General features: G+C 37.3%; 7 protein-coding genes, 1 long non-coding RNA gene and 2 pseudogenes across 8 annotated transcripts in view; all 10 read left to right on the forward strand.

Annotated features, from left to right (window-relative positions):
* Positions 1-237, forward strand: part of LOC137707482 (proteasome subunit alpha type-6) — a 4,194-nt gene extending 3,957 nt beyond the window's left edge. Inside the window, exon 9 of the mRNA XM_068446360.2 lies at positions 1-237. This exon is cut by the window's left edge and continues 87 nt beyond it. Within this exon, the coding sequence (XP_068302461.1) occupies positions 1-6 (6 nt within the window). The 3' untranslated portion in view covers positions 7-237.
* A 22,510-nt stretch (positions 238-22,747) lies between these two features.
* On the forward strand, positions 22,748-28,436 carry LOC137707987 (uncharacterized). The gene is made up of 8 exons (XM_088689600.1): positions 22,748-23,120; positions 23,468-23,783; positions 24,263-24,460; positions 24,603-24,875; positions 25,348-25,450; positions 25,667-25,785; positions 26,603-26,779; positions 27,014-28,436. The coding sequence occupies exons 2-8, from the start codon at positions 23,481-23,483 to the stop codon at positions 27,836-27,838; spliced, it is 1,998 nt and encodes a 665-aa protein (XP_088545726.1). The 5' UTR covers positions 22,748-23,120; positions 23,468-23,480; the 3' UTR covers positions 27,839-28,436.
* Positions 28,437-35,292: 6,856 nt separating this feature from the next.
* LOC148689495 (uncharacterized) lies at positions 35,293-35,676 on the forward strand. The gene has a single exon (XM_088688485.1). The coding sequence runs from the start codon at positions 35,293-35,295 to the stop codon at positions 35,674-35,676; it is 384 nt and encodes a 127-aa protein (XP_088544611.1).
* Positions 35,677-48,073: 12,397 nt separating this feature from the next.
* LOC137708821 (uncharacterized) lies at positions 48,074-49,962 on the forward strand. Its single transcript, XM_068447972.2, has 2 exons — positions 48,074-48,215; positions 49,258-49,962. Exon 2 carries the CDS (start codon positions 49,269-49,271, stop codon positions 49,764-49,766), a length of 498 nt encoding a protein of 165 aa, XP_068304073.2. The 5' UTR covers positions 48,074-48,215; positions 49,258-49,268; the 3' UTR covers positions 49,767-49,962.
* Positions 49,963-52,127: 2,165 nt separating this feature from the next.
* LOC148689496 (uncharacterized) lies at positions 52,128-55,546 on the forward strand. Its single transcript, XR_015958682.1, has 5 exons — positions 52,128-52,484; positions 52,655-52,691; positions 53,365-53,427; positions 53,817-54,797; positions 54,997-55,546. It is a non-coding gene; the product is annotated as an uncharacterized LOC148689496 (long non-coding RNA).
* Positions 55,547-70,576: 15,030 nt separating this feature from the next.
* LOC137749351 (small ribosomal subunit protein eS28 pseudogene) lies at positions 70,577-71,039 on the forward strand (annotated as a pseudogene).
* Positions 71,040-73,270: 2,231 nt separating this feature from the next.
* Positions 73,271-78,581, forward strand: LOC137709035 (subtilisin-like protease SBT1.4 pseudogene; annotated as a pseudogene).
* Positions 78,582-87,103: 8,522 nt separating this feature from the next.
* LOC148689497 (uncharacterized) lies at positions 87,104-87,697 on the forward strand. Its single transcript, XM_088689888.1, has one exon. It carries the CDS (start codon positions 87,201-87,203, stop codon positions 87,570-87,572), a length of 372 nt encoding a protein of 123 aa, XP_088546014.1. The 5' UTR covers positions 87,104-87,200; the 3' UTR covers positions 87,573-87,697.
* Positions 87,698-93,849: 6,152 nt separating this feature from the next.
* LOC148689498 (uncharacterized) lies at positions 93,850-101,337 on the forward strand. Its single transcript, XM_088688486.1, has 2 exons — positions 93,850-94,105; positions 101,075-101,337. The coding sequence occupies exons 1-2, from the start codon at positions 93,850-93,852 to the stop codon at positions 101,335-101,337; spliced, it is 519 nt and encodes a 172-aa protein (XP_088544612.1).
* A 12,291-nt stretch (positions 101,338-113,628) lies between these two features.
* Positions 113,629-118,810, forward strand: LOC137708010 (linoleate 13S-lipoxygenase 3-1, chloroplastic). The gene is made up of 8 exons (XM_068446973.2): positions 113,629-114,260; positions 114,534-114,814; positions 115,673-115,910; positions 116,015-116,344; positions 116,530-116,723; positions 116,948-117,249; positions 117,430-117,693; positions 117,867-118,810. Exons 1-8 carry the CDS (start codon positions 113,906-113,908, stop codon positions 118,621-118,623), a joined length of 2,721 nt encoding a protein of 906 aa, XP_068303074.2. The 5' UTR covers positions 113,629-113,905; the 3' UTR covers positions 118,624-118,810.
* The last annotated feature ends 25,369 nt before the right edge of the window (positions 118,811-144,179 follow it).

The following is a 144,179-nucleotide window of genomic DNA, read 5'->3' on the forward strand; positions in this document are numbered from 1 at the left end:
GACTAAGTCCTAGGCTAATATGCCAAAATTGCCCGGAGATGCTCAAATTCGAAAGTTTGCTGGACATTTTCGCATCCCATTTAAAATATAATGTTCACTTAAAACTATAAGCGATTTGGACAGGATATTTACTCGTGTAACATTTCGTTAGTTGAATTACTGTTGTAAGATTGTCAAAATTCACTGTCTTCATGATTTGTTGTCTTTTTCCAGAATTACTAGTTGAGTTGAACTTAACCTCTGTCCAAGATCTTTCTAAACTATCCAATGACTTGGAAATGGAAAAGAAGAAAATTACAACAATACAATTACCCATATAGTAATGTTGTAACTTTCAGTATGGAAGTATTGCAACATTGGGGGATGAACACCCACCCAACAACGTTTAAAGGACCTGCCGGCGCCCCCACCCCCTCCCCCCCCTCTCCAACAAACACCCACCCAAGACGATGCGAATCTTGTCAGAGGAAGACGACGGTGAATCTTAGTGGAGGAAGGTGATGGCAACAATGATGGGCAAAGGTCGGTGAGGGTGGTTGCGGCGGCGGGGCTAGCAAGTGGGTGGATGTTAGTCTTCGTTGCCGGGGTTGGGTGATGGGGTGGTGGTGGCTGTTGGGTCGAAGGCCGGGGTTGGGTGATGGGGTGGGTGGTGGCTGTTGAGTCGAAGGGAGAGGAAGGGGAGGAATGTATTTCTCAAATCTTAGGGTTTTAGGGTTGGGTAGGATGTTTTAACTTATTTTCTTAAATTTAAAAAAAAAACCTAATATTAAAGTTGGCTCTAGTTGGTTAGTGGGACACACGGCAAACTATTGAGAGGAGATGTGCATCCACTAGAGTTAATGGTAGTGAGCAAAAATGCTCCCTTTCTTCTTAAGCTACACTAGAACTGATTAATAGCTGATTTGGGTATTCCATTTTGTTGTCAAAACACTTTTATAGTGCTAACATTAAATTATTTTCCCGTAAAATTGGATTCAATTGGATATATTCCTTTTTGTTCCTAAAGACAAATATTCGGCTACTTAAGTTGAAAGAGTATTCATTAACACTAGGGCTGGGTTTGGTTTCATTCGGTTTGTTTTTTTGCCAAAATCGAAATAGAATCAAAATTTCGGTTCAGTTTGATTTTTTTCGGCTTTTTTTTTGTTTTTTGTTTTTGTTTTTTTTTATCCGGTTTGGTTTTATTCGATTCCCTTTTTTTGTACATATCAAGATCAGATAAACCAATATTATTCTATTAACAACCTCGAAAGCAAAGAAATAAAGAAGCTCTTCTAAGTTCCAAAACAGACTCAAGCACATCATTTGCATACTCAATATAATTAGGCCCTAGACTTCGTTTCATACTTGGCAACAAAGTTTCACAAAAGAAACATCATAGCATACATTCATAAAGTGTAAAGAGATTCGGTTATGTTCGGTTCGGTTTTTGTTTGATTTTCGATTTTTCGATTTTGGTTAGTTGTTCGGTCCCTTTTTTTTCGGTTTTCGATTTTTTGAACCCACCCCTAATTCGTAACCAAAAAACTTTATTGTTGTATTTTATTATGTTTTTATACTTGATGAATTCTGGTTTTTATGTAAAAAATAATATCTTACGCATAAAGTCGTAAAAATTGTCTTCAACACCAAGCATATTGCGCTGAAATTGTTTTGTCTCATCAACAACAATAACATCAGAAAATTGAAGTCAAGCAAATCCGCTCCTAAGACAACCTGACTGATCTCTTCATAAGTCACTATTGAAGTCTACTTTTCAGAAGCTTGTTCGGGGAATTGATATGCATAAACTTTCTGAGTTATAACATTGTTAGTCCTCTTTGGAATTATGTCAAACTCAAAGGGATTATCCCGAAGTATACTCACTTGACCTTAAAATACTATTTTCCTTATGATTAGAAGCATTTTTTTCCTTTGGGTTTTTGTTGCATGACTAGGTTTTAACAAGGAACCTATTCTGGGATGGTCATACCCTTGTGTATGTCCAGTAGACGTTTAAACTGACTTTGCATTCAACTCACCATTTACCTTGGACTATGGACTTTTGTACCATATTGGATTTTACCATAACCGAGTTTTGCAAGACTTATTTCCACATGCAAGTTCTTTTGTTTGAGACTAGTGTGTTCCTTAATCAGTGCTGACAAGACGACTTCATCAAACTTTGCTACATCTAATGTGATATTTACTAAGTATTGACATACTCAAGGGAGTGTTGTGAACATTATTAGCATATGTTTGATTGTGTAAATCCTAGTTAGATTGAGTTTAAGACTACTCAATATTCTAGTGATTATTTCCTTTTAGACTTTGTATTTACTTGGATGACAAGTTACTGTTCCCTCTTGGTTCATCATAAATAAGGCCACAAATATAAGGAGATGTTGTGAAATTGATGGTATATGCAGTGGAATAAAGTAAATAAGCCATAATATTTACGAGGTTCAGCAAGTGTGCATAAGTCCTTGGTGTAGCAGTAGTAATCTCTCTTATTATCAAATGGGAACTACAAATGAAAACAAGAGATTGTATGTTTTCTTTTGTCGTAACATTTGTGAGCTAATAGGCCTTTATATAGAAAAACATATTGTTCCCTGCTAAGGCCAAGAAATGTGAAAGTAGGCAGCACACCTTCAACATTTGTAGGCTAACAAGATCTTCAACTTTGGTAGGCTGAAAAGAAACAATGGGCGATGTTTATTTCCTCATGTGGTCATCCATCTTTATAACATTCCCCCTTGGATGACTACAAGTCATTTATTGACTGTCTTTAAAATTTCTCTAATGATAACCAACAGGAGATGAATGGATGGTCTAAAGGAGACAAAAACACTTTGCTCATGTAGCATACTCTTAGATGCTCCCCCTGATGATATCTCCCCTTGATTAGAATAAGCTTAGATCAACTAACTTGTTATCACGCCAATGTGTGTTAGTGTAGTTCTTGAGATTCTGAAGTGAAAACTTTTGGCATATAGTTGGTGAGGTTGTGTGCCATATTAGGTTTGAATGTGTTTCTGTAGTTTCCATTACTTAATTTTGTCTGTGAGCCATCTTTGTGCAAACGAGAAAGATACTTATATTTTGCTTGCCTAGTAAGAACGTGGCTATTAGTGAGTTCATTGGAATAGAACAAGCACATGTCTATAATTTCCAGGAGTTATCAATAGATAAACATTATTTCATTGTAATACCCATACAGGAAATGTTTCATTTGATTCAATGTATTGTGGTAAATATAATAAGGCATATACTTCACTAATATCAATTCATCTTTTCCCTTATGAGGAATGATCTTTCTTAGTGTCTAAATATCGATTAATCAGTTGAGTGTTCAACTCATGATCTTCAATCCATATGATTCTTTAATGCCATAAACATTTTGATGGATAAGATTCACGTTGACATATTGTTCGATCTGCAGTTCAAGACAATATTCCTTTCAATACTTTATAATCTTTCTACACTCTTTAGGAGTCCCAATCTAATATCAACTCTTGCAAGAGATTTAATAGGTTGCAACAATATCATAATGATAGTATTCACCAAGGCAATTTATACCATCCATTAATATTGAGTAAATAATTTATGCTTTACCCTTCCAGGGCTTTCTTCAAGCAATTTGAATTCTTCAATGATTTTCTACACTTCATGACACATTCTTCTTTGGAATTTATATAGACCAACTTGCTTCCATGTATACTTGAGAGATTTACTTATGGAAATATGCTTCGGGCATTTCATAAGCCTTCGTATAATACGTATAATTCTCCATTGAAATGAACAAGTTTCATAATAGGAAATCAAGTTTATAGGAGTGTATTAAAATTTCAGGTTTCAACCAGGAACCTTGTGTCATACCATGTGAGTGTATTATTGTTGACCTTAAAAACTACCAAGCCTACGTGGCGCGCATGCCGAGTAACTAATGAGCTAACCATGTCCTTCAGTTATGTGCGGGGCGTGCCAACTCATCGGCCGAGCTCGTCCGGGGAGTAAAATATGTTGATGTGGCGTTGGGCTCGCTGCTGACTTCTTGATCTTTCTACTGCGACCGAGGAAGGAACACGCCTCGGCCTTCGGGTTCTAAAGCTTGAAGATAAGGCTGCTAGTTCTGCGAAGTTCAAATATCAAATTCGGCTTTCAATATGCCGAATGTAGTAACCTATAACACTTCACTTCGCCAAGAAGGCTGATGAGATGACCTCTACCAACAAGGACTAAAAAATCCTTGTTGATTGAGACTTAGATAAATAACTAGTCGGTCTCGAAGCATGTTTATCCAAACAGAAGATGCTGCTCGATAGGCTAATTCTACGACTCCAGTGCTGTTTATCCAAACTGAAGATGTTGCCGGTTGCCTTCACAATGCTGTTTATCCAAACTGAAGATGTGTTGGCGGAAAAATAAAATAAAAAATCTCAAGATGTTTGAGAGGTTTGCGTAAGACAATTTGTATGTTGAATTGGATGGGGCTTGAATGATGCACTTCCACCTTTATTTATAGTAGTGAACCTACTTCTGGCTGAACCAGAGATGTACTCAGATTCGAACTCTTTATCCCAATCTGATTATGATTCGGCCAATCCTAGTTCTAATAGGTTCCTGAACTAGGCTCTATAATGAACCAGGTTTATTCCCTAATTCTCAACGCCTTCAGCTTTGAGACCCCTTGTTGTATCAGGATTCGCCCTCTTTGCTTATCCAAATCAATCATTCTCACAATAGGACTCAGCCAACTTGATTGGGCAACCTTATGGCAGCAGGATGACCCATAATACTTTTGGAAGAGTATTGGGTTGAAAACAAACCTAGGCTCGGCCTAATAAAATTATTTTGGGCTCAAACATTACCTTTTCACTTTTGAGGTCGTCGGTCTGCAATTCTTGGCCAAGCTCTGACCTTGAAGAAGTGAAATCGTCCCTTAGCATCTTACTAAAAGGTACCGAGAAACCTCGAATATCACAACCATTTGATGCATTTATAAGGCACGATTGCAGATTTTACCCTTATCAAACTCCCTACCATGTATCGTCTTCTTGGTATGTTTGTCCTTCAATGATGACATTTGACACCGAAACGTCCTTTTAGTTTTAAACTCGCCGTCACGCGCCATCATGCAGCCTTAACCCATGATTTTTTCGATCTTTTCGAGACATGTGAACACTAAAACGTCATTTCCCCCCTTAAATTCGCCGTTACACGCAAATGTGCATCCTTGATCCACGAGTTTTTCAGTCTTTTCACCTGGATTCTTTGAATATCCATCATGATCATCAAATCCTCTAGTTGATTTTATCCCCCTTTTTAAAACTAAATTATTGATCTTCCTCCCAAAATGCCTATAAATGCTCATCTCTCCTCCATTCAAATTTTACGCTTTAAAAATTCTTGAATCTCTTGCCAGTTGCTTTTAAACTCATAAAAGAAACCATACTCTTAATTCCCAAAAAACCTTCATCTTCAATAGCTACCAATACATTTATTACTAAGTTCTCCGAGGAATGCAACAAGTGCCTAAGCATCACTGATGGAAATACCATCAAGACCATTCGATTCGAGGATGAACCAAATGTTCTCCATTAAACTCTAGGCCCACTTTTCAAGGATTACATCCCAGAAACCATCATCGAAATGCTGAAAGCACACTACCCGAAACCCTTGTTCCAAGGGTACGATTGGTCGAAATGGGAATTGGCCAAACCCTAAGGTGTCTGGCCTTCAACCACTTTGGCCTGGGCTGCTTGGGTTACTCAGATGAAGCCACACTTTGGCGATGAACGGAGGTCTCTTGGTATTTTTGATGCCATCAAACTCTTGACCATCGAGATGAATTTGGACTGAGAACTTGTGATGGCTGCTTTAAGCTTTTGGTGGTCAGCCACCAACACAATGATTTTTCCCCTCGGGCCCCTTGGTTCGATGGTGTTGGATATCACAACCATACTTAGCACTTCTCCAACCGGCCTCCCAGTCGATATTGCTCTCTCCGGGTATAAATTCAACTTGGACTTGAAAACCATTTTTGAAGATTGCTTCATCGAAGCCTTGTTGTAAGGAGACCAAAGCTCGTCGAAAGAAGACGCGCATAAGCTACACAAAAACTTCTTTAACTACAACACCCTGGTCACCCACTTCGCCGGCTCGGAAGGGGAAGCTCTCAAGATGGGGGAACACGTGGCCTTCTTATTTTATTGGTACAACAAATATATTTTCTGTGCCAAATTGAATAAGTGCCTGGCCGAGAACATGCCAGTTGCCGAAGCCTTGGCTAGTGGTCATGTCTTAGCCTTCAGCCCAGCCATCCTTACCAAAACGCTTCTGCGGGGAAAATCGACCCCCACCAAAACGGCCCGCTCTGGGTCTTCTAGCTCTGGCTGCAGGTTTATTTCTCGACGCTGAGGCTAGAAGTCCCAAACTTCAACCCTTCTGAGGCAATGGGCTTGTAATTGGCCTCACACCCTTTTCCTGCTCATTCGGCCGAAGGAATCTTCAAATATTTCTTCAGCCTAGAGGGTTTGTCAGACGAAAAATTCTAAGTTTGTCGTCGTCGAACATGTCCATCATCTATTATCCTCCCACAATCCGCATGGAAAAGGTTGAATAAGCTGATCTCTGAATGTCATAGGGATCCTTTATCATCAATCGCAACCTACTTTACGGTTGCGAAACCTGACGAGGAAGCTAGGAAGTCTATCATCCCAACTTCTTGGCTCATCAACTGGGCTATCTCTAAGGGTACCCCATACCGTTACTTGATTCTCGCTCGCTTCTTAACCGAGAGAGCCTCTCTGGTTTTTCGGAGAGAGAATATGAAATAGCCGAGTGGGGGTTCGAAGAGCGATGTTCCAAGTTTCGCTTTCGGCTGAACACTCTAGAAACCCAATGTGCCAGCACTTTCGTCGATTGGTGAGGTGCTTACACAACAGACTTTTTTAGTGTTTCAGTCGAGAAAGTCTTTAAGAAGCTTTTTGGCGATCAACCCAAAAAGTCTTTTGTCCCAAAATCCAAAGAAACGTCCCAAGGTCTATACCTTCTTACTCATCTCGTTCATTTATTTATTTCGAATTTCATTCCAACCTAAACTCAGTCTTTTTAGGTGGCTGTACTATAAAAGGGGCTAAAGTGGTTGCGATGGCCGCGACTAAGAAAAAACTTACCCTTCATGTGAAAAAAGCGGCAGATACTGTGCCGACTCCATCGAGTAAACGACCTTGCCTGGAAGCCGACACGATAGGGGATGCTCCCCATCCTAAAAACCGTGTCAAGAAATTGGCAAAGAAAGGGGAACGGCAGATTCACGTCATCTCTAACCAAACCACAGAAGCAACTACTCCTAGTGTTTCTCCCCCCACTCCTGTCGTCCAAGTCTCGACGGGAGTGCAGTAAAACCTTCCAACAGATCAAGCACCTGAAGTTCATTATGTCCCTTAAGTTATGGTCGAACCGGTTGTTGCTTCGTTAGTCGAGGAATCTGCAGCTCCGGAGTTGGCCGTTGCTCCCCAAGCCGACCTATCAGTCGCTGTCTTAGAGTAGGTGACCACTTATGCGAGATTTATACGCACACAAATTAAACCCTCTTTTTGTCAATTGTAGTATAAGTATAAGTAGGGATCGTTCTTAACCGGGGATTAGGAGGGATTGCAAATCACTTGGAAACTGACTCAAAAACGTAAAATAAAGTTTAAAACACTAAACTAAACTCAAGGAATGCGAAGCTAAACGCTTAAAACACTAAAACAAACCAAAAGACTCAAACATCACCCAAAACACTCAAAACTGCCTTAAAAACACTTTCTGGGCAGTTTTGAGCACTTTGGTGAATTTGGACGAAATTGGGAAATAAATTTAATCAAAACTCTTAAAAACACAAACTAAGATACTTTCTAACTAAATTGGACAATAAAGTAAAGGGGGATTTAGATTTTTACGAAATTAAACTAAATGTACAGATTGTAAATTAAAGCAAAATGTAAATGTGAATGTGTGATAGAATTGAATGGAATGAAGAATAGCTAAGGGGTTCATCTCCATACATGTTACACTTGCATAATAAAATGATTTCCAATTGCATTTCAATAAACCATGACTTCTCAACGCTCCAAGTTAATTAGGTCCGCTTAAATTAACTTTCAGATTTCCCTAGATTCATTGGATTGAATGGAATACGCATTACAACCAAATTATTCCTAATCAAAGTCCCTAACTATGGAATACGCATGATAGAGACATTCAACAAAGATCATTAAGTTCAACGGAAATCATAAACATCGACGAGGCATTCGTTACTATGGAATACGCATGAAACTTATGCCAAAAATTCGTTTAACGCGATTGTTTATAAGCAACCTCCACTACTTGTGAATATAAGTTCATAACTATTAGGTGAAACTCACTTATATTCTAGCGTCATATTCATGCATGAAAATTAAGCGTGCACTCTCAATAAACATACATAAATAAGTTATCAATCAAACGGTTAAACAAATTGAATCCACAACTTATGAAACGCAATTAGAAGTAATCAAATCAAAATGCAAGCATAAACATATATTTCGAATCCCCCCCTAGCCAAGGGGGGTTTAGTTCCTCATACGTACAAAATAAAAAGAATCAAAGAAACACCTAAACATTCCAACAACTCGAACTTGAATTGTATGAACGTTTAGGCCCTCTTCTCTTCCATTCCTCATTCGTACAAAACAAAGAGTATTGAAATTAAACTTTGAAATCAAAGAAACACCTAAACATTCCAACAACTCAAACTTGAATTGTATGAACGTTTAGGCCCTCTTATCTTCCTCTTCGTTGTAGCACAAGGTCTAAGGATAGTTTGATGGTGTGAATGGTTTGGGGAGTGGTGAAAATGGAAGGGGGAGGCCACGGCCTTAAGGGATGGAATTGGTGTGGTGTTTGGATTATTAGGGAAGCTCACGGCCAAGGAAATGGTTGGTGTTTGTGACTGAAATGTGTATGGAAGAGTGAATATGAATTGAGGTGTAATGGATGCTTATTTATAGGTGAAATGGGGGGAACATGACAGCTAGGAGGGAATGTGGCTGCATGTTTGAATGATTAAAGGATGCATGTGGGTTGGAAATGCATGTGCAATGAATATGTGGCTGCAATGCAAGGGGACAACCTGGAAATGAATGTGAATGTGCACGGCAAGGATTCTTTGGTGCTGAAAATGCATGTGTAAGCATGTGTTGGCTGAATTAAAGAATGTGAGGGAATGATGAAAGGGGAAACATGACAGCTAGGTTGGTTGGTGGCTGCCATGGAGGTGTGGAATGATGATGAATGCTAGGTTGGAAAGGTGTGTATTTGGCTGGAATGAATGGGGAAGCACGGCAAAGATTGTTTTGATTGCTGGAATGAAGTGATGTGCACGGCAAAGGAGAGTGTTGGGTGATGGGTGCATGTGTTTGAATGATTAAAGAGTAAATGGTTAATGAATGGTTCTTTGTTGATGGTGGCTGCAATAGATTAAAGGGTGAATGCATGTGCTGAAATAATTAGAGAGTGAGGGGATGCACGACATAGTGGTTGAATTATGAAGAGTGAATGCATGTGGCTGATTTATGTGAATGATTATGGGTGCATGTGGGTTGGAAATGATTAAAGAGTGAGGGTATGCACGGCAATGGTGAGGGTATGTGCTGATTTATGAAGATGCATGTGCAATGAAGTGGAATGGATGTGGCTGCAAGGTTTTGTGTTAGGTGCATGTTAAGTGATAAGTGATAAGTGGTGATGATAAGTGTATGATATGTGATTATGATAAGTGATAAGTGGTGATGATAAGTGTATGATATGTGATTATGATAAGTGATAAGTGGTGATGATAAGTAATGATATGTGGGAGTGTGGCTGAAATGAAGCAGTGGAATGTTGGAATGTTATGCACGGCTAAGGATATAGGAAAGGTTTAAATGTCCTAAAACTAAAGGGAACAAGGTTCCAACACTTTGGTCTTCAATTAGGTCTTCAATTTCGTCCAACACTTTGGTTCCAAGCATAAGCTATCCATCCTTAGCCCAAAAGTGCTCCAAAAGTCTCCAAAATGTATCTTTTTGCTCCTTTAGCCCTTTGGACCTACAAACACACGAAAATAGCTTAAAGTACTAAAATAACTAAAGAAACATAACGTAAATGCACGAGAACAAGCCATTTAAGTCGCATGAATATGCTCCTATCAACCACCTTGGCTGAGAGAAAGTGTCTCCCAAATCCAAAAGGAAAATCGGTGATCATTTTGGAAGAAGTACGATTATTCTTGCTAATAATTTCTTTATCTCTTAATTGAATTTCCAAATAAAAAAAACCTTTTGTTCAGGAGGATGAGGCGTCTGGCCAAAACGATACCCTTGCCGCCGAAAAAAGTGCGGGACATGGAACGGCACTTTTCACTAAGCCCGAAGCGACGACAGAGATGCCGGTTCATCCACAGGACCAAGATCTCGGCATTCTTCCTCAAGAAGCCACTTTGGCCTTTGTAAGACATTTATTATTTTCATGAATTTTCCTTTTTTAGAGTTCTAAACCAAGAAAAATATCAAATGCCAGGTGCCCAGCCGTTCATTTCACCGGAAATTTTATGCGCCAAAGGGCGTTATTTATATTTCCTAGCCGCCCCAATGGCCATTAGACATAGATAACCTTCATCAGCCGTATGAACTAAAAGGCTGTTTTAAGCACTAGGCTTGGCCATTAAGCTCTCTAGGTTCGAGCAATGAACCAGCAGACATGGCTGAAGTTTCCTCTCTGCAGGTCTAACGCATCCCCTTTTTTGCTGCTTTGTAACTTAGAACTTTTCTAACAATTTCCTTCTTATGTAGCCTTTATGGGAAGTCGAGCTTGATGCACTACTCTCTAGTACTTCCGGAGTAGCCGGGTCTTCTGTCACCACGACTGAATCTGACGTCTTTGTCAAGTTGCAGGAGCTTTTATCCCTTTCAGCTTCACAAATCCTTCAATGCAAAGGCCTCGACTCCATAGGAGAATGTCTGAACGATCTTGCAGCTGGTGGCTTGGTAAGCACCAAAAATATTGTTCATTTATCTAATATCCTGGAGCGAACTTGGCAATACTTCACTACTTTTGAAAGGGCTCTTTGGGCCAAGGATGACCTAAAGGCCACAAAGATTTCTCATGAAACTAGTCTACTGGAGGTTGAGGCCATAAAAGCAAAGAAAACGCGACTAGCCAACCTTGATCATCAAATTGTCTAACTTCAACGTCAAATTGCCGAACTTTAACAGCAAAGGTCGTCCGATGCTTCAGAGCTTGAAAAGGATTTTGAAGTGAATAAGTCTCAACTGACAAACTACGCGGCTGGCGCAAAGCAGATACAACAACATCAGCTTGATAAAAGAATAAGACAGGCCGAAGTCATAGTAAAGTAAGGTGGTTGGAATTAAAGGCCGCTCTTGAAGCCTTCCTTCCTTCGATCCCTTAGGATTTTGGCTTTAGTAATCAGCTGTTGGATTCTTTTTTGTAACTTCACTTTTATGCCTTTTGCAAAATTAATGAAATTAGTTATTCCCGCATCTCCCAATTGACTGGATAATACTTCTTTAAAAATTTCCCATTGATTGGTAGTTTATGTATTAGACTAGTTCAATCTCTGAGGTGGTATGCCTGCTTACCAAGAACTTTGCATACGACCTTGCTTCAACCCATTTGGTGAAATAATCAATTACTACAAGTATCCATACATGCTTTGCTGATCTGGAAGACGGCGTGATCTTGTCGATTACATCCATGGCCCATCCTTTGAACGGCCATGGTTTGGTGACCCAATGAAGCAATTTGGTTGGGACCCTTTGTACAGGTCCATGAATTTGACATTGTACACACCCTCGTGCTTACTCAATACAATCTTTTAACATACTCAACCAAAAATAATCGTGTCGTCAGAGCAACCAATGTGTTTTGCGTCCAGATTGATGAGCCTTACATGTTCCTTCGTGTACCTCTATGATAACCTGGGCGGCTTCTTTTGGGCTGAGGCATAGTAACAACAAATCGTCTTCATTTTTTCGGTATAGTTCATTCTGATACTTCACGTAATTTGTGGCATGTACCCTAGTCTTGTGGTTGTACTTACCACTAGGATCATCAAGGTAATGCATGATTAATCTTCTCCAATCGTCAGATCTTCGTGTTCCAACAACAAAGGTAGAGACATAACTCGTGTACGGATCACATGGTTGTGTTGAAGAGCTTGTAGATTAACTAAGGTTGGGTGTGTTTATCGTACTACTGGTATAACTCGGCCTAGTTCGCATCCCAAGAGTTGTGCTCCAGAGGCTATTTAAGCCAATTCGTCGGCGTCAGTGTTTCGATATATGTGCTTAAACATGATGCCCTCGAACAATTCAGCCCAATAAGTGGCAACCATGTGATAGGGCACCAGAGTGCAACTAATACAACTAAAAGTCCCATTGAGTTGGTTAATCACAAGTTTTGAATCGCTAAGTACTAGGACGCGAGCTGCTTTCAAGTCGTGAAGAACATAAAGGCTGATGATGAGGTCTTTATATTCAGCTTGATTGTTCATAGAATCAAAATTTAGTTTAAGGGAGAAATACTGTCGGTAATGATCAAGGGATTGGATAACAACCCCTACCCCGGCTGAGGTTGAGGTACTAAAGCCATTAAAATACATTGTCCAGTAATTGTTGCGTGTGTCTATCATGTCAATATTAATGTCATTGCCCTCAACATAGTATGGGGAAGGGTGTTGAGCTAAGAAATCGGCTAGTGTCTGCCCTTTGATGGCTTTCTGAGGGACATATTGCAAGCTAAATTCGAATAGTGCCATCGTTCATTTTCCAATTCGGCCTTTTACTACCGAGTAAGCATATACTGAATCACATCGGTCTGGGCAATGACCTGAGTGACGGAAGAGAACATATAATGCCTGAGTTTTGATGCGGCAAAAAACAAAGCTAGGCAAAGTTTTTAGACAGCTGAATAATTGATCTCTGGTGAGTTAAGATTCTTGCTTAGGTAAAAGATGGCATGCTCATGCCCTATATCGTTATCTTGTGCAAGAAGGCAACCGATGGATTCTTCGACTGTCGAGATATATAACTTAAGAGGTTTACCGCGCTGAGGCGGTATAAGGACATGTGGGGTTGTGAGAGAAACCTTGATTTGTGTGAAGGCCGCTTGATGCTCCTCACACCATTTGAACTTGTCAAAGCCCTTGAGTTTCAAAAACGTGGAGAAAGCCTTCATTTTTCTCGCCGAATTAGCAATGAAACGGCAAAGGAAATTGATTTTACCGAGCAAAGACTGTAATTGCTTTTTGTTTGTCGGGGGTGGATCGTTGATGATTGTGCAAGCCTTATTTTTGTCTACCTCAATGCCACGATGATGTACAAGGAAACCCAAAAAGTTGCTGGATGATACACTGAAGACGCACTTAGCTGGGTTCATTTTGAGATTATGTTGGCACATATGAAGGAAAACTTGTCGAAGATCCTCGAGATATGTTCGGCGACATTTCAACTTGACTATAACATTGTCGATGTAGACCTTGACGATGGTACCAATCAAGTCATGCAAAATTGTATTCGTAGCACGTTGATATGTGGCACCGGCATTTTTAAGGCCGAACGGCATTCGTAGGTCCCGAGTGCCCCCGGATAACAAAAAGCTATTTTGTGGACATCGACCTTGGCAATGAAGATCTGGTTGTAGCCAGCATAGTCATTCATAAAGGATAACATCTCGTGGTTTACCGCGACGTCAATTAGCAAGTCTGAAATCGGCATCGGATATTTGTCTTTAGGGGTTGCCAAATTCAGATTACGAAAATCGATGCAAATACGTAGAACACCAATTTTCTTTAAAATTGGTACAATATTTGCTAGCCATTCGATGTATGGGGCTGCTCGAAAAACTTGGCTTTTAAAAGTCGAACAAGTTTTGTCTTTTATGCCAAGCTGAACTTCTGTCGAGAATTGTTAGGGAAGTTGGCGAAAAGGTTTACAACCAGCTTTGATGTGTAATTCGTGCTTTACGAGCATTCGATCTGGGCCAGGCATCTTTGAGTAATTTATAGAGTTTTGTTTCCATGGGTTGGGGTAACAAAGTACTAATGAATAAAGGTTGAGGGTTATTGGCCTTACCAACATTTATTTTCTCTAATGGATCCTTGACTTAGGGCCATCTGTCTTCGAGCTCGACCGAGGCAGCTTGGACATTCTCTAATGATAGAATTGGACCATTGTCTCTTTCGGCGAGGAACTCGACTAAGTTTACGCCAAAATTTACTTGTTTGGAAATGGCATACCAATGGGCCAGCAGTCGTTCCATGGTGGATGAAACCACAGCCTGGCATCTGTTTGATATCAGACATCAGGACTGGCAATTAGGTCAGCCAATCCGAGTCTCGTCGAATCTTGGTGAACATTCTGGGCGCCAACCTCGATAACCTTATGAACTGAGATTCGGATCGACCATCCTTCCTCGTTAGACCTTTGTAGGGTGATATGGCCAACGTGATCATCGTAAGAACGAGCTTGAATCATATTAGCTTTGAATGGCTAATTGTTGGCCAGATGGATCACGACCGATTTGCCATCCCAGAAGATAATGACTTGATACAGTGATGACAGGATACAACTTGTTTGGTGGATCCAATCACCACCAAGCAAGGCATTATACTCGATTTTTGAATTTACTATAAAAAATGCGGTCATATGGTTGCGACCTACGATATTTACCTCTAAGGGAAACATTTCCTTGGTCTGGGACTTGTCCCCAATGAAGCTATTCATGGTTACCCTTGATGGGATAAGCTTATCGTTAGATCGTCGTAATGCCTTCATGATGGAAACGGGCATGATGTTAACTATTGCCTTATAAGCGACAAAATTTTTGGAAATTGGGTATTCTTCAATATGAGCCGTAATATACAATGGATTTAAATGTTGAAGATTAATGGAAGAAGAATGGGAAAACACTTTGGTAAGAGCTGCCTTAAGTTTATCTTCTCTACTTACTGGTTCGGCCTCCTCGATGGCAACGAAGTTGACTTGTGTTGCTTCCTTGACAATCACATCCCCATCCAGGAAATTCGGCAAGGACGTGATTGGTTGGAACTCAGCAGGTAAGACGTGGACCATGCTAATATCTATATTTTCGAAGACCGAAAAGCCCATCGGGTTGTGATCTTCGTCTTTTAGATTTTCGGGCAAGGTATCCTGCTCCTGATCATCTTCGGCTTGATCATCCTCTACTTCAACGAGTAATTGTTTATGTGGTACATCCACTGGAGCCGTTTCATTATGGTCTTCATCTTTGAGCTCGGTTGACATTAGGACTTGGCTCTGCCTTTGTGAAGCCTTACAGGTTCTCTTTTGATAGGCGATACGGGCATCCCTTGTGTCCAAATTAGCATCCAAATGCGCCACATGTTCTTTTTCATCGGGCATAAGGCCGAAGAGGGCCACGACTGAGAAGACTTCAAAATGGTATCGCAAATATTGAAGGTCCTCTAGTGAGAAAGGAACATCGGCGGTGTCTATATCAGTAAATGGTTCAACTTCGAAGCCGAGAACTTGAGCCTTTACGTATATGCTAGAACTTGGCCTTCATCCCCGGATCTATTGTCTTCTGAATGATCTGTTTAGCATCAGGGCAAGTTAGTGCCAGGTCAAGAGCCTCTGGGCAAGCTTACGGTAGACCATACAAGTCATTAGGAGAATGTTTTTTGTGAAACTCCCGCATGTATTCCAAAGCTTTGCCGAGAAATGGTGGCTGAAGATTTCATCGGATTTTAATTAATGGCTTTTGTGGGGGTAATGGAGGAAGTTTGCTTTCCACTTCCTTCTTCAAGTGCTCAAAATAGGCTTTCATTTCTCCAGGTCGAAGGAGGAGTTTGATGCGCTTTTCAGATTCTTCGGTTGTGGTTTCAAACTCTCGATCAATCACCATTTTCCCTTGGTCGAGTTCAAACTCTCGATCAATCACCATTTTCCCTTGAACTAACTCGACCATGATTGCCCAGGGTTGTCGGTCATCTTCGCTACCCATTGTTTATTTCGACTGCTATTTAGTGGTCGTGGTAACCTGGACTGCTTGTCAGCGAGCCATATAGTTTATTCGTTGACGTCGACATTTTTGTGATTTGGACAATTTGGTATATACACATGTAGGGGAATTATAGCTATACCATCAGTGGTCGCATGGCTCAGATGGCTTGAAAGTTCTCTTGGTTGCGGATGAACTCGAACTGTTAGAGTTATGCACATAATAATCCTCGTTATAAAATGGTGCGTTGAAACCAAGTCGCCGTCTGACTGGAGGTGACTTGTCATTTAGTGTTTGGGGATTGAGCCTATAAAAAACTTTTTGACGTTGGCCTAGGCCGAGCACCTTTTGAGGTGTCATTGCGGCCACAGATGACTGTTGTGGTATTGTAGCTCAAAGTAGTTTCTCCTTTGGCTCGATTAAGATAACGTTCGCTTTGCACCAACTACATAAAACCATCGGCCCATCTGCTTCCTCTGTGCTGAAATTTGACACGGACTCGACGATGGCGGGTCTTGAAAAGTCTTTGGGCGACTCATTGGAAAATAAATCAATCTTTAGTTGTGGTCGAGAGTTTTTCTTTGGAACGAATTACATTAGAATGATCAGCTTTCTCTTTTCCTTTATTTGTGGGTAGATGAGCATCTACCATGCGTACCGTGGCCAAAGGAAAAGGATCGGAGTCAACTACCATTTGTTTTTCAAGAAATTTGAGCTTGCCATTGTCAATCCAGCACTGAATGGCATCGTGAAATACGACACAGTTATTTGTTGTATGTTTGTTTGAATTGTGATATTTGCAATAAGTTTTTCCTTTTAAATCTTTGGCTTTAGGAATATTATGCCCTGGCCGAAGTTTACTAATTTTCGTGAGCAGTAACTGGTTAAAGATGGTGTCGACCTTAGTGATGTCAAATGTGTAGACTTTTGATGTTTTAACAGCAGTTTCCACTAGGGCCGATCGGGTTTTGACATCTTTGGAGCTATCGTGAGCCAATGCTTTGCATACATATGGTTTTTCAATCACTGTCTTGGTTGCATCTATGCTGACGTATTGGGACTCATCATCGTCGGTTGATGCATAATTGACTGTAGGGTTCTTGTAAACCGTTTCTTGGGATAGGGATTTTGAGATATTCTCTTCCTAGAGCAAATAATCATATTGCTCGACTTGTTGGGCCAGTTCGTACATATCTTAGAAGTTTTCCCGCAGGAATTTCTTTTTGTACTCTACATCCAGGCCATTCAGAACGAGTTTAACAAACTCAACTTCAGGGAGAGATACTCGGCACCAGTTTCTAGCCGACTTAAATCTCGTAAGGTATTTCATTGGTGACTTATTAGAGGCTTAACCCATCCTGGCTAAAGAAGACACGGACACATCCCTCCCTCATCGATAGAATTGTTCATGAAACTTTTCGACCAATTTTTCCCAACTTGGGATAAAGTTGGGTGGGAGGTTGATATACCACGCGAACGCTGAGCCTATTAACGAGAAATTGAATAATCACAGCTTATGGAAATCACTGTTGACATCCCCCATATTGAGCTGTGAATCGAGCCACATGTTTTGATGACGATATGGACGATTCACCAGCGAAAAGACTAAAGTCTGGGATCTTGAATCCCTTGGGATACTCGAATTTTTCTACATAAGCAAGATATGGGTGAATGAATTTCAGAAAGTTTGGCCCCTTCTTCAAGGCCGAGTCAATCATTCTCTGGACTTTGATCATGTCAACAGGTGTCGTTTCTGCCCTCTGATCGAAGCCATCCAATTTGCTGGTTGACCCACCACTCTTTTCCAAATTAATCATTTTGAAATGAGCGGATCTTGTCTCGGCCTGTGGCGCTGGTAATGGATTATTCTTGAAGAAATGTTGCCTGATTCGATCGGTGAGTCCATGTATTGGACTTTAAATAACATACCATGCATTTCTTCACGTATGTTATTTATTTCTCGGCTACATATTTGTTCAAACTACCAAATTTGCTTTTCAAGTTACCGTGAAAGAAACAATTTGGTTAGTGGGTCAGATGCATCACCACCATCCTCATCACAATCCTCTACTATTCATTTGACAAAAATTTCTTTTGTCGTTCTGGTGGTGATCTCTGCATCGTGAGGTTGTCCGCCAAGATTGACTTCCTTTTCTCAGCGTGTTGCACTTGTAGCTTCAGGTGTGGCAGCAGGAGGATTCTGTGCCTGAGACAAGCCATCATGACCTGGGTTGTGGACTGTAGATGGGAGATTAGTCGTTAATTTACCCATTCCTGTTTTCTTTTTTACTGATCATGTCTCAATGGTCATGAACTTCGTAGCTTTAGCACTGTGTCCCACTGAGTGTGCCAAAGTGTTGACCCTAAAAACTACCAAGCCTATGTGGCGTGCAGGCTGAGTAACTAATGAGCTAACTACGTCATTCAGTTATGCGTGGGGCATGCCAACTCGTCGGCCAAGCTCGGTTAGGGAGTAAAATATGTTGATGTGGTGTTGGGTGCGCTGCTGACTTCTTGATTTCGCAACTGCGGTCGAGGAAGGAACACATCTCGGCTTTCCGGTTCTAGAGCTTGAAGACGAGGTTGCTAGTTTTGCGAAGTTCAAATATCAAATTCGGCTTTCAATATGCCGAATGTAGTAACCTGTAACACCTCACTTCGTCGAGAAGGCTGATGAGATGACCTCTACCAACAAGGACTCAAAAATCCTTGTCGATCGAGACTTGGATAAATAACCAGTCGGCCTTGAATTAGTGCTGTTTATCCAAACTGAAGGTGCTCATCGGTTGGTTGATTCTACGGCTCCAGTGTTGCTTATTCAAACTGAAGACGTCGTCGGCTGCCTTCACAGTGCTGTTTATCCAAACTGAAGATGTGTTGGCGGAAAAAGAAAATAAAAAATCTCAAGGTGTTTAAGAGGTTTGAGCAGGGCAATTTGTATGTTGAATTGGAGAGGGCTTGAATAATGCATTTCCTCCTTTATTTATAGTAGTGAACCTACTCCTAGTCGAACCAGAGATATACTTAGACTAGAACTCCTTATCCCAATCTAATTATGATTTGGCCAATCCTAGTTCCATTAGGTTCCTGAACTAGGCTCTATAATGAACAAGATTCATTCCCTAATTCTCAGCGCCTTCAGCTTTGAGACCCCTTGTTGTATCAAGATTTGCCTTTTTTGCTTATCCAAATCAATCATTCTCACAATAGGACTCAACCAACCTGATTGGGCGACCCGCAAGACAGCCCATAATACTTTTGGAAGAGTACTGGGCCAAAAACAAACCTAGGCTCAGCCCAATAATATTATTTTGGGCTCAAACAATTACAAATGCCTATATATAACCGTCTGGATTCAACATCATTTGGCGATTTGTAGTATAGGTCCATTTCTCCACATTCTTACTAAATTTTAATAGAATTGCCCTTCTCCAGTTTGGCCAATAACTTTTCTTTTCATCGACGAACAAAAGAACATGGTTCAACATAGCTCATTGATGAATTAGTAGCTACTGTAAAACCAAAATTAACATTAGTAATCATCAATTCACGATCCCATAATTCTCATGTGCATGCACATGCATATTTATGAGCATTCATTACTTTGGATATCCTTGCCTCTTCATGGGCCTTATATTGTCTCTTCTAGGACAATCATATCTTATTAGATGAATTATTTAGAGAATTTGGATCATAACCTCTTCTAGAGCATTATAGAGCTTGAATATTTAATCTCTACTTCTGGGGAGTTGAATCATTGGAATCTATACATCCATCATGCTTCAGGCATCGGATAGATTAAAATTTCCATCTCCATGGATTATCTTTTGGAACTTGAATCCATGTGGTGACTGTCATGCTATGGGCATGCAACAGTTCAATAGTGCCAAGTATATGGATAGTCTTATTGAGACTTCAATCAGTGCAGCATCTCTGTAACTTGTAATTAATTAGTAATTTTCAAAATTTGGATTACCTTTCTGTACATCATGTGAATGATATAAATGGTAGAGTTTGCTGGGGCTGTGAATAGGATTCCCATCATCGAACTTTGGTATTCCGTTCACTTAGTCAGCCACTCATTTTCTCTCTTTGAACTTTTATAGGTTCATTGTTGGTCCTTCAGTTTCAGCTTCCTGCATAATAGAAGTGGTGTGCAACTTGTGCCTTTGAATGGTCATTCAAAGCATCACCTCTTGGTAACTCATCCATACTTGGCAGCTTCAATGTAAAGAGCCAACATCGTACCAACTGCTCTGCGATGTTGGTGACTTGAAACCCGGCTCGAACAATAGTTAAAGATGACTACTTGAGAGCAATGCAAGGCAAGAGATCAGGCAAAGGTTATGGGCGAGCAGTTCTAAACTAGAAGTTTGATTTCAGGTTTCGACTAGTTGTTTTTTTTCCTTGTCTTGTAGGCAAGCAAGGGTAAAGGAAAAGATAGGGGGAAAAAAATGATATGAGATACTCTTGCTCTCGACCTTGATGATATGAGATACTTTTGCTCTTTAAGAAAATAGTAGAAGACTTTGATGCTGATGTAAAACTTCGCGATGAAAAATATTTTCTTGCTGAGAAAATGAGTTAGGCATTTTGAGAGACTTGGTTAAAGATGCATTCCTGACAAGGAAGAATTTTTTGGAGCTCTGCCTTACCATAGAGGATGGGAGTCGACATATATAGGGATTTCCCTACAGCAGGTGGTGATGTTGTTGGGACCATCTTCTTCACGCTTGTCGGCAATAGTGGTGTAGTTGAAATGGTAAAATTCACACATCCAAACTTTGTCAGAGATATTTTGACAAAGTTGTCTTTGATATCCAGAAAGTTGAGAATGCGTCTGAGAAGTGCCAACGAACTTAATTCAGGAAAATTCGACTTTTGAAATTCGGAGAATGATGTCTCTTTGATTTTTGAACAAGTGGTCGTGTTGCCTCTCATTCTATAGAGGCATCGATTATATCAAAAAAAGCACGTTCGAAAAGTTGCCCGCTTGTGGAAATTGCTTATCTTGTATTTTAGAGATTTCACTTTATATGATTTCCTTTTCTTTCATCTTTTTTGAAAATGGCTTGCCCATCTGACCATCATTTCAATTTGAATGTTGTGGAAGATGCAGACGTGCCTCTTCAGGACAACATATTGCGCTCATCCTTCTTATCCTCTAATGGTCTTCTTACGATTGGAGACTCTGTGATGAGGAATAATATAACTATCACAGTAGTAGCCAGGAATCTTCTTACTCCCAAGGATAAAAGAATACTTTCGAAAAGGTCTGATGAATTGGTTGTTCAAGACTCTTTGGCTTTTAGTGTTCAATGTGCGAGCTTTGTATCCAATATGGGCCAACGTCTACTTGCTTGATCCTACCAAGTTGAATCACTAATGGCTGAGGTGGCAAGCCTTAGACAAGAAATTAAAGGGCTCAAGCATGAGAATAAAGAGTTGCACATACATGCAAATAATTACTCGATGAGCATGAATAGGAAGCTCGACCAGCTGCAGGAATCTGAAAGTTGGATTCAAAGTGATCATCAGAGGTTCGTGGCTTTATTCCAAAGGCATCCATTGCCTCCACCACCTGGAGTTCTACCAAGTACTGTGGCTTCAAATGATCAACCTCTGGTGCCTCATTCTTCTGGAAATTTGCCAAGTATTGAGGCTTCACATGATCCATCTTCAATGCCTCCCTCTTTTGGGGTACTGACAAGTATAGAGGCTTCACATGAGCAACTTTTGTGAAGGCTTCCTATGTTCGTTCTTCTTTTTTTTTTAGTTGTAACTCATGTGTATGCACATGTATATATATAGAAAAGTTCCCTCTATTCTAGTTTTATACATGCATGAAACTTCTGGTTTAGCTTGTTAGATATAGCAAACTATGAAAACTTCTAGTTCCATTAATATGTCGATGATAATCAAATTGAGTTTTACTACGTCCATCATTTTCTTGTTCCAAAAGGAAGAAACTCAGGTACGATGAAACTTGCGATAATTAATTCAGGTATGATGAAACTTGCGATAATTATTCTCGATATCGGCATCATTGGAACCTTTAGGTTCATAGTTTTGGAATTCATGCCATACTTAATTTGTGCACAGATTAAGGAACTTATGGTCCTCATTTATGGCTGTCAGATTTTCTACCAATAATTATAATAATAATAATAGTTATATAACCAAATGTATATTTACTTGTATGTGAGGTTCCAGCCGACATAGTTGATAGATAGGTAGTTCTTTACTAGATTTATAGCGTTGTGTTTTCTACCGACACGAGAGCTTATCGTACTGATAACGTGTTGTGAAATAGATGGTATATGTGCAGTAGAATAAAGTAAATAAGATACAATATATCTGAGGTTCGGTAAGTGTGCCTACGTCCTTGGGGCAGTAGTAGTAATCTCTCTTATTATCAAATGAAAATTACAAACGGAAACAAGAGATTGTGTGTTTTCTTCTGTCGTAACATATATCGTTCCTTGTTAAGGCAAAAAAATGTGAACGTAAGTAGCACATCTTCAATATTTGTAAGCTGACAAGATCTTTAATTTTGATTGACTAAAAAAAAAAGGTGAACCATGCTTATATTCTCATGTGAATCATCCATCTTTATAACACGAGAATCACAATCTCTATACATTTTACAATTTCTCGACGCTCTCTCTTGGCGCAGCCTCTCTCTCATTGGAAAATTGGCCACAACTTCGAAATTTTTTAGCGAGTCTTGAGGATCGCATGGAGAAAAAAAGAAGAAGCCAGCGTGTGCGAATTTTCTCTGCCCATATCCCAGTTAAGGTCGGTTTCTAATTGCCACATCCTTCCCCACTCACCATCTTCCCACGCCCGCCACGTGTCCATAAACAAAACTACGCCCCCGCCTGCCGTTTTGCTTCAAAACTGCGCGGAAGCTCTCAAGCTCTCCGTGCCCGAAAAAACGAAGAAACGCAGAATTTAGAGGCTCTCTCGTTCTCGTCGAAGAATCAAATCCTTTCTATTTTTTAATGCCTTACGCTCGAAGATAATCTCAATCAATTCCATTTAATTCACGCCACAATCGATCTCTTCAGGTGCGCTTTCTCTTTGCCTTTGGATATTTTGTATCAAATTTCCCCAAATGTCTCTCGGATTTCGGATTTTTAGGGTTTTAATGTTCAAACAATTTCTGATTTCAATAAGCTTTGTTCGAATTTTTCTCCTGACCTTATGGGGTTTTCGATTTTATTCATTTTTTTCTGCCGAAAAAAACCCCAAAAAAGATTGCTTTTTGATTGGTTTGGTTTTAATTTTATTTAATTCTCGCGGTGATTAAGCAGGAAAATTTGATAAATTTTTATTTTATTTGGGGATTTTAGATTGAGGGGTTTAGTTGAAGTTGAATTTTGATCATATTCTTGTTAAATTTGTATTTTTGTAGGGATAGTAAGCTAATGGCAACTGCAACTATGGCCACCGCAGCCGGTGCAGCTGCTCTTTTGTATTATACATTGAATCGTAAGTTACAGTCCCCCCTGTCGGGTGGCGATGATGACGAAAATGGGCGTGGTGGTGTGCCCAAACATGCTCCTTTGGGAATTGAACGCGTTTCGCATAGGTTAATTCAAGCCCCGGCTACATGGCTGGAGACCATTTCGACTTTGTCGGAGACTCTTAGGTTCACTTACTCCGAGACTTTGGGGAAGTGGCCTATAGGGGATTTGGCATTTGGGATTAGCTTTCTCCTAAAGAGGCAGGTAAAATGTTTTCATGGACATAGTTTCTTTACCGTGCCAATTTCAGTGTTTATATCGATTTCGTTATTATTGCATGGGTTTTGCGTTATGTGCTGAAAATAATGGTTACATACGTAGATTTTATAATTGGCGCATGCGGGGTTTGTGTCGCTTAGATGGTTGCTTACAATATGGAGAAATTTTAGTTTTAAGATTCATGATAGACGGATGTTGATTTTACACAAATCACTGCTTTCGCAAATTTTTTTGGAAGTTTACCTATGATTAGCACTTCTTTACGATACTAACAGAACCAAGAAAGGAATTATTCAGAAGTGTTTGTCATTCTGGAGATAAATAGATTCACAAGAAAAGAAAAAAATGTTACATGACATGCTATCCTTCTTGTATTTATTGTTTGTATATACCAAGTAGTCATTTTTCTTCTATTGTCTGTTTGGAAGAGTGATATTGGATAATAACTCGTCTTTATGGTGCAGGGAAACTTACATGTTCATGGTGTATTTGGTGGAATAGACAGTCAACAGCTAAAAGGATCTCAAACAATTGCTGAACTCAAATACCTCTTAAACTTATTGACATTGTGTTGGCATTTTTCGAAGAAACCTTTTCCATTGTTTTTAGAGGAGACAGGCTATTCAGAAGAAAATGTTCTTCTCCAGGAACCCAAAGCAGGAGTAGGTTACGTTACTTAGATATTGTTACTGTTGTATTGATCGTTGGTCAGTGTCTTTATGCACTATTTTACTCTCAATGGCATAAAAAATTAATTTAGCACTATCTGTTAATATCAAATTCTGTATTTACTGTGTTCTGCAGATCTTGAAACCTGCTTTTACAATTCTTGTTGATCATAATAAGAAGTGTTTTCTCTTGCTGATTCGCGGAACACATAGTATTAAGGACACTCTGACGGCTGCAACGGGAGCTGTTGTACCATTCCATCACAGTGTTGTACATGAGGGAGGAGTCAGTAATTTAGTTTTGGGTTATGCACATTGTGGAATGGTTGCGGCTGCTCGATGGATTGCCAAGCTTGCAAAACCTTGCGTACTAAAAGCACTTGAAGAATATCCTGACTATGAACTTAAGGTAATGGCATAAGTGTGGATGTTCTCTATTTTACTACTCATCTTAATTAGTTAATCAGTAGATATTGTTATGTTGTTAAATTAAACGACTCTGATGTTTTAGTTCCTAGAAAGTAAACTTTTTCACAAGACATCTTGGCTCTGATACCTTTCAGTATCATTTTTGTTGATATATATTTTTTTTTTTGCATCTGTAAAACTATGTCCCTGAAGCAGCTTTGCTACTGCAGGTGATGGGTGGGGATTTATTGATTAGCTGATTGGTTATTTCAGCAGTCTTCTTGTGTTATGAATTACACAGACCATATGGCTAGCAGAAGTTTCTTCTTGGAACTTGATCAAACTTACAATATTTTGAGTAGATTCATGTAAACATATTGTTCAAATGTTTCTTCTTAACCCATTTGATAGCTTCGAACAATATTATGGCCCACAAGATCAAAATATGTATAACAAATAATTGTTTCTGACAGATTGTAGGGCATTCTTTGGGTGGAGGCACTGCAGCACTTCTAACATATATATTGCGGGAGCAGAAAGAACTTTCAACAACCACCTGTGTGACGTTTGCTCCAGGTTTGTGTTCGTTAGATGTCATGGCCTAATATTAATTTCAGTGCTGCGCATCAAATTGGGTTCCTTTATTTTTTGTATTCTGAACACCAAAATTTTCTTAGTTGTATTATTTTGTTCTGAATTTGGATGTTTGTTTAGTTTAGCATGATGTAACCAATTTTTGTTTAGTTGAGGATTTCTATTAGCACTAAATAGTAACCATTTATAACAATGCAGCTGCCTGCATGACGTGGGAATTGGCAGAATCAGGAGCTGGTTTTATTACTTCTGTTATCAATGGAGCTGACCTAGTGCCCACGTTCTCTGCCGCGTCAGTGGATGATTTGCGTGCTGAGGTTATGTTCTTTAACTCTGTGATTGAGTGCTTGATTGATTACCTTGTTGGATTAGAGGTCCTTGGGAGATTGCTATCTTTGTTGTGGGGTGAATGATGCTTATCTGGTTGACTAAATATGCTGATTTTGATGAGGGACGGCACTTCTTGAATAGGGTCAAAACTACTATATAATCCCTATAAATTGACTTGGACAAAATTTGTAGTACTCAAGACTTTTATTTGTTGCTGCTGACAAAGCTTTTTCACTGTACATTTTTGGTTCTTCTAAATGGTTTGTGTTCTTACCGGTGATTTTAGTCCAATTACGGAACTGCTCTTTACTCTAGTACCATCTCTGCATGCTCTTTTCTCATTTCTCTCTGAGTTATTGTGATATTTACTTCCAGTAAATAGATATAAAGGAAAACTAACGAAAAGTCCAAAAAAACTTCCCTTTTAATGAAAAGTCCTTTTTAAAGGTATAGTGAATAGTACCAGGGAAAGGTATAAATGTGGTTTTTCATTAAAAGTGAACAGTACTGGGAGTTTTTGGTTAAACCTCCCAAGATATAAATGGGCTTTCGGCAAGAATTAATGATATTAGCTGAGTATGCCCAATATTTTTTTTCATGATACCTTGTTAGGTCCGAAAATTTTTCTCTATGCATCCATTCAGTGCTGGTTCTCTGGCTTGTTGGTACTTGAAAAACTTGCATGCCTTCTGTAGTTTTATTGAAGCATTCCAAATGCTTATGATATTCCTTTTATTGATCCACTGTATGTTTCTTTCTAAGTTCTAACATATTGTTTTATAAAATTTTGTTGTCTGTTTACAGATTACGGCATCTGCTTGGATAAATGACTTGAGAAATCAGATTGAGCAGACAAGAATTCTTAGCGCTGTCTATCGATCTGCCTCAGCTTTGGGTTCACGGCTTCCCTCCATTGCCGGTGCTAAAGCAAAAGTTGCCGGGGCAGGGGCAATTCTACGCCCTGTTTCCAATGGTACACAGGTAATCTATTTTCTTTTAATGTAGTTTTGTCGCACACCATATTTTTTCCTTTCACAACCTTCTTGTAATCAACCAAATACGACTTTTGATATGTGTTATGTCTCGTGACATATGTCTGGTGACATTCTTGTTATAGAAGCTTTCAACCTTGTAATTCGGTGGTTGTGACTTTGAATCTGTGCTCCTCTTCTACTTAGTCATTTGATTGGCTTGTGAATCTTTCTGATTTCACAGGTTGCTGTGAGAAGAGCCCAGAGCATGGCTCAGGCAGCATGGACTCGTCCTTCCCTTGGCTTGTCATCATGGTCGTACATGGCTCCTCGTCACCGAGCCTCGGTTGCTCTTTCAAACTCAAATGATGAAGGAAGTTATGCCGGATCCTCTGGTGGCAGCACAGAGACTTCTGACCCTCTTCTTACACCCCCCAAGAGAATCACAAGCTCAGCTGCCATTGAAACCATCGACCTACCTGTATCTTCATCTGTAGGAATGGAATGGACTTCAGAGATTGATTGTTCTTATTCTGACAGAATGCGTCAAGACACTGATGGTGAAGTCGGTGATGAGCGTGAGGGGCTCACAGACCATGATAGACATGAAGACCGCATGACTGAAGTTGAATTGTGGCAACAACTTGAGCATGAGCTTTATGATGGAACAGAAGGTGAGGATGCAGATGTGGCAAATGAAATAAGGAATGCAGAAAATGAAATAAGGGAAGAAGAAGAAGCTGCAATTGCGGAGGCAAGTGATGGTCAGCCTGAGAGCTCTGCTCCTGACATGAAGGAAGCGCATAGATTTTTTCCTGCAGGGAAAATTATGCATATTGTTACCGTTTACCATGGTGGTGCTGATAGTGAATCGAGCCACTCGGGCAATGAGCAGCCAGAAGAGACTACGGTTGGTATTTTCCTCACTCCAAGATCCCTGTACAGTAAGCTGAGGTTGTCACAAACCATGATTAGTGATCACTTCATGCCGGTATATAGAAGACAGATTGAAAAGTTAATTAAAGAACTCGAGGAAGAAATGGCTTCCATCGGAGAAGTGGTATTATAGGAAACGAAAATTGGAGTAACAATTCGTCTATAACCCTCTGCACCGGACGTGAATTTTTGCCCCTATAAATTTTGAATCTGAGCTGCATAGAGACAGAAATCCTCCTCCATTTGCGTTGCTGCAATGTAGGAAGAACGGTGATAGCTTGATGCTGCAACTTTCAAATCAAAGAACCATGGATAAAGCAGTATGCAGTTCCAAAAATCTTCGTCATCTGTAAATTAGATGAGGTGCTACTGTTGATTTATTTGTTTTCTTTTCCTCTTCAAATTTAGGTGGTAGGCTACTTTTAGTAATTTTTATGTTGAACTTGTGGGTTGTACTGTGCTCTGTGCGCCCTGATCGACATTAGTTTCTTCAGTCGTAGGAGAAAAACTTCCGTGGCAGGAAAGGCTATGTGTAAGTTTTTCTTCACATGAATTTGTGGGATTAGCATGGGACGCTACGGGGGAATACGGGCCATGGAAATTGCTCTCCAGCTATAAGGGATGCAGTAGGAGTTTGCCATATTAATTTTGTTACAGAAACTTTAAACATCTTCCTTGAGATATCATAAGCAGGCAAATATGACAATGTAAATATTAATTGTTTTGCTAAATTTTGCAGATTTTCTATTAGCACTTCACGTATTGCTGAATAAATTCACAACTTTTTTATAAATTGATTTATATACCCTACAATATTAAATGACTATTTAGGCCTTTAAGTAGATGAAACATTTTTTTTTTTTTAAATATTTTTTAATGCACCCCAAATCATAACACGAGGCAAGTGGTCATTTACCATAGTGGTAGAAATGTGTTAAGTTTTTGCATAACCGCGTGGATTCAAATCTTATTGGTGGTTAATCTAACAAAATATGTTGTTTGACAAATAAAAAAAATAAAAATAAAAAACTAAAAAAATAAAACGAGGCGGTTTACCAATTTGAACGTTTCACTCCCAACCTATTGCAAAAGCTGTAAGGCCATCTCCAATCGAGGGCTAGCCAGATGGCTTGTTCTAGCCCTCTGGCACTCCAAGATATTAATATTTTAATGAACAGTATAGGGCCATATTTGCCTCCATCTCCAACCGAGGGCCAAAGGGTCATAGGGTTGTTCTAGCCCTCTGGCACTCCAAGATATTAATATTTTAATGAACAGTATAGGGTCATATTTGCCTCCATCTCCAACCGAGGGCCAAAAGACTATAGGGTTGTTTTAGCCCTGTCACAAAAAACCATCTCCAACCGAGGGCCAAACATAATTTATTAATTAAATTTAAAAACAACAACTTAAATTTAAAAACTACAACTTAAATTTAAAAATGACAAATTAAATTTAAAAACTACAAATTAAATTTAAAACTACAAAATATGAGAATTGAAATGGTGTAGGAATGGTGAAATTTTTGTGAGGAATGGTGAATGAATGGTTTAGGTATTTATAGAAAAAAAAATAGAATTTTTAAGGAAAAAAAAAAAAGGCCCAAAAAACCAAAAAAAAAAAAAAAAAGGAATCCAACGGTAACTGGTGTCAACTAGCCGTTGGATTCAAATTTTTGTTTAAGCATTCATGTCGGATATAATCGACATGAATATATTTATATTAAATATATTCCTGTCCGTTATATCCGATAGGATTGCTGGAATTTCTGGCCAACCCTTAGCTGGGTGGCTGGCTGCATGCGGCCAGCCTTTTGGCCTTTTGGCCCTTTTAGATTCTGTGGGGGCCCACGAGCCCTTTGGCCTAGCCCTCGGTTGGAGACGATTTTTGGGCTATTTTCGGCCTTCTAGCACTCTAGGCCCTTCGGTTGCAGATGGCCTAACAAGCATAATGTTCGGAAAAAAATGACTGATATTCACACTTGACAATGAGGCACTTTCGATGAAAAAAATTCAAAAGATAAAGATGACAATGAGTCATTTAAAAGTATCTTCAAGTTACTGGTAAACAATTAAATAGCTAATTACTTTAAAATTAGAGTTTCCTTCCATGATTGGTTTAATGTGTTGTTAGCAATTACCCCGGATTCATCTAATGATATGCAAATGGTAGATTTCAGGGCTTCCTTTAAATTGAAAATTGGAGATCTCGAGTTCGAACCCCACTGCTGGTGTGGAAGCTAGACTTGTGGCCAGGTGGATGCTGAAATGCTTTTGTGAGTCGTTCCGGCCCTCGAAATGAGTGGATAATCGTGGCTTGCCACCATCTATCCTTACAAAAAAAAAAAAAAAAAAATATCTAAGATATGCAAAAACTCCAATCCATCATAAATGAGTGAATGACTTATTACCTGTTCAAATAGAAATGTAGAATAGATGTGTTCACTCTTTGTTATAAAAATTGGGGTGAAGCACCGATTTAGTCCCTGAATTATCACCTCAGTGAAAATTAGATCCTTAAATTAATTTTTTTTCGGCAAAATAAGTCCCTAAATTAATTAAAATTTGCTATTTTCATCCCTACTATAATCTTCAAAGCTATTTTATCCAATTTTTTGTCAACTTTAGTCATTTGACACACCTTAAAGTGTAATACCGTTCTTTTCTCACCTATAAGCCCTTAACATTTCATATAGATTGCAAATCTAACATCTAATTTACCCTTTAAAGTTTTTGTTATTTTCTTATTATCGAATTACTCTCTAAAGTTAACTCCATACACTATTTCTTTATGTAAAATTACCTATCTACCCTCCAATGTGTATCACATACAAGTAACGTGACTTAGATTGACGGAAAATTGAATATAATAGCTTCAAATATAATATTAGAGATGTAATTGGCAGATTTTTCTGAAAAAAATAGTTTAGGGACCTAATTTTCACTCAGGTGATAATTAAAGGACTAAATTGGCAGTTTACCCTAAAAATTGAGTTCGTATCTGTTTTAGGTTTTTATACTGCGAATTTTGTTTGTGGTCAAGAAAACGAACACACAAGTTATTATTATTTTTAAACAAACGAAGAGTCTGATGTGAGGTTTAAGTGAGTGTGAGATGTACGTACGTAAAGAGTGTAGGTGTGAGGGTAGTAACGTGAGGTGTGTTAAAATAAATTGTAATTTAAAAGGTAGATGGCAGTGTATTAAGTATGTTAGGACAAGTCAACAAAATGTGAAGTGCGAATAAAACCACTCTTTTATTAAATGTTCCCTTTAAACATTTACCGTTGCTATTTATTTAAACACAAGAATCTCGAATGATTATAGATTAGTTACTTTTTGCAGTAATCGAACAATAGTTATTTTTGTTTGTTTGATTAAAATCGAAGCTTAAATTAATCATAGAGACCAGAATCCTGCAAAGGAATTCCACTTGTAAAGGAAAATTATCGAGATATGCGGAATTGGAGTTCCACATCAAATGCAACTCTTTGTGGTACAAAATCATACCAACTTGCATCAGAAATTTAATTAATTAATGGGTGATTATAAAGATACTATCTAATTGAATCATATTTTGTAAACCATGAAAAATTATATTTTGTAAACTACAAACATGTCAGTTGAGGGTTAAATTCTTTGATTAAAACATTAAAGAAGAGATCCAATCATCAACTTTACACATTACATACCTTATAAAATATAATAAAAAAACACGGTCTCTCTAGTATTTTTCTTAATTAATTTACTAGCTTTGTTTGCTTTTGGTGATATCTACAGGTTCATATATTAATATACACTAGGCCAACCTTGGTGATGTATACCGCAACAAGATTACAAGTTGTCCAAGTAACTTATAACACTACCATGATTCTGAACTTGTACTCTAACTCCTAGCAGTAAACTAATTTAAATGTACATGGATGATCTTCATCTCTCTTTTCTTTATATGCTCTCTATCTTAATCACAAGAAATGAAATTTAAACAAAAAGGTTGTCAGAGGAGCCGTAGATATTGATCAACAAATAAAATGAATGGATATGACAACTACACATCATTCTTGTTCTCTTTTGTACACAATCACGTTTAATCTTATAATTTGTTTTCGTTTAATTTCTTTAATTTAATTGCTAAAAATAAAGAAGCGTGCGTATAAAGAGACAAATAATGTGTGATTATTATCTCACAAACTGAATGCAGACTCATGCATTCTCAATCGAAACTTGGTTTGATTTTTAATTTTGATATTTGACGAGTCACTGTCCAAGCTCACATCATTAAATCGTCTCTAAAGACTTGCAGAAAGATTCTTCTTTAATTATTAATGCATAAGAGTTAAAACACTGAACAGATTGTCAACTGAACTTAATTAGCACAAGTAATCTTTGAGTTTATTTTTTACTTTTATATTAAGGGATGTAAATTATACACGACCATGCTTTTGATTTCATTGTCGAGATCGATTAAGTTAAAAGCACTTTGCAAAAGCAAGAAAGAAAGGGTCTTCTAGCCCATGAAATGAAACAAAATAAGCCGAAATCATGAAGGCCAATGATTTTGTGGTATGATGCATGCAATCACATTGTCGGAGTTTTATTGTTTTGATGGGATATGCATTCTATAAAACTAATTTCAACGATTCAACCGTCAAACTTGTTTGTATATGCTTCAAGATCGCATACATCTAAAATCGCAAAAAACAAACATTTATAGATCAAGTAACAGGACAAAGCTTTTCGACGGTTATAAATGAAAAATCACGATCTAACGGTTATTTTAACTCCGATTTTGATGATTTTTTTACAGCTACACTCCTTGACCCTATATGAATACAATAATGAATTCGATCTTCAATTTAAAATATTTACACTAGTGGATACCCCAAAATCTTATGTTATACTTAATGAAAGTATAAATAAACTTCAAGTGTTAGTGAATTTATTGCTTTGATGGGATACACATTCTACGAAACTAATTTCAACGATACAACCATCAAATTTGTTTGTATATGCTTCAAGATCGCATACGCCAAAAATCGCAAAAAACAAACATTCAGAGATCAAGTAACGAGACAAAACTTTTCTACGGTTATAAAAGAAAAATCACAATATAATGGTTATTTTAACTCCGATTTTGATGATTTTTTTACAGCTACACTCCTTGATCCTGTATGAATACAATGAACTAATTTGATCGTCAATTTAAAATTTTTACACAAGTGGATACCACAAAATCTTATGTCACGATGATCGATGAAAATTGAGGATTTTGTAAAAGGAATAACATGCAAGCTTTGAGTTCAATTGACAAGGTTTAAACTTTTGAGAAAGGCTTCACAACCTTGAAAACAAAAATCTTTCATTTTGTATATCCTTGCACATTTAATATTTTGTAATACACTAGTAGTGTATGGATGTTTGTTTATTAGGCTCTTATCTTCGAGTGTAGATGTAGTACTTAAACGACAAATGTGTTTTAATGTTTTGAAGTAATATTTATGTGGCAATGTGTGGTATGTGCAAATTTAAGGGAAAAAAAAATATTTTTCTTAACGGGTGAGACACGACACGTTCCGTTAAGATAATAGGTGTTACACGAAAACGACACAAACACGACAGACACGACCTGTTTGTCAAGCCTACTTGTAGTAAACAATTTTAAATTTAAACATAAAAGTTATCAGATGAGCAGTAGATATTGATCAACAAATAAAATGAATGGATATGGTAAACACACATCATTCTTCTTCCTTTGAGTACACACTCATGTTTAATCTTACAATTTATTTTCATTTGATTTCTTCAATTCAATGACTAAAAATAAAGAAGAGTATGTGTGATCATCATTTCACAAAATGAATGCAGACTTATATGTATTCTCAATCGAGATTTTGTTTGATTTTTAATTTTAATATTTGATGAGTCATTGTCCAAGCTCACATTATTCGATCGTCTCTGAAGACTTGCGTGAAGATTTTTCTTCATTTATTAATGCATAAGAGTTAAACATCGAACAGAGGGTCAACTGAACTTAATTAGCACAAGTAATCTTTGGATTTTTATTATTACTCTATATTAAGGGATGTGGATTATACACGATCAAGCTTTTGATTTCTTTGTCAAGATCGATCAGTTAAAAGCAATTTGCAAAAGCAAGAAAGAAAGGGTCTTCTAGCCCCTAATAAAATAAGCCGAAATCATGAAAGCCAATGGTTTTGTGGTATGATGCATGCAACTGTTGAAAATCATTAGTGGGTTAATGAATGTCCACAGTGATATTGAAAACGTTGGTGGGTTTTTCAATATCTACATAGTGATGTGGACTTTAGAAATGAAGGAGGTCGTATTTTTCAAAAGTTGTGTGCTAGAGTTGCTCTATAAATAGAGCACTCCATGTACTATCAAAATACAGAGTAAGAAAGCAAAGATCAATAACATTATTATCTATTCCTACCTCCTTTATTTGTCATCCTCTTGTGTTATAGTTACAATGTAATATTTTACACCTGCTCGCTCCTGTCACTAGTAAAGGTTATCTCTCTAACTTTGACCTATTTATAACACATTATCAGCACGATTCTCTAAATATAACCATTTCTCATTTCTCTTCGCCGAAAGAAATCATTCCTTTTCGCCGAACGAAAAAAAAAAGTTTCCTCTAAGGATTTTACTGTTCATCTTCTTCCCCTGCCTCAACTACTGGATATACCCTCGTGAAGAACTGTTTGCACCATACCTGCTTTTAGTTCTTAACCTAACAATTTTATATATATATATATATATATCTTTGATTTCTTGTTTGGTGTAGATCTTGATTACTAACTCAGTGTTTATTTATGTTAATTTTACTACAATCCAAGATGGTGTGGTACAATCACCCATCTTGAACTGCAAATTTAATCTTACTGCAATCCAAGATGGTGCGGTATCATCGCCTATCTTAGACTGCAGATCTAATTTTACTACAAATTTTAGGTGGAGCAGTATAATCGCCCACCTTACCCTGCGTATTTAAATTCGCCTGCTGTTTAATTTCATTGCAATTTTAGGTAGTGCGGTATAATTGCCCACCCTGCTCTGCGTATTTCAATTTTCCTGTTGCGGAATAATCGCTCATCCTATGTTATGAGAATGGTGTGGTACAATCGCCCTCCTCATTCATCATGTAAATCTCAAGCCAAAAGTTTCGAGTGCTTATCATTTTGGCCTGAAGATCAAAATGAAGAATTTGTAAGAACCAGAAGTTCTAACACTACATGCCCCAAATTACATATTATTGCAAGCTCTTACACATCTCAGTTTTCTTTCAGAAGAGAAAATGACGAACTTGGCAAAACTTGATTTTGTTGCCCTGGATATTACTGGGAAAAGCTACCTTACCTGGGTAGTGGCTGTCAAGATTCATCTAGAGGCAGGGAATCTTGCAGAAACAATCAAGGAGGAGAACAGTGCATCTTCTCAAGATCGGGCGAAGGCCATGATCTTTATTCGTCGCCACCTTGATGAAGGATTAAAAAGTGAGTACCTAACGGTTGAAGATCTGTTAGCTCTCTAGAAGGCATTAAGAAACAAATACAATCACCAGAAAATGGTGATTCTTCCAAGAGCTCATTATGAGTGGACTAACCTAAGGATCCAGGATTTCAAGTCAGTGGCTGAGTACAATTTTGCGATGTTTAGAATTAGTTCCCAGACGAAACTCTATGGGAAAACCATCACTGAGGAAGATATGCTGGAAAAGACTTTCACTGAATATAACCAGCTAATCTCTGTGCTCTTGGTTGTTGAACAAAACAATGAGCTCCTACTAAAAAATCATCATTCCCGACCTATTGGATCTGCACCATTCCTAGAAGTGAATGCTGCTTCCCTCGAAGTGAACGCTACATCCTCTGGTGGCAATAATCATAAGCGAGAACGTGGCCACAAGCGAGGAAAGTGGAATAAGAAAGGCAAGAATCATGCTGTCTAGTTTCACAACTAGGTTCCAAGGCATTATTCAGGCCCAAGCTTTAAAAATGTAAATCGCCACAAAGGCAGAGCTCATATGAACAATGCTCCCAGAAACTCTGAAGGAGCCTGCCATAGGTATAGTGGCAATGGGCACTGCGTCCATACTTGTTGTACCCCAAAACATCTGGTGGATTTGTATCAAGCCTCCCTCAAGGAGAAAGGTGTCGAGACCAATTTTCTCGACCAGGCTAAATGAATGGATACTTGAACCAGTGTGTGACTTATCAAGGCAGTTGAACACAACCCACCTAGATGTCTTGGACTTCATTGTGGAAAGGAGGAATGAAGTATATCGGTCCGACTAAATCGTTTATGTTTGATGTACTAAACTTGTAGTTCAAAACTAGCATTTCAAATTCAATAAAAGTGACATTTAATTTTCCTATTATAACTTGCTTTTAACTGTGATTCTCTTACTCAGAGAGCATGGATAAAAACTATGGTCATTCTCAAAACATGAGAAATAGCGGAGAGATTTGTCTTGCAAACAGCGCAACCACGCATACAATACTTCGAGATCGAAAGTACTTTTAAAGATTGATGCTTACAAAAGTAAGTGTAAAACCAATATTAGGGCAATTAGATGTGATTGAAGACTCAGGGAGAGCCCAGATTATGTTACCAAATGGAACAATATTGTCCATACAGAATGCATTGTATGCTACTTGATCTACTCGAAATTTATTGAGTTTTAAAGACATACGTTTAAATGGATACCACATTGAAACAAAAAGTGCAGAAAATGTGGAGTATCTATGCATTACCTCTAATGATACCCAGAAGCATATATTGGAGACGTTGCGTGGTTTGATGAGTGGATTGTATTATACATACATAAAGACAGTTAAATCACATACTGTAATGAACCAAAAGTTCAGTGATTCAAAAGTTTACATGCTTTGACATGACCGTCTGGGTCACCCAGGATCTACCATGATGGGTAGAATCATTACCAACTCTAATGGACATCCATTATTGAGCAGACACATTGCTATCTTAAATGATAACCCTTGCAAGGCTTGTTCTCAAGGGAAGTTGGTAATTAGACCATCACAACTAATGGTTGATGTTGAATCCCCTATCATTTATGCAAAGAATTCAAGGGGATATTTGTGGGACTATTCAACCATCTTGTGGACCATTTCGATATTTTATGGTTTTGGTTGATGCATCTACCCGATGGTCGCATGTTTGTCTTTTGTCTACTTGGAATATAGCTTTTACGAGACTTCTTGCTCATATAATTAAGTTGCGAGCACAATTCCTAGATTACCCCATTAAGTCAATCTGACTTGATAATGTTGGTGAATTTACGTCTCAAACTTTTGATGATTACTGCATGACATTGGGCATTGATGTTGAACACCCCATTCCTCATGTCTATGCTCAAAATGGTTTAGCAGAAGCATTGATCAATCGGCTTCAATTAATAGCTCGCACTCTGCTCATGAAAACAAAATTGCCAATTTCTGGGACATGTCATCTTACATGCTGCATCATTGGTTCGATTAAGACCTATAGCCAACCACCAATACTCATCATTACAACTCGTGTTTGAGCATCAACCAAACATTTCACATTTATGAGTTTTTGGTTGTGCTATTTATGTACCTATTGCACCACCACAACGAACTAAAATAGGACCTCAGCGCAGACTGGGAATTTACGTGGGTTTTGATTCATCATCTGTCATTATATATTTGGAACCCTTGACATGTGATATGTTTACAGCTCTTTTTGCTGATTGTCACTTTGATGAGATAGTTTTCCCATTGTTAGGGGGAAAAGACCGTTCCAAAAGAACTGAAAGAGCTGACATGGGTTGTTCCCACCTTATCTCATTTTAATCCACGTAGCACTCAATGTGAAAATGAAGTGAAAATGATCATTCATCTTTAAAGTATTGCCAATCAAATGCCAGATGCATTTAATCATGCTATGAAAGTGATAAAATCACATATACCAGCTGCAAATGCACCTGCAAGAATTGATGTCCTTGTTGGACAAAATAAAGTGGCAGCGAATGATTCATCTGGTGCACGCCCGAAGCGTGGTAGACCTCCAGGTTCAAAAGATGCAGCCTCTCGAAAGAGAAAGTCGAGGGCACAACTGAATCCAAATGAAATCATTCAAGAAGAAAAAATGAATGACATATCCACAATTCATGATTCTGTGCTTTCAGAAAAAGAAAATGTCCTTGATGAGACATATGTACCTAAAGAAACAGAGGTACATGAAAGCAAAGAAATCTTCATAAATTATGCTTGTACTAATGAATTGCGAGATCAGAATGAAATAATCATTGACAACAAGTTCACATTCGCGGTAGCCACTAAAATCATATTAAGTGATGATCTTGAGCCCCACTCTGTTGATGAATGCAAACAGAGACAAGATTGGTCTAAGTGGAAAGATGCAATCCAGGCATAATTAAATTTCTTGGAAAGGCGAAATGTTTTTGGACCAGTAGTCCAAACCTTGCCTGGCGTAAACCTCGTGGGTTACAAATGGGTATTCACAAGGAAACGCAATGAGAACAACGAGATTGCAAGATATAAAGTACGACTCGTTGTACAAGGTTTTTCGCAAAGACTTGGAATTGATTATGAGGAGGCATACTCTCCTGTAATGGATGCAATTACGTTCCGTTACTTAATAAGTTTAGTGGTTTAAGAAAAACTTGAATACGACTTATGGATGTCATCACCGCGTGTCTATATGGAGAATTAGATGTTGACATATATATGAAAGTCCCAGAAGGACTTAAGTTGCCTAAAACAACTAACAAACCACGAGGTATGCTCTCAATCAAATTAAGGTGATCATTGCATGGGCTGAAACAATCTGGACGAATGTGGTATAATCGTCTCAGTGAGTCTTTGATTAAAAAAGGATATATCAACAATGTCATTTGCCCTTGTGTGTTCATTAAGAAATCTAACTCTGGATTTGCTATAGTGGCAGTATATGTCGATGATATGAACCTAGTTGGAATCCCTGAATAAAACTACTGAATATCTGAAAGCGAATTTGAAATGAAAGACCTTGGAAAAATAAAATTTTGTCTCGGCCTGCAGATCGAGCATTGTGCTAGTGGAATTTTTGTCCACTAATCATCTTACATTGAAAAAATCCTGAAGCGATTTAGAATGGACAAGGCTTATCCACTCAGCACACCAATGTCGTTCGTTCTCTGGACATTAAGAAAGATCCATTCCATCCAAAAAAAAGATAATAAAATGGTCCTTGGTCCAGAAGTACCATATCTGAGCGCAATAGGTGCTTTATTGTATTTAGCACAATGTACTAGACCAGAGATAGCTTTTTCAGTCAACCTGTTAATAAGGTATAGTTCTGCTCCAACAATTCGTCATTGGAAGGGAGTCAAAGATGTATTGCGATACCTTCGTGGGACAACAGACATAGGTCTCTTATACTCAAAGAAATCTACAAATGACCAGGTCCTTGTTAGATATGCAGATACTGGTTTTCTCTCTGATTTGCATAAAGCCCACTCACAAACTAGATATGTGTTCAAGAATGGAGATACGACAATCTCTTGGTGCTCAACAAAGCAAACTTTAGTTGCTACATCTTCAAATCACTCAGAAATACTTGCTTTACATGAAGCAAGTCGTGAATGTTCTTGGTTAAGATCAATGATCCATCATATTCGAAATTCATGTGGTCTAACTTCAAAGACAGACACTCCAACTGTTATTCATGAAGATAATGCAGCATGTGTTGCCCCAATGAAGGAAAGATTCATCAAGGGCGATAAGACCAAACACATATCTCCAAAGTTTTTCAATGCACATGAGCTTCAGAAGGCTAAAGTTATTGAAGTCAGACAAATCCATTCCAATGAAAATCTGGCAGACCTATTCACCAAATCTCTACCAAAATGAACGTTTTAGAAGATAGTGCAGAGTATCGGATTATGTCGACTTACCAAACAGCAAAATTTGGAAAATGCGGAATTAGAGGGGGATATATATCAGGGGAAGCATCCATGATACATGTAGGTTGTACTCTTTTTCCTTCGATTAGGATTTTTCCCACTGGGTTTTTCCTATCAAGGTTTTAACGAGGCAACATAAGCATAACAAACCAAGTAAAGTTGTACTATTTTTCCTTCGCTATGGTTTTTTCCTACTGGGTTTTTTCGAGCAAGGTTTTAACGAGGCAACTGATGTTGATATATGGGCATCCAAGGGGGAGTGTTGAAAATCACTGCTGGGTTAATGAATGCCCACAATGATATTGAAAACATTGGTAGGTTTTTCAATACCCACATAGTAATGTGGACTTTGGAAATGAAGGAGGTCGTATTTTTCAAAAGTTGTGTGTTGGAGTTGCTCTATAAATAGAGCACTCCGTGTACTATCAAAATACAGAGTAAGAAAGGAAAGATCAATAACATCATTATCTATTCCTATCTCCTTTATTTGTCATCCTCTTGTGCTATAGTTACAGTGTAATATTTTACACTTGCTTCACGCTTGTCCCTAGTAAAGGTTATCCCTCTAACTTTGACCTATTTATAATAGCAACCACATTGTGGGAGTTTTATGTGTTTTACAAGCTAAGACATTGTTTTTGGGCGGGTACTAATATTTAATTTAGTTATCTTAATTTTTTTTTTAATCAAACGATAGATTTTGTTAGATTAACCTCCAACGGGATTTAAACTCATGCCGAGATTTTGTTAGATTAGCCTCCAACGGGATTTAAACTCATGCCGTCATATAAGGGCTCAAGTTCAACACATTACCATCATTGTGGTAAAATACTACTTGCATTTAGTTACCTAAATTGACTCGAACCTTTTATTCATGGTTAAAAAACGGCTAAAGAACCAAGTACTTACCCATCTTTCAATAAGCCAATACTATTTGAGGAAGCCAAATACAGAGCTTTAATTGCATGAATAAACGCATTTATCCACTTGAGATGCAGTTCGTTATTTATTTATTTTTAAGGATCAAATACTGATGAGCAAAAGAAAACAATAAAGCATAGAGACATTGAAATACTCGTGTCCTTGGATTTCGTTTGTCAAAGGATAGATGGCGATATCTCTCTGTTGAGTTTTTGAAGGGTTATCGACAACAAATTCTAAGTCAATTCAACATAAAACAATTTGATGGCTATTATTCTGGTTCCTATTTCTACATGCATATTAACCTAGCTAATTTATACACACTTTTCCTTTAAACACCGAAAGAAAAGCAAAAGATCATGAAGAAAAGAAATTTCACGAGAGTAATGATTTTCAAACGGTACTGAAACTAAAGAGGCACTCTTTTGACATATGGAAGACAATCATAAACCTCAAAAATTATAAACAAGATCATGCAATAACATTACTAAAATGGTAAAATGATGATATTGTTGGACTTATATTATTTTAGAAATGTGAAAGTGTAGATTAAAAGTAGGAATCCTATAGAATCTAGAAGATCAATTTCTTGAATACAAATAATTCCTTGTATGATTTGTATTCCTTGGAAAACAAATCAACCTAGAAGCTAAACCCCTTTTCTCCATCTGCACGCCGTGCCTCTCTCCTCTCTCTCTCTCTCTCTCTCTCTCTCTCTCTCTCTCTAATATTATTACTGCAACAGATATTTCAATCAAAAGAAATATATATATATATATGCTGAAAGTGTATTCCAATGACTTATAAGTAAGTAGGGCTACTTTTCATATTACCAATTAGTTTTATGGTGGAATCTCAACTTTCTTTATGGTATTAAAGTAGGTTTGTCACACTCTAGCCCCGAGCTACGTCCATGATTGACATATGACATTTGAAGGTACCTGTTCAACTATCATGCCTCGCTTCTGAGGCATGACCAAAAGAACCCATCAATTCACAAGCGTAAAAACTTTTCCTTTTATTTTATGGCTGCATCTAACCTCTGTGTTAGACTGCCTATGTACCCTAAGATAGGATCAAGCCATTTATAGTTCACACTTTAATTAAACTCTTACATTTCCCATGGCATTCCTAGCCTGAAAATATAGGTTCTAGACAACTTTGACGTAAGTGATGCACCAATATGTCATTCAATCTTTTATATACCTCACAATGATTTTTAATAACAAAACCACAATCAATGACATTTCAGTGGATCAACAATCCACAAAATTTAACGTTTAACCACATTAATCCAAAAATAAGATCAAACATCACTTCATGAATCGTAACAAAGCCATCCTCTATAAGGCTTGCTATAATTCTCTACCAGAATTCCAAAGTAACAACATTGTAAACCTAAGTTACAAACACAAGCGTAACCTTGAGCAACTTCTACTAATAAGAATCTAGAGTTTTAGATCAACTCAACAGAACCAGACAGGAGATGGGATTCTGACCAACTCAACGAAACCATACATGATATAGGATTCCGACCAACTCAACAGAATCCAATTGAAGATAGGGTTCCAGACCACTCAACCGAACCGATAGGAAAAGGAACTCCGAACCACTCAACAGAATTCAACGAAGATAGCATTATGGACCACTCATCGGAACCGATAGGGAAATAGATTCCGGACCACTTAATGAAACTAACAGGGAAAAGAGCTTTAGGCCACTAGACAGAATCCATCGGAGTCGGGGTTCCTGACAAACTCATAGAACCCTAACAGAGCACGGTTTTAGGATACTCAACATAATCGAACAAAATTCTGGGAACCTAGTTTGGTATGACTCAATGGAACTAGACATGATACAAGTTTGATGTCACAACTCCCCATAATAATGAGTTAACGGTCCTTAACTAGCCCTCTAGTTTCACAAACATTTCAAATATGCATAGCAACCAAATTTTATAAAATAGATCGATGGTTGAATTTAAAAGCAATCTTTATTAGAAAACACTTTCTGTAAATCCATGCCATATAGATCCGACAATTTCTCACACTACCTGCATGAAAACGACACAAAAAAAAACAAATTTCGGGTCGATATGATAACTAATCGGGTCGTTATCGGGTCACCCGTTGAGAAGGGTTTACACGCAAACCCGTGTGTAACCCTTTTCGATTAGTTTAGAAAAAAATTATTTTGATGATCTTAAAGGTAAACTACTAAAAGAACTTACTATAAAATACAATGGTCATAATGTATATATTGCATATTAAATATATTTTATTGGTTATTATCACAAGGTTGTTAATTTCACGTGTGAAGCACAACGACGTGCTCCATGTCACTCAGTTGGTGTTGTCCATGTTTTTATTTATTTATGAACAAACAGTATTATCTACACTAAGGGGGAGGGGTGTGCTTAACCTCACAATGGGCTAGCAATAGTGTGGTTCAAATTCGCCTTTGGCAAGAATCGAACCTGAAACCTCTCACTTACAAGTGAAGAGGAATACCATTAGACCATAGTATTAAGTGGCGTGTTGTACATATATTATACTTGAAAATTCGCTACAAGTGAGGGAGCGTGTTGAGAATGAATTCTACATTGATGGGAAAATGGACCTTATATGAGCTTAATTATAAGAAAGTTGTCATACTCTCCATATTGCCTTCAGTTTCAAAATATTTGTTGATCACGGATTAATTTTGTGATGAAACCTTAATATATATATATATATATATTAATGGTAAAATGACGACCATGAGCAATCGATAAAAAAAAAATTATGGCAATTAAAATGATAACTATGACCCACTTGGATAACTTACCAACATGATTAGTGTGCAACGCGTAAGTGGTGACTATGATGCCATGTCACGATTTCATATCAAGTAGTCACCACGTCATCCACAGGAAGTAGGGATGCCAGTTGGCTTTTGTTGACCCAATTGAACAAAGCGTGTTCATTCAACAAAACCCAAAGACAAGCATATGTCCTATTCAGCATTGCTGATAATAACCTTAGCATTCTATAAGCAATAAATCAAATAAATAAACCCTTATGTTTTTACAAATTAGGATCAAATAAACATAAAATTATACTAGGTTATATAGTTTGTGAGGATATGTTTTATGTGGTCCGATATCGAAAAGATAAGAGATCTTGCATGATGCTATTATAAAGAGTCAGATTACTTTTCATTTTGTTAATTGGTTTTATGACGACACTTCAATTAACTTAATTCACATTTTTTTTTTTCATCAACCGTTGTCATCCAACAAATTTGAACTTCGAACTTACTCCAACAAAGTAAAGATTGAATGTTAGAAGACAACAAAATCACATGCATATGTTTATAATATTGATTGAAATACTTCAGAAAATTTGAACCAAACAACCACTTTAATCGGCCACTATTTCCATTCCAAATCTCTTATAACTTATAGCTAGCTAGATATCATCCCTACTTTGCATAAACCCATAGCTAGGTTGCATGTGAAACACGCATGCATATAAGTAAACGGTAATGCTAGAGATACTAAATTTTTAAACTAAATTTACAAACTAAATGATGTCATTGCAGATGATTGGATTATTAATTTAAGTGTCGATTAACGTGTTTGTTTCTTATTGTTGACACATCATTTGGTTTGCAAATTTGGTTTACAAATTTGGTCTCTCTATTATTACCAATAAGCACTGTTCTAAAAATCTCTGCCTAGCACTGCCTAGGCACCCGCCTAGCTCCCCTAGACCCGCTTAAGTTGCGACTCACTTAGACAAAAAATAGATGACTTTCATTTTGTATTTTAATTTTTTAATAAATTGTAAGAGACTTGTTGAATACTTAAATGAATACACATTATGTGTTTGTTCCCCATGTTTTCATTATGTTCCAATACTTCATAATATCTATGTCATTCTATTTTGTAGTTTATGATGAAATTACATATATTTTAAATATAAACAGACACTTATTTACACGAAATATAATAGAAATTTACTTAAATCCGTCTAGCCGCTAGGCTTCAGCCCACCGCCCAACTAACACCTAACGTCTTTTAGAACCTTGTCAATAAGAAAGTTAAGCATATACAAGCGTGATCATGATCATTTGGAAGTATCTCTGCCCATGTGAACTTGTGGGCATGCATGGTTCCAATTCAGTACTTCAAATGAGGCATTCAAAAGGCGCAACAAATTTGGTCCTTGTTTTTGTGATAGGAACAATTGCTTAGGTGGGTTGCCTATCTATTCTCGCAAGCTGCGTGTCCTAGTGCTAGTCTCTTTCGTAATAATCATATGAAAAAAAGAATAAGAAAAAAATGTCATTTTCTTGATCGATATGTGCAATAATTTCAGCCTTGTTTAATTTATTTTAGGGTTTGGCGAAGCTTGTTCCATTCATTTTTAGTGAAAGCAAAAATATATATTTATGAAATTTTGATTGCGATTGGTTGGTTATTGATTACCAAAACAACCAAATTGTGGAATTGATCATGAGGATTAATGGCCAACCAGGTAATTGGCATCTCCTCGTGCCTCAAAAATTAATGGAGTGGGGACTAAAGAGGGTTGCGTAAGATGCACTTGTGGTCGTATGTGAAACTTCAATTATTAAAGGCATTATCAAATCACTGTATGCACATATCATATTCAGAAGTCCCACCCTTCTAATTCTTTATTCATTCACCGTTTACACATGTGAATGCTTGTGCGTGGGTGGACGGATTAATAAATCGATGTGCGCTTGAACGATTGTCAATTAAAAATGTGTCTAAATCACACGGTAATTCTTATGGTTGAAAAATGAACAATCATTGCAGTCCACCCTAAACAAATCTCTACGATTCAACATTGCATATACATTTCCTTTTTGCATTTCTTTGAAGTTGATCAATGATACAAAGAGGAATCACCATGATCTTAGTATTTCCTTATTATTTTATGCTCATTAGTGTGGAGCCGAAAATAATCACAAGATGACACGTGGATTTTTTGGATAGAAGAGGACAAAAATACCCTTGAGGCATACTAGGATTCCTACGCGCGAGCAACGGACAATCATCTCTCAACCTAGTCAAAAGTCCCCAAAATAGGTAACAAATTCAAAACTATTTCATCCACCCTCATCCTACATTCTCCACAAGGTAATTATTCCATAACCCCCAAAACATTTCTTTTTAAATTATGTTAATTAGTCAATTAATGAATTTATTACCTAATTAATCTATTAATGGCTAATTAACTACAAATTACACCCAAAAAAATTGACCACAAATGGCCGGTCCCTATTCTCCTAATAGGGCCGGCCATATCCTTATAAATAGCTCTCCATGGGTGCGTGATGCTTTTTATCCTTGACCAAAGGTGTGATTTGTTTTGTAGGTGCAATTTTATTTAAGAAGGAGAAGGCGGAAATTTGCATCCACAATTAGATCAAAAGGCCATCAACGTAGAATAAAATATAAGAGCTAGTTAGCTAGTTTGTTTGATAAATTTCATTTTTATTCAAGTTATTTTTGTGCTAGCTAGAGATAGAGGAGAACGTGCATGTCAGAAACGAGTAATGTATATGAAGAGAGGTAGTGAAAATAAATTAAAACTATTTAGGTTTTGATTTTTAATTTTCATTTGTGTGCTTCTCCATTCTTTTATGTAATTTTTTTTTCCACCGTCTTTCCTCCATCATTAACTCTTCATTACTCATTTATCTTAAATCATAAATCTCTAGTCAGCTCAAAAAAAAAAAAAAAAAAAAAAAGAGAGCTAAATACTAAAACAGAAATAGAATGAACCCTAAATTTTTTCATTTCAACACACACAATTATAAATTATAGTTCACAAAGTAAATATCATACTCTAGTTGAAGGTTTTTCCTTTTAACAAAACTAAACAATCGATTTTACATTTACTCTCTAATTTTATATAGGATTTTTAGTAGACATTCTAATATTATAATACTACTTGTTACTATATACATAATTAATTTGAAACAAAATTTGAAGGATTTTATGCTTCAAGCAAAGCAATTTTATTGATCACCCGTAAATATTAAGAGTTAGATTACCATCCTTTTTTTTTTAAATAACGAGAAGAATATTTTAAGTTGTATACAACTAGTATCAGCTCATGACTTCACCAATCTGTAAGGTAATTAATATCAGAGAAGCTAAACGCTTGACACCAATCTGCTCGCAGGAAAGAGAAAGAGAATGGACTAGGGAACGTATACAAATGTTGCATGTGATATAAACTCCAACTATAGGAAATGATACTTCAGTTCAGACCATACATTGACATAAACTCCAACTAAATTGTATTAATTATCATTCTATTTCCATAAGATATATAAATGTCAAGAAGACTCTAAAAAATAAGACTCTTCATTGATTCTCCGTCATTTCATGTTCGGCACAACTCCCATGCCAATATTATAAAGGGATGTGATATCCACACACATTTTTTTTACTTTTCACACATCTATTTTGATTTCTATCATTTGATATTCTTCGATTCATCCGATTTGACGATCGAAAATTAAAAGGATGTGTGAGAAGTAAAAAATGATGTGTGAATATCACACACCTATTATAAATCATTTTGTAAAAAATGATACGACAAAAAGTCCATGAAAAATTCCAGTCTAAGAGAGCCTCTACAGTGCACGCTGCCATGTAATGCAAACAGAAGAACTGATTTTGTGGCTCTGAAATTGTTGGATAGCTCCGATTTGAAATGACAAAAAGTAATGGAGACAGATTACCATATATAACGAGTTTGGGGAAGACCTAATTAGGCTGGTCTAGGAGTAATTTTATTGGGACAAATAAAGACTTGGTTTTTTGTTTTCTCTGGAAGTCTAGTAAAAGAAAAGACCTGTGGAAGGAAAGCAAACAATCAAACCTGTAGCTTACACGTTTTTGATCTGCACGTGGACGCCACTCATTGGTGTAAAATAACAAAAAAATTGGAAAAACCTCCCCCAAACAGCACGTGTTGGGCAAGTAAAGTCTGAAAACATGATAATTCTGAGCTGGCAATGAAATAAATCAACGGCCAGAATTTCCTAACAGCAAATGTTGCTGATGTGGAATATACTTGTAGAAGTAGTCCAGCCCCTTAAGCCTTCAATCATTGGGTCATCTTTCTCTCTCTAGAAAGTGTGTTGTATTTTCCTCTTTATATGTCGACTTCTCTACTATTCATGTATTGTTGAGTTGAAGATTTTGTGGAGGAGAAACAAAAAGCAATCTCCTTGTTTGCTCATAATATTAAGAGTTGGGTTTTTTTTTTTCTTCCAAAAACACAGAAAAGAGATCAAAGTTTGAGTCTTGAACATCAGGAAGAGGAAGAGATAATTCAGCTAGCAAAGTTTGAGAAAACTGAAAATTAAGGCCCTGTTTGGATTGGATAGTTGAGGTTTGAAGGAAATGGTTTTCACGTTTGACATTTTCTTTGCTGCGGAAGAGAAGGTTGAAGAAGGAGCTTGGGAGAAAGAGCGATAGAGGATAAACACAACAAACAAACCCAAATTAGCAGAAGTTCAGAAGAAGAAAATAACCAAAAAAGGAAATATTTGGTTTGGTTTTTGATCTGCTTCTGCAGTATCTGCCGGTAATTATTTACTTTTAACTTCATGTGTTTTTTTTCATTTGAGTTGCAACTATATATCTTTCGCTCTTTTCACTTTTCTCTCGGAAACTCGTTTCCAAAAACATGTTTTTCAATTTTTTTTTTATTTTTTATATATAATATACAAACGATATTGGAAGGGGAACTGAACTCGTGCTACGTTGAGTTCAAAGGAAAACGATATTAACCAATTTACAAGCCATTTCAAAATATGATTTTTATTTTTAGAACAAAAATGGAGCAAGATTACCCCCCAAAATTTCCTCCCAAACCCACTCCAACCCAAAGGGAAATTTGGGGCTAAAAGCTAAACCAATGCAAAATTCCCTCCAAAATTTAGCCCAGAAATCGGAGTGGACTCCATCCAATATTTATCGGAATTTAAATTTTTTTAGATTAAAATGTTTATAAAATTAATTTACGATAGTCTACATATTTATTTTTTTGAAAAAAAATTAATTTAACAAAAAAAATAGCCTAAGTTCATTTTTTAATAATCCCGGGCTAAAATTTTAGGTTAGAACCGTTGGAGCAGAAAAGCTGCTTCTGGGCTAAAAGCTAAATTCTCCGGGCTAAAAAATTTAGTTTTTAGCTCAACCATTGAAGATGGTCTTATAGGATTGGAATTAATCTGCAAAACCCATGACTTTATTTTTCAATCTTTTGAGGAATAAAGAAACTAACAAAGCTATTTCAAGAGCATAGTTGGGATTTCCAGCTCACACTTTGTTTCTGTTTTGCTAAGAAGCTCAACCTTTTGTTATCCAAAGCCAAATTCTGTTTTTCTTTTCGGAAAGTGAAAAAATAAAAAACCCTTTCATCCTTCTTTTGTCGTTGCCAACATTAAGAAACATAAATAATTTTGGAAATTCAGTTTTGTGACAGCCAAGTATATTAGCTTCTGTTTTTCCTCACCCAACAAAACATGCATAAAAAAGCACATAATTTCCCTTAACTCCCATCACACGTTTCATGTTGCTCATGAATTTAGAAATCATATTAGCATTGCTTGCATTGTTTGCAGGGTTACTAATAATGGCAATGTCCGCAACTATCATCAGCAGCGACCCGGTTGTTCTACCGGCGGCCGCCGCCTCCGAAACTCAGCCAACACAAGCCACAACAAAACTCGTTTCCCAAATCGAAATCGAGTTCGTAAAATGTGATTGCTGTGGATTAACAGAAGAGTGCACGCCAGCGTATATTGAGCACGTGAGGGAGAGATATCAGGGCCATTGGATTTGCGGGTTGTGTGCAGAAGCTGTAAAAGATGAGATTGTTAGGTCACAGAAGAGACTGATGAGCACGGAAGAAGCCATGGCCACACACATGAACTTCTGCAAAAAGTTTAAGGCCTCAGGGCCTCCTCCAAACCCTACCATTAACTTGATATCCGCCATGAGGCAGATTCTCCGGCGCAGTTTGGATTGTCCGAGGGGGGGTTTGAGATCAACTCCAAGTAGTCCTACAAAAATTAATGCAGGAAAAGGGCTCAAGAGGTCTGAGAGTTGCTTTCCGACTCTGACTGGTTGAGGATATTTGATTAATGGAGAATATATATTGGGAATAATGATCAATGGGAAAAAGTTTGGCAAATTTGCAATGTTATTTGCTGAAAAGAAAAACACAGAAAGGAAAAGCAAGGAGTCTAATTGTTAAGGGCTTAGATGTTTAATTTTAGTTGTAATTTAATTAGTATCGAACTAATACAGAACCTATTTTTGTTTCACTTTCTTACTTTTTTTGTCATGTTGCTAGAATTTTAGTTTCTCTTTCGTTCATTAAGTTTTTATATCTGTCATGAATCATATAATGTAATGCATTCTGATTGAAAAATTAAAGTTGTACAGTTCATAGCTGCCAAGGCCCAGATTTTGGAGAAATTTTAAGTTGTGACGGGAACACAAGTGGTACACCACATGTTTTAATAGGAATTGAGGAAAATTTTATTTTTTAAGTTATTAATTTTTAGCACACATATCCCACCATTTGTTTAATGACACATGATATATCATCCCGTGTACCAGTCACACTGAAATATCACTCCACATTGTGACCAGTCCCAGTTTAGGAATCCCACCGAACGTGGTAAATATTCATAAAACTTGAAGGTGAACTTGCTTGGCATGAACTTCTCTACATGATATAAAAACAAGAGTTTATGAGAATGGAAGGATCATTCTGCAAAGGAATCAAGAGAAATGTGAAACCCATACATGGCCAGCAAGTAAGATCAGGAATCGATTCTAATAAAGATTTGTGATGAGAATCATTCCCACTAATCTACAACTTTTTTTCTATAGCATGGAAAGTAACATTCGATTGGATTTAAAAGAAAAAAGTTTCTTGTTTTTTTTTTCTTTTCACGATTGAAACCTCATTCTTCTTTCAGCTTTTAATTTAAGGAAAACTAATGAAAATAATTTGAAAACTTTGAGTTTTAACGATAAAAACAAAATAAAAGGTAAAGTGAATAGTACCAAGATTGACTTTTTAATGTAAAAATGTGGTTTTTCGTTAAAGTGAATAGTACCAGGAATTTTTTGTTAAAGTTCCCTTTAATTTATTTAAAAGTTGTTTATTGAATTTGAACTTAAATTGTCCGTCTTATTTTTATGGGTTAAGTACGCATAACTACCAAATCTTAAGGAGTAATTCAATTGGTCTAAACCTTTTAAAACATTCCACATAACCACCTAACCTTTTGCAAATTGAACATCCTTTAGGTCTCCAACGTTAAGTGATGACCTGGACAAGTATTGAAGTGAATTTCATTCTAATGTCATCTATAGAACTCTAGATCCCTAAATTGACCCCTTTTAACTAGACGAGTTAGTATTTGTCTTGGCTAATAGGGATCCGTTGGGGTTTCAAAACACCAAAAATGATGTGCTACTGAAATTAAGTTTCAATATTTATCCACGTCAACATTAAGGACATTATCAATTAATGGTACTTACATCATCACTTAAGGTTGGTGACCTATGTTTATATTTGACATGTAATAAGCAATTTAGATTCAACTTTTTAGCCAAAATAGTCTATGAGATTGTCATAACTTCTCATTTTGATCATTGAGATTTAAAATTGATAGAAGTGGTTTCTGAGATTGTCCACCGTAAATCATTTTAATCATTCTGTGAAAAATCACTGTTAAATTGAGGGTATCTTTGTCAAATCAACCCCTTCACTTAAATTGGTGGTAACTTCAATTTAAGGAGATTTTTCACAGAAAGACTAAAATGAATGACGGTGGACAATTTCAGGAACCACTTCTATCTATTTTAAATCATAAGGATCAAAATGAAAAGTTATGACAATTTTAAAGACCATTTTAGCTAAAAAGAACCTTTAGATTCCTTCCCTTTAATGAATTAGGTTCAAGAATTGCATCCAAAACCACAAACTTAAACACATCATTCTAACATTTGGATATTGTGTCATCCAGTGGTAAAAAACACATAACAAGCATGTCAATAATTATAATGAGTTAGGTTCAAGTACAATTTGCATGTTCTATTTGGTTGTAAAGATGTTACTAAAATTGTTTAAAACAAACAAGTATAATGTTGATTTTTATGTGACTAAGTGACAATGAAAGTTCTATCAATTCTCCCTAAAATGGGAAGAATTGAAACACAAGATAACTAGGAACGTTAAAAGGAATTTTAGTGGTACTTCAAAATTCTCATTTTGCATTATAAATATTATATATTTATACACTTCCGATAAGTGTACGATGTAATTTTTAAAATGCTAATAACAGTTTTTTAATTAATAAAGTTATGAATATCACCGTTACTTAAGAATGCTTAGCAAAAATATTCCCATAAATCATAGTGCCTTTCACAGCACAAACACAATACAGAAATGTAGTGACAACTAAGAAAATAACATCAGAATCAGAGCCAGACAGGCATTATTTAAGTGACTCTCTGCTGGATACAAGAAGGGAATTATCATATGGAAATCGGCGGATCTGGTGCACTGCATAAATTGCCATAATACTAAAACCCAAACTCAGGTGCACTGTTCATCTTTTAATTAATTTTTTAAATTCATGGGAAATCCAGATCTTTGATGAGAGGGGTTCTCCCTTTTCCTTTCGTTTTCATCTATTTCTTTCTTCACTTCTTCCTTTGCTTTTTCTGCTTCATTCTTTCCCGCTTCTCTCCTTCGTTTTCAGTTTTCTGTCTTCATCTTCTCCTTCGGCCGCTGGCTTCTTCGCGTCTTAAGTCTTCCCGTTTTGTGGTTAGTTGTGTATTTTCTTGGGTGCCAATTTTTGGCACTTTTGTGATAAATTTTGTACTTGGAATTAGATCTTATGTTTTAAATTTGGGTTTAGGTGATTTTTAGGGTGATTTTGGGATTTTAGAGTATAATGTTTCCTCTGGATTTTTTATGATGTTCATTTTTCCCAGGTGTTGTGTTGCCGTTTTCGCGCTGGTTCTACTTCAGGTATGTCGTTAATTTATTATTATTTTTCCACTTATTTTTTATTTATTTTCTGTTCTTGGATGAATTTGGTGTTTAACTTAGAGTGTAGAAAATAGGGAATAATGATTAAAAAAAATTTGTTCTTGGATGAATCTGGTGTTAAAATTAGAGTAGATAAATTAGGGAATAATAAATAAAGAACGAAAGGGAAGGTTTTCTTACAGTTCATGTGTTAGTACAGAATTGATTAGCGGATTGATTGACAACAGTATGTTAAATGTTTGTTCAAATTAATCTCATGTAAATACAAAGTTTAGACGATGTAACAAATAGACAGGTCTTCATAGTTAATGGCAATCCATACGGCTGCAATTCAAATGGAATTCAAATGCAAAATACACTGATTAAATTATGGATTTTGGAAAGAAGAATAAAAAGATTTCAAACAATGGTTTGAATCTGATCTTCTTGGTGATAATAGTTGCCAAATAAAATTTTATACAATATCAAATACATTGAAAAATTGGATTTGGTTCATCATGTATCAAATGTCCATGGAAATTGTGGTCAACAGATGAATCAATTTGAAAATATGTATTATCATGCTGTGTTTTTTAATGTATCTGTGTTACTGTCGGTCGATATAATTAAATGGTGTTTATGGGTATATGATTTGGTGCCTATCTATTTTCAGGAAACGACCCTGTTGGTTTTTCCAGGCTACCGTGTTGTTGTTTTCAATCTGCTTCTGTTTCAGGTATATGGTTTGGGGTTCTCCTTTTCTGGCTTAACTGGACATAGTTTATGATGATATTTTAACGGACATATGTATGTATATTAGTTTGCTGCTTTTTTTTTCGTGTGAAAGTTAAATGTGCTCGGATTTATTTACTTTTTTTCCGTCTGTTTTTGTGTATTTTAAGAATATATTTTTTGCCTGGACTTTTCCGCTGCATTATATATATATATATATATATATATATATATATGTATGTATGTATGTATATGTATATGTATATACGATTACACAAATGATTATACTACACTTTGTCGATATTGGATCTTCTTGATTTGTCTCTAACTCAATCAGCTGTTAGGTCATTTGATGTTCTGTGATTTCCTTATCTTTATAATTTTCTTTGTCAGTTAGAGCAGTTCCACCAAAGGTGGAATAACCCAGCACCCTGTCCAAAAGTGAGGCCAACACTCTGTCAAAGTGCTCCAGTCCGCAAAATAACATGACACCTAGCCCAAGCCAGGCAACAGACCAGCCCATTTTGGACAGACCTAGAGGCCGGCCTATTTGGCTGGCGCGTGCAGCACACTTGCGACTGGGCGCGAGTAGGAGACAAGGGTGCAAGCGGCGGGGCCCGCTTGTCAGCCCACTTATGTTCACCCGGATTAGAGCTACGTGGCCCTCCTCAGTGTCGTTAGATTTCCAACGGCTAGTTTTTGTAGACTTGTTGGATTTCCAACAGTAAAAAAAATTTAAATTTGACTTTTAAAATGGACCGTCCGATCGCAGATCAACGGTCCATGTTTTTTTCACCAAAAATAAAAATAAAACAAAAAAAAAAGCCCAACGATCAGAATTTTGACCATTGGCCACATAGCAGCTCATTGGCTGTTGGATTTGAATATTTTTCAAATCCAACGGTCCAGATCAATTAACATTATTAAAATTAATTAAAAATTATGAATTTTTTTTTCCAAAATACAGAAAAATTTAAAAAAATTAATTTTTATTTTTCTATAAATACCTAACCCTCATCTTCCACCTTACATCACATTTCAATATTTTCTACACTTTCTACACTTTATACATTTGAATATTTTGTACACTTTGAGAGAAAAAAATGATGTCGTGGAAGCTCATTGAAGATGTTACGTTGTGTGAATGTTGGGTTCACACTACTCATGACCTGATTACGGATAAGGAGATGGATAAGCGAGAAATGTGGAGTAAAATTACGAAAGCGTTTTACAATGTACATGGAAAAATGCCAGATCTCTAGTCAAGGTCTTCAAGGACGTTGGAAAAAACTCAATGCATCCTTTACTTGTTGGAAAAATGTCATCTCTCATGGTTCCGGTAATCTGCGTAGTGGGACAAGTTTAGTGGATCAGGTAACAATATTTTTATTTATTTATATGCATTCCACCCACATCAATATTTTAATTTATTTAATTTCTTATGTAATTTTTATGTAATTTCTTATGCAATTTTTATGTAATTTATATGCATTCCAAGCGCATCAATATTTTAATTTATTTATTTGTGTTACACCCGTATTTTTTAATACTATCTTATCCCACATTTTTATAGACACTACAAGCACAAGCATTCTACAATGCAAAGAACCATAGCAAATCATTCAACAAATGGGAATGTTGGCAAATTGTCAAAGATTGGCGTAGATACAACATTGTGGCAACCGGTCCAAAAGTTGTCATGCACGATACACAATTCGCCAGAAGCAGATACGGCCGACAAGAAGCCAATACATTTGAAGACACGGAAGGGACGCCTGAAGAAGTGCCGGAGACCCAACCGACTTGTCAATCCCTCAGGCCTCAAGGTAAAAAGGCATCAAAGAAAAAAGGTAGTTCTTCCAAAAATGACTAGACTAAATATATGGAGGAACTTGCTCGCCAAGGTGAACTGAACATGGCGTGGGAAAAGGCTAGAGATGAGGAAAAAGCTACTGCTATGGCAGCAATAATAGCAATTATTGAGGCTTAAGATGCGGCGGCTGAGAGACAAAGAGAAATAGTTAATCGAGAGAACGATTAATTCACTGTAATGTCCATCCCGTTCCAACGGCTCGTGTTGCACGGGATCTTCGGTCCAGTCATGAGCATAGTAGATTTGTGTTCTTGAGTTGTTCATCGGATCCAGCTCGTATTCATCAACGGCATCATAATCATACTCGTCTTCAACAATCATGTTGTGGAGAATAATACACGTCATCATGATGGATCGAAGAGCCTCGACATCAAACATTCTAGCTGCAGCCCTGACAATCGCCCAACGAGCATGCAGGATACCAAAACAACGCTTGACATCCTTCCTACACCCCTCTTGACACTTTGCGAAGTGTTTTTCTTTTTCACTCTGTGGATGTGGCACTGTTTTGATAAATGTTGACCACCTTGGGTAAATGCCATCTACAAGGTAGTATGGTCCCCCGTATTTATTACCATTAATCCAATATGTGCATCTCGGCCTATTTCCTTGTAGCAGTTCGTCAAACACTGGAGATTGGGCAAGGACATTTAGGTCATTCTGAGTTCCTAGAACACCAAAAAAAGCATGCCAAATCCATGTATGAAATGAAGCCACTGCTTCCAAAATGATGCTTTTGGCTCATTTTCTGTCGTCATAAGCTCCTTGCCACGTACTTGGATAATTTTTCCAAGTCCAGTGCATGTAGTCGATGTTTCCAATCATGCCAGGGAAGCCTTCGCATGTCCCTTGGCATGGGTTTCCGGAGGTACTCATTGGTGTAGAGGGCTTCAATTGCAGAGCAAAACCACATCAGGGACTCCAGAACAGTTGTTTTTCCCATCCTTGCGATCTCATCCACTTGATCTGCATATGCTTTATATGCAAGCATTCGCAAGGCAGTCGTAATTTTTTGCTCAGGAAGAAGACCTAGAACATGAAAAGCATCCTCTTTTTGCGCAAAGTATGGATCATGGTTGCAAACAGCACTCATGATTTTATCAAACAAACTTCGTTGCATTCTAAAACGACGTCTGAAAACATAATAAGGGAAAACGCTGTTGGGAATAAAATAATCTTCCAAGAGATCTTTACCTCGTCTTTCCCTTCTTCTATCGATGTTTACCGCACATCTGGGTTTAGCTATCTGACCCACAGCTTCCATGATACGGTGGGAATGTGAGGCCCTCCGCTTTCTATGGTGATCATCCTCATCTTCCTCCATTGCGAAGGTCTCATCTCCACCTCCACCTTCGTCAAGATTGACCAATTCTTCCTGTTGTACCAACAATCTTTTCTACTGCTCTTGCAACTGTTTATACACTCTTCTTTAAGAAGACATTGTAAGAACTCAAGATTTGAAAACGATAAAGAAGGATTCTGAGCTAAAAAAAAAGGATTGAGTTTAGTGTGAGGATGGATGTAGGGATGTAGGGTTTATATGGACAAAAAAAGAAAGGATGAGGTTCTGGACAATGCCACGTGGCACTACGTGATTGGTTGAAAATCTTATCGAAATCTTGGTTAAATTATTGTAAATAGGAAGTGACACGTGGTGTGACAAGATTGGTTGAAAATCTTATCGAAATCTTGACTAAATTATTGTAAACAGGAAGTGACACGTGGCTTGTCGGGATTGGTTGAAAATCTTAGCAGAAATCTATTCACAAAATAGTACGTTCGGATAATGACACGTGGCGTGACGAGATTGGTTAAAAATTCTATCCGAAATTAAAACTATTTTTTTAATTTATTATTTTATAAAAAAAATTATTAATATTTTAAATGGACTGGGTGCCAGCACATTTTGCAAGGGTGGAGATCGTTTGTGCCAACGCATTTTTAGACTGGGTGCTAGCACATTTTTTTAGGGGTGGAGATGCTTTGGCCTATTACTGTTCATTAGGGTATATTACTGTTCACTAAGTGAATAAATGGGCTGGGTGCTGGCGTAAAATCTTTAGGGGTGGAATTGTTCTTAGGCGTGCAATGCTGTTGATTTTGACCAGCTGATTAGTGAAAAGTGAAACATTTATGATTTGGTGTGATAATCATGATTTCTTATGATAATTTATTAAACTTGGGTGTGTGCTTCATTCATATGCTGAATTGGGTTTAAGCTGGTTGTTATAGAAATCAGGGCCGACACTGTGCATTTTTTTGCTCTCATTGAAATAGGATTTTTTTTTTTTTTTTTTTTTTGGAATTTTATAATCGTATAATCGTTTTGTTTCTTATGGTTAATCTTTGAGTGGTGATAGTTTCTGAAATTTTTTTTTATGCTTTGTTTGGCCAGAGTAAATGGAAAATATAGCTCTGATTCTGTGTTACTTGATGAAATGGTGAGCAATTGTTATTCATCTGTATTAATTAAGACTGGTAACAAGGATAATTAACGCTAGAAATAACACTTTGTTCTATCATGTTTTTTTTCCATGCTGAATAATAACCCTTAGGTTTTGTTAGATGAATAGAGTGTGTGATCAATCTTTTAATCTTAATTTTTAATTGGACTGTTTCTATTTTGGTTAGTCTATATATACATAATTGATATTCAATTTATACATATTCATTTTTCTCATATAAAATCAAATTGGTATCATGATTTGCTTATTGCTTGGATTTGTAATCTTTTCTTTTTTTCCTTCTTTTTTGCTGTTGTTAATTGTAAAGCAATGTGCGGTTGAAGCTTGCACAACAGACCTTGACTGTGAAATTGTTGCTTCCAAAATAGAAGCTGGCAATTGTTATGAAATTATGGCTTTTCGTACCAGTAAAGTAAGGGGTCAATACAGGGTTGTCCTGCATGACACCCAGATCGTATTCACCGGTAAAACAATTTTTTAAAAATTGGCAAGTGTATTTCCAACTATCCCTCAACATCGCTTCTTTTTACAGGATTATAACACACTTTATCCTCGGCTTAACAGAGTTGACATCCTCACAGGTAATAATATATATATATATATATGCATATATAAATGTATACATCTGTTAAAAAACTGTTTGTCTTTATTTTGTAAAATAGATTTTAACAACTCAATTCTATTTATTTGTTGAAATGCAAGATGTCATTGGTCATGTAACCGGTGTACAACATTTGGAGCCAAAACAAATTAATCAGAGAGTTGCTCAAAAGTGTGATCTGGTTATTCAAAATATTAGGTTGTTTTTTCCCTCTACTTATTGTAATTTTAAATTATTTTTTATACCTATTATATTTGTGTTACAACAGTTTTAAAATTTTATCTGCCAAATTGTCTGTTGTTAGGCAATCATATAATACTTATGATATTGACTGTCTACTTTTTTGATATAATAATTAAATGCATTCTTTCTTGCTGTATGAAAATCAATTTTCAATTTGCTTCTGCAACAAAAAAGAAGAACAAAACGTTACGTTATAGGGAGATGTTGCAGAGAGTTTTTGTTCATTGTCAATGGGAGCATTGTTTGCACCAATTGTTGTTGTCTTCATGAGTTTGAAAATAAAGTTATACTGAGGTATGTAATTCGATTAAGCCTATTACATATCTTTATTGTCCTATTTTTAAATATCATATGGTGTGAATTGTGTTGATCATCTCTTAGAACACAACTTCATAACATTTATTGTCTCTCATTCTTTTTTTATCTAATTAATTATCAATAATGACATTATCTAGACTCTTTGCTAATGTTCTGTTCATGCTTTTTCCATTATTTTTCCAATTCACAGATAAGATTGTGTTGAATACAACTGGTTCCTCACTTTTCTTCCTTGATCCAAACATCCCAGAGCTAAACTCATATAAATCAATGTGGGTACATTTATGCTTCCTCAGAGAGAATAAAAATATACCCATCATTTTTACAACAAAAGCTATGTTATTTTCACAAACTTACTCAAGTCACATTATCTTTTAAAGCCTTCAGGTTTTCTGATTGCACAGACGCTATGAAAACATTGCCACCCTCTTCACAGCAGCCAAATGAAGCTCAAATTTTACAAACTGCCAAGAGAGTGACGATCGATGAATTAGCTTTCCTCGATCCAGATTTATATAAGGTAATAAAATTTTAATAAAACTTTTTATTATTATTATTTTTTTTTAATTGATAACTAAAATTTTTACGAATCTACTCAAAATTATATACATGCTGACTCCTCCTTATACAAATATTTGTAAAACCATTTTACAGGACGACACATTTTTGTGCAAAGCATCTGTCAAGCGTTTTGACACACGATTTGACTGGTGGTAGCTGGTTCCAACGCCTTGGTAATATGTAACATTCTATGTTTCAATTTTCTGTCTTGCAAATTTAAATACAACCTATCATCGTTTTTCATGCGATTTATATATAATTAATCATTTATGCTCTTCCTAACTTAACATAAATACTATTTCACATTGAATGCATTGGTACCAAAAAAAAAAAAAATTCTTATTTGAATGATTGATTGTGTCAAATGTACATCACCCCAGTTTTTTAATATAGGTACAAAGTAAATTTGATTCTTGAGGACCATACCAATGAAATCATCGCTTTGTAATTGGTAAATCTGGTGAAATGCTTTTTGGAGCGCCTTGCAAAGATTTGGTCCTAAATCAGAGATTGGTGGATCAACAACAATTACCCAATGAGTTTCTCAAATTGATAGGGCAAAAAAAAAATTTATCACCTACGTTTTGGCAATAGAAGAAACAACTTTAATTCAAGTGATGTTCTCATTTACAATGCCTCTAATGATACAAGTATTGAGCCAACAACTCCACAGACATTGGTAAGGGGAATTAGTATGTCCTCAACTGTGGTTTCATCTTCTATGTCAACACCGAACACAATTGCAGAGTCACAAAAGCATAAACGAGAGTCAGTGAGGAGGCCTCTGTTTATTGGCAATAAACAAATGTTTGTTTCCTATCTTTCCTTTGTACAGGTTTTAAACTGTTGTCTACTCATTTTTTCTAGGAAGTTTTAACGAAAAGCCCACGATACTGTTCATTTTAACGAAAAACCACATTTTTACACTAAAAAGTCAATCATGGTACTATTCACTCTACCCTTTATTTTGTCTTTATCATTAAACTCAAAGTTTTCAAGCCTTTTTCATTAGTTTGTCTTTTTTTTCCCTAACATTTGTCATCTATTTAAAACAGTGATGTAAAAGAAATATAGGTGAAAAAGACTTTGATCAAGTTCCCATCAAGTTGTTAAAAAAAAATCACCCCCGACTCCTCCAAGGGCAGATTTGACACCTCCAAAAAAATTATAGGTGTCAATAGTTTACCATCACTTTTTCTTCTAATCTAAATTTGTTGAAGCATAAATTTAATGCCTATCTAAATGTTTCGGCTTCTTTTCCTTTTGTTTAGGTTGGCTTGCCCATCGCGAAGAATGCTCTGCCACAACTCTGACTATAGGTGAAAAATTTCGAACTTTTCCTAATTCACATCAGACAATGCTTCGAATATTTTTTTGGGATGTAAATAGTACTTGGTGATGAAGGTTGTATGGTATTTTTTGCATGTGCATACACCAGCACTTTGTAAAGCTTTCTAAGCACTGCTGCTCACCAAGAATGACATAGAACTCCTAGAATAGAATGGATGGCTGTAATATTTTTTGTCTGCAGATGTACGGACATTTGATAACCTTTTATGTACATATGTTACTACTGATGAAAAATTATGTATAACTGTTACAATAGAATGCATGACTATGTTCTATTTTACATGTGGATAAACAACAATGCCCATCTTTTGATTATACATTGCAACAGCTAGATCTTTAGGCTGCAATTTTTTTTTTTTAAATCTGTATTATAAACAACGTTCATGCTTTAAACCACCATCTCTGCATGTTTTGAACGCAGCATTTCATACAATTTTTAAACCCGCAGCATCGCACGGGCACTACTAACTAGTATCTACTAGTTTGCTCATCAGATTTGGACCCACACCACGTTTTATGGCCGTTGATATATTCTTCAGTATCTCTAACTCAAATCATTCATTACCAGCAGATTTTTACTTATTGGGTAATGTTAGAGAGACCAAAATTTTAAACCAAATTTGCAAACTAAATAATGTGTCATCAATAGAAAATAAGTACTTCAATCAACGCTTAAGTAATAATCCAATCATTAACGATCATATCATTTAGTTTGTAAATTTGATTCAAACGTGTAATGCAATATTGCAACTTGGTATACAAGTAAATTGCGGTTTGACCCCCTAAACTATTATCCTAGTTGAAATTGACCCCTGAACATTTTTTTTGGTAAATTAACCACTTGAAATATTTAAAATAAGCCAAATGTTTAATTCAAAAACTTATAGCATAATAAGAAACATAAAGAAACCAAATGTTTGCATAATAGACCATTTCACATTGTTATTACACGTTATTATGTGCCCACATGTCATAATTTATTGGTGGTTATAAGTGACATGTAAGAATTGATGATGAAAAGACTAATTTGCCCTTGAATTTGATAGAATTGTGGACGGTATCTAATGAGAATGGGTTAATTGGCTTATTTCAAATAGTTCAGGGGGTTAATTTACCAAAAAAATAGTTCAGGAGGTCAGTTTCAACTGGACTAATAGTTTAGGGGGTCAAACGGTAATTTACTCAAGAATTTTTGTTTCCTAGGCTTTGGCCATTCTAAAAGTTTATGGGTTTTGTTAGGAATGGATAGGAACTCATTCGCATGATTGAATATCAGCCGTTGATTGAAATAGATTTACATTCATCAACGATTAGCAATCATTCACGTTTACCAACATAATAACATCAAATTTGAATTTTAGAGGTCAAAATTAGCATATCCAAATTACTCATTAAATTTGAATTGAAAAGTTAAAATTACATAACTTACCAACTAGACTGACAAAAAATATAATAAGGGGAAATTTAAGTGTCTTTTTCCTTTGAAATGGTGGCTAACTTCTTAGAAAAAAAACCAACAGTGGAGACCACCCTAGACCTATACTCCTAGTGGGCTGGGGCATCTACACTTTTGATCTCTTACTTTTAATCAATTATTCCTCAATTATTTTACTCTCACTTACCTAATCTAACAATAAGATAATACATTTCTTGTCTTGTCTTCGTATCAATAATTATATGGCATTATAACTAATGCTCACATGATTCATTCTTTCTTGTCGTCGTATCAATAAGATTAATTAGTTTTCTGGGAAGCATATATGTCATCAAAAAGATTAATGTTCACCATTATGTTAGTTATTTCTTGTGCCTTGCTCCACGGGCCATGCCCCTCTTGCCTCGAAATTAATATGACGTGAGCAGAAAGTGAAAGAATGTTTTGTTCCGAAAGCATTGCAAGACTATGCGCTAAGCCTACAATATTTAGTTGTGTCTTTGGATAAGACTCGATAATTAGTTTTTTTTTTTTCTTTTTTAATCACTAATAGAGCATAAGCCTAACAATCTTTTGCATGATTCGTTAATTTGACACGAAAAGATACAAAAGTACTAGGTTTCAAGTCAATTTGTTAACAAGTCGGATCATTGTCAGGTCACCTATTAATAACACGATAAGATATCGTTTGCTAGATAAGACATTAGCTATGACAATTTCTTGCATAGCTAGTTAACTTGACAGGAACAACACGACTGTTAACGACTCAGACCGTTATTAGCTCACCTATTTAGAATCTATTAAGAAAACAAGTTTGACCCGTTAAGTTAATGATTATGACAGAAGAGAAAAAAAAAAAAACGAACACGACTCGTTTTCAAATCTAATGGAGGACAGATTCGAACTTAGAGCAACATTTAATTGAAAATTTTACGGAATAAAAACGCCCTCTAGCAAGAGTAATAGGGCCAGCCCATACAGAACTTGAGTGAAGCCCAGTTATTAAGTGCATCTCTAAGAGACTGTTCGTATGCTATTGCTTTAGCTATTTTAATCCAAAATACAACTATTTGTAGTTCCAAGAAACTCTTTTCATGAGGTTTGGCTTCATGGCTCTTTCATCCTACTTTTCTTTTGGGTGAAAGGGTAAAGTTTAAGAATAGTACAAATAAAGGGATCAGGATCCTCTCCTGATCTAAGGATGAGGATCCTCATGATCAAGGAGTGTGGGCCGTTGGATGAAAATCCAACGGTTATAATTATTATAACTTTAAAGGGACCCCCCTGTTTGTAGCCGTTGGATTTTCATCCAACGGCCCACACTCCTTGGTCATGAGGATCCTCATCCTTAGACCAGGAGAGGATCCTAATCCCAAATAAAGAGCCTAAAAAACACACTAAATCACTAAGTGCAAAGGACTAGGGCTGGGCATGGGTCGGGCCGGGCTTAATTTTGGAGGAACCAGACTTTACCTGTTTTAAACAGTAAGGGGGCGGGCTGGGCTGAGTAAAGGAATTTTGAGTTTTGGAACTAGACCTAACCTGGCCTATTTCAAACAGGCCAATTCGGAGTGGGTCCACGGGTCCAACTCTTTTATTTATTTATTTTTTTTTTAAATACATCATTTTGTAAAATGGGGTTGCAACTTGCTGCTGCATTGCAGTGCACAACAACACATATTACATTTATAGAAGTATTGAAGCATAAATGTGCACATCACCACATATTAATATAATCCCAAATCATTGAAATTAGAGTTCTCAAGGATACCATGATCCCATTTTAACAATGGTTAAATTACCAAACTGATACCAACTGATGCTTAATCCCAGATTTTGACCCCTTCCACCTAAATCATTTGAACAAAAGATTTGAAATTGGAACATAACAGAGGTCAAGATTTCAAAACCCAACAAAATCTCTAAATCTAGAAAACCTTAATTTAATTTTAAATCCTAAATCCCTAAAACATAATACCTTAAAACTGAAGAGGGTTGTTAGCAGAGCTTGACTGCACTGCAAATATGAGTCTGAGTCAGATGGGGGAGATGATTGATTTGTTGTTTCAAGTTGTTCGACTTCATCGTCCGTCCCTTCGAGTTCGATAAAGAGAGAGACTGATTTCGAGAAAGTGAGTGAGAGAGAGATACAGCAGCAGCGGTTTAAGGTTACATTAGAAATCAAGGAGCTCCAGATCATCAACCATGATTGTATTCCCCATCCTAATTCCTTGCATGCATTCAAAAATTAAAGCCACATAAAACAAAGAAATTCGCTATAAATTGAATGACAAAAAAAAAAAAAAAAAGGAGAGAGGATTTCAGTTTTCCTGGATCGAGGTCTGATGATGGTGGCGGCGGACGGAGCTGATGATGACAGCAGCGGACGGAGTTAGGACAGTGAGAGCGAGTCGGGATGAGAGATCGAGTTGGGAAAAAGGAAAATTGAGTGACTCTTTTCTGAGTATATGAGTACACTGAAATGAGGATAAAACCAATTATTCCTCGCTAGAAACGGGCCGGGCCGGGGGCCCGTTCCCTCCTATTTTTGGAACTGTACCGAACCGCTAATTTAGTATACCCGCCCCACCCTGTCCTGTTTTGTGTTTTGAAATTTAGGATCCGCCCCTTACTCACCCTAAATCGTAGGTACCCGCACCGACCTGCGAGTCCAAGACCCGTTTGCCCACCCCTACAAAGGACAACATAGACCCCAAAACCACACAAAACGGCTTTGGGCCCTAGCACACACAAACCACAAAATAGGAAAAAAACCCTAAGCATTTATGACAATTGTAGCTACTCCCCTGCTGCCAAGACTCCCCATATCGAAGTTCACAAGCTGTCGCCCACCACTAGGGTCTGTCATCACACCATCTAGAATCCAAAAATTGAGGATGAAATAGGCCGCAACATCCTCCATGGACCACCAATAATGAACGCCACCAAGATTGATAAAATTTTCGTGTATTGAGGGACTTGCTAGTTTATGTTGAGGACTATGTTCCCCCATATCGTTTTGAGTAAAACAATGATATGATGTTTTGGTAATTGAGTGAATTGGTTAGCGTGTAGTTCTACTCGCGTAATCTTCTATTTCTCTCAATAAAGAAGGAGGATGAGTGTAGATTTTAAAGTGCTAATTATGGAGCTAGAAATAATTTGAAAAATCCATATTTGTCTGATCCAAGGGTAACAGCTTGACCGCATTGCTTGTTTATGTCGATGATGTGATATTGGCAAAAAATGACATGAAGTGCATTGAAGAAACAACACCTTTTTAATGGGGGAGATTCAAACTCAAGGACCTAGGGAAATTAAAATTTCCTAGAATTTGATAACTCAATGTCTATACATTTATATTGCCCTTATTTCCTAAGTTTTATGCTATATTTTCTTGTGAGTTGTTTGATGTGTCTAGTGAGTATTTTGTAGATAATTGACCATAGAGAAGACTTTGGAGTCATTTAGTATAGAAGACTTTGGAGTCATTTATTGACTTAGACTAGACCCCATGGTTAAGTTGATGGTTCAAAGTATTTGGTTACATCCGGACACCTAACAGACAACCATAATAAAGAAAGAACGAACCCTAGAACATGAATTGAATTTTTCTGTACTAAGCTGTCTAATCAAATAGAAGTGGATTGATATGGTGAAGTTAGATACCTAGTGTTTCAATCATTGTTTTTAGAAATTAATTACACAAACTTTTTTTTTTAATTTACTGCACTTTAGATTACTTGATCTTAAATCAACTTCTCTTTAGTTAATTATCTGAATTTCGCAGTTGAGTTATTTTCATTATTTTTATTCTTGTGGGTACTCCATAATTAGACTTAATTAGGTAACTTTACAAATCTTTATGGGTACGACACTCGTAGTTGCTTGCTATACTATCATATTGATTCGTGCACTTGCTAGAAATAAAATTTGTTCATCAAGCTTCTGGTGCCATTTCTGGGGATTTGTATAAAAGTCCTATCTAATTATTTCTAGCTGCGTGTCCCCTAAATTTGTTTATTCTATTTTTTTTTTAATTTATTTGTTTTTGTATGTAGTGAATGCAAGGTTGTCGATCGCAAGATGGAGAACTATTGTTAATTACGATAATATTGATCAGATAACAAGAGATACAAAAAAGCACCAAAAAGGAGAAGAGTTGGATCGTGAATTTGATTCTACTCATAGCGAAACTTTCACATCAGAATTAGAAGAGAGAGAAGATGACATACATAAGAAGATGGAAGACGAAAATCCATGTCCCATCCGAGAATTTGCCGTCCTAGTTGTTTAGACATCACCATCATGCATTTTACTAAATGCTGCTGCTAGAAACTATGAGCTGAAAAATACTCATTATAATTTGCTTCCTTCTTTTTATGGTGTTGCTCGTGAAGATCCTTTGACACCCAATTCACTTGCAACATGGGAACCAATTTAAAATAAATTTGTTGGAAAATTTTATTTGCATCAGAAGACTACTGAACTCAGTAGTGAAATCGCCACTTGGAGGGTGAGTCATTCCATGAAGTATGGGAATGCTTTAAAATGCTTTTAATCCACTATCCTCACCATCATTATCCTTTAGAATTACAAAATCAATTTTTCTATGATGGATTAACCCAAGCTTGTCAGGATACTGTTGATAACGTTGCAAGTGGTGCCATGGTGATAAGACTAACAAACTTATGAGCTATATAGATGCTTGGTGCAAATTCTCAGCGGAAAAGTGTTAGAGGTACGCGTTCAGGCATTTATGAAATCAGTCCTAATAATCACCTTACTTTGCAGGTGGTAGACTTAACCAAACAAATCAAAACACTGAGCAATGTAGTCATGAATAATGGATCTACTCCAAAGTGAGGTATGTGCAATATCTGGTATTTTTGGTCATGTTTATAATGTTTTTCCGTCTGGTGAGGCTTTTCTAGAATATTTACAAGAGCAAGCTAATATGATGAATACCTATAATTCGAAATCTAAATTTGATCCTTTTTCAAATACTTATAATCCGTGTTGGAGGTATCATCCTAATCTTTCATGCAATAATAACCAAAATCAAAATCAAGCTAGCTCTTCTTTCCAACAAAGAAAGCCCTCATTAGAAGACACGTTGAATAATTTATGCAAGTAAACCAAAGCAGGCAACAAAGCAATGAAATAAAAGTTCAACAAGAGGCATCTTTAAGGAGGCTGGAGGTACAAGTTGGACAGATTACAGATGCTATGCGAAGCCATGTTCTTGGAAAATTTCCAAGCCGACTGGAACAAGCCAAGGCGATAACAATACTTTGGAGTGGTAAGGTAATTAATACTGAACTAAATTATAAATCCACTGATGTTTTAATTAATGATTCAGGGGAAAAGGTTGAAGAAAAAAGAGATAAAGGAGGAGCCACCAAAGAAGCTCACGGGGAGCAATCCAAAATTGGACATGGATAGACCTATTCTGATTGCTGGGACAACTCCTCAAGTCAACAAATAGCCCCTTTGGCTGCGTCCAATTACCACAGGGCACCCAAGCCTTACGTTCCACCTGTTACCTTTCCGAGTTGCCTAAATAAAAGCAAATGGGATAAATCTTTCGCTAAAATTTATGATATTACTCTCTTCTAAAACTCGGCGAAAACTGTTGTTCATTAACAGTGCTCCATCGGTTTTTCTTCTCATTTTCTTCACGGTTTTCAGTAGGGATGGGTGCGCTGCGGTTTCAATTGAAACCGCAACCGAAACTGAAACTTTTTGTGGTGCGGTGCGGTGCAGTTTTGAAACCAAAACCGAAATGAAACCAATCCGTTTGGTTCGGTTCGATGCGGTTTCAAATGGTTTCGGTTTGGTTTTTGAGAAAAAAATGTACAATTTAAAATATACACATATTTATGCATAAGACGGTCTTATTTTCCTTGTATATTAATTAATGAATATGCAGCAAAATTGCACCAAAAACAGCAACAACAACAATGCAGCAAAAAACAGCGGCAAAACTGCCAAAAAAATGCAGCCAAACTGCTTAAAAAACGCAGAAAAACAACAGAAAAACAGCAGCAAAACAACACGAAAAACTGCACTGAAACTGCAGCAAAAAACTGCACAAAACTGCACAAAAAACAGCAGCTAAACTGCACAAAAAACAGCAGCTAAGCTGCACAAAAACTGCACAAAACTGCACCAAAAAACTGCACAAAACTCCCCTCTATATTTGTCTCTCTCACAGCACATACCACCCCACCTTCGCAATCTGAAACGATGCAGTAGCACTGAACGACGAACGCCTGCGATTTGGCACAACGATCGACCGGGGTTTGAAACGACGGCACAACGACGAACATGATCTGGAACAATGAACGCCCAAATCCTCAAGGAAATCGTGATTTCCAGTCCCAAACAGAAGAGAAGGAAAGAACTTTTATCACTTTCACCCTGAAAATTGGATTTTCTTTTTTTTGTTGATGGGGTGGGTCGTGGCTTCGTGGTTCCTCCTAAGATTGATGGTGGGGTGTGGCTACTGCGTACTGGGGAAAAGAAAGGGGGAAGAGAGAGAAGGAAGTAAAAATTTATTTTAGTTTACTTTATGTAGGTATTTCCATTAGGGTTTAGGGTGATTAAGAGTTAGAAGCAAATAAAAAATGATTCTTTCATATCAAATCTGAAGTAATCTGTGCGATTAGGAAAATTTAAAAGTTTTACAAAAGATAAAAAATTATTCTCTCTAGTAAAAAATTAAAAAAAAATAAAAGAATAAAATTTTACTAAAAATAATTAGCATATAAAATAAATTAGTTAAAGTAGGGGTACTTTAGTAATCACATTAGTTATCATTCTGATTCATGTGAATTAGTAAACAGTTTATATACTTCAATGTTATTCTTACTCCGATTCCAGACAGTTTTGGTAAACAACTTCAACATGAATCTAATTCTGATTTCATCTCATTCCAATTTCTCCTCAATTCAATTTCTCTCAATCTGATTAAGGACTAGTAAACGAGCCCTTAATCCCACTTGTGGGGAAGCCGAGTCTTTCTAGACACCTCTATATAGTCTTAATTAATCAATTTAATTGATTTATAAACAAATTATTCCATATTCAAGCGAAAAATGAAAAATTAATCAAATAATTTATTCAAAGATAATTAAAAAAATTATAAGAATATCTGATGCATCCAAGATTCTAATAAATCAAACAATTAAGGAGATAATCAAGATATCTCATTTATTAAAATTATCTCAATCCAATAAGATAAATTATAAATAAATCAATTAAAATCAAGATTAAATTCTAATTGATAATTGGGCAGATAATTGAACAGTTCGATAAAAGGGATAATTAATTCATTAATTAGGATAATAGTAAATCCTTTTATTTTCAAACTCTATTATCTAGGATAAACTCAATCATCTTAAAAACCGTCTAGATTATGTTCCAACCAAAACTGCAGAAAATTAGGAAACATTCTTCTGGTAACCCACGCACCAGGAGTGTCGAAAAACTAACCTCTATTTACAGGCATATTCCACAAGATCAACTTAGTAACTAAAAGATATTATCAAGAGCCATCTCCATATTTGGGTGGATTATTATTCATTTAATAATTGCATTAAATAAATCTAACAGACTTCTCAATCCATAAATAACTAGAGCTCTCACTAGCTTGTTTATGAGTATTAGCATTCTATAATCTGCCTCTCTTTAATATGATTTATAAACAGTATAGTTCATGAGTATTACCTCCGTTGACCACCAATTTGTTCCACCAGAAGAGAGAGCACTGGATGTCAAACCTAAAATCCCATATCAAAGCCAAATAATTCACAAATACAAAACAAAAAGAAATAATTAATAGCTTGATTCGTAAAAACATATGGGTTAGATATGTTTATCTGGGATACATATTCTTTTTCTCCTTTTCATTTTCCTGACAATTTTATTTATTGAAAATTTATAGCTTGATTCGTAAAAACATATGGGTTAGATTTGCTTTGAAACTGGGTTCACCTAGTGGCAGCTATTACCAAATACCATGTTGTTGTTTTGGTGGTTACCTGTGTTTTACTTATTATCATAAATTCGTTATGCTTGTATAACGGTGTACCCTCCCCTAAGTCCGGTGGCATTTCGCTTTTCTTTCACCTCTTTGGTTGGTTGTCTTGTTGTCCTAGTTGATGTGTTATGTTTCTTTGCTTACGAAATAAGTTGAATGGTTGCAGGCTTTGAACTAGATCAGAATAATATGTTTTTCTAATTTTCCTTCTAGTAAATGTTGTCTTCTGTTGAACTAGATCAAAATAATAGGGTTTGAACTAAATCAAATATACGTTTTCTAAAATTTTCTTTTCTATTTTGTTTTTCGTTTAGAATGGAATCCACAATTAAGCATGCTATTGTAATCAAGGTTATGGGACGGACTGGATCTCGTGGGCAGGTGACTTAGGTGAGAGTCAAATTTCTGGATGACCAGAACCGTTTCATCATGAGGAATGTCAAGGGACCAGTGAGGGAGGGGGATATCCTTACCTTGCTCGAGTCCGAGAGGGAGGCAAGAAGGTTGCGGTGATCAATCTGAGATGGTCCTATTTGTCGTTTGTTTTGGTTCTTTGTAAACAATTGTTATTTGTGTTGGTGAATGGTTGTTGTGTTGCCATCTCTGGGTATTACTAGCATCATAGGCCTGATTTTTGTGATGAGATTTTGTTACAAAATCGTTCTAAACTAAATGTCTTAACAAGCTTTAAGTTTTGTTTGAACATGTAATAGTGGTCCTGCTTTCTATGTCAAATCTTTGTTTTCCTTATTCCCTGACCGCATATTATTGTTCTCGAGCAACAAATTTCGTTTTATTTATTCAATCTGATGACGATAACTAAAGAGTGGGAGTGTGATTCTATAGAAGGTCTTTGAAAATCACTTTCCTTTTCTAAATTGCTAATCATTTTAATTTCCAAACTTTTAAATGCTATTTGCATGAGAAAATACATCATATGGTTGTGGTTCTACACTTGACTAATGCTATTTGTAAGAAGCAATTCAAACAAAGAAGAGTTGTTGAGTCTTGTATCGTCGGCTGTAACTAAGCATGGTATTAAGTTGAGTGGATGAAGGCGTTCTAGTCTCTGCATCATGGTTGAGTAGATTTGATGCGTTGTGAGGTCATTAAGCATGTCCTAAATTACTCGGAATAGTAGGACACCCTGCCTATTATGGTGGGAAGCAAATCAGCAACAAAGAAGAGTACAATATGGTTAATATCATATTTGTCCCCTAAATTCTTGGAGTTGTTACATTTTGGTCCTTGAAATTTTTTTTATCTTTCTAATTTCTCTGAATCTTTGAAAGCTTGTTTAAGGAGAGAAAATGGTTTTCGTTACAATCTTACAAGACATATTGGTTGGACAATTTTTTGTTTGTTTTTAAGGACGACATTTTAGCCAATGATGCTAAGCCCTAAACCCAAACTCATACATTTCCGGGAAATGCAAAACACAAAAAGCCAAGAAAAATCGGGTCTGGTGTGGTGGCACCACCTCCACACCCTTAGGATCAACGGTGTGCTCAAGACACAAATAATTGTTTTTTCAAGCTCAAGCTCGGCTCTTTGTAAAGACGAACTTGAACTTATATGATTTTTCGGGTTCTTTCTCAAACATAAAGATTGTTAGTTTGGTAATAAGGTTGAACATTTATCTCGAACGAGTGAATTAGGTTGGACGCTTTAACCATTCAGCCATGGATACACAAAGACTTAGCGAGTGAACTAGGTATAGGTACCAACTTCAAAATTTTTTAGGGAAGCCAAAAAACGTGAGTGCCCCTACGCGAGCCTTATTGAAAAGACCCCTAACTATAGAACAAAGCAAGGGATTGAGTTGCACGAAAGTCGTTTCCCATTATCCACCTTTAGAAACATTTTTAAAGATGGCTCCGTTTAACACATCTTGACCAAGCATGAAGAGCGGGAAATAAGTGCTTTGTCGGTTGAAGGTGCTCTCTTATCTAGGATATAGGCTTACTCTGAATCCATGGTATCCTCTGTATCTTATGCATCTCCTGTCTCGTCTCTTGGTTTTAGGGAGCCTGTGAGCAAGAGTTCTCCCTCGAAAATGGCTTTCTATTCTAGGAGGGAAGTGGGCTTCATTCAATGGAATGCCTTGTTGGGTTAGTGAAAAATGTAGTTTAAAGGGAACGCATAGAGGCGGTGAACAAAAACACAACTGCATTTTAGCTTTTCCCTCCATGAGATGAGCCCAGTGCATTTGACCAATGGAATAGAAGGCAACAAAATACCACAATTATTCCTTTTCAAATACTTTTGAGGGAAAGCCTTAGACCATAGGCCATCACTATGATTCAACAATCTCCACCTAGCCTTGGCAAGCATGGCTTGGTTCATCAGAGCAGATTGCTTTAAACCCAATCTCCATTTCCTTTTAGAATGACAAATAGCCATAGTTAACAAAAGAATCGAATCAAGTAGGTACATTTTGTGGTGCTCGTTTGGATGTGCTTTTAAAATGATTGACAGGGCTTTTAGAGAAAATTTTTTTGGGTCCAAAAGCAATTGAAGCGCTTTCAGCTAGAAGCACCAATTATGTGCTTCTTCCAATAAGCACTTTAAGTACTTTTCCAAGATTTACTTGCATTTTTACTGAAGATTGATTCCAAAAACATTTCACCAAAAACGCTTTCAGTCATTTTAAAAACAAGCAGACTCATTATCTTGGAGCCTCAATCCTAGAACCTTCTTGCTTTTTTATTTTTTTTTTTGTATTTTAGGAGTCGAAATATATGCCTTTACCACTGGGCCACTTGCTTTGGTTCCATTGGATTATTTTGATCAACTTGATTTATTGTATATCCATGAATCATAATCATGGACCATACTCCACTTGATTCACCCATTCCACATCCTTCTCCCATCATGTAATCCCACAGTTATTTGTCACGTACCCATTTGTTGCCATACCAAATTAAACATCCAACCAATAAAATATATTACCTACAACAATCGGACGACCCTGCCCAAAATTCCTACACCAATAAATTGCTCACAAAAATTATGAAGCCACGCGACACTTAGTAAACCTCATGCCCACTTTCTCAGTTCTGCAAACAAACCCATTTGTTTATTCATTTTCTTCCACTTTCTTAGGAACCAAACACTCGATACCAATGGCCGTTTCCAACCTTTTCCTCTTCTTTTCCCTCATCTGTTTTCTTCTTCCTCCAGCACTCTCCACCTCGCCCGACTTATTCGACCGTCCAAAAACCTTCATCGTCCACATGTCTAAATCGGAGAAACCCACCCTCTTCTTCTTACCGCAGCTGGTATACTTTTATCATCCAATCCCTTCCGTCCCCTACCCCACCAAACTCCTCTATGCCTATGACCACCTACGACCGTGCCGTCAAGGGCTTTTCCGTCACCCTCACATCTTCTCAAGCCAACCAATTCCTCTCCAACCCCACCGTCTTCTCCGTCATGCCCAACCAGCCATGTCAGCTCTACACCACTTATACCCCTAGCTTCCTCGGCCTTGCTGAATCATTCGGCCTGTGACCCAACTCCGACTACGTTGAGGACGTCATAGTTAGCGTCCTCGACACTAGGATCTGGCCTGAGCGCCCTAGCTTTTCGGACTTAGGTCTCGGCTCAATTCCGCCCCGATGGAAGGGCACCTGCGTCATCACCCCGGATTTCCCGTCTTTCTCCTACAACCGCAAAATCATCGAAGCCAGAGCCTACTTCAATGGATACAAATCCCATATCGGACGATTAATAGACGAATCGAATGAATCGAAGTCACTAAGAAACACCGAAGGCCATGGGACCCACACGGCCTCCACTGTCGCCGGTTCTCAGGTTGCTAACCCGAGCTTGTTCACATACGCTCACGACAAAGCCAAAGGGCCACTAAGGCAAGAATCGCCGTCTACAAAATCTGTTGGTCTTTTGGGTGTTTCGATTCGAACATTTCGGCTGCCATGAATCAAGCAATTGCCGACGGCGTTGACATAATTTCATTATCCCGCCAGTGGTCGGTCTCTGCCGTACGATCGAGACTCCATAGCCATCAGATCTTTCGAGGATGCCCAACATAGTGTTCTCGTCTTCGCCTCGACTGGAAATTTTGGGCCTAACTCATTTATGGCCATCAACATCACTCCATGGATTCTCACAGTTAGCGTTTCCCCCATTGATAGAAAATTCCCCGTAGACATTATCCTCGGTGACAACCGAGTTTTTGGTGAGGTTTCGTTGTACTCCGACGAGCCTCTAGTCAATCACCAGCTTCCATTAATCTACAACGGAGACGCCGGAAGCAGGTACTGTTACACAGGGGCTCTCAAGCTATGGAAAGTCCAGGGGAAAAACGTCGTCTGGGATCACGGCGGCAATGTGAAAGTCGAAAAGGGAAGCGCAGTGAAGCTAGCTGGTGAGCTCGGGTTTATCTTGGCCAACATAAAGGACAGCGAAGAAGAGCTTCTCGCTGATGCTCACCTCATCCCAACAATAGAGGTAGGTGAAATTGCCGCCAATCAAATAAGGGACTACATCAAATTGAGCCAATATCCGACCATGAAAACGATAGATTCACTAACACTTGGAGTTTATTTATACTTTCATTAAGTATAACATAAGATTTTGTGGTATCCACTAGTGTAAATATTTTAAATTGAAGATCGAATTCATTCACTATATTCATATAGGATCAAGGAGTGTAGCTGTAAAAAATCATCAAAATCGGAGTTACAATAACCGTTAAATCATGACTTTTCGTCGTTAACCGTCGAAAAGTTTTGTCCCGTTACTTGATCTTTGAATGTTTGTTTTTTGTAATTTTTGGCACATGCGATCTCGAAGTATATACAAACATGTTTGACGGTTGGATCGTTGAAACTAGTTTCGTAGAATATGTATCCCATCAAAACAATAGATTCACTAACACTTCAGAGTTTATTCATACTTTCATTAAGTATAACATAAGATTTTGTGGTATCCACTAGTGTAAATATTTTAAATTGATGATCGAGTTCTTTCATTGTATTCATATAGGGTCAAGGAGTGTAGCTGTAAAAAATCATCAAAATTGGAGTTAAATGACCGTTGAATCGTGATTTTTTTTTTTTTAATAACCGTCGAAAAGTTTTGTCCCGTTATTTGATCTCTAAATGTTTGTTTTTTGTGATTTTTAGCATATGCGATCTCAAAGCATATACAAACAAGTTTGATGGTTGGATAGTTGAAATTAGTTTCGTAGAATGCGTATCCCATCAAAACGAAAGATTCACTAACACTTAAGAGTTTATTTATACTTTCATTAAGTATAACATAAGATTTTGTGGTATCCAATAGTGTAAATATTTTAAGTTGATGATCGAATTCATTCATTGTATTCATATAGGGTCAAGGAGTGTAGCTGTAAAAAATCATCAAAATCGAAGTTAAAATAACCGTTAAATCGTGATTTTTTGTTGATAACCGTCGAAAAGTTTTGTTCCTTTACTTGATCTCTGAATGTTTTTTTTTTTTTTTTTGCAATATTTGGCGTATACAATCTCAAAGTATATACAAACATGTTTGATGGTTGGATTGTTGAAACTAGTTTCGTAGAATACGTATCCCATCAAAACAATAGATTCACTAACACTTAAGAGTTTATTCATACTTTCATTAAGTATAACATAAGATTTTGTGGTATCCACTAGTGTTAATATTTTCAATTGTAGATTTATTGTATTCATATAGGGTCAAGGAGTGTAACTGCAAAAAATCATCAAAATCGGAGTTAAAATAACTGTTAAATTGTGATTTTTCGTTGATAACCGTCAAAAAGTTTTGTCTCATTACTTGATCTTTGAATGTTTGTTTTTTTACGATTTTTGGCGTATGTGATCTTGAAGTATATACAAACAAGTTTGACGGTTGGATCGTTGAAATTAGTTTCGTAGAATGCGTATCCCATCAAAATGATAGATTCACTAACACTTAAGAGTTTATTCATACTTTCATTAAGTATAACATAAGATTTTGTGGTATCCACTAGTGTAAATATTTTAAATTGAAGATCAAATTCATTCATTGTATTCATATATGGTCAAGGAGTGTAGCTGTAAAAAGTTATCAAAATCAGAGTTAAAATAACAGTTAAATTGTAATTTTTCGTTGATAACCATCGAAAAGTTTTGTTCCGTTACTTGATCTCTGAATGTTTGTTTTTTGAGATTTTTGGGGTATGTTGTTGAAATTAGTTTCGTAGAATGCGTATCCCATCAAAATAATAGATTCATTAACACTTAAGAGTTTATTCATACTTTCATTAAGTATAACATAAGATTTTGTGGTATCCACTAGTGTTAATATTTTCAATTCAGATCGAGTTCATTTATTGTATTCATATAGGGTTAAGGAGTGTAACTATAAAAAATCATCAAAATCGGAGTTAAAATAACTGTTAAATTGTGATTTTTCGTTGATAACCATCGAAAAGTTTTGTCTCATTACTTGATCTCTGAATGTTTGTTTTTTTGCGATTTTTGGCGTATGTGATCTTGAAGCATATACAAACAAGTTTGACGGTTGGATCGTTGAAATTAGTTTCGTAGAATGCGTATCCCATCAAAATGATAGATTCACTAACACTTAAGAGTTTATTCATACTTTCATTAAGTATAACATAAGATTTTGTGGTATCCACTAGTGTTAATATTTTCAATTTAGATCGAGTTCATTTATTGTATTCATATAGGGTTAAGGAGTGTAACTATAAAAAATCATCCAAATCGGAGTTAAAATAACTATTAAATTGTGATTTTTCGTTGATAACCGTCGAAAAGTTTTTACTCATTACTTGATCTCTGAATGTTTGTTTTTTTGCGATTTTTGGCGTATGTGATCTTGAAGCATATACAAACAAGTTTGACGGTTGGATCGTTGAAATTAGTTTCGTAGAATGCGTATCCCATCAAAATGATAGATTCACTAACACTTAAGAGTTTATTCATACTTTCATTAAGTATAACATAAGATTTTGTGGTATCCACTAGTGTAAATATTTTAAATTGAAGATCGAGTTCATTCATTGTATTCGTATAGGGTCAAGGAGTGTAGCTGTAAAAAATGATCATCAAAATCAGAGTTAAAATAACTGTTATATCGTGATTTTTCGTTGATAACCGTCAAAAAGCTTTGTCCTGTTACTTGATCTCTGAACGTTTGTTTTTTGCGATTTTTGGCGTATGCGATCTTGAAGCATATACAAATAAGTTTGACGGTTGAATCGTTGAAATTAGTTTCGTAGAATTCGTATCCCATCAAGTTCAATGATATGTGTGTGTGTGTTTGTGTATATATTTATTAAGTAGATTTAAATTTATTCATTTTGTACGTATAACACATAAAAAATTGAATGATATGTATATTTAAGCCGATCCAATGGTCACCAATTTTTAAATTTTAATTTAATATATATATATATATATAATTATTATAGTTTTTTGTGGTATAAAATTGTTAAATTAATATATATAATTATTATAGTATTTTTTTAAGGTTATAAAATTATAAAATTAATATTTTTCTTATCGTGTATTGTGTTACCCATGTGTATATCCGAACTAACCCGTTATCTTAACAGGTGCTTATCAGGTTACCCGATAACGATCTGATTCGTTATCGTGTCAACTCGAATACCTGTCAATTTCGTGTCGTGTCGTGTCGAATTATCGGATCGTGGCAGGAATTTCCAATCCTAAAAATCAGGAACTTTGCAATAGGGAAAGAGTCGACTCCTTTTGTTCATGGAGCAGGACATGTTGATCCCAACAGAGCTCTCAATCCCGGGTTGATTTACGATCTCAATGTGAATGATTATGTTGCATTTTTGTGCTCAAACGGATACAGTCCGAGACAAATCGTGGTTTTCTTAGGAAAGCCAACTGTTTCTGATATATGCTCAAAGAACAGTTTGTCTAGTCCTGGGGATCTGAATTACCCTTCGCTTTCCGTCGTTTGAGCTCGGATCAAAGCCTGGTTAAGTACGAGAGAGTCGTTACGAATGTGGGGAGCAATACGGATGCAGTTTTTAAGGTGATTGTGACTGCTCCGGCTGGTGTTGAAATCAGCATTTCGCCGAGCGAGCTGGTGTACAATGCCGAAAACCAGAGTCAGAGCTGTGAGGTTACATTCAGTAAAGGAGTTGGTTATGATAGCAGAGAGCGATATGGGTTTATTGAGTGGACAGATGGTAGTCATCTGGTGAGGAGTCCAGTTGCTGTGAGGTGGAGCAGCACTAGGTATGCAGCTTCCATGTGAGAATTAGCATCAGGGTTGTTCAGCTAGCATTTGGGTGATAACTTTGCTTTGTTTTCTGCAATTTCAAGCTACCAGCTAGCCCATTTGTACAAATATGAAGGGCCGGGGATATGCCGGCCGGCCATGATTATTTGAATACATTACGCTGTTGCGAAAATCAAATCTAAATCAATAAAATGAACCAAATTCTACCCAAGAACTTCAAACCGTGCATCTTTAACACTATTAAGTGAAGTTTAAATAAATGGTCAGGTGTCAACAAATGAGATAGGTCATAGAGAGCCCATAATTTTGAAGGTAGAAGATTTGATCTCATGCATTGGTAACCAAAAGAAAAGCTTTCTATCTTCTATCCTAGGTGAAGGAATTGGAACTGTGTCAGTATGCTTGTAAAACGCACAACATTTCAATTGGATTTGACTTAACCAAAATCTCAATCCATTCATAAATCAAACTTTTGCGTAATCAATAAAACTCATGGATTGGCAACCAAAATAAAAGCTTTCCATCTTAGGGGAAGTAGTTGGAACAATCTCAATAAACGCTTGAATTTGAATCCGATTGGACTTGATCCAAATTCGAAACCCATTGTAGTCGGACTATCGAATTCGAGCATAGAATCTCAATTTATCTTCTACATCAATTCAAGTCAAAACCCAATCCATTCAATCAAAAGATCTTAATTGTCAAACCGTAACAAAAGAAACTCAATTGGATGTGCACATGCACAATCTTTATTGTGTGGTAGAGAAGTGACATGATCCGCACCGTTGTTGCTTGGTGGGCAAAACAATTATGTTGCCTTTCATTGTATTATTTTCTTGGTCAATTAGGAATTTTATAACACAGTCCAAACTAACGTAATACAAAGATAATAGCCCTATAAATGGAGTAGGTACAAATGAGGCATCACTTATGCATTCATCGCATGAGTAAAGGTTCCCATTTATACCTAAAGCATAAAAAATTACAAACGATGTGGCTCGGCCCAAAAACGAAAGCCCACCCGAAGAGGCCCAAAAGTGACCCCATTAAAAAAATCTAATAACCGCAAGACGAGAATCACCTGCCACCTCTATTGCTGCAGAAATGATGGAGACAACCGACGAACAGAAAAACCGAGCGATATCACCACAGAGTGCAATAACAAAACCCATCAATGCTTCAACGCCAATGAAAAAGAGCCCAAACTGCAGATCAGGAAGAATCGAACCTAATGCCACAAATTCGGTCCTCAGACGAACACAAAAACATAAAAGGCAAGCGAATGCCTCGAACCAATCTGTAACCAAAAAGGTCAGGTGGTGTACACACCATTCTAAAGAGATACTAGACTTTGTAGGTGTGATATAGTTGTCTTTGACCGGAAGCAGCAAACAAGAGATGAGATGAAATCCCCAAAACTGGAGTGGAAGGCAATGGCGGGGTATGAGGAATTGGAGAGCATATTTGAAGTATTGGAGGTGTTTGAGTGCGGAGCCCCAAGGTCGACCCAATAACCCCAAATCTGATCCCAAAAACCCCAAATCAGTGGAGTAGGACCTTGAAACATGGGCACAAAATTGGAAACAGCGTTCCGTCCACACCACCAGTAGGTGGCAGGTTGCTCCACCGATCGTTGAAGGGGGTCAGGGCGATCACAGTTGTGGGGAAGGACTAAACGCCAAGAGATAGATCTCCATCCACATCGGGAATTGAGGCCATCGCAGTGCGAGGAAGAAAGAGGGAGGAGGATAAAAACGAAAATTGAAATGGTGGCTGCCACCGGCCCCAAGCGGGAGCTGGAGGCCGGCGGCGGAAGCGTTTAAAGTTTGTTGTTTCTGCTAGGTTTCGTTTTCAGAGGTTGATCCGAGTGCCTTTCATTGCATTATGATTCAGCTAACATGCAACTTCACAACTCAATCAATCAATTGGTAAGGGGATTCTCGACATCTTGCATGTGTCCAGTTTTGTAATATACAAATTATATATTGGAAAATGATTGTGATATTAGTTTATGTTACCCAGAAAACACTCAAACAGATAACGGGCAACACAAGGTGTACGTGACATGCGGCTAAATACCCTGAGTGAGGAGGTACTAACAAGAACGACTCTTTGGCCGAGTGGTTAGGGCGTGTGCCTGCCAAGTACATGGGGTTTCCCCGAGAGAGTTCTTATCTCTTAGGCGTCGTCAATTTCCAATTTTTTTGCTATTAAATAACCGATTTTGGGTTCCAAACTAGTTCAATACAACCTTAGTAGATAGCGAGGTAAAACCAAAGCCGGATACCAAAAGCCAACAAAAAGTTCAAATATTATTAGAGTAAACTGCAGTCGATTGGTCCTTAATTATTACGCAACTGAAAATGTTCCTAAATTATTTTTTGTGTAAAACTGCCACTTTGATTTCTACTATACTATTTCATTTTCAGTTAATTTAAGTCACGTAACATACTTCGGCGATAATATTGTTATTTTATTGCTCATAAACTCTTATCGTTGCATATTGGCATTTTTTTCGCCCATAAATTCTTATTGTTGCATATAGATTGTGAATTTAACTGTAAACTTACTCTCCAACATTAACTCTATCTACTATTTTTTCATAAAATTAAGTTCCTAAACTCATTAAAAATTTGTCAATCTACCATTCAAAGAGTATCACATGTAAGTCACGTGACTTAAATTGATAAAAAAAAAATTGAATAGAATAGCTTCAAGTGTTATAGTAGGGATGAAATTTGTGACATCCCGTCCCGGAATTATCGAAAACGTACGTATGAAATTACGATTTTGCCCCTAGTATGTTTTTCGTCACATTGTGGGGTTATTTTGTGTGTGGTGGCAAGTGGAGGGCCACACACACACACTGATTCACTCTCCCTCTCCCTCTAACCCTGTCCCGTGTCTCTCTCTCTCTCCCTTCTTTCTTCTTCTTCCTTCTGTGAGTGTACGGACACACACCAAGGACCTTCAAACCATCACAGATCGAAGGAACCAACTACACCATTCGACTCGTGAGGTCGAGGCAAGCTCAGCCATACCCTTTTCAGGTGAGAAACACATCGTTTTCACGTCGTTTCGACGATGGCCGATTTGAGTACTGTTCATGCAATAATTATGCTTTGAGTTTTAGGGATTTCTGAGCTTGTGGTTGTGTTTGTGAGGTTCCCAGGAGCTTGGGAGTGGCTCGTTGGTTGAATTTGGACGTCAGGATCCTTGGTTGTGGAGTTGGCCGGTTTTGGGAAGCTTGCACAGGTATAACCTAGTGAGTTTTAGACCTTAAAATGTGTATGGTTGTGTTCTACTAGTTTAGGGCTTTAATTTGGTGCAAGAAACGTGGAAAAAGGTGGAAAAACGAGAGAGTTATAGCGATTTGCAGGTTTTCTGGCGACGGTGCCGGCGACGGCGACGGCGCCGGCGTCGGGGACTGGCCGGAGAAGAAGCAGGAATATTCCGTTAAGTTTAACGGAATATTCCTGACGGCAGGGGTTAAGACTAACGGAATATTCCGTTATTTGACGGAATATTCCTGACGGCGTCAACTGACGCCGTCAGTGTGCAGCGCACGTGGCCGCGCGTGGGGGCGCGTGCGTGGTCCAAAAAATTTTCTAAAATTATGGGCGTGATCCTGAGATTGTGTAGAGCACGTTGGTATATTCATTTGTCCATTTTGAGCAATGTATGAGAAGTTATTACGAGAAACGGGTTATGTGCTTTAAAGTTAACGTTTTTATAGTTGTTTCGCATTTAGGTGACACGTACCCCGAGGACGAGCGTGCACACGCGAGGCAGGAGGGCTACGACCCTTCTACATACCAGTGAGTGGGCTTTTGTTTTCCGTATATACCTATATACATATTAATTCCCAGAAATTAGTATAAATGCTTCGTTATATGCCATTTCTTTTATATAATTTGTGGCTATGCATGAGTAGTGGCATATACGTTTAATTATATATTCAATTATGCATATGTTATATATATTTATATGTTGGTGCTGTGGAGGCATAGGTAAGTGCCAGGTAAGCGTTATTTAACGATTGCATTAAATAGTGGTTAGAGATGCTTAGAGAGTTCATAACCTGCACCCCCGGTGTTAGTGCTCCCGCCCAGAGTAGGGCACAGTCCTTCACGTGATGTTCACCTCCCGCACCACACGCTCAGTTTGGATCCAAGTTAGGTGCATAGGCCTGTCGTACAGACCACTTTAGGTGGTTCCGACTCGTAGGTGACCCGCGATTATTCGCCCAGTCTTCACGTGATCGTAGCACTTGTTTACACCCAGGCCTGTCGTACAGACCACTTTAGGTGGTTCCGACTCGTGGGCAGGTTTAGATATTGAGATTGAGATTTGAGCTCTAGATGCAGCCGTACAGGTCACGTTAGGTGACTCCGGCTGCCAGATGTTATGATGTTGATATGATTTATACCTGGGCACTTACATATCATTATGAGGTTTTGACATGGCATATTCTCGAGCATGATTAGCATACCCTTGAACATGTTTGGTATATCTATACATACGTATATATGTTTATTTTCTGGGAAGTATACAGGTTTTACGGCGAGGGGTTAGATTGTATTTTGCTAAATGGTTTTCAAAGAGCTTTGTTTTTGCCCACTCACGCTTTTGTTTTGCACCCCTCCAAGTTCTAGTTGCTTAGCCGTTGCGGTGGTTTCCGTTGAGGACTTTCCGGCGTTCTGACAGACACTCCACATTGTAGGGTCGCCTTCGGGCGTACTACTGTTGTCGTTTTATTTGGACTGCTATAGACCTGCTCTGAATTTGTATCGCACTTACTAGCACTTATTCTAGTACTTGTATGCTAGTTTTTAATTATTCGTTCTTTTATTTCTACCTTACTAGCTTCCGCACGTGCACATGGTTACGTCACCTTTGTGTGACGGCCAGCACGCTCCGACCTCGGTCGGGGTGTGTCAAAATTGATAAGTTCAAGGACTTATTTTTCAAAAAAAATAAAATTTAAAGACTTAATTTTCATTTGCATAAATAATTCATGAACCAAATAGACACATTAATCTTATTATTATCATTACTAGCAAAGGCCACACACTTTGTGTGAGAATCAAATATTGTTTTTCAATTTTTTATGGGAGAAGTTATTTCTCTTCAACAGGGTTGGCAGGCATTCGAATAAAAGGGATTGGCAGTTGAGAGAGAGAGAGAGAGAGAGAGAAAGAGAGAGAGAGAGAGTTTAAATGGTAGTGATATGGTGACATGAATGTAAGGTTAGTGATATGGTGACATGAATGTAAGGTTTAGGAAAAGAAAATTCTATTACTATGTAGTTTGGATTGTTATTATTATTATTATTACTAGTATTTGCCTACACACTTTGTGTGTATAAACACATTTTTTTAGAAAATGAGGAGAGAGGGAGAGAGGGAGAGGGAGAGAGAGAGAACGTGGGGGAGTGGAAGGTTTTTGGTTTTTTTTTTTTTTTTTTTTTTTAATATTGGAGGTATTTTAACATTACCTGTAGGTGAGACTTCAATAAAAAACAGTAAAATTTGGACATTTGAAATTACATTATTGCCTATCATTTTTTTTGTGTGATAGAAGACTAATTTGCCTTTTTGTACTTTTTTTAATTGACAAAAAGGGTTTTATAAATTAGTAGAGGTAATATGCCTCATGGTTAGCGTGAAAAAAAATTGGTTTATTACATTTCGCATCCCTCTATGATTTGTATAAGTTAGAACCTTTTGTTTTAAAAATTGACACTTACGACTCTTAAGCTATGATTTTTTGCACTATTTTTCTTTGTCATGTTCAAATCAGTGGGGATAGCAAATCTGGTCCACACACCTCTGTTGGGATGAGGTGAGCACTAGCTCTTGTCCACTCCCCTTTATATTGGCCAATATCATCTCGAGCTCGCATTCTATAGCTTCACCAAACTTCCCTTTTCGACTCTTGCATTGCCAAAATTCTTAAATTAGGGGACCAAATTGTCAATTTTTCAAAGAGAAGGGTCAAACTGTTGAATTATGTACACTACAAGGGTACAAAATGGGAATTCAATAAAGGGTTATTATACAAAATGGTCCCTGAGATTTGCATGATCAATAGAAATGGTCATTGAGATTGTCAACCATCTATGATTTTGGTCATTCCGTTAAAAACGATTTTGGTCAATTTTCAAAGCTTTGTAACTCAATCATTTCTCAACCAAGTTCGACCCATAATATATCAAAATGAAGATATAAAAATTTAGAATAAGATTATTCCTATTTGGAAGCCTAATGGTTGCCGAAGTGGCCGGAAAATAGCCTGAAAGATGACTGGTCCGTGGGAAAACTGGAAAACTCGCCGGAAACTGGGTAAATTTTAAACGTTCATAACTTCTTCAATACTCAACCAAATCAAGTGATTCAAAAACTAAAATAATACTTCTTGATGAGACGAAGAGAATGGTATCTTTTTTGAAGGCTAACTCATTGTGGTTTGGTTGAACAACGGCTCAAAAGTGGCTAACCATTTTCGAGTTAGCCACTTTCGAGTAGTTTTCCTGCTAAAGCACAGAGAGTTAACAGTAAAGAAAGATACCATTCTCTTTGTATCGTCGAGAAGTATGATTTTTGTTTTTCAATCACTCAATTTCGTTGAGTATTGAAGAAGTTATGAACGTTTAAAATTTACCCAGTTTCCGGCGAGTTTTCCAGTTTTCCTGCAGACTAGTCACCTTTCAGGTTATTTTCCGGCCATCTTCGGCAATCATTGGTTTTTCAAATAGGTATAATCTTGTTCTAAACTTTCTTATCTTCATTTTGATATATTATGGGTCGAATTTGATTAAGAATTGATTGAGTTACGAAGCTTTAAAAATTGCCCAAAGAATTTTTAACGAAAGGACCAAATCATGGATGGTGGACAATCTCAGGGACCATTTCTATTGATCATGTAAATCTCAGGGACCATTTTGTATAATAACCCTTCAATAAAAATAATTGTGGGGTCACGTACTGTTTTATTATCCAGCCTATTGTAAGTTAGTTTGACTCATGAGATTGCTTTTTATTATTTTTTTATTTTTTATTTTTAAATTAAATTAAATTTATTTTTAGAAAGAGACCAGCTGATGGTTTCGCCACTATAGTCCACCTTTTTGAGGGTCGGGAAGACTCACAAAGACATTTTAGCCTCTCTCTGGCCACCATCGTGCGATTCACCAACCCTAGGAAACGAACGTAGGACGTGCCGTGCAGAATACGGGAGCTTGAAATTCATCCCTAGTCACTGGGTCACCCCATGGCTGTTGACGCATAAGATTGTTGATTTATGTATTTGTAATAGGAAGGTTATATTTTAATTATATTGTAATCCCATGAGATCAGAAATTAGGATTCCTTGTGCAGGGAGAATTGTAATATATATCCGTTTCCGCATAAAAGTGATTATAATGATACTGCATACCATAGTCATCGCCTACGTAAGGCTCATTCTTATTATTTGGAGGTTACATTAGTATATATATGTGCAGGCCCTTACACATCATATTAATTATATACAAGGAATTTTTTTAAACACTAGCTAGTGTGTCTTTTGTGGTCAAATTATCTGTTTTTCAATAATCGAACTCATTTTGATTGTATCTTATATTTTAATATCAATTTCTGCTACTTAGCACTACGGTTTAGTGATATTTATCTTTATTGAACGATTTTCGGTTAGATTTTCATCAAATGCGAATTTAAAATACATTATTGCTAACTCATTGTGAGGTTAGGCTCATCCCTCCTCTTAGTGTAGATATATCGTTTGTTAAAAAAAAAAAAAAAAAAAAAAAAAAAAAAAAATCTCAACTTCTACAAGTTGCTATCACTTAAAATTTACAACCCAAAATAAATAAATTAAAAGTTCCCCAACCAAGGTGTGACAATGTCCAAATCCAGAAAATAAAATTAATATGGACTTCTCCTTGTCGATGTTATTCGAATTGGAATTTTCCAATCATGTATGATATAAAATTTCAATTTGCGTGCACTTTTATTTCAGTTTTTTGAGAAATACGTATGTACACTTATGACACAATAATTAATTAACCTTGTTCGAATTAGTGCTCATTCTTATCTCTATACTATTCTTTGAAAAAAAAAAAAAAGAATTTGTCAAATCATAAAATGTCAATTATTCGCCTTTCGATATTTTAAGCCATTCAGTTTCACTTTTCACAACTCATTTTCTCTCTTCTGTATCAGACATTTTCAATCTGCACGTAGAATTTCAATACTTTCTTTGAAAAAAAATAAAAGGGATACAAATAGAGAATTTAAGAAAAACGGAAAAAAAAAAATTCAAAAGAGAATCAAGATCGACAATTCAAAATGAGTGTGTAACAAGTGAAAATAAGTATGCACAAAAAATTTTAGATTAGTGTATCAATTTGATCGTTCTTCTGTTAATAAATCTGATAAAGAATACTAACATATATCTATTCCAAATCTCAAACCTTATTTACTTTATTTAGAACCCCCACATACCCCACACAAGAGATGATGCTTTTGTTCTCATTGAGTCCACTTTCCTCTCTTATATATATATAAGTTCATCGAAACCTCTCCCTTCTCGCTGCTCCTCACACCTTCCACACCCTCACCCCAACTCAACCACATGGCTCGAGATCATGATCTACAACGCCAAAGCCAGCCGCTTATACGACACGGGTTCCCCATCCGGCGTCGGAAACTCCCTATGATCCGTCTCGGCGGGCCAAACCCGAGGCGAGTGGTTCTGTTTACTAGAATGCTTAAGAAGATCAGGCTAAGGTGGCTGAAACTTCAGTACTTGTGCATATTGAAGAAGCTCAAGGAGTCTTACAGAAACATGGTCAAGGATCTCATGGAAGCTGGGGCGAGTTTGGAGACCTTCCACCAGAGAGTTTTCATGGAGAGTACATTTTCTATTCCAATGGGAGTTTCTCTCTCTAGCTACCCTTATGTTGCTGGATCAGATCGGCCTCGAACTCTTTTCATGTTGATGTAACTCTTTAATCTTATGAAATCTCATCAAGTTTTCATCTTTTGGAATTAAAGAGGAAGAAAGATGTTACCCTTTTGCTGTTTTTGTTTGTACGTTATTAAATATATATTTTATTTTATTTTGTCGAATCTCTACCTATGTATTAAGAGTAACATATTGATGAAAATTACACACACACACACATATCCTAGCATGTCGTTTTTTGTGTGCAATGGATCTTAATTTTCTTTTTGTCTTGCATGCGATTTTTTAACATGCAATCATACAGATATCATCGTTTGCAATGGAATAGAACAAAAGATTTATGCATCTCATTTCTCTCCAAATTTAACACAATATTGTTTTCTTCTTTTTGGTAACCTATATACCAATATATTAGTCTCGAGTCTCGATAGTAGATCAATGTTATAGAAAGACCATATATTAAAGAATGCATACTCGTTCTGCAGAACTATTTTGGACCTGAGATAAAATCCTGGTCAATACAATCATAAACAAACCAATTTTTATTTCCCTAAGAAAAACATATGCATCTTTTTTTTCGTGATCAGTATACAATTATGTATATATCTTTTTTATCAAGTAATATTTTAGAGAGTTAAATCAAAATTTGTAAGTCATACGACGTGTTGTTGATGATTCAATTATTACTTAAGTATTGATTAACTTTTTTATTTCCTATTGGTGACACATCAAATGATTTACAAACTTAATTTAAAATTTTAATTTACCTAACATTATTCATATAATTTTATAGAGAAACAATGTGTAACATCCCACATCGCCCAGGGAAGTGGATCCTGTAAACCTTATATGTATATTCCCATCTCTACCTAGCACAAGGCCTTTTGGGAGCTCACTGGCTTCGAAGTTCATCGGAACTCCGAAGTTAAGCGAGTAGCGTGCGAGAGCAATCCCATTATGAGTGACCCACTAGGAAGTTCTCGTGTGAGTTCCCAAAAACAAAGCCGTGAGGGCGTGGTCGGGGGCCAAAGCGGACAATATCGTGCTACGGTGGAGTCGAGCCCGGGATGTGGTGGGGGCCCGGGCCGGGATGTGACACAATGTCACCTATTGACACACCCTAACCCAGAATGTCCACTAGGGCTCCGAATCGAGCTATGCTGACCAACACCTGGAAGGTGACGAAGCCATAAAGTGTAGTGATGTGGAAAGTGTGAATAAATTTAAACCTAAGAGTGCCTAAATACCAAAGTGCACTGGTGAGCGGGAATGAACCCATTCACATGTGACGTCAGAGCATAAGTAAAATATAGTAAAGTAGGCAAGGATTATACCCTCAGACGTAGCCATTTATACTAAGACTCACCAAGAATCCTCGTTGATACGAACTTTCAGTAGCTGAAACCTGGAGGGGCGAAAAACAGAAAATGTGAGTGGGCAGAAACAAAGTTTTTGAAAACACATTTATCTTTTTAAAAATAATAATAACCCCTCACTGTAAACCCGTATAATTTCCCAAAAAATAGTAATACATACCTATGTAGAAATCATGCTCGAGAGTAGTGAAAACCAAGTATATGCCATGTCAAGTATCTCAGCAATAAAATAGGTAAGCTAGGTGAAATAAATCAATGTAACTAATATGTTAGCTGGAGTCACCTAACAGACCTGTACAGCTGAGCCTATAGCTCATCTACTAATTCCTGCACATGAGTCGAAACCACCTAATGTGGTCTGTATGACAGGCTGGGTGTAAATAAGTATGCTCAAGTGCTACGATTACGTGAAGGCTGTGCGACGAATCGCAGGTCACCTACGAGTCTTAAACACCTAATGTGGTCTATACGATAGGCTGACACTTGACTTGGATTCAAGTTGAGCATGTGGTGCGGGAGGTGAACGATCACGTGAAGGCTAGGCTCTGGCCATGGGTGGAGCACTAACACCGGGGTGCAGGATAATGAGCACTAAATGCATCTAAACATAACCATACTCACCGTAATCACCATCATCATGATATACTCACTTGAAACTTATCTGGGCCTCTACAGTATCAACAAATATTATGCATATGTATAGTAATGCATATACTAACATGTAATGTAATTGACATGGCATTTAAAAATGTAAATCCATTTAACACAGTTCTGGGAAAATGTAAAGCATATGTGTGTGTGTGTGTGTATATATATATATATAGAAAACCAAAAGCCCACTAACCTGAGATCTGCGTTACACTCCCTAGCACGAATATCGAAATGTCTCGAACAATCGTTGCCTAGAACAAATATCAAACCACGTCTCAGAATCCTTACTGATAGAACATGTAATTTACATAAAACACATCCCCAAGGACGTTCTAGAATGATTTGAGACCCATTGACCAAAAGTCAACCGTCAGTTAAAGATCGATCGTAGGGTCCACAACCCTACGTAACTCGATCCGGAAGATCTGTTTCTTAGATTTCCTATCTGTAACTTCCAAAGATCCATATTATGCTTCTAGAATAACATACTAAAGTTTCATTACGATCCAACAGCTGGATCTCCACCAATTGCAAATTTAAGTGGCGGTTAACATTTTATTTTATAAACTTACAAGTCCAATTCAGGAAGATCTGTACCTCGGATTCCTGATCCGTAAGTTTTTATGGTCCTCAAATATTACATACTGTAATTATTAAAGTTTTGTAACGATCCAACGGTCGGATCATCGATTGCTATAATGTTCAAGTGGCGGACCTTAACGAAATTTCGCCGGATTCTGCAAATTTTGTAGATTTTCTGGGCAATCTTTGGAACTCCATATCTCACTTGTTTGTCAACCAAAATCGACCCATAATATACCAAAACGAAGCTAGAGAAGTTTAGAACAAGATTAAACTTGCTAAGATCCAAATTGTTGCCGGAGATGGCTAGAAAATGGCCTGAAAGACGGCTGTCCGTGGGAAAATAGGGAACTTCGCCAGAATTTCTGGGCAACAGTTGAACGTCCATAAATTTGTCAATACTCAATGAAATCAAGTGATTCAAAAATGGAAATCATAGTTCTTGACAAGATGAAGAGATTGGTACCTTACATGATGGCTATGCCACCGTGATTTGGCCATAAAACACCTCGAAAGTGGCTGACGTCGCCGGAAACTGGACAAACTTTAAATCGTTATAACTTTCTTATTTCTCCACCAAATCACATGATCCAAACAAAAAAATTCATGCACACAACATGCGGAATCGATTTATACTTTTTTTTGAGTTCAAAAGATGGCTGGTAATTATTTGAATCACGCTCAGAAGTCTCGGCCCAAAACCTTCTTCTTTGAACTCGAGGTTAGGATTCGTTTTCAATGAAACAAAAACTCAAAACTGGGTTTATGGTGGTGAAGACATGTAGATAATGGTGGTTTTGATATTCAACAAGCCAAAATTTTTTGGTGATGATGGTGGCTTGTTTCACGGGAGAAAGGGAGAGCCGAGAGAAAAAGTTAGAGAGTTGGAGAGTTGGAGAGTTAGAGAGAAGCGCTACGGAAGAAGAAGAAAAAGAAAGAGAGAGAGAGAGAGAGTTCCAGAAAAGTGGGGGTGGCCCCACATGGCACTCATCCAATGGTCAGACAAAATACTACCTGTGTTTCAAATGGCAAATTACCAAAATGCCCTCGACGTTTAAAGGTTCATAGAATCTTCGTTATAACTCCAAATTACATTCCGCTTGTACCCATGCATCTGTAGCGACAAGTACTATGAGGATACGCCAAGAAAATGAGTCTTACATGACATGACACAGCAGTCAACAAAAGTCAACGCATTTACCTCGAAGGGCATTTTTGTAAATTCACTCATTAAAATTATAAAAAATCGTAAAATTGGGAACGGGTCGTTACAGCTAGAACTTTTAGGTGGTGCATTGAAAGTTTGCCATAATTAGTTATAGAGAAATGTTAATTAAGAGGACTCTCTCAAAAGTAGGACTCTCTGTCACCTTACAGTTTAACGTCAATTTTCATGTCAACATTATAAAACATTGTGCCGGCAAAAAATCCATGGAGATTCCCACTTTAAGAGAGTCCCTTTACCATTGAATTTAAATTTTCTGCAACCATTTTGTATGTGGTCTCTATTTGGTTGCTGTCATGAATTGACACGTGTTAATAAACTTAACCCCCCTTAACTTTATTGTCATAAATTTAACATGCATCAATTAATAATAGAGACCACAAGCCACACACAAAACAAGTGCAGAAGATTTGTTTCCCTTTCTTTTAGTTACAAGTTACTTCCACGTACAACAATGCATTAAAGAGTTTGGAGTTACTTTATGTTATCAATTAATGTACATTGGAAGGAGAAGATGTTAGTTAGTGATTACATCTGTGGTCATTGATCTCAATGCAAATTATATAAACTAGCCTTCAAGCATGCGCTCATGAATGTGTAGAAGACATTTTTTGAATCACGGCGTGCTACGTGCAACTTAAATGTTTTAAATGTATTTATATGTGTAAATTGACAAAAGGAAAGTTAAATATTTGAAGTAAATGAATAATCTTAGATCATGCTAGAATAAATCCCTCATAAGCCAATTAAAGCAGCTGAATTCACATAATAAAATCGGTCTCTATAGAATTTCCATTAAAAATAGAGAAAATAATATTTAATAAACAATTGATTGAATGTCACGTCCCGGACCCGGGATGATCAGTGGGACCCCACAGCCTGCGTGCGAGTAAAAGTAAAAGTAAATCTAAAAGCGTAAAACAATATCTTCTCTTATACAAGTAAATATTGCAAAATCCTTACAAAGTGTACAAAAATAAGAAAACTCTTAAATCATTTGTCTAACACAAACTCAGCTCGTCTAGCACCTGTCTTGTCAAATAACTCAACTGTAAAATAAAAGGTAAAGGGTGAGCAACAACTACCGTCGCTTAGTGAGTAGAATATGTAATATGCCACTCAAGTAACGTCACTTTAGTCAATATAGAAAATACAACAATAATATCAAATTATTTATCACATAGTGCCATATCACAAATAATAATATCACATGCTCAACAATATAATCTAATGCTCAACAATATAAAATATATTCTCAATAATATAATATATTCTCAACAATAATTAAACTATTGCTCAACATTATAATCTATTGCTCATCAAATTTTCCATCAATAATATGCTTGCACATGAGTTCATTTAGCGGAAATTCTGATATGAACAAGACTGAGTGTAATATCTATGATCTAGTACTACAATCACGTGAAGATTGGCGCTAATGCGCGATCACATATGGGTCCGAGTTGTCTATTGCAACCTGTGGGACAGGATTGACACCTACTTGGATCCAAGGCGAGCGTATGGTGTGGATGTGAACATACACGTGAAAGACCGACCTTGATCCTGGGGCAAGTACTAACACCGGGTGTAGTAATGATGAGTAGTTTATAAAAATATTTATGAACATTGAACAATTCCAAATATTCACATATCACTATATTAATTAATCTGAAAGCATTTCCATAATCTAACATGCTTGACTTGAAATAGAGATATTTGAAAATAAGTATAAGTTGCAACACATTACATAAACCACTCACCTTGATAATCCCAGCTTTGACAAGACAATCCAACTAAAAATCTCCACAAACCAAACCCCTAATTTTAACGGATGTTCCTGGATGCTTAGGCCATCTCCAACCGAGGGCTGGCCAGATGGCTCGTTTTAGCCCTCTGGCCCTCCAAGATCCTCCAAGATATTAATATTTTAATGAATAGTACAAGGTCATATTTGTCTCTGTCTCCAATCGAGGGCCAAAGGGCTCGTTTTAGCCCTGTCACAAAAAATCATCTCTAACCGAGGGCCAAAGGGCCATAGGGCCAAACATAATTTATTATTTAAAAACTACAACTTAAATTTAATTCCAACAACTAAGTGACGTCAGCTAGCCGTTGGATTTGAATTTTTCTTTTGCTATAAATAGGGTGGATATTAGGCTATAATTCACACAACTTTGAATTCAATCTATTTCAATTCAATCTCTTTCAATTCAATCTTTTTCAATTCAAGTTTGCAATGAATTCCATCTTTGGATCCTTTTCGGATTCCAACTGGGGGTCTTCATCCAATTCCAAATTGGAAGCAAAATGGGCGCAAATGAGACGAGAAGATGAGGAGTCTGATGAAGAAGTTCAAGTAAGGCGCAACAAACAAAACATAGCAGCAGCCATGGCTACGGCTATGGTGTGTCAGCCAACTAAGGAACAACCTCAATAGGGTGGCTCTATTGCTGGTCGCTCTTACAAACCACGAAACAGAGCGATGTCGTATGCCAATCTGATGAACAACTACTTCAACCCCAACTCGGTGTACACAGAAGAGGATTTCAGACTTCATTTCCGGATAAGGCGTCATGTCTTCGAGCGTTTACTTCGTGATGTCCAGCAGGTCAATCTATACTTTCGACAGAAGCGGGACAGAGTAGGCCACCCTGGTTTCTCACCTCATCGGAAGGTTACTATTGCACTCCGAATGATGGCCTATGGCTCCCCAGCTGATTCGATGGATGAAACTCATGGTATGTCTGAGTCTACATGCCTTGATACTTACAAAGACGAGTACCTCTGCGAGCCAAATCAAGAAGATCTGAATCGGCTCATTCGCAAAGATGAAGACCGTGGGTTTCTAGGCATGATAGGGTCATTAGACTGCATGCATTGGGAGACATTAGAATCGAAATGCGGGATGATATCTCACTGTTAGATTGTTATGAGTGTCGAGGAAACTGTGAAGACCTTTTAGTTCGTGTCGTAGAGTTGGTTAGTAGTACTGTAAATTTTGAGGACGTATACTTTTGGCGTTATATCCCAAAAATCTTACCGTGGATACCACCACCTTGTTAAGTTGGTATGGCAACATGACGGAGTATTGCTTTGACTTTTCACGATTAGAACCGTTTGAAATGAACCATCTTACTCATTGACCTAAAGTCAACAATCATCACCTTATTTCGAAGGCTAGATGACACTTCTCTGTGGAGATTTTGATGATGCATGGTGATTGTCAATTGATGTGACAAGTCAATTCGGATTCAGACTTTCTTAGTATGTTAATGCTTATGTTTCTCGGTGGTAGGACTGCTAAAGATGAACCATCATACTTATGACCTAGAATTAACAATTTCTAATTTCATTAGAATATTGATTGGGACTCTTATGTAGAAAAGTGTGTCCAAATCTTCATTGATCTTAGAACTTTTTATTACATTTACTTTTTGGAACAAGCTAAGTTCTGTCAGAGGCAATAGTAGAATTAAATTAGCATCTATAAGTGCACTATTGTGTATCTACTCTCACACACTTCCAGCCTGTCCTATTCTATTTAGTTGGGAAATATGAGTATCGATATAGAGTTACCTTTAATCTATCAAGACATGGTTCAAATGATTTTAATCATTTTGTATGAATGGAGTTAGGAAGTATCTTTTTATATGCTCAGTTCGAGATATGTTGTATATGTAAACAATGTGAAATTCATTAATCGTGATGCTAAACCAATGATACGCTTATATGATGTTCCAATTGGTGGTTGTTTACTTAAGTAGAAAACAATATTCTTCTTGCTCTAAAAATTGAAGTATTGGCAATAGTTATTTCCTTAAAATGGGTGCTGAAATTTCAACAACAAGACACTTGTGAAGACCACTAAGATAGAAGTGGGATGTAGTCAACCTCTTCGGGTGATGTGATCTAGAAGTTCTCTTTGTGACATGATCAAATGTGGAAGTAGGGAAGAGATAAAATCGAGGCTCCGTTTGATGTGTTCTAAATGAATCCTCACTCTAGATGCACCCCGCTTTTGATTAATGTTGTGGGGATATTGAGGATATAGAGTTCAAACTTCCTTGGGCAACTACAATTTTCTAATTGCGTTCAGAGGACGATGACTTTTTGAGAAAACTACTCCTAGACTTCTATACAAATTCAGCAAACAGAAACCTGACAAGATTATCATCTTGGTGTATTTATATTTCATCGTGTTACATGTTTCACTTCCAAGCCTTTGGAAGTCGTTATGAAGGTTTTGAGTATTAGAAGTTGTTCAGTATTGCATTTCTACCCCTAGATTAACGATTAGTTTGAAATAAGTTACTCAAACCTTTGTGGACGAGTTGCATCGTGTTTGTCCCACCAGTAGCATGGTTGCAGTATATCCTTATCTCCATTCTAGTCACTTGTAACCACAGTTACAATTTCGGGTTAACTATGGTATCATTGGAGTTGATGTATGGAGATTTTACGCACAATGCATATTTAATGGACACATACTTTTGTTAGAATTATGGGTAACTACGGTTACATTCCTGTTTAGGAGTATGGTATCCTTCGAAATATAATACAAATATTGTATGTGCAGCTTGTGATTTATGGCAGATTATTGCGAACAAATATTTGATTGAGATTATGATGTAGAAAATTTATGTTATTGACGATGTTGCCTCAGAAGGTAGTGAATGAGTACGATCGAGGCTGGTATGTGTATTTCCCATTGAGGGGCAAGATGGTAATATTGCACCCTCGGGAATTGTTACTTGCTTATCAAGACAACAGTGAATTGTCGGTTTTGTGGGGTGCAGACCGTAATATTAATAACTTATTCGTTAGGTTGTTAAGCAAGTAAACAAGTAGATTATTCTACGTTAATATTTGTATTTACTTATTTAATTCGTTAGTTGTTGTTTGGGCTTGACCCAAAAATATTGCATGCTTAATTTCAAAGTGCGTTACGCTTTGAACACGTTTATGAAGAAGAAGAAAAAAAAAAAAGTAGGAATTTGGACGCATGAAAGAAGAGTCACTACACTCCGAACATGACGGAATGTCATCCTCTTTTATGTAGTCGCTATAACTTGATGTCTTCCTTGTGTATGTATTTACATACATATATCTCTTTAATTTTGAGTATTCTAGATTGTGACAACCCGTTCCAAATTTTACGTTTTTATTTTATTTTAAAAGCGTGAATTTACGAAATTGCCCCAGAGGCAAGGACTTTGACTTCCGTTGACCATCGACTTGAGAGATGTGGGACTTATTCTTTTAGCATATCCTTGTAGTACTCGTTTGTACGAACGTATAGGCGAAAGCCATCTGCGAGTCCGAATTATAACGGTATAGTTACAGACGTTCGAAATTGGTTATTCAAGGTTTAGTGTTTATTTAAATTAAATCCCCACTTTGTGGGGTGAAGCCCAATCAGAAATGGAGGAAAGAAAGAAAAGAAAAAAAAAAAAAAGGGAAAAGGAAGTGGCTTCCCGTCCACCTGCACCCACCACGAGTTCCCATTTTCCAAGGTCGATTTCGGCCAACTCCGGTGGAGTTTTTCGATGCCACCACCACCATCTTGAAGCTCTCATTCCCCTCTACAAAACCCATCCAAGAACCACCTTGATTAACCATGGTATGTGGTGGTTTGAGGCCACGAAAGTTGACGAAAATCAATAGTGCTCCGGCCACCCTTTTCGATTTTTCGGCCAATCGGCAAAGCGATGGCTGATGCCACCACTTGGGCTTTGTAGCCCATCATCCCAGGAGCAAAACCCAACCAACCTTGACCCCGTTAGACCACCGTAGACGACGAATTGATGTCGGGAAGTTTTAGGCACCCGCCGACTTTGTGGGCAAAATTGACCATCTTCCGGCCACTTTTGGACTTCGTGGCAGGGACCAATCATTCAGGACGCCTCGATGCGTGCGCTAAAGAATCATAGCGTGGACTCCAGGTGAGTGGATCTTTTCCTTTTTATCGTACATATTATTAAAAGTTCTATCGACACTTTTAAATTGATTAGGTATATTACCTTCATATAATTATTGTGAATGCTTGAAGTACCTATATGAACTATGAATGGCTTGATCCCTGTTTAGGGTACGTAGGCAGTCTAACGAGACGTTAGATGCAGCCATAAAATATTTGAGACAAAAGCCTTGCTTGGGAAATTGAGTAATGTGAAGGAAATTGGTAAAGGCAAGTTTTAGTTTTGTGAATTAGTTAGTTAAATTAGTGTTAATTGGGTTGTCACGGATAATTATCCCTGAAAATAAGTAGTTCGGGAGTAGGGCGTTATTGATTGTACATTTCACACCGTATTGTTTATAATTGAAAATGCTACGACATGGTTGAGTATTAGATTGCATCATGGTATATCCATATGTATATTACTTGCATATAATTATTGGGAATGCTTTCAAGTGAAAAGGTGAACTTAGGACACCCAGGTAAGTTCAGGTGATTTTATGGTATTAGTTGAATCGATTGCGTTATAGCATGACTACAGTTATGTGTTAGGTAACTTCGATACTGTCGTACTGGTTGCCATGAGTTGCACATGTTATATTGAGATGCATTGAGAGCTCATAAACCTGCACCCTGGTGTTAGTGCTCCTGCCCGTGGCCAGGGCATAGTCCTTCACGCGATGTTCACCTCCCGCACCTTACGCTCACCTTGGATCCAAGGTAGGTGCACAGTCCTGTCGTACAGACCACTTTAGGTGGTTCCGACTCGTAGGTGACCGACGATTATTCGCACAGTCTTCACGTGATCGTAGCACTTGAGCGTATTTATTTACACCCAGTTCTGTCGTACAGACCACTTTAGGTGGTTCCGACTCGTGTGCAGGTATACTTATTGAGCTATTGGCTAGCCATGATTGATGAGATATGGATAAGTCGTACAGGTCACTATAGGTGACTCCGACTTATATGCTAGCCAGGATTGATGAGATATGGATAAGTTGTACATGTCATTTTAGATGACTCTGACTGATATATCACTTTGTATTGATTAAGTTCATTTAGCCTACTTATTAATGTATGGTGGAGTTGATGGCAAACCGTGGTTTTGGTCATTTCTGAGTATGGTTTGGATATATGTATATATGTTGTACTGTCATATAGAAAATGATAAGGGAATTACAGTGAGGGGTTATTACTGTTAGAAAGGTAATAGTTTTGGGAAGCTTGGTTGTACTGCTTACTCACACTTTCTGTTTTGTACCCCTTCAGGTTTTAACTGCTGAGTTTGTATCGATAAGGATATATAGCTAATCTTAGTATTGGTGGCTACTTTTAAGGGTATGATTCTTACCCACACTACTGTACCTTACTTATGCTCTGACATCACGTGTGAAATGGGTTCGCTCCCACTCGTAGTGCACTCTGGTACTTAGACACTTTTAGATTCAAATTTATTCGCTTTTTATACACTATCACATTTTATGGCTTCATCACCTTCCAGGTGTCGGCTAGCACAGCTCGATTCAGGGTCCAAGTGGACTTTCTGGGTCGGGGTGTGTCAATTACTACAATTTATTCTAAAACAAAAGAAAAATAGAATTTGTACATAACATGCATCCATATGCAGTTATGTTTCTATTTTTTTTTTTTCATTTTCTAAACACACATATAATTATTAAATGTGAAGTCAACTTATTGTTAAGATTTTCTTAATTTGTACTCTTTCCATTGACTTTATTGTCACGATTAAAAAAAATAATGATGTTTAGAGCCGCCATCTTAGTTTTTTTTTTTTTTTTTTTTTTTTTTTTTTCTTTTTTTTTTCCAGAGAAATGTTTTCAAAGTGAGACTCTTTATGAACTCTATTATTTCATAGTTAACAGTAATTTTCATGATAACATTATAAAAATTTTATGCCAAAAACATAAAATGACAAAGGGTCTGTGAAGAGTCCCACTTTTGAAAGAGTCTCCTTAGCATTTCTTTTTATTTATTATTATACGTGATATTCTATATTATGGAGGGAGAGGTAGGGTTTGAAGTCAAGAACTCAAGATGCAATGGATTAAAGAGAAAGACCCTAACTAACCACCAAGACAATCTATCACTTGTTTCTTTATAATTTTCTTTCATAGCTCATTTTCATTACTATTAAATCATTCTACTCTGCAATATTAATCTCGTGATACTTATCTTTTTGTATATAAATATACACAAGATCAAATCTTCTACACCTAAAATAAGTGTGGTCTTTCTGTGGCCTCAATTGTTTACTGAAGGCAGAGCTCACTGCCACTTCTGATACCACCAGATAGATGTACAGGTTCTCTGCTGCTTTAGGTTTGGATAGTAGTGGAGCTGATGTCATGTATTGATTCAGGTCCTGAAATGTTTTCTCACACTCGTTGTCTCATTTATCTTTCTGCGCCTTGTTGATTGCCTTGAAGAAAGGCTTGCATCTATCAGTGGATTGCAAGAGCAAATGATTGAGTACAGCTGCTCGTTCGGTCAAACTTTGGATCTCCTTCAAAGTTGTGGGAGATTTCATGTCCATGATCACTTTATTTTGCCTTGGGTGAGCCTTCATTCCCCGTTGGGTTACAAGGTACCTTAAGAATCGGCTTGATGAGACGCCAAAAGTGCACTTAGTTGGGTTGAGCTTCATTGTGTACTCTCGGAAGATGTCAAAAGTCTCTGCCAAGTTGCAAATGTGGTCTGACTATTGCTTGCCTTTCACCATGATGTCATCGACATAGACTTTCATAGTGACTCTGATCTGCTTCTTGAACATCGTGTTTACAAACCGCTGTAGGTTGCACTTGCATTTTTTAGGCCAAAGAGCATAGCCTTGTAACAGTATGTGCCTTGCTCGATCACGAATGCGATTTTCTCCTTGTTAGGCTCGTACATGAAAATCTAATTGTAGCCTGAGTATGATTCCACGAAGCTGAGTAACTAATTCCCAGATGTTGAGTCAACGAGTAAGTCGATTTGGGGAACCAGGTAGTTGTCTTTAGGGCACACCTTGTTGAGGTCGGTGTAATCCACGCATACTCTCTACTTGCCCATGTCTTTTTTCTTCACTAACACGATGTTGGCCAGCCACGCTAAGTGTGCTACTTCCTCGATGAAACCAGCCTCTAGTAATTTTTCAATCTTTGCCTTGATAATCGATACTCGCTCGGGTGCAAAATGTCACATTTTCTGGATCACAGGTTTGGCAGTGGGATTGATGTCTTCGGCGTCTTCTTCAGGTTTCCATCCTGATTTATCTTCTAGGGCATTGTTAATCTTGACGCCATCTTCTTGACTTGCCTGCTGTAATTGTTATTTAGCAGAGGTAGAGTCATCCTTCTGCACTTCAGCTACTATCACTGGGGTGCAAAACTTCTTCTTTAACTTCTGAAGAACTTGTACAGTGCATCTCTAAGACATGGCCAAGATGTGAAATCAAATTTTTTGATACTCGATCGAGGTCATAGCTCTAATCTTCACTAGCCAGGGTCGACTTAATATCCTATTATGAGGAGATGGATCGCTGACGATCATGAAAGTCTGCAACGAAACAATCGATGAGCTGGTTACGTCAAGTATGATAGTGCCAATGACAGTTAAGGTGAGTCCGCTTAAGGTCACGACCTCTGCTTTGTGTTAGATCATGCTTTCTAAGCCTATCTTCTGAATGACTAATAATTGTAAGATGTTGACCGAGCTACTATTGTCTACCATAATTTTGTCAATGATGGCATAGGCCAATTGAACATAAATCACCAAGGCACCGTCGTGGGGAAAGTCTATTCCCTCGGCATCCTGTTCGGTGAAGCAAACGATTGGTCCAGGAACAACATCTATGGCTTAAACCTGGAAGACCAATCTTACTTGCTGGATCTTCCTTTTTTTGGAGTTGTTGGTGGCCCCCAGATGCTCAGATTCAGCAAAGATTCCGTTGATTCGGATTGTCTTGGCTGGTGGTTCGACATCGATGTCTACTTGTCGCCTTGGCCAGACAGCTAGCCTGTTAACATACTGGTCACACTTGCCTTCCTTTATGAGTTACTCAAGGTACCTTTTCCATGTGGTGCAGTTGTTGGTTGTGTGCTCGTGACCTCTATGGAATGCCCAGTACTTTAACTGGTCCATCTTAATAGTGTTCCTCCTCATGGGTGATGACTTGTCTTTAAAGTCGCAAAGGATTTGGTTGATCTTGACTGAGAACTTGGTGTACGTCTTAGGTACTGTGCCTCATTTTGTTAGGGATCGGTTCTTGCGTCTGCTCTCTGGCTTGTTTTTTAAGCAGTGCCTTTTTTTGAGTCAGCTCTACGTCTTTCCACAGCTGCTCAGGCAGCTTCTGGGAGCATTTTTCCTCATCCTAGTGGAAGTGATTTTCTGCCAAAGCATAAGAATTTTCCAGGGTCAAGTTCTCACGCATGATCAAGGTTCTAAAAGACGCTAGGCTCTAGTCAGGCGGTGAGTTGGGGCCTAGAGACTAGGCAGCTATGCGGGCGCCTAGGTGGACTAGGTGGATTTAAGTAAATCTATTATATTTTGTGTAAATAAGTGTGTTTATACTTAACATATATATATATATATATATATATATATATATAATTTCATTCTAAACTACAAAATAGAATGACATATATATTATGAAGTATTGGAACATAATTAAAACATGGGGAACATGCATATAATGTGTATTCATTTAAGCATTCAATAAGTCTCTTACAATTTATTGAAAAAAATAAAATGCAAAATGAAAGTTATATTTTCTGTTTAAATGAGTCGTAACGTAGGCAGGATACTCAACAGCTCTAGGCGCCATTTCTTAATTTTCAAACGCCTATGCATTAATCGGGGTGGTGACCAACCGCCTAGCGCCTAGGCGGTGCGAGGTGGAGATTTTTAGAACAATGCCCATGATCAATTCTCCAAAAAGTGGGTGATCTGCTGGGAACCCATTTTAGAAGGCTGAGCATGCAATGTTGTCATCAAATCCGACGATTTTCGCCTTTTTTGCCTGGAACCTCTTGACGTAAGTGCGGAGTGACTCCTTCGGGTCATTCTTCATGTTGAAGAAATGGTCAGACTTCTTTTTTATTGAAAGGTAGGACGAATATTCCTTAGTGAAAACCAAGGAAAGTTCACTAAAGTTCCGGATTGATCATGGCGGTAAGGTGTGAAACCAATCTTGCTCCTCGCCTTGGAGCTTCATATCAAAAATCTTGCACATAAGAGCGTCATCGTTGGCATAGAGGGTTATGACGTTCTGGTAATGCATTATGTGCTTGTCTAAATCTTCATCTCCTTTGAACAAAGTGAAATGTGGCGAGCTAAACTTCTGTGGTTGTTCCGGTTCCTCGATCTCTTCTGTAAAAGGTGACCTGCTTAGGTTAGCCACGTCCCTACGAAGGGCATCATCGGCAGTGTCAATGCACTGGAACTCCGCTATGAGCCTTTATACTTCCTCTTGGATTTATGCCTTGTGGGGGTAGCAGAGCCTCGAGCTGCCCTCGGTGTTGACATGTTGGTCTATGTTGCTCTTCGACATGTCCTGCTCATTTGTGTCGCGGTAGCGGTGCACATGGTTCATCCTGTGCTGCTTGCCTTCGCTCTTGGCAGAAGCTATTAGTGAAACTTGAGTTAGACTGCTCTCATGTTCTTCTCTATGCATCATGCGGCTGCCTACTCCGATGACTTGTAGGAGGACCTCCTTGTAAGCCTAGCCTTGTGTGGACGTTTATCTTGGAATGTCCTGAGTACTCGTTGGATGTAGACCTAAACTCGAATGCACACTAACTTGTGAGCTGAGTTTGGAATGAACGCTTCTCTGCGCATCTAGGTGGGAGAAGACATTTCCCCGAATGCCTAAACGAGAGTGCACACTACCCAAACACACGATTCATGACGGGCTGAGCAGCTCTTTGTCGAGACGTCATTGGAATAAGTCATGTTCTTCCGCTTTTGTTCTACTTTGAGACAACTCGCTTAGGGTGCGCTGCATCTCGATGCGTTCAAGAAGCTGGTTCACTAAGGTGGTCTATTGTGTGATGGTGCTCATCAAATTGGCGACCTGCTGGGCAGGTCGTGCTCACTATTTGGATTGGAAGAGTCTAGGAAATGGGTATCTCTATGTATGGTGGATGTATGGTGGACTGTAGGTACAAAAATTGAGCTCAAAGTGGGCATCCCTGTAGAAAAATGGGGAGAAAATAACCATGAATCAATCGCGAGACTGGTGGTTAGGATCTGGATTGCCGGATATGGCCTTAGAATAGATTGGGCCATGGGCCGGGTCGTTGGAAAGTGTCGCGAGGCGAGCCAACCCAGTTGGGTAGACAGTACGTGTGTAGGGGTGCACTAGGCTTGTGTGTGTGGCAGCTAACCTTGGGCATACACTGCGCATTGAGCCGGTGCTACACCCTGTCCGCGCCTTGCTCCTTGCGGGCTTGAGCTTGGTTGGTAGCTAGCTAGGCTCGACTAACAGCTGGCTAGGCTTCTTGGGCTTGGGATGCTTCTCTAAGGACCTAGGTCCCCTGCCTATGGGCTAGTGAATGGACCTGGGCCTCCTGCTCAGGGTTTCAGTTCATGCGTTGTAAGGGCAGTATTGGTGGACAAAGCGGACAATATCGTGCTACGATGGTGGAGCGGGCCCGGGAAGTGATCCGCCCCGGGCCAAGATGTGACAAATTTATTGTGACATCCCACATCGCCCAGGGGAGTGATCCTTACATGTATATTCTCATCCCTACCTAGCACGAGGCCTTTTGGGAGCTCACTAGCTTCGGGTTCCGTAGAAACTTCGAAGTTAAGCGAGAAGGGGGCTAGAGCAATCCCATGATGGGTGACCCACTGGGAAGTTGTTCGTGAGTTCCTAAAAACAAAACCATGAGGGAATGGTGGGCCCAAAGCAGACAATATCGTGCTACGGTGGTGGAGCAGGCCCGAGAAGTGGTCCCCCCCGGGGCGGAATGTGACAATTTGGTATCCATTCCCTCATGGTTTTGTTTTTGGGAACTCACGAGCAACTTCCCAGTGGGTCACCCATCATGGGATTGTTCTAGCCCCCTTCTCGCTTAACTTCGGAGTTCCTACGGAACCCGAAGCCAGTGAGCTCCCAAAAGGCCTCGTGCTAGGTAAGGATGAGAATATACATATAAGGATCACTCCCTTGGACGATGTGGGATGTCACAATTCACCCCCCCTTAGGGGCCCGACGTCCTCGTCGGCACACACGCGGCCAGGGTTAGGCTCTGATACCAAATTGTCACATCCCGGCCCGGGACGGATCACTTCCAGGGTCCGCTCCACCACCGTAGCACGATATTGTCGGCTTTGGGCTTACCATTCCCTTACGGTTTTGTTTTTGGGAACTCACGAGCAACTTCCCAATGGGTCACCCATCATGGGATTGCTCTAACCCCCTTCTCGCTTAACTTCGGAGTTCCTATGGAACCCGAAGCCAGTGAGCTCCCAAAAGGCCTCGTGCTAGGTAAGGATGAGAATATACATATAAGGATCACTCCCCTGGGCGATGTGGGATGTCACAATTATCTACACGCAAAAGACTTTCTTTATAACCGGCATTATACTCCTCTTAAGATGTTTTGAACGTGTTTAAAATAGAGAAAATAATACTTAATAAACAACCGATTGAATCACATTATTGTTAGCCGATTGTGAGGCTAAGCCCACCCCTCCCCCTTAATGTAGATAATATCGTTTGTTAAAAAACAAAATCATTTGATAAATAATTTAATCACATTATTATTTGCGTGCGAATGCCATTTTTTATAACCGGCATTACACGCCTCTTAAGATGTTTTGAATGTGTTTAAATGGAGAAATTAAATCATATTATTGCTAGCCTATTGTGAGGTACTAATAAAAATTAATTAATTATTAAAAAAATACTGTTATAATGATGAAAATGCCCCTACCTTATTTGATGCATTATTTTGGGATGCCTTTGAAATTTTTTATCTTGGTGGCATTTTTGTCCAAGTTATTTTGTTGAAACTTGGTGACACCAAAATCACTATTCCTTTTTCCATTGACTTTGCATATAGAAGATAAGATAAGAAACGATAAGGGGAAGGAAATATCTACTCATGGACTTGGAATACAGTAGTGTACAGATGTTGGGTCGGAGTCAAATTTCAAAAGGAGTGGGTCTCTGGTCAATCGCTAGCTTTGACACCCAATCTCTCAATGCGTCAAATGAATTAGGTCTCGCTTTCCCAAAAAAAAAAAAAAAAAAAAGAATTAGGCCTCGTAAACAATCTATGGCCGAACTAATCTGTCGCCTCATATTCCCTGGTATTCTAGTTTGTTGGATATTTGAACATTGTTTCCGCATGGCAAGATACTTCAAGACCAATATTACAATATACATAGCCAACTCATTTCTGCTATATATCTACCGTTAATATATCAAATACATTCGTACAATTCCATAGCTTAATTTTATTTTCTTTTAAAACGTGGTTTAAGAACCGGCAAATCATTGGTGCTAACCACGGAAGAAAACACTACATGAAAAGTGCAACATCCACCAAGATTAATAGCTATTTAGTTATTATTGGTGATGTAACAATAATTTTACTAACGAGGAAAAGGTGGCAAAAAAATCCAAAAAGTGGTTGATAGTTGCGTCATAATGGTGACTGCTACATTAATATATACATATACACACACGCGGACACAGAGATTATTTAAGGAAAGAAATTCTCATTTTTAAAAAGAAATGAGGATTAGTTATAGGGTATACACCACATCGAATTTTAACGATCCGATCGTTTATTTTTCAAGTTGCATCTCATAGATTATTCTTGCAAAAAAATTAATGAACACTTTCTAAGAAACATTGAGATTTCATTAGGATAATTAAATGAGCAAATGATTTCGGTTGAATTGAATTTTGTATAGATGATATCGAGACTTATAAAATAAATGGTTTTGATCGTTAAAGTTTAATGTGAAATGAGTCCTACAACTAATCCCTATTTTTTGAAAAAAATAGATATCTGTTCTTTTAAAGGGCTTGTGTATATATGTTTGATTATTTTTTTTTTTTCACAATTTTTTTTCATTAATAACGTCATTGTTACAACAAAAATAACAACCAAATAGCTACTAATCTAGTAGCTGTTCCTCATTTTTCTTATAGTGAAAAGCATCAAACCATTGACGTTAGTCTAGTGATGGGGGATAAAGCGATGATTGAAAATAGGCTAGGTACAAGGTTTGAAATCCTCCACTATAACAATAAAAGAGTAGGAAAAAAAATCTACTACATGTGGATATTCAGATCATCTCTGTCAAAAAATAATTGACAGCAATTAATATTTAAGAGACGTTCTATGAACCATTTCTTGAGTAAAATTTTACGTTTCACTCAAGTGCATGATTTGCCTCTTTCTCAAAACTACTGCTTGCGTTATTGAATTGTCTCCAATAATTCAACAGATTAGGGGTGTACAGAATTGACCAAATAACTAGTGATCCTGCAGCCTTAGCTTAAAACTCAAAGTAACACAGTCCTGTATGCTTTCATATGCTTCAGAACGTCACAATTACGATAAACAAATTTTTAGTGCGATTTTGATTAATATTATTGTTGACTGCTTATCAAAGTTAGGTTTATTTGAATCAGTGTCATTAAATTGTTCTAATCATGAGAAGCACTAGAGGAATTTTCGTGGAGGTGAGCTATTGCAGAATGTCACAATTGCAGCACGCTATAAATTTGCTAATACTTTTTGTTTTCCATTACGATATGCAACTATGCAAAATCCACTAAATAGATGCCCCGCCCCACTTTACTTTTGGTGGCAACTATGTCCCTGGGACCCTGTCCATAGACAAATGATGATTACTTTTAGATGCATATTAAGGATATAATTAACGTTTATTAAGTTAATGGACATTACCAAAAACTTGATGCGATTGTTTGCATGCGCGCATATATTTGGTAACAAATAGCAGACAAAGAAACCCCAAAGTATGGCAGCTTTCCCAATTGAAGAATTCCATTCTCCCTCGTACTTAAAAAGAAGAAAGACGCATTATATAAAAGGGCTATAATACAAAATGATCAATGAGAATTCCATTCCGTTAAAAACTCTTTGGGCAATTTTCAAAGCTTCGTAACTCAATCGATTCTTAACTAAATTCAATCCATAATATATCAAAATGAAGATAAGAAAGTGTAGAACAAGATTATGCCTATTTGAAAGCCCAATTATTGCCCGAGATGGCCTGAAAATAGCCTGAAAGGTGACTGGTCTGCGGGAAAACTGGAAAACTAGCCGGAAACTGGGTAAAATTTAAACGTTCATAACTTCTTCAATACTCAACGAAATCGAGTGATTCAAAAACGAAAATCATACTTCTCGACGAGAAGAAGAGAATGGTATCTTTCTTTACTGCTAACGTACCGTGGTTTATCCAGAAAACGGCTCGAAAATGGCTAACTCGAAAATGGTTAGCCACTTCGAGCCGTTTTCCGACCAAAACACGGCTAGTTAGCCTTCGAAAAAGGTACCATTCTCTTCGTCTCATCAATAAGTATTATTTTTGTTTTCAAATCACTTGATTTGGTTGAGTATTGAAGAAGTTATGAAAGTTTAAAGTTTACCCAGTTTCTGGCAAGTTTTCCTATTTTCCCGCTGACCAATCACCTTTCAGGCTATTTTTCGGCCATCTCCAGTAACCATTGGGTTGCAAAATAGGTATAATCTTATTCTGCACCTTCCTATCTTCATTTTGATATATTATGGGTCGAATTAGTTAAGAAACGATTGAGTTACAAAACTTTAAAAATTGCCCAAAATCATTTTTAACGGAAATGACCAAAATCATGGATGATGGACAATCTGAGGAACCATTTCTATTGATCATGCAAATCTCAGGGACTATTTTGTATAATAACCCTATATAAAATCATAGATTCCTCATATATATCATACAATATACTGACGACAACTTTTTACCTTTACATTTTACGACAAACTATTGTCATCTACACACGCATAAATGATTGTCAATTGTAAATATATCACGCACGTGGATATCAACATAGAACTTACCTACATGCATCAATGATTGAATATATATATATATATATATATATATATATATATATATATATATATAGTATGTTATAATTCTGACTCCACTCTAGATCTTGAACTTTTAAAAAATAAAGAATAACTAGGCACACGCAAGATTTGTACTAGTCCGGTAGAACTTTTGCCTACATCTAGTTGTGATTTCTCTGGGTAGAGAAACCATGGCTTGTTTGATTAATAATAATGTTACAGTACTTTTGCAAAACCCTAGAACTAATCCGCCCTTTTTGTCCCTCTCGGCTGTCTCTAACTTTTCTCGCTGATTTCTAGCCTTGCCACATCCTATTTATAAGTACAGGGTGTGGTTTACATTCTTATGTGGAATAGGAAAGTACACTTTCTTACCTAGTCCAATTAGATTTTTAGGCTTCCTAATCTAATTGTACAAGGAAAATTTTGATTCCTTCCTAGTCCTTTTAGGAGAAGAATCAGTGCACCTTTACTTTCCATAATACAATCCTAAACAAAATAGGACACTAACTTTGAGCCAAAATCCTAACAATCTCCACATTGGTGAGTCAAACCAAGAATTGAATGCTTTATGTTTTAGTTCTTTGACTGATCACCTTATGGCTTTGCATATAGTAGTTTGAAGATGAATTTGAAGCGTAATAGCAATATAATTCGAATTAGCTTCTTGTGAATATGGTTTTACATAGATGTTGTAACAAGATTTATGGTTCGCATGGTTCTCTCGCTTTCTCGTACATAATGAGTTTTGCATGTTAAATTTATGTCCTAATTGGTTAGATTGCATAGTAAGATATACGGCCTATTCCCTAACCCCTAAGAGATACATACACTTAAGGGCAACTATGGTGTATAGTGCTTTAACCAGACTTAGATACGGGAGTTCTAAGAGATGAAGTATTCCATTGAATGCATTAAAACCAAAATTGGATTGCTTGTAGTTGATTTCAAGACAAATGAAGATCATTGTATAAATTGTCTATGTGCCATAGATTCATACTACAATTTATTGTTTCACTTATATCATTTTTTTTTTTTGGAACAAACGATTTAATTTATAGCTACTTAAATAAATTAGATTTTTGTTTTCTATCAAGAGTAAAATTGGCTTGATAAATTTCCAACTTCACTTTTAATTTGCATCATTGCATGTATGCAATTCATGAAGTTTATCTGTTTTACCTTATCTCTAATAAATTAACGTTTATCTCATATTTTACTCGATAACTAATACTTTTATGTTATACTGAAAGGGGAATCAAACCCCTAACTTTTAATAAAGCATTTTGCTCGTGCGCGAGTTTTTGGTATAAACTCGCTGAAACCTTTCAAGCGGGCGAGCAAGTGTGTTTGTGTTGTATTTTTTTTTTTTTTTAATTTTTCCCAAAAGACGCTAGTATGAGCTAAAAGCATTACGAAATTTTTATCTCAAAACGCTTTTAGCCTTCGAGAAGCAACCACAAAACATACTTTTTAATAGGGAATTGTTATTAACATTTTAAAAATCTTATTTTACACTCCAAACTTTCTATTTTAGGAAAGAAAAATATACTTGTGAAGAGTATAGAATAATAATTTTGGAGTACCAATAACACTTCCCATTTAATATATATATATATATATATATATATATAAATTGTAATATAAGAAGTATTTATTTTTAACAAAATATGAATCTCACCATAGCAAATTTAAGAAAATATAGAAATTTTATTTAAATATAGGGGTGTGATATCCACACACTTTTTTTTTATTTCTCACACACTTTTTGTTAATTTCTGTCCTTTGATCTTCTTCAATTCATCCGATCCGCCAGCCGAAAATTAGAAAGGGTGTGTAGATATTACACCCCTAAATATAATGGTAGGTTCTTTATAAATCATGAAGAACATACAATAAATATTGAGAGATGATTCAAAATAGAACTTTGCATATAAAAATCACTGTTCTAAAGCGGTGCTAGGCGGCTGGCCACCGCTCCGATTAATGCCTAAGCGTTTGAAAATTAAGAAAGGGCTCCTAAACTTATTGAGTCGCCCGCCTAGACCGCCTAGGCACCTTGCCTAACCCGTCCAGACCCGCCTAGGTCGCTACTCACTTAGACAGAAATAGATAGCTTTCATTTTGCATTTTACTTTTTTTTTCAATAAATTGTAAGAGACCTGTTGAATACTTAAATGAACACACATTATATGTTTGTTCCCCTTGTTTTCATTATGTTCCAATACTTCATAATATATATGTCATTTTATTTTGTAGTTTATGATGAAATTATATATATTTTAAGTATAAGCAGATACTTATTTACATGAAATACAGTATATTTACTTAAATCCGCCTTGTCTGCCTAGGCGTTAAGCCCCAACCCACCGCCCGACTAACGCCTAGTGTCTTTTAGAACCTTGATAGAAATAAATGCTCTAACCACTTAAACTATTATTTACAATAAAAATATCTAATTGATAATATAAGTTAGGGAATACCCATAAATAGGACAATTCCTTAATCTTGGGACAGAAATAGGACATTTCGAATGTGCACACGGCATGTATAATAATGGGACGTAAATAAGATTTTTTCTACACCTTGAAATAACTTAATTGTCCTCGTATATAAATGGGTTATTTCCTCCCATTTTTTTGATTTCTCTCTCTACTCTTTCTCTCCCTCCTCTGTTCTCTCACTTTCTCCCTCACGCACTCTCTTTCCCCTTCTCACTATGCACACACGGTGCACGGTCGTCCCGACCAAGACCGTCCAAATTGAAGCCACCACCAATTTCATCTTGTCTTCACAAGTCCAAAACACCTAGCCTTGTCACGAATCGCATCCTCGATCGTTGGGATCAAAACTTAAGTAGGCCGCAAACTTTCCAGCCATTTGCTAGCAACATGGGAAACAATTGAGGCTCGAGACCACCACCATTGGACTCGCATCGAGGCTAGGAACAAAGCCTAGTCATTAAATGCTGATGTTTGTTGGATGAGTTTTTCAAGATTTGCTCACTGTATGGTACACGACATGCACATGATATGCTCACAGATTTGAGCCAACCCAAAAACCTAGAGTTCACAACTCTCTCTTTGAAATCAGAAAAATGACTTCATCACCTGTCCATATACACTATATGCACACTACATACACACTACATGCACATAATATGTACAGTACATGCATATGATATGCACAGAACTGAAGATCGAGCAATGAGCTGCTTTTCGCATTAATAAGAAACTTTAACAGCAACCTATTGGTATAGTGGATACAATTAAAACATAATTGTTACATATATAAGGTTACAGTGCCAGTTTGAAAAGTCTTGTTACGTATATCAATCACCGCTTAATCGTACACGTGGAAAACATGATACTCGTTGTCATATTTCATGGACACGCATGATCATTTAACGTCCTCTAATCTTTTTCTTAATTTTGTTTTTCGCCGAGGCCAACTAGGTTGTGGTCATACTTGCTGAATTCTGGGGCACAACATACGTGCATCATAACTAGTGAACATTCCCCTTTCTTATATTAATATGTAGCCATACACACCATATGCACACCACATACACATACGGAAAAATTTTCACAAATTTCTGCAATTGAAAACTTGAACCAGAAATTATTCCATTCTAGTTTTCTAGCACGTCAAAACCCTAAATTAATTCCATAACACAGAGGCCCCAACATGAAACACAAACCCTAATTTAACTTCTAAGTAATAATTCATCTTACAAACAACCCATTTACTCCATATATCATTGATGAAGGAACTTGGAACTACACCCTACCTTACTATGCTTGCCGAAACTTCAGTCGCGGGAAAAAATGGAACTTTCTGGCCAAAACAGAAAATATGGTACAAAACCCAGCTCACTCTTCTCACCTCTCTCACATCCCCTTGTTTGAAATCAGAGGTATGAGGTCAACCCAAAACCCAGCTCACTCTTCTCACCTCTCTTTGGACTTCTCTCTCTTTGAAATCAGAGCTCAACCCAGAAACCCAGAGCTCACAGAGATCTCTCGACATCCCTGTCTTCCAAATGAGAAAATTGATGCAATGGGTTTCTGATTTTTATTATCTATATGTGTGTATTTTAGTAATTTCATTTTATGTATGGTGTGCATGACCTGTTTGTCCTATTTCTATCCCAAGATTAAGAAATTGTCTCATCTTAGGGTGTTTCTCTATAAGTTATCCAATCCCACAATAAAATAAAATAATAAACTTTTTCTCGTGAGAAAATGTTGAAAATTATTGGAGTTAATCTAGTGGTCAATAGCGAAAGAGTGGGTAGAATGACGGGAATTAGCACGAAAGATCATTTTATTATATTTGGTTACAGAAAGATCATTTTTATTAACAATGACATAACTACATCTAATCATTTTTACAACTAAATATCAAAAAGTGATTGCTTTAGAATAATTGGTAAGAAACTCTGACTAGCCTAAAGATTTAAGATTCCAAACCCCATTTTATACCAAAAAAATAATATATTAGACAAGAACCAAATACGGTCAAAGAGAAAAATGAAGCTTAGTTGTTAATTTTGACTTTTTCAAAGACTTCATATATTTAGTCAAATCAAACATGGACCATAGACCAAGGACCATGGACTAGTAAAGTTGATCCACTTCTACAAGAATCAACATCGCACTGATGAAACTTTTCCAATACACAAGGGCGCAGTTGCCATTTCCACAGAAGACAAGGAGACACTCGTCCTTTGAACCCAACATTTCCTACTTCTCTTTGGCTTCCCTACGCCACCACACCGCGTCTTTACTCGGAAACCTGAAACACGTTGTTGACTCGGACCCTTTTTGTTCCTCTCTCTCTTTGAAGTTGAACTCATCCCAAAAAATGTTTCCCAAAAACAAAAAAATTGTGCTACCTATACAACTATTTTTATTTCTTACACATCTTTTTAATTTTCGACTCATCCCAAAAAATGTTTCCCAAAAACAAAAAAATTGTGCTACCTATATAACTATTTTTATTTCTTACACATCTTTTTAATTTTCGACCGTTCGAATTGAATGAATTAAAAACAATTATTAGATATAAATTAACAAAAATGTGTTCAAAAAAATACGTGAATGATACTGTCAAAACAAAAATACCAAAAAACAAAGACAACATTAAAAAGTAGGGTTAAAAACCCAAGTGTTTTTCACAAGCACATATATTTTATTTATAAAACGTGTGGACGGTGAGAACAAACTTTTTCTCTCGCATGATCATTTTCTCTCTGTATATATGTACCAAAGCAGACGCACCAACTCATAATATTCTGCATATTCCATTAACAAATAAATCATCTCACTTCTTCTGCAACTACCATTCTTTTTTCTCTGCACAAAGCAAGAAAATAAAAGGTTTGCAAAAAAAAAAAAAAAAAAAAAAGAGGAAGAAAAGAAAAGGAAATAAACTTTCTCGAACAAATATAAGTTTGCAGAGAATTAAGGAAGAAGAAGAAGATGGCACTGCCTAAACAAATCATTGGAAGTTCTCTAATTGAAAAGTCTCAGTTTTTTTCATCATCTTCTAAGGTGTTTTTGGCCAGACCAAGTTTGGTTCCTTCACAGAGGAGGCTGGTCCATTTGAGGAGGGCACAGAGGGGTCCTGTGGCAGCCGTCAGTGAAGATTTGGTGAAGATTGTGCCTGTTTTTTCTGCTGAGAAGCCTGCGAAGTTGAAGGTGAGAGCTGTTGTGACTGTGAGGAATAAGATCAAGGAGGATTTTAAAGAGGCCATTTCCAAACACTTGGATTCCCTCACTGACAAAATTGGCAGAAATGTTGTTTTGGAGCTTGTCAGTACAGGATTAGACCCAAGTAAGCAACTTTCTATCTGATTTTCTTAGAAAAGAAACAATTTCTGCACCCTTTTTTTTTTTTTTCCTCCTCTGCACACCATGTTTATTTCCGTCATTTGATTTTCTTTGTTTTATTCAATTCGAATGTCAGAGATAAACAAGGGTGCGTATGTGTAGAAAAATGGTGCATGGAAATCACTCTTCTATCAGAAATGAACAACTTAAAATTCAAGTACGCAATTTAAGAGTTGTACTAATTTTTTTCTTCTTTGTGTTCTTAATTTTTTTATAGGAACAAAGGCTCCCAAGAAAAGCAGTGAAGGAGTGCTAAAAGATTGGTCTAAAAAATCCAATCTAAAAGCGGAGAGGGTAAATTATACAGCTGAGTTTACTGTGGACTCAAGTTTTGGCGTCCCAGGAGCAATCACAGTTACAAACAAGCACCAGAACGAGTTCTTTTTGGAGACCATAACCCTTGAAGGTTTTGCCTGCGGTCCCCTGCATTTTCCTGTAAATTCCTGGATGCAATCTAAGAAAGATCACCCGGAGAAAAGAATAGTCTTCTGCAACAAGGTAGATTTCATTTTCCCCTTAATTTTGCTTGGCCTAGATTGGAAAGTCAAAACCTAGTTATTTATTTTAGGCCTTGGATATCTGCAAGTGATGACCAATAATTTAGGTCGGTATTGTTGTGAATCAATCATACATCAATGCATACTTTCTTGGTGTATATTTTACATAAGAGAAGTTTGAATGGTCATACCTTGATAGCTAGCAGCCATTAGCAATTACAGATATTATCATATTTTTTTGTCACATTTTTTTTATTTTCATTAGATAAGTATAACTTAATTGGCTGGTCACTTCCTCTCCTTTCACTGTTTCAATCTATCTACCTGAGCCCCGTGGAAACAATTTTCAATGCCCCGAAAATACGTCAAAGACACCAAATATCATAATATTAGTGGTTGAAATATTTTTAAAAAAAATATTTAATCACTTGTAATCAAATATTGTGGTTGTTAATGATTAAATTGTTACTGAAATGTTGATTAACGCGTTTATTTTTTATTGATGACACATCATTTGATTTGCAAATTTAGTTGAAAAATTTCCAACAGGATCCTCTCTGGATCCTTTTAGTGAGGATCATAGGAATCCGTAAATCGTGTCCGTTCATCGTATATTATACGTTTAATTTTTATCAGGTACTGTCTGTATTTAATTTTAAATAAAATATTTAAAATAATTTTTGACCCCACGATGAACGATGAACGGATATGATTGACGAATTCTCGGAATCCTATGTGATCCGGATTCGAAAAATTTAACCCACCTTACCCTTACTTTAATATCAATACAAAATTTTAATTTTTGGCAGCATGTTTAAATGCATTAAATAATTATCGACTTTTATTTCTTTTTGAGCAGCCATATTTACCAGACCAGACTCCTGATGGGCTTAAGGAACTGAGACAGAGGGAGTTGAAGAATCTGAGGGGTGATGGCACTGGAGTTAGAAAATTATCAGACAGGATCTATGACTATGCTTTGTATAATGATTTGGGAAACCCTGATAAGGGAATCGACCTTGCTAGGCCTACACTTGGTGGTAATAAAATTCCCTACCCTAGAAGATGTCGCACCGGTCGTCCCCCAACTGATACTGGTATGAAATATTCACTCGCCACATAGTTTGTCGCATTATGTTGCCAAACTATGACTGTTAATAACTTAAATTTGAATGGTCTATTTGTTTTGTTTGTGGCTCAGATATGCTAGCGGAGAGTAGGGTTGAGAAGCCACTACCAATGTATGTACCAAGAGATGAACAATTTGAGGAGTCAAAAATGGACACATTTTTATTTGGGAGGCTCAAGGGTGTCCTTCACAACTTGGTCCCTTCCCTAATGTCCAGCTTCAAAGCTGACAAAGACTTCCGGGGATTCGCCGACATCGACAGCCTCTACAGTGAAGGCGTCCTCCTCAAATGGGGTTTGCAGGATGAATTTTTAAAGAAGCTTCCATTACCAAGTATGGTCAGTAAATTCCAGGACTATAACCAGGGCGTTCTTAAATATGACACCCCCAAGATTCTAAGCAGTGAGTTCAATTCTTCAACCTATATGTTCTTAATTAATTAAAATCCCTCAATGTGCCCACTAAGTATATAAATATATGTAGTGCGCAGTCATTGTGTGGGAATATAATAAACCCTCAATAATTAATGAATCAATCAAAAGCCATGATTAATCTTTTGATTAACTGAGATATTATTCCATGTGCAGAGGACAAATTGTGTTGGTTGCGAGATGACGAATTTGCCCGCCAAGCAGTGGCAGGGGTTAATCCACTGAGCATTGAGAGGCTTAAGGTTTTCCCACCAGAAAGCAAACTTGATCCTGAGGTTTATGGGCCATTAGAGTCTGCTCTCAAAGAAGAACACATCACACCCTATCTCTATGGCATGACTGTACAACAGGTACTACTCATTATCCCATTTACTATTTTAATACTCCCAGACATTTTTTAGGAAAACATTCCAAGCATCATTCTGTAGTTAAATATCGGTATTTTAACTACAACAAATTGAAAGTGCGAATAATATTTCCAACCTTTTTTGTGGGACTATCCATCTTTTCTTCAACCATTTTTTGTATCGTTGATGCTCATTTTTGTTTTTTGTTTGATTTATTAATTTTGCAGGCGTTGGATGAGAACAAGTTGTACATGGTGGATTACCATGACGTCTATCTTCCATTTCTTGATCGGATTAATGCTCTAGATGGGAGAAAATCCTACGCAACTCGTACCCTTTATTTCTTGACACCAACTGGAGTTCTCAAGCCCATCGCTATCGAGCTTACCCTCCCCAATACAGGACCAGGTTCAAGATCAAAGCGTGTTTTGACACCTGCTGTTGACGCCACCACCAACTGGATGTGGCAGCTCGCTAAGGCGCATGTCTGCGCCAATGATGCTGGCGTCCACCAACTTGTACACCATTGGTACGTAAATTCTCTTTTTTTTGTTCATAATAATTGACTAACTACATTTTGTGACAGTTGATTATATATTATCAAATTAGCCATAATAGTTTATGTAGCCAACTTAGGGTTACTTATTTTATAATAATATATAATTTTGTTGTACATGTTTGTGCTGAAAATTTGTTGCATTGGTTGCAGGCTACGTACCCATGCTACCCTAGAGCCGTTTATCTTGGCAGCACATAGACAGTTAAGCGCAATGCACCCGATTTACAAGCTTTTGGATCCGCACATGAGATACACTCTTGAGATCAATAAACTGGCTCGCCAGATCTTGATCAACGCTGATGGTGTCATCGAGTCATGCTTCACTCCAGGCCGCTATGCAATGGAAATCAGTTCTTCAGCATACCAAACCTGGCGCTTTGACACCCAAAGCCTTCCTGCAGATCTTGTACAAAGGTAGGTGACAAAAGATCTAGCATATTGCATGCGTTTGCATTAGGTTTACTATTTTCCTGAATATATGGTTCAAATTCATAGTTTGACAATATGTCTTGTTAGCACACGTTACCATATGAAATGTGTTTCTATGTTATTTATCTAATTTATTTGGTTCATAATTTTTAATGTAGGGGTATGGCAGTGCCTGATACAACACAACCCCACGGTGTGAGACTTGTAATGGAAGATTACCCATATGGCAGTGATGGATTACTCATCTGGGGTGCAATTGAGAACTGGGTTCGAACCTACGTGCACCATTACTACCCCGACTCAAGCCTAATCCGAAACGACAGAGAGCTGCAAGACTGGTACTCGGAGTCCGTCAATGTAGGTCACGCTGATCTCCGCCATGAAAACTGGTGGCCGTCACTGTCCACAGCAGATGACCTAGTCTCAATCCTCAGCACATTAATCTGGCTAGCATCGGCTCAACATGCTGCACTCAATTTTGCACAGTACCCCTATGGAGGTTATGTCCCCAACAGGCCACCCCTGATGAGAAGATTGATCCCGGAAGAGAATGACCCCGAATACGCAAATTTCATCTCAGACCCACAAAAGTTCTTCCTCTCAGCTTTGCCAAGCGTCCTGCAAGCCATAAAATACATGGCTGTGGTGGACATATTATCAACACATTCGCCGGATGAGGAGTACCTAGGGGAGAGGCAGCAACCGTCTACTTGGTCAGGGGATGCTGATGTGGTGGAGGCATTTCACAAGTTTTCTGCAGAGATTAGGGAAATTGAGAGGGAGATTGACAGGAGGAATAGTGATCCAAGTCTTAAGCATAGATGTGGAGCAGGAGTTTTGCCTTATGAGTTGCTTGTACCAAGTTCTGAGCCTGGGATTACATGTCGTGGTGTGCCGAATAGTATTTCGATATGAGTCTAAAAAGTGGGGGCCCATGAACATTTACTTTATTATTTTGAGGTGGTGGTGGCAATTAAGACTGACCATTCTCTATATTTTGTAATTAATTAGATCATTAAGGTATTTTGTCGTTGGGTTATCTAGTGGGATGTAATATGGTAAATAATCTAATCGTAATTAATTGATGTGCTAGAAGTGGTCATTTTCTCTCCGTTTTCTATCATTGATTTCTTTTTAATTCCTTTTCTATTGGTTATTCTTGTGTTGTAAGTAGGCCTGACAAATAGGTCGTGTTAGTTGTGTTTTGTGTCATTTTGTGTAACATCTATTATCTTAATGGGTCATGTCGTGTCATACCTGTTATCTTAACGGGTCATTAACAGGTCGGGTTACTTTACCTAATAGGTAAAATGACTCGATCCGTTATGACCCGTTAAGAAAAATATATTTTTTTAGTTCCTTTTCTATTGGTTATTCTTGTGTTGTAAGTAGGCCTGGCAAACAGGTTGTATTAGTTGTGTTTTGTGTCATTTTGTGTAACATCTGTTATCTTAATGGGTCATGTCGTGTCATACTCGTTATCTTAATGGGTCATCAACATGTTGGGTCACTTTACCCAACAGGTAAAATGACTCGATCCATTATGACCCGTTAAGAAAAATATATTTTTTTTCTTAAATTTGCACATACTACATTGCCACATAAATATTACTTCAAAACATAAAAACACATTTGTTGTTAAGTACTACATCTAACACTCCAAAATAAGAGCCTAATAAAAAAACGTCAATATACTACTATTCTACTACAAAATATCAAATGTGCAAGGATATGCAAAATGGAGGATTTTTTCTTTTAAAGGTTGTGAGGCCCTTCTCAGAAGTTAAAACCTTATCAATGAAAGTCAAAGCTTGCATGTTATTCCTTTTACAAAATCCTTCAATTTTCATCGATCATCATGGGAAAATTGTATTGGAACTTTGGTTTGATCTATTGTCTTCAAGAGTTATGTTGATGATGTTTTCAGTAAGGCTTTCCCCATCAGAATGATAGGAACATATTTATGCAACTTTGTTATCTTATTTCATTGCATTTACTTAGTTAACTTCCATTTATTTTCGTAATTTAAGTTATTTTCATATTATTGTAGGTCCAATTGGTAAAGATGACAATAAATGGCTAAATGGAGCAATTTGGAGCATTTTTGGACTTGGATTGGATAGCATGCGTGGAAAGCATATGGGCTGGACGTTTTTGGTGTTTAAATGGTGCTGGACATGTGCTAAAATATGGAGAAATTAAAGTTGAGGCTTGGAAGATAAGGAATTACACAAGAAAAAGAAATCCTAGTTGGAGAGGAACATTATCTTATCCAACCTTATCCAAACTTATCTCATCTTATCCAGTCTTATCTTATCTTATATAACCTTATCCAACATTATCTCATGTTATTTCCAGCTGCAAAATGAGTCCTTATCCTAATCTAAATACTTCCCATCTGATTCTAGGAGTCATAATCCATTCAAACACTCTAATCCTTTTTCTCCTTGGATTCAAATGTGCCCTTTACCCTACATAAACAAGTTGTGCTGCAAATATTAGAAGGGGGAAGATTGTGCCGCAAACTGCCATTCAACCGTGGGAGTTTTCAGAGTTCTTTCTATCCTTGTTTAGTTTTAATGTTTATTTTAGATTGTTTTTTCAATTATGTTGAACATGCGTAACTAAATTTCTTTTTAGCTAGAGGTGAATTCGAAACCATGATCATATGTTTTATATAAATGGATTACATCCAATTATTGTTTCATTAAACATGAATGCGATTTACTTATCTGTTTTATAGAAAACTTATTCTTGTATGTTTATTAAGGATGCATACTTAGTTTGCATGCAAGAATTTGATGCTAGAATATAAGAGAATTTCACCTAATTGTTATGAACTTATATTTATAAGTAGTAAAAGTTACTAGTCATGATTGAGTTAAGTAAATTCTTGGCAGGAGTATCATGCTTTTCATAGTTATGAATGTTTTGTCAATGCTTATGATTTTCACATAACTTAATGATCTTCGAGATGTATCTCTATCATGCTTTTCATAGTTAGGGAACTTGAGAAGAATAATTTGGTTGCATCGCTAAGTCCAATTCAATGAACTTAGGAAAATCTGAGAGTTAATTTGTGCAGTTCACAGTTAATTTGGGGCATTGTCATTCATGGTTTATAGAAAGAATAGCTGGAAATCGATTTATGTGCATATGTTTCATGTGTGAAGAAGAATCCTCTAGTTAGCCTTTCACCTATATCTCGTACAAGATCTAATTCGTTTGCTGCAATTTACTTTATTTTTATTAAAATTCGTCAAAAATTCCCCTTAGTTCTTATTTTGTGTTAGTCTAGCTTAGTTTTTAGTTTTCAGTTTTTAAGTTTAATTTGTGTTGATTAGCATCTCTCCTAATCCCCGGCCAAGAACGATCCCTACTTGCTCATACTACAATCGTCTAAATTATAGGGTTTAATTTGTGTGCTAGTTTATACCACATCACATAACTCTCTTCCGCATAAACTAAGTAATATAGACAAACCAAACATTATAAACCGTTCAAATTATGAGAAGTTAACCAAAATAATTATGAAAAAAAATAAAACAATAGTACTATATCATATAAAAATATATTACCTCATTTTTCCAAAGAACCAATCTCGTGTACACAACAAAGCTTGAACTGAGAACGGCATCGAGTGTTGATGTCTGGAGAGATTGGAGTGAATGAGAGAGGAGGGTAGTCTGGGCTCTAACCTAATGTACAATGGACAATTGAGATTAAATCTGAACCGATCTAATGGTCATCAATTTTCCAAATTTAATTATATATATATATATATATATATATATATATATATATATACGCGCTACATATATATAATTATAGTAATTTTTAGGAGTATAAAATTATTAAATTAATATTTTGTTAATCGTGTATCGGGTTACCCATGTGTATACCTGGACTAATAAGTTATCTTAATAGGTGCTTATCGAATTACCTGAAACGACCTGATTCATTATCGTGTCGACCTGATAACATGTTAATTTCGTGTTGTTTCATATCGGGTTAACAAGTCGTGTCAGAAATTGCCAGACCTAGCTGTAAGTTGAATAAATTCCAAGGTTCTCATCCAGGTCATAAAGAATAGATTGATTTAGTAGTACCACATTTGGCATCTTTTGTTATCATGAATCATAAAGCAAATATTGCAGCTGATGAATCTTGATCAATTTTATCATCAATCATATATATAGTTTAGCAGTTGATGATGCACACAAAAGTTCCTCTTGTTGACAATTTTTATGATGAACGGCCGTCCCATTATTTTTCCTGCCAACTTAAAATTAGAGCGATCAACAAAATGAAATATCTTAAGTTGTAATTGTGTTTTAGATAATTCATCAAATAGATTTGGTAGTTAACTATTCCATTGTTTCAAGGGAAGTTTAAGATTACCATACAATTAGCAATGAAATCTTCCATAGGAGAAAATCCTGCAGAATATTTCAAAGCAACATTACTAAAATTATGATGCTTAAGCCAATGACCTTGAAACCTAATTTGATTTCTAAACAATTACATTAACCCCAAATGGCATAGAGCACAAATTCCAAACTCAAACTACAAATTCACCCCCCTTCGTTCCTTCATCACCCTCCACTTTTCTCTTTTCCTCCTACACACTCACTCACAACTCTCCTTTGTTGTTCAAATGTTGGGGTTCTAGCTGCATAGAGAAGAGGAATATTAGGTAAAGGATTAATTCATTTCATAGTCATAAAGGAAATACAATGGGTTTATATCTATCCACATAATCCAATTCAGACAAATGACTTAGAAATTCCTAGTGCTGAGTCCCCACTACAGCTAAGGCAATATCAAAAGGATAAGGAAACAGCTATGAGACTTGGTAGGGTCTTATCAGCACCCCCTTACAACGAGTCTATCCTCATGCGACAAACTCAGGAAAGCAGGCCAAGATAGAATCTATATCCTCCCATGTTGCGTCATGTTCTGGAAGACAAATGATTAACCAACGAGTGACAGCATTATTAACACATTTGAACATACCACACTGCAAGATCTTTTTCGAAGACCACTTGAGAGTACCATCAGAGTATACTAGTGATAGAGTTGTAGAAGCTATTACCAATCTTGGTTTTGAACAAGGACACGTGAAAGGTAGGATGAATGTAGGACCAAGGAGGGAGATCCAGTGTATACTCGACTTGCCCAACCTGAGCTAGTGCTTGGAAGGTTCCATAGTAGTGAAGGGCTAGTTTGGGACAATGGTTTTTGGACACAGGGGGTCTGCCTGTATGGTTGAAGTTTGAGGAAAACCCAGTTTCCAACTTGAAAAATCTTCTTAAGCCGTTGTTTGTCCACTTGTTGGCGCATTTTGTTTTGTGACTGTTGTAAGTGCTTAAGCAAATGTTTGAGTAAGGCGTCGTGATCATGAAGAGTGACATCGACTAGATGAACCAGGGAAGAACTTGGAAGGTACGTGGACATTGTGGGAGGATGGTATCCATAAATAACCTAGAAAGGTGTCAATTAAATGGCGGACCGGAAGGTGGTGTTGTACCACCATTATGCCCACGGCAGCCACTGAATCCAATCACGAGGTTTATCCATCACAATACTATGCAAGTAATGTTTCATGGTGCGATTTAGCACTTCCATTTGCCCGTCAAATTAGGGATGACAAAATGAGCTATTGTAAAGAATGGTGTGTTGTTGTTCAAAGAAGGCAGCCCAAAATTCACTGATAAAAATAGGAATCCGATCATTGACTATGGAAGCCAAGCTCATCCAGCACTGTCTGTTGGAAATGCTTTTGCTAAGCTCAGTGGACTGACAAATCTACGAGAGAGTGTTGTAGATCGGTGATGTGGTATTGTAGATCGTCGTGGTGGAGATTCATTATTATAAGCGTATCATGGAAGTCATGGAGTTAGGTGAAAATTTGCTGCTGCTGAAATTCTCGGTCGAACTTCGCCTCAGATATATTGGCCGTCGTCATTGACGCGTTGCTCTTGCCCATGGAGGTATACTTGGGCTATGGATACCAAATGTTAGGGTTCTAGCTAAACAGATAAGCGGAAGATAAGGTAAAGGATAAAAAATAGAAAAAAACTAAAGGATTAATTCATTTCATAGTTATAAAGGAAATACAATGGGTTTATATCTACCCACATAATCCCAGTCAGAGAAAGGACTTAGTAATTCCTAATGCTGAGTCACCACTACAACTAAGGCAATATCAAAAGGATAAGGAAATAGTTATGAGACTTGGTAGGGTCCTATCACCAAATGCCTGCCATTCAATTGAGCGACCTAATCTAGCTCCTGAGTTTCCTACCCACCTCGAGAACCACTAATCACTCATTTAGTTGATGGTGTGCGAAACTAATTGTTTGATGCAGATTCTCACCCACACACTCTAACCCAACATAAAGACTATGATTTTGGTTGATACATTGATTAATTGACGGTAATTTTGAGTTTTGTAGTTGTTGTGTGTTCATGGCTTACATTTGTTTATTATTTGGGGATTTTGAATGTCATGTGTAGTAAAATTTTGCGTTGATGAATTTGTTATTTTGTAGTACTATTTTATGTTTATGCTAGTAAATATTGACAAAGAAATCATTATTCATGCTATGTTTGCATAAACGGCGTCCTGTCTGTTAGTTAGTATTTTTTAAGATTTATTGTGAACTTGGACGTGCATGATCGATGTACAATGTCCTTTTATTTTTATTTTATTAAGTAATTCACCCATTAACAAAAATAATTGTTGATTATTAGCCCACGTAAAAGAATTGTCTCTTGAAACAACCTCAATTAAATTGGTGTTGTTACCAAAATTTTGAAAATTTCTCGTACAAGTGGTAACCACAGAAGTCCCTTAATTTTACCTCGAACAAAAAAAAAAAATAATACAAATTGAGGTCGCCTAGAATAATTAGTAGTTCATTCCATGAAACTTAAACAAAAAAAAAAAAAAAAATCCCATTTTGGGGATACATATAATTGATATGGACCTTAATGTCATCTTTACTATCAAAAAGGCATAAGTCTCTTTTGGAGTCATAAGGCTTGACCAAAAATAAGCAGATATAAAAGGCCTCAAACAAAAAGTTCCAAAATTGACCCAAAAGAAAAAGAAAAAAACGCAATGGTAATTTGTGAATATATATATATATTAAATTTGTTGTGGCCTATATTTAATTGAGGGAAAAGAAAGAGAGGCATGACATGGAGAGAAAGAGAGATGAAGAATAGGCTCGAGGAATTCTGTGCGTTATTCCCCATAACATTGTTGAGGGAGGTGTTTAGTTTGGTACAAACAAGGATAGGAGCAAATCTCCTTAAGGCTTCTGTTAGGGTTTTGCCTGGGGCTCTGGCCGGTGCACTGGTCTTGGTCTTCTTCACTTGCCCCCGTTACGCTTATACCGGGCTCATTTACCCTTCATTCCACCACATGTGGCTCCATAGTGGAATCCGTTTTCAGTGATTCTTCATTCTTTATGTACTCCTCGTCCTATGTGACTATCTCTTCTTCCTTGTCGAAGCACTCTGCAAAGGTGATGTACTCGTATTTTGGCTTATGTAGCTTTTTGTTGAGCTCGAACTCTATGGGGTTCAATTTTTGAATGTTGTGGCTGCCATAAGGTCATTCGGCCTATCAACTTTCGTGAAATTGATGCAGAGTCATTTAATGTAGTCCATGAGGCTTTTATAGTCTCTCTGACATATAAGGAACAAGGTATCCATCCCGCATTTCACCTTTTTGTACGTGGAGAAAGCCTTCATAAACTCATCACACAAAGTTATGAAGTCCGTGATGGACCTAGATGAGAGGCCAACGTACCACTTCATCACATTTCATTCGAGCATAAAAGGGAACATTTCACACATTAAGGGGTCACTGTGGTGGTTGTATAAGGCTATGGCATTCTTATGCTACATGATATGGCTAGATGAGTCGGAGTCTGAAGGAATAATTTGTGAAAACAAGTTCATTAGAGCAACATCTATGCATGCAATTAACAATTAAAGGCGGAATCATGCTTATATGCACTCAAAAACAAAACTTTACCCATGAAATTCAAGGCCTAGTAGATGTGGTGAACCAAGACTCAACTCAAATCTTAAAAAAAAAAAGTTGAGAAACTTTTATACCTTTGAAGCACCTCTTTGCTTCGCAAAGGATATTCACCCATGTGAAGGCCTTCTTTCCTTAGTCTCCATGCTCCTTGGCTCCATGGATGTGGATGGAGGAACTTGCTTCTTGGCTCCATGACTTCTTACATATGGATGAAGCAATGGATTCTCCAAGTTCCCAAGAAAGGGAACCTCTAAGTTTCCACACCAAGGAAAGCATTGAGGAAGAGATGAGTGACCTAGGAAGAGAAGGATGTTAGTCCATTCATCCTAGGGTGGCCTGCCTCCTAAGAGAAGAGAGAGTTTTTTGTGTTTTTCTCTATTCTCTTTAGAAAACCCCCTATGAGGGAATGGTTTATAATTTCCTTTCTATAGCCACTTACATTGAGTGGCATAATTGAAATTAAAATCAACTCTCCCTCACACTCTTTATGGTCGGCCACGTGGGTTCATTGGGCTTTCATGCCCTTTGTATTTTTAAGTTGTCATACAACTTGAGTTATTGGACTTGACATTCGAAGCCCATTGGGCCTTGAGGCCCAAAACTAACTCGAGGTCTAAAACGAACTTATTCATTTGATTAATTAACATATTAATTAATCCTAGCCATAAATAATTAAACCATTTAATTATCCTTACTTATCTCCATTATTTCTTCAATCTCTACCTTGCACGGTGTACGATCCATTAGGTTCCTTTTAGCGAGGCAGTGGGCGATTAGAACTCTTCAAATCGATTGTGAATTGAAACTTACTTTTCAATTCTCCCTTTAGTGATTATACACCTTTAGGGCTTCCACAAACCATGAGTGACACCTACCAGTATGTCATGGCTACCCAAGCTAATCAGAAAAGGTGAAGAACCTATTCAGTTTGGGATTACAATGCAATATGGTCTTTCTCTAATACAATACTTTTGACCATATTGTTTGATTTGATATTTTATTCATGTCTTCTATCCAATGTGATTCTCTTACTTATATGATTACCTTGAATGTGATTTGAAACGAATTCCTAAATCTCATTCATACTCTAGCAAGAGATTCTTAATCATATCATAGAGTATTCTCTCTCAAACGGTTTGAAGGTTAGAGATCCCTTGTTGTGCATTCACTTGCCTACATGGCTAAGTGGCTTAACCCTAACTATGCCGTGGACACCCTTTGACAGAGTGACTTTGACATAGTCAAAGATCAAGGACTTAACCAGAAGACAACTATGTTGCCTTAGGTCAAATGACTACTTTGCATTATCTCAACCATGAGTTTTCATGTGACACGAGTATGAGAACTCCTTGTTGATCGCGTTTAGTGGACTCATTCTCTATTGTGTACCTACATGCTTGTCTTGGTGTTAGTCACATCAATGACTCGAGACCAGTCACTCTCTTTAAGAGAAGACATAGCACGTACTGATCTTAATGGACTATCAATGCCCAATTGACAATCCTATGATTAGGAACGTTTAGGATATGTATACGAAAGAGAATGGTCTCATGAATCTAACTTCTTTAGATCATATTTATATAAGACGACTTTAAACAATAATCTTTCCCCTTTATATTAAAGTAGATTAGTTTAACATGTGAAATGTCCGTAAAGTATCATCATAAGATTGGCTTTAGGGCGCATTTCTAATAGAGTCTCCTTTACAGTATTTCACCCTCGGCTAGGTGAACTTATCTGGTGAAAGCTCCCACGTAGGTTATCGGAGAAAGGGTATCCTTCATAATGCGATTGCATTCCACCCTTTGAGAGCACTTAGTTGGGACCTCCAAGATCGAAATTAGGTCGTCTAGGATTATCAGGGAGGAGTCTCGTCTGGCTATTTGGACCAAGTGATTGCATCGTGGGCGGAGCCTCAGCGGGGGATACTTCCGTGGGTGAGAGCAGGATGAGGCTGGGTGGTTACGTCAGAGGTTCTCCATGTCATTGTTCATCCTCTCCAAGCATCTTTTGAATAGGGTCCAGTAGCACAGACAATGCACGTGGAGTTGGTGGTGGAGTGTGATTTTCCTCGGCAGGCGCCAAGGGTACATTTCCGGAGTAGTTGCCTCAATCGCTGGACAAGTTGCACTTATCTCATTAAAGTTTGGGTGGTATGGGGGTTCAGGATGATTGGCCATCAGTGGGGGTAAAGCTGTTTACGTGGGAATATGAATTTGAACTCTCACTGAAAGCACCAAATTGTTAGAGCAATTTTTGGAGAACTGCGGTGGTTCCAACCGGCACAGACCAAAGACAAGTAAGGACAATTGCGCCAAGCACCACGAGTGGTGGTTCCCAACGTGGCCACTTCAACGGTCAAGTCAGTCGAGTATGAAGTGAGAGTGTTTAAGTGTTTTGTGGGTTCAGAATGTCTAACCGTCTTTGAGGAGTCGATTTTCCTATTTATAGGCCGGGAGGAGTTGGTCTGAGCCTTCAAACACTTATCTAAGTCGTCAGGACACCTAGGAGGTTGGTGGGAAGGTCAGTCAGTCGAAGATGTCCTCTGTTCAGAGCAGGATGCCTGCCCCTCGTGCAGCATGGGCCAGCATGTTGGCATTGCCAATCAAGCCATTCTAACACCCCCACGTGGGTGAAAAGGTGTTGTCCTGATGAGACAAGACATTCTGTTGAGTGGGAGAAGTTGGCGTTGACGATCCTCGGAGATGACTCGCTCCACCCAGAGTGGGCTAACTCTGCGGGAGGAGTGAGCATATGAGATTGTGCCGGGAACCACCTTATTGTCTCCTCTCAAGCGGGGGATGGATTAGATCTCAAGCCGGGCCAGATCCGGCAGATATGGTCTCACATGCGCCAGCCAGTATGAATCCTCTTCATACTCTCGCTTCATCTCAACTTTGTCACAGCGTAATCAATATTTCATCTCCATCTATGAAAAATAAAAGAAAGAAATCACAAATCAAGAAAAATTTTAACTTGAAACAATAATACCTGTATTGCGTATCGAATAGGTCATCATCCACTGTCAGCCAAAATTATAAAAAGAAAAGCATAAGATAAATTCATAATAAGTTGAATTAACAAAAACTCACACTGATTTTCATATCTCAATGAAATCTCTCTCTTCTTTTTTTTTTTTTTTTCTTTTTTTTTTCACGTACCTTGTTTCATCCCTGCCAGGTCCAATCACTAAATCATTCTCTTTCATCTCCACCGCATAAAAAAGAAGGTTTAAAACGCATAAACAAATAAATACCAAATTAAAAGATACAAATAAAATAAAGGGAGAGAAGGGGGATAGTATTTTTTTTAGTACATCGATATTTTTAACTAAGAGGAGGGGAAGTTCAGTTAAGTCACACAATGGACAACCTAATTTAATATTGAATTCGCCATCCATGAGATTCAAACCTAAGACCTCTCATTTCCAAATGAAGAGGAATACCACTAGACTATAATACTGGGTGGCAAAAGGGGGATAGTTATACCTCACTGATGAAGGCTTATTAAAAGACTAAATGTGTAAACAAAATTTTGTAAACTAAATGACATGGAAGTGATGATTAAATTATTACTTAAGTGTTGATTAAAGTGTTTATTTCTTATTGGTGACACATCTTTTAGTTTACAATTTTAGTATAAAAATTTAGTCTACCTAACATTACTCGGCTTATTTGTTGTCTAGTTTTGATCGCTATACTCCAACTCTGCATCCTTCTCACTACACAACACCACCAACAACCCTAGCTGGCAGCTACGACCCACCCCTCCCCCCACCGTAGGCTACCCCACGCCACCCCCACCACGACAAGCAATGTAACTAGGAACAGAAACCAATGAGTCCTTGGCCATTTTTGTTCAATTTTTCAGTAAACTCTTATGGACTTCTCAATTTCCAATTGTATCAACTAACACGTCAATATGAGATGTCTCACACAATTCCTTTGAACAGTTTGTCACGTTGAAACAATAACCCTATGTTTTCTTCTTTGATTTAATTGGATCATATTGGAACCGGACTCGAAATTGAAATAGGGTTTTGGGGTTGCTACAATGGGGTGTGATGGGTGGCTAATATGTGTTTTTAATCGTTCGTTTTAATTTTTAATTTTTCTTTTCCTTTTAGAAGTATGAGTGATAAGTTGGAATTAATCAAGTGCATAGGTGTCAAATTTGACGTATGAGGTAGATTAATAGATTGATCAGGATTTAATAAAATGGGTGTAAATGCGAAATGTATAAATATAAAAGTTTGGGATTCATATTCAAACAGCCTCTGCATTGACTGAAATGCCTGCTTCAAAATAACAAAAAAAAAAAAAAAAAAAAAAAAAAAAAACTGGTTTTTCAATTGTCTTTTGCATCCGATCCCAAAATTTTCCAGGAAACTCATAAGAAAGTAAAGTGAATTTCCAATCTAGTCTAGGGTCAAGTCCGTCAGACCATTCAAACGTACCAACTGAGAAAACGCCTCTCACTTTTTTTTTTATTTTCTTCGTGTATTGGCTTGGTAGGTTTCTTATTATTTTCCCTAAAGACTCGAGAGGGTTTGAATTTCGTATATTGATCATTGACCAAATAATCAAGTTCGCCATCTTTACAATACACTTCACTAATATTATTGGGTAGTGTTATTCACAAGCCTATTTTTACGTTTCTTTTAATGACAAAAAATGAATTAAAAAATATTAATGACAAAAAATCACAAAATATGTGAGAGGTAAGATGAGTGTGTGAATAGGCTATCTTATTATTAATGTAACTATTAATAACAATATTATTTGAGTTGTTGAGCATTTGAATTTTTAATTTGAACAATCGACTCTATATTTTATTTTATTTATTTTAAAAGGTACTTTGGTTCCCTACTATTATAATTTAAGGCATCAAGCAAAACGCAAGAACAGAAACTCTATCTACAAGGATACAATGTGATAATCACATTCTAGTTGTGGGTAATCAATCGTTAGGGAATAGTTTTGTAGGAAGCATTTTTTGCTCGTACTATAAACATGAAGAAATTTTTATTAAACATCCAAAAACATTAAAAGTACTTCTTTAACAAGCACGGAATATGTGTTTCTTTTAAAAAAAAAAACGTTTGTATGATTGAAAGACATTCTTAAATTTATTTTAAACATAATCAGAAGCCCTTAAAAAAAAAAAAAACATTTCTTTGCAAAATCAATCTCTTACATTCTCTCCTAATGGTGACACTTAACTTGCCATTTACAAAACATAATCACCATTGACTGACGAGTCTTCTTTGTTTAATGGAAATCCAATGTGCTACTTGACAACGAGAAATGGGCAATTCAACGAAGTTACATAAAGCATAAGTTAAGTTGGCATCATGAAAAAGGACAATTGAAAATGTTGTTAGATTATAAACTAGTCAAGTGAGGACTTGTGCACTGACTTCCTCCAATTATAAGCCCCTTGTCCCACCATCTCAATCGTACATCAATATTCCACCACCCAAACAAACCACTTCACGACTACTTCCCAAATAATGGAAGCCACTTGGGTTGCATACGCAGAACACATTTCGTACTGAAGGTTCCATATATCATAAGATTGGAAGTCTTTTGCCTACTGGAGATAATAGATCGAGATTCCTACAAATGTATATATATGACACAGCTCATGAAATAGACAATCGGATGAAAGAAAGTGAAAGCACTAAACAGAGATGTGGTTGAAAAAAATTCTACGAGTCTTGAATCAAATATAATCCATTTATGCAAACATTTCACCACCTTGCGCCATGTTAAGATTTGGAAAATTGCAGATTGATTATCAAGGAGTATCTTGCAAATCAAAGACAAAATTGTTTATTGTCTGCATCTTAGGTTCTTGCAACCACAGTAGGTGGTGAATGATTAGAAAACATTAGAGGTCGGGATATTGTTGTGCTAACTATAGATGGTTAACTTAAGAGTATCAAAGATTGTGTTGGCTAATTTGGCCTTTACAATATCCATTGTTGTTACTTTATGGAACGTATGGATGGGATGTGAATACTCAAAATAAAGACCACAGAAAAGTGACATGTTGTGACTATTATTCGTATGTTCTTCAGGTAACCTAAAACCTTCATCTCAATCAATATAGTACTAATTTTTTTACATTATATTGTGTTGAACAACGAATTTTATCATTAGATACGTCAACAAGACAAATTGCTTCTACTTCGTGGTGGCCGCCTGTTGCAGCAATATGTAGTTGATAACTATGTAAAGATCGAATCACAAGAGCTTAGATGGATGCATGAAAATCAACACAAAATTTGATCTGAATTTTATCGAGGATTACAAAAATCATTAATTGCAGGATAAAATAATGCAGGTATGAAACTTATCAGTTTATAACAATAACATATGTGCTTCATGTTCATGTTTCGTCAAATTAAATGAGACTTATTAATGAGTTCTGACAAAACAAACATAATCAGACGTATTAATAACTTAAAACAAAACAAATACATGAAACATCAGTCGTCGTAGGACTATATTACCATCATCTTTTTTGGCAATCCTCGTGACATGTATCAAAGGTATCAAAATGCAATGACTTTGGTTCAAAATATGGAAGACCATATATTTCCTAACAATGACACGTAACCCAACTTGGGAAGAAATAAGTGATGAGCTACTAGCCGGCCAAGAACCAAAAGATCGACCAAATTTGCTTACAAGGGTTTTTCGTGCAAAATTCGAAGAGTTGATGAATGATGTTATAAAAAATAAAAAAATAAAAAAATACGTGTTTTAGGCAGAGTTCTTGCATATTTATATGTCATTGAGTTTCGAAAGCGCGGTCTCCCCTATGTTTACTTGCTTCTCATGTTAGAAGAAAATGATAAGCTTAATAGTCTAGATGATTATGACTGGATGGTAGGGGCTCAAATACCAAATCCAAATGAAGAGCCTGAATTGTATAATGTTGTTAAGGCATATGAAACATGCTCCATGTGGAATACAGAATTCACGATCACCCTATATGAAATGTGGTAGCTATAAACGAAAGTATCCTAAGCGATATGCACCAAGTACAGTTTAAGAAAATGATTCTTACCTAGTCTATTGTAGAAGAGAAAATCATGATCCAATCCCATTCGATCATAATACACGTATAATGGTGGATAATCAGTGCGTCATTCCGTATGACTCATGGCTACCCTTTAGATATGATTGTCATATTAATGTTGAGAGTGTTAAGTATCTGTACAAATATGTTTGTAAAGGTCCCAACAGAGTAGCTTTTGAAGTCCATCCTAAACCTACTCAAGATGAAATAAAGCAGTTTGTTGATGCAAAATGGATTTGTACACCTAAAGCTGTATGAAGAATATTTAAATTTCTAACTATCGACTTTATCCATCGATGGAATGATTACAAATTCATGTTCCTGAAAGACAAACTATTCATTTTTACCCTCACCAAAGAGTAGCAAATATTTTGGCAAATGACACAAACTTGATGACTATGTTGACAAAGATTTTTACCAAGAATACCACTTGCGTTGAAGCACGAAGATACTTCAGGGAGTTCCCTGAACAATTTAGATGGAGTCAAAGAGAGAAACTTTGGAGTGAGTGGATGAATAACTATAAATTTATTGGCCAGATATATGCAGCCTCGCTAAATGAGGTTGAAAATTTCTACTTATACATCCTTCTAAATCATGTTAGAGGACCAATATCATTTGAAAATTTAAGAACAGTCAATGACATCGTATAACCCACATTTAAGGAGGCAGTGGAACAACAAGGTTTTCTATAAGATGATGATAGTATCAAACAATGTCTTCATGAGGCCTCTAACATTCAAATGTCATTGGCTTTAGGAAGGTTGTTTGTTACCATCTTGTTTACAATGAGCCGTATGGAGTAAGAAGATTGTGAGATGAATTTCATTCATTTACGGTAGGATTATTCTATTTCAAGTATCACAAATAATACTTCTATGTTGAACAACCTTTTGCAAGACTTGAATGGGCTATTAGTGCAACATAGTAAGTTTGCATCTAATTACAATCTATTACAAATAACACAAGATTGTGTTAGAGACAAGACACTTCCAAGGATAATACAAGATGAAGTTTCTTGACATCTTTAAAGCAAACCTCAATATGGTACATAATCTAAATGAAGACCAAATGGCAGCGTATGACTCGATTATATCTTCTATTGAACATCGAGAAAGTGCCAATATTTTTTATGGATGGTCCCAGAGGGACGGGAAAGACATATTTATATCGTGTGTTGTTAGCAACCTTAAGGAGCAATGGTCATATTATATTGGCAACGACAACATCTAGAATTGTAGCAACCATATTGCCAGGTGGAAGGATAACACACTCTAGATTTAAAATTCTCCTCAATCCAAATGCATCTTCCATGTGCTCTATTAGTATCTAGTCAAATTTGGCAGAATTGATAAGAAGAACATCGGCTATTATTTGTGATGAAGCACCAATGGCATACCAGTTTGCATTTGAATCTCTTGGTCGAACATTCAATAATAGGTGTTGACCTACCATATGGAGGAAAAGTCATAATTTTTGGAGGAGATTTTCAACAAGTTCTTCCAGTTGTTCCAAAAGGAACAAGGTCTGAATTGATGCAAGCAAGTATGATTAATGCTTCATTTTAAGGACATGTTGTGGGACAATGATCTTCCAAGGCTGAAGTAAGCTGATCTTGTTATAGTTACCTTATAAGTCTGATCATGGACTCAACAGCTTCGAGCGGAGCTGGACAAGGCAGAGCAGCAATGCCACCATCACCCTATTCTGGGGTAATAGGTGAAGTCTAAGCGACTCCGCTAGATGAACATGATAGCTCCACAAGATACGTGATCTAATATGAATATGGACTCAATCAGATCCTTATAAATCTTGGATTACAATCTAGGAATTAGTGTGCAACACAAGTAATTATAACTCCTAAGAGGATGCAATAACTATTTCTAGATATCATCTAGGATTCTCCTGGCTTAGAACGAAAATTATATCCTAAAAATGTCTTTCTCCCAATGGTATTACTACCCCCGTCTAAGGTTCGTCTCTGGTAACGCAATCTTAATACTCTAGTTCTCTTGCCCACTGCTTGAGTCTAAAACTGCTTACTAACTTGATCGTCGGAGAGCATTTGGCCGACACATACACCTCCTCCCCCCAGTCTTAGGCTTGCTCATGATTGTTCTCTATTTTACAGATTGCTTGAGTTTGTGTCTCCGTTATCCGCAGCGGTGCAAAAATTCGGTTTCAACACATGAAATCATTCGCCTAAGGCAAAACATGAGATCTATCAATAATCAAGATTTTTCAGAGTTCTTAGTTTATGTCAGTAATGAGGAATAGAAATTGTGATAGATGACATGGTGCAATTACCGTCATCTATGGTCATACCATGGATGGTGAAGAATCCATTGTCCAATTGGTTAATGAAATTTTCCCCGATTTGGAATGTCATGGATGTGATGCAAGATACTTGCTAGAAAGAGTGATTATAACTCCAAAAAGTGTTTGATAAAAAAAAATCACTCCAAAAAATGAGGAGTTGACAAACTCAATAAAATGATCATCGATAAATTTCTAGTTCTGAACACATTTTATACTTTTTCGAGTCAGTTGAGGACGACGTGAGAAATTTGTATCAACAAGAATTCTTGAATTTAATCTCACTTGGTGGAATGCCCACTTATCAGTTTTTTAAAAAAAAAGGTGATAATGCTTTTGGGAAATATTGATCAAAAGATGGGGTTATGCAATGGTACAAGACTAGCTGGCCATGGGGCTTATCTTATCTGGACAATTTGCTGGAACTATAGTGTTTTTACCAAGAATTACTTTAAAGACTACATAAAGTGTTAGATTCCTGTTCGAAATATGAGCAAACAGTTACCAGTGAAATTGAGTTTTGCCCTAACGATAAATAAAACACAAGGGCAATCAATACCAAATGTTGGCATTCATCTGCATACCACGCATTCAGTAACAAACAATTGTACGTGGCTTTATCAAGAGGAGTTTCAGAGTCTACAACAAAAGCCTTGGTGAAGAAATGAGAAATACACGGTCATGAAGGAATCTTCATAAGAAATGCTATGTACAAAGATATTTTACTTTCATCGAATTTTAATGTTTAATTCACTATTTCAACTTTTAATGCAATTCAATTACAAAAAGTGCTAGTATTTTTAACCAAACTCATGAAATTTCCAGCAGGGCAGAACGATATGAGTTAAAGATATGTTTTTACTGTCAATTGTATCAAGGTCAATTAAAGTTCTTGGATTCTTATAATACTTTTTATTTGGGTAAATTACATAAAACGACCTCAACTATTAAACTAGTAACGGTTTCATACCCCATCTTTAAAAAATGTCAATGTCATACCTCATCTTACGAATTTGTTAAAATTTCATATCTTCCGTCAGTTTGTCTGTCAATCTTCTGTTAAATAGTGACGTGGCTTAACACGTGGCCCACTTTCTATTAAAAAATTAATAAAATATTAAAAACTAAAAAATGGTCTCTCTTTTTTATTTATTTATTTTTTGTGAATGAGGGACCCACCCCTTATCTCCCTCACTCTTTCTTCCCCATCTACCTGTGTTCCACCCAACCTACCTTCAACGCCAAAACCAAATACCCCCCTCCCCGCCACCCTCTCTTCCTCCATCTCCACCTTCTTCCCATGGCGTTCCTCCCCTTCTCCCTCCTCCTACATACCCATCACCCTCACCAAATTAATCCCTATAAATACCCCAATTCCACCCAAACACTAACCCTAAATTTTGAATTCGCCTATTTCAAAAAAAAAAAAAAAAAAAAGAAAAAAAAAGAAAAAGAAAAAAAAGTGCCCCACATGAATAGGTTGTGACACAGAGGAGCGCAAATAGGTTGAGGGCGTGGGTCTGCAGTCTTTTCGAAAGGAGTGCAAATTTTTCTCCGAGATAGCAGCTTAGCAGGGGTTGTGCAGGTCGTCGGTGGGTGGCTGTAGCTAGGTTGCAGAGACGGGTTTATGCAGGGATGGCTACAGGTAGGAACTTTGGTGGTGGAGGGAGCTAAGAACATTTGCCGATCTGCAGGCATTTAGGTGTTGGGAAGTCGTCGAAAGAATTTGAAGTTCTGAGGTTTGATGAAGAGGTTGAGAGTTGAAGGTTGCAGAGATTGCTTAGGGGTGGGGGGTTGAAGGTTGCAGAGATTTGGGGGGAGGGCACACAGGTGGATGGGAAGAAAGGTGTGAGGGGGATAAGGGGTGGGTTCCCCCTGCAAAAAAAAAGATTTATTTTTTTAGTTTTAAATATTTTATTAATTTTTAATAGAAAGTGGGCCACGTGTTAAGCCACGCATTTATTTAACGGAAGATTGACAGACCAACTGACGGAAGGTATGAAATTGTAACAAATTCGTAAGATGAGGTATGACATTGACATTTTTTAAAGATGGGGTATGAAACTGTAATTGGTCCAATAGTTGAGATAGTTTTATATAATTTACCCTTTTTATTTAGCTTTTAGTTACAACTAAGTTATAAGGATCTTTTTTTTTTTGTTTTTTGTTTATTTTTTTTTTCTTTCATTCTTTTTACAGATTCTAGACAAAAAGAACATGAATAGTGTTAGGAATGCGTCTCTTCTTAAATATATTGTTATAAATAGTTAAGATATTGTTTTTCCTTCGCTTCAAATTTCGTCCCACCAGGTATTCCACGAACACGGTTTCAATTAATTCACAAATATTCTCCCTCAACTTCAGTAAATTTTAAATTCATGCTTGTATTATTAGAGATGATGATCACTTTTCTTTTACGTTTCTAATTTGACTCACAAAGAAAGAAAATAAAGAAATAACAAAAAATTTGAAGCAATCCACGCATACAAATGCATCTAAAATGTGTAAGTCGTGCGTAACGCGTCATGATTTCAAAAAAGTATTTCGCACACATGTGAGCGCGTGCAGGAAGGTTAGTAAATAATTTAAGTGACTTAATTGTTTTTGTCAAATTTTCACGTGGCATCGGGTTTTTGCAAAGCTCCAGCCGGATGAATCCTCTTCATCTCAACTTTGTCCCAGAATCATCAAAATTTTATCTCCATCTATAAAAAACAGAAATCACAAATCAAGAAAAATTTAAAGTTGAAATAACCATACATGTATGAATTTAATGCATATTGAATAGTTCATCTTCCACTGTCAGCCAAAATTATAAAAGGAAAATCGTAAGATAATCCCATAATATTCATAATAAGTTTAATTAACAAAACTTCACACTGATTTTCATATCTCAATAAATTCTTCTTCTTCTTCTCTTTTTTTTTTTCTTTTTTTTTTTTTTTTTCTTTTTCACACTTATCTTGTTTCATCTTTGCCCGGATCCAATCACTAAATCATTTTCTTTCATCTCGACTACAATAAAAAAAAGAAGAAAAGTTTGAAACGCATAAATACAAATAAATACCCAATTACAAGATACAAATAAAATGAAGGGAGAGAAGGGTAATAGTAATACCTCACTGTGGGAGGGAGGCTTATTTTGTCTAGGTTTGGTAGCTATGGTCCAACTCTGCATGCTTCTTATGGATGCAAATTTTCGTATTTCCATGATTGATGAATCTGCACCTGCAAATTAATAACACTTAAGATTACGGCTAAAAGCCTCACGCGCCCACGACGAATGGGAGGGTTTTGGCCAAAGAATCTCCAAAACCAAAGTTAGAATTTTATAAAGAATGTCTTTGAGTGCTTGTCGGAAGCAAAAAGCCTTTTTAGGGGTAGCTAAAGCTTACAGAATTTTGTAGATAAATGAAGTATTTATAGGAGAGAAGGAGGAAGTGGGCCGGCCCTAGGTGGTATTTTGGGTGGAATATTCTAAGATATTTGTGCAAATAAATATCTTAGAAAAAATAGGTAAATATCCTAAATAAATGGAATTAGGATAACTTACTTGAAAGAGGTCTTCTCTGATTATGAATGTATTTAGGATAAGAATAAGGGATTATTCTATCATAAATACCTTTAACTTTTTCTACAGGCAAAGGTGCCTTAAGCAGTTGTTGATCTCTGCCTGTTCTACCTCAGCGGCGCGTGGTGAGTAAGGTTGCTCCCTACTCATTTAATAGGGGCAGTCTTCTCTTTCTTGGGAAATAATCCACGCATCAGCTCCATGATTTTTGGGATTATTTTTTGCTCGATTTGATGTAGATTCCCTCTTTAATTTGGAATTTAAATTCTTCTAGGAAAGGGAATATAATTGCCACAAAAACCTATTTAAGTCTGCGTCAATCAAAGGGGTTAAATAAATTTGGAGTGCAATTAAAATCCCGCAAGAAAGAAAGAAAGCTAGAGGATATTGGTTCCTCTTCCCTTAGCAGTCTTCTTCGCTTGCCCGTGCAAAGAATTGTGTTCTGTTGCTTTTCTTCTTCTCCAAGGTAAGAAAAAATTAATTTTCTCTTTCTTCTTGATTTTTGGGAGCCTTGGGGCTCAAATTTTGGCTTAACAAGGGTTGAGGAGGTGGCAAAAAGTGAACCCCTGCTCTGCTGTGCTACCGTAGCAACTGGGTTGGCTTGGTGCACTACTAGGGCTGACGCAGCTGAGTCAGCTCAGCACGTTAGCCTAGGCGCGGAGGAGGAAGGCCGACACTGGGCTTGGGCTCGTGCGCTACTTAACTTATGTCTTGGGCTACTGGGCTTGGGCCCGTGCAGCATTGATAAATGTAGGAGAGAGAGGGAGGCGTGCGGGTGCCAACCTTTCCTCTATGTGAATTAGGCCATAAGGCCGTTGGGCCGCGAAGGTGATAGGAGGTGGCAGACCTTCTGCCTGTTGGGTCGAGAAGAAAACACGGTCTGGAATGCAAGGTCATGCTTTAGGCTGGTGTGCTGGGTTCGTGGGGTAGCCAGCTGGGTTACGACCTAACATACTGCTCCATGGGATTTTTCCCTTTTTTTTTTTTTTTTTTTTTTTTTTTTTTTTTCGAGCAGCCTTTTAACATTTTTTTCTTGTTGTTGGATTTTCGAACATGTCTTCCTTGAGCCATAAAAATGATGATTTTATTCCATCGTTGTATTGCCAGGGTGGATCTGCAAGTAAGCTAGGCTACTTCAAGGCTGCTCATGTCAAGGTAGGTTCCGATGAGCAATTCAAAGACTTCCTCGAGACGTTTAAGCACGCAATTCCATCTAGGGTTCACATGAAACGAGTCAAGATTGGTAGCAACCGTGAATCGTGTGGCTCTAGGAAAGTTATTAAGTTTCACCCCTACTACTTCGTGTTGGGGTTCACCTTTCATATGCCTCGATTCTTCCTACAGGTAATCTGTTTAATGAAGTGACCTCCTACTTAGTGCTCTCCGAATGTGGTCCATGTGATGGTGGGGTTTCATAGCTTGAGCATGTTCTTTTGACTTGGACCTGACTCCCACCGAGTTTTGGTAGTTCTTTGACATAGGCCATATAGATAATGTTTGGCAGCTGAGGACCCGCCATAGGCTCTTCGATCACTCAAGCAAAGGGGATTATGACTAGTCTAGAAAGACCCTAGAGATTAGCAGAGAATGGGAATCTGGCTCCTCGCCTAGGCTACGCGTTCCGACTGCTTTCATCAATGGTAAGTAAGTTGCTTAGTCTTTAAGCTACTTTATACTTTTGTTGAGTTCCCTTTTAATTTGTCCTTCTATGTTTATGTAGATTTGGAATTCGGTTCAACTCCTAAGACTTCTCTAGACATGAAGAAGGTGCACATTGCTTTGGAGATCATTGCTAAATATCATAATTAGCGTTAGCTGCTCAGTCTTCTTTGTAGGGAGAAAGATGGGCTACCTTCGTTAGAAAAGATAAGGAGGATCAAGGGTGATGAGTTTGTCTTATATGGTCGCCACTGTGGAGCCTGTTGCAAGCGAAGGTGGGAGAAATAGATCTTTGTCACTTCCTCTGCTGCTCGTGACCCTTGCTGGGAGGCTCGTGATTGACTTGACTTCTTCAAAGGGGAAGAAAGAGGCTGCTGGATTTAAGTTTGTAAAGCTTGCTACTCCAAGTATTGCTCAAACTGTTGCTGACAGGATTGCGCAGCGAAGGAGTTTTGTTGTGCCCGTTATGCTTGGGTTTATTCCGAGGTAACATTCCGTGCCCAAGTTCGATTTAATTCTGGAGGTGCATGCAACAACGAAGAGTGAGGATGGTGATTCCACTGCCAAGGCGGTGTTATGGCTAGCCTATCCTATTAAGAATGAGGCACCTGCCCACACAAGCAGCTGCGATCAACCTATCAAACTAGCCTCAGGGGAGTTTTCCGAGATCCATGCGTTGTCGAAGCCCGATCTGCTTGAAGACACAAAAGTATGTGCCAAGTTTTTTGATGGCATGAGCAAATTTGTCGACTCCAGTCTCTTTGGGAGGTGTAAGGCTCAATTGCAAAGGGGTCCCACTTGCTATGATGCAGAAATCTGTGATCTTGGCAACCGTGTATACTCGTATGGAGCAGGCTGACGCCAAGGCTGCTAGGGACATAGCGGTAGCTATGGTAGCAGAGTCTTGCTCAGTTACGGATAAAATTAAAGAGTTAGAGTCTGAACTTGCCTTTTTTAAGGGATCAGATGTCTTTGCACCCCACTGCTCAGTAGCTTGAGACCGATCACCAAGAGATCAGTGACTTGAATGCTCAACTTAACGCGATCTGGGGGAGATATGGTGTTTTAGAGAAAAGAATTGAAGTTCAAGCGTTGCTAGTGCAGGACCTTAAGCGTGCTATTTCAAAATTTCGGTCTGCTCGCAATGCCAAGGATGTAGAGCTGCTCGCCATGCATAATGTCGTTGTTCGACTCAAGAAGGCCATCAGTAGACTTGAGTCCAATGAAGTGGAGCAGCAAGAAGTGTTGTTTACCAATAAAAACCTAAAGAAGGAACTAAATGAGTTGCAGAGTGCTTGTACTGACCTGATTGAGGAGAATAAGCAATTGAGGAATGAGAAGTCCAGTCTTGAGGTTATCCTTGCCCAAGGTCAAGCTGACTTATGTAAGTTTGGCTATATATATCATTTTCTTGGCATGTCGTCTGGCTACGTCTTCTCTGATAAAGATCTCGATCTATTCGTTATTTCTTCTAAGGATCTGCTTAAGTTTTCCTTCGAGAGTGTCGTTGGTGGAGCAGCTGAGCATCCGGCTGACCAGGTAGGTATGGGCGAAGGTGGTGCCATCCAGGTAAGGGCAGCTGATGACAGCGGTGCCAGGATGAGGCAACTCTAGATGAAGTGCAAAAGGTTGATGCTGCTAGAAGTGATGTTGCTGTTGAAGATGTTCAATTTGCTAAGGAGTAGTATTTTTAGATAGACTTTAGGATTTACTTTCTTTTCCTTTCCGGCTTTGTTTTTTCCTTTGCTTGAACTATGTTGGCCTTTGTGCTAGTTTACCAATTTGCTAGAAATTAATAAACTGTTTTTTGTCGCTTCACTTCATCCTTGTCTTTTTGCCTTACTTCAAGCTTTTGTTGTAGAATGAACAATCAAGTAGGCTACTTTGAACAAAGCAGTCAAGCTCATCGTCATTACTTTTGGTGCCAACTTCGAGTTATCAGGTGCGAATCTTCACTTGCTTGAGGCGTCTTTTGAAACTTCTAACTCGTAAGGCTCAATGACCTTCGTAGTGCATGTTTCATATCGGTGATCTAGTAAATCTTTAATCACAAAGTCGTTCGTGAAGTGCGCTGTTTTTTAATAAGCAGACGAACTTACATGACCTATATGACTGCCGATCTAGGTGTAGAACCTCTGCAAAGCTGTTAACTAGAAAGTCAGCAGCCTAGCGCCTTACTTACAGAAGCAGGCGAGTTTGCATGACTACTCTGTTGTTAACGTTGATCTTCTAGGGTGTTGAATTGTTGAGCTTTATCTCGAATTATTGCCCCTTGACCATAAGTTGCTTAGTTGGTCATCATTTCTCCAATCCTTTCAGTTACATGGCTTGCATCATAACATACTAAAGATTGTTGGGACACAAAATTCGTTAATATTTTGCATCAAAAGTGCGTGGTTCTATGCAATTTCGTGGGTAGTGGTTCAAAAAAACTCTTTGCACTTTATGTAACCAATTATGTAGGCTGTGTAGCAAGTAGCACAACACTTTAGGAATCAGTGTAAACCCAATGGGTTGTTATGCCCTAGGCAATGCTTGTTCGCGTTAACCTATTAACCTTTCACAAGATTATGCGGGTTGTATAGGTTTATATGGATAGCTGCTCATTGAATTGGCAGTGACTTTAGGTTTCTAAGGATCTTTTAGAAACTGTAGGCTGCTCATTTAATAGGTAGCAGCTTTAGGTTTTCCAGGGATATATAGAGATCGCGTGTTGGTCACATACGCTAGTTGGTCATATAGTGGATGCTCAAAAGGGATGTTCCTTTAACGGGAAGAGGGAATATTATTCCATAACAAGAAGATCGCTAGTTCGTCACATACATAATGCTTAACCGGGGTTGCCAGCAACTGGTCATATCGAGGATGCTCAACTGCAGTCCATCTTCGTGGGCATTCGTCTAAAGGGTGAGCTGCGCAGCGTGCCTCCTACATCTCTAAAGCTTAGGTCCTCGTGGATCAAGCCAAAGGCCTAAAATCCTTTAAATCTAGCTAAGTCTTGAAAAAGACCATTGTGGCTACTTTTAGGGATGCAAGCGCAAACTATCGTGTTCTAGTTACACCAGGGCAACTCGACCCATCCATGTCTGGATATTTGGAGTACGTAGTTTACCCTCTCTCAGGGGGAGAACAACGTTAGTCCCTAGGGGGGCACAAGTCCTGTGATAAGTCCTTAATTAGGTGTGATCTTTAATGAGAGCAAGAGTAAACAGTTGTTGCAAGTATGAGATCGAGTTGTTGCAACTCGACCCATCCATGTCTGGATATTTGGAGTACGTAGTTTACCCTCTCTCAGGGGGAGAACAACGTTAGTCCCTAGGGGGGCACAAGTCCTGTGATAAGTCTTTAATTAGGTGTGTTCTTTAATGAGAGCAAGAGTAAACAGTTGTTGCAAGTATGAGATCGAGCCAAGTGGTGAATAACTTTGAAAATCTTCATTGCAAAATGAGAGGAATGATATCAAACTTAGCTGAAAGGTAGAAACTACATAACAACTGGATTGTCATCGACTTATGAGGTAAGGCTCGTCGAGCTGCTTGAGTCTTTGAGCTTTATTTCATTCAAGCATAGCTTAGGGAGAAATAGAAGGTCATGCGTTGTACTTCCGTAGATTGTAGGCATTCCACTGCTTGTCAATCTCTTTGTCGTTCATAGTGGTGAGGGTGTAACTACTCTTGCTGCATGCTCTGCTGACGTTGTACAGACCTCCCCAGATAGGATTCATCTTTTCAGAGCTTTCTCTTTAGGCAGTGATTAATGTTTTTCTTAGGACTAGAT

This window comes from Pyrus communis, chromosome 17, assembly GCF_041283825.1.
Source record: "Pyrus communis isolate YQ-2024b chromosome 17, ASM4128382v1, whole genome shotgun sequence".
NCBI lineage: Eukaryota > Viridiplantae > Streptophyta > Magnoliopsida > Rosales > Rosaceae > Pyrus > Pyrus communis.

What these genes read in the sequence shown, in the direction of transcription:
- LOC137707987 (XM_088689600.1), top strand. Translation starts at nt 23,481, where the DNA reads ATGGCAACTGCAACTATGGCCACCGCAGCCGGTGCAGCTGCTCTTTTG. An exon ending in ATCCTGACTATGAACTTAAG is followed by an intron (nt 24,876 to 25,347) that starts GTAATGGCATAA and finishes TGTTTCTGACAG; the next exon opens with ATTGTAGGGCATTCTTTGGG. An exon ending in TGGATGATTTGCGTGCTGAG is followed by an intron (nt 25,786 to 26,602) that starts GTTATGTTCTTT and finishes GTCTGTTTACAG; the next exon opens with ATTACGGCATCTGCTTGGAT.
- LOC148689495 (XM_088688485.1), top strand. Translation starts at nt 35,293, where the DNA reads ATGGTGATTCTTCCAAGAGCTCATTATGAGTGGACTAACCTAAGGATC.
- LOC137708821 (XM_068447972.2), top strand. Translation starts at nt 49,269, where the DNA reads ATGGCAATGTCCGCAACTATCATCAGCAGCGACCCGGTTGTTCTACCG.
- LOC148689497 (XM_088689888.1), top strand. Translation starts at nt 87,201, where the DNA reads ATGGCTCGAGATCATGATCTACAACGCCAAAGCCAGCCGCTTATACGA.
- LOC148689498 (XM_088688486.1), top strand. Translation starts at nt 93,850, where the DNA reads ATGTCGTATGCCAATCTGATGAACAACTACTTCAACCCCAACTCGGTG. An exon ending in TTCGATGGATGAAACTCATG is followed by an intron (nt 94,106 to 101,074) that starts GTATGTCTGAGT and finishes ATGATGGCATAG; the next exon opens with GCCAATTGAACATAAATCAC.
- LOC137708010 (XM_068446973.2), top strand. Translation starts at nt 113,906, where the DNA reads ATGGCACTGCCTAAACAAATCATTGGAAGTTCTCTAATTGAAAAGTCT. An exon ending in ATGGCATGACTGTACAACAG is followed by an intron (nt 116,724 to 116,947) that starts GTACTACTCATT and finishes TTAATTTTGCAG; the next exon opens with GCGTTGGATGAGAACAAGTT. An exon ending in CACCAACTTGTACACCATTG is followed by an intron (nt 117,250 to 117,429) that starts GTACGTAAATTC and finishes CATTGGTTGCAG; the next exon opens with GCTACGTACCCATGCTACCC.